General features: G+C 39.4%; 2 protein-coding genes across 9 annotated transcripts in view; one reads left to right on the top strand and one right to left on the bottom strand.

Annotated features, from left to right (window-relative positions):
* The window catches only part of LRBA (LPS responsive beige-like anchor protein), a 366633-nt gene extending 308266 nt beyond the window's left edge, over nt 1–58367 (top strand). For 3 of the 5 annotated variants that reach the window (XM_040065848.2, XM_040065847.2, XM_040065853.2), the window contains 10 exons: nt 3377–3544; nt 17613–17702; nt 20808–21000; nt 23707–23769; nt 26924–27079; nt 30525–30692; nt 46571–46672; nt 47898–48112; nt 54650–54801; nt 56830–58367. In XM_040065848.2, the coding sequence (XP_039921782.1) occupies nt 3377–3544; nt 17613–17702; nt 20808–21000; nt 23707–23769; nt 26924–27079; nt 30525–30692; nt 46571–46672; nt 47898–48112; nt 54650–54801; nt 56830–56920 (1398 nt within the window). In that variant the 3' untranslated portion in view covers nt 56921–58367. The remainder of the gene's footprint in view (nt 1–3376; nt 3545–17612; nt 17703–20807; nt 21001–23706; nt 23770–26923; nt 27080–30524; nt 30693–46570; nt 46673–47897; nt 48113–54649; nt 54802–56829) is intronic. The other 2 variants (XM_040065850.2, XM_040065849.2) reach the window with 1 other exon arrangement.
* A 4590-nt stretch (nt 58368–62957) lies between these two features.
* DCLK2 (doublecortin like kinase 2) lies at nt 62958–142919 on the bottom strand. 4 transcript variants are annotated; one of them, XR_005700811.2, is made up of 18 exons: nt 142376–142917; nt 129385–129719; nt 98664–98766; nt 96226–96324; nt 94897–94944; nt 91268–91362; nt 85198–85270; nt 84137–84245; nt 80515–80572; nt 77240–77359; nt 75367–75513; nt 73009–73142; nt 71626–71703; nt 70358–70454; nt 68701–68781; nt 67816–67932; nt 66942–67024; nt 64192–64331 (listed from the first exon to the last, which is right to left on the bottom strand). XR_005700811.2 is itself a non-coding variant. In XM_040064342.2 (17 exons), the coding sequence occupies exons 1-17, from the start codon at nt 142788–142790 to the stop codon at nt 64119–64121; spliced, it is 2322 nt and encodes a 773-aa protein (XP_039920276.1). In that variant the 5' UTR covers nt 142791–142918; the 3' UTR covers nt 62958–64118. The 4 variants fall into 4 exon arrangements, 2 of the variants coding, with proteins under 2 accessions (XP_039920276.1, XP_039920277.1); XM_040064342.2 differs by lacking the exon at nt 66942–67024 and having other exon boundaries at nt 62958–64331; nt 142376–142918; XR_005700812.2 differs by lacking the exon at nt 94897–94944 and having other exon boundaries at nt 142376–142918.
* Between the last annotated feature and the right edge of the window lie 1260 nt (nt 142920–144179).

Here is a 144179-nt window from a genome sequence, read left to right as displayed (position 1 = left end):
TAATATTGTTTGGGAAAATATATCATGGTAAATCTTTAGAGAATCTCTACTGGAAAAAAGAAGAATCATTCCCAGCCTGGTAGTTTTATGTTTTCTGACGTTCCATCCTTGTTCTACCAAATCATTTGTATTATTTTTAGACTGATGTTAGTCTTTGGTTGCCAGCAGTAAATTATTCCCTGTTCAATCCTTTCAGAGAACGGGACAGAAAAAGATGCTCATAGAATAGTGATTTTCAGAATTTTTCACAACAAGAGAGTTTTGATTGCACATATTTAGTGACATCAGATTGTGCGTTTGAAAAATATTTATGAATAAACTAAAAATTCATCGTTAGATCAAAGCTTCTGTTTGTTGATGTGTCTGAAGTGTTTCTACCTTGGGAATAGAGAAATGAAAGTTACTAATAGGTGTTTGTGTTTGACATCTGTATACTGTACTTTTTAGCATATCTCAAGTGTTTTAGTCTCTGCCTAATAGATCTCATTAAAGAAACAGATATCAGCCCCAAGACAGTTTGTCAAACTTAATGTGAGTCCCCTGTGGACAGAATTGACAATCTGTGTGTGGCTTCACGTGACTGCCTTTCCATGGGCTCGTTTGATCCATTAGCAATTGGACATTAGTCCCTGGTTTGTTTTGCAAGAACTCAGTGGAATTGGATATTGCTGTATAGGCTGGACATTTTCGGAGGTTTGCTTGTTTTGCACGTTTCCCTCAGAGCACAGGGTGAGCAATGTGGTCGCTCTGCCCTGGGGGCACTGGCAATTCCTAGGTTTGCTCCGGGAGCAGCATGGAAGGATATTCATATCCCGTGGCTGCGTGCTGGGTTTAACTTGAGCCTTAACGAGCGCTGACTGTCCTAAAGGAAGTTAAGGCTGAAGTGATCCTAAATGCTGAACCATCGATAGACTTGGCTTGGGTTTGAAAGAGATAAATGCTAACAGCGATGTTTAAAAGCAAATTGCAACCTCTTTATTTCTCAGATGCTTTCTCAAGGTGGACCCATTTTTAAATATACCAGTGTGGCTGCAAAAAAAGTGCATCACACTGATCCGGCACTTGGTGTTGTTTTCCTTGGAAGTCTGTTCTTTAGTCATTATACAAGCTGTTAATTATTGTTCCCTCATTGATTATGTCATAGCATAAGCACTTCTCTGTAACCCAGAGCTTAACTGTGGACCTGAAATACCAAGCAAGCTTATTTGGCCTTGGAGTTTGTGTGCTGTTCAGTCTGTCCTTCGAGGTCCTGATGCAGACTGTAGCTGATTTTCAGTTATCCCTTTCACTTCGGACTTAGCAAGTAAGAAGATTTTTAAATTGCTTAATAAGGGGAAAAAAATTACCTTCTTTTGAATTGGTAGAAATTCCAAATGTAGAAGAACATCAAATTTGAAAAAGGGAAGTAAGGTCAGGATGGCTCCCAACCATTCCCTGAGAAGGCGGAGTGTTTTAGTTTTGCTTTTTTAAGGAAAAGAAATCACATTTATACAGACATTAATCTAAGGAGCTCGGTAAAGGTATTCCTTTAGTTATCCAGGTCCAAATGCTTTGTGAAGGTAATATGACTCCCTGCAAATCTAGCTTTCATAGAAAAGGAGAATATGAACAATTCCAACTCATGCTGAATATTTACATATGCATCTATAAAAAAAGATCTCAAGTTCCTAACATTCTCATTTTCCTGGCATTAAATAGTTATAATGATAACAGTAAGTATGTTTCAGGGTTAATTTTTTTTTTTTTTTTTTTTTTTTTTTTTTTTTTTTTTTTTTTTTTTTTTTTAAGCAGGATAGCATGAAAATTAATTCTTACCATTGTCATTTGCTGAGCCCTGTAGAATTTTATTGCACATTGCAGTATTATGGACACTCATGAGACTCCTGACTGGTTTTATCTTATTAAACAATTTTGAAATCATTAATTTTTAATTGGCCTGCTTGTGGTTTTTTATAGTTTTAATTGTGTGTCTCTGTCTAACTATTGGGTGTTTTTTAAATTAAAAAGAAAAAGAAGTCCGGTCTAAGCATATATGTTGTAAGGTATTGCTATGTGATGATCCAAACAGATACTCCACTGTGTGGTGATTCATTTTAAAGAATGCTTTCAGCAATTCAGTATCCTAATAAAAGTAATAATAAAAAAAGAATGATATGATGTCTAAGATATGTACAGGTCTTTTCTTGATTGAAAGTTCTAATTAAGTGAATCGAGGAAAATTAACTGAAATTAGCTGTCAGAAAGTCACATTTAAATGAGTGATGATCTGGTGTGGCAGTAAACATTTAAATGATATAAATTGCCATTTAAGTGTATGGTTTAATGTTTGTCATGCATTAATATGACATGAAACTGCAGTGACAATCAAGCAGCTTGCTCTAATTTGAACATATTTAGGGCTTTTGTGTGGAGTGCACCACACAAATTAAGACAATTGCTGGTTTTATGTGTCAATTTAAATGTTGTTTTCAGGCATCGGTTAATGAAACAAACCCATCATTTTTGTCTGCGAATTGCAGAGTGATTTCCTTGGTTTTCAGATTAATTTCAACTTCCTCTGCTCAAAATTAGGGGTTTTCTTTGCAAGGAAAATGCCATTCATTTTGCTAGATGAAGAGAATATCTGTTTGTTATGTTTTTTCATTTGGTAATTCAAATCAGAAATACATTGAATCCTAAGTATAAAATAGGAAAACCAAATCCTGATAGTGATTTAATCTACATGAATTAACCCTTTAAATGACAGTGATTTTTAGGTTACCTTTTAATGCTATTTTTTTTGGATTCTCTTGTCTTGGGGATTGGGTTGTAACTGGGTAACATCTTCAGAAAACCAGCATAATCATTCAGCATTGTACTTCTGTGTGTAGGTTTGTGCACAAGAAGTGCATGAAAGTAGTGGCAGTTTGATATTTCCAGCCTGTTATAAAAATTTTACCCTAACATGCCTGGTCAGTTATTCCTGTTTCCCAAGTTCTATCAATCAGATAGTCCTGCTGTTTTTAGTCAGCATGCAGATCACACAATTTCATCTGGGGAATGCATAGAAACATAGCCTGGCTGTGTATAAATGCACAAATGCTTTCCACTTGCGCCTTTTTTTTTTTTTCCCTTCCCCCTTCTCCTCTCCCTTCTTATTTCCACTATTACAGTTAAAAAAGAGAGGTCTCCTGGTCAGTGGGAAGTAGGGCGTGAGACTCTGGCATCTATCACAAGGCCCACCTTTTTTGGGATAGAATGTCTAAAATACGCTTATCAATTCTGTATTTAGAGTTGTTAGGATAATTTTGCATGCTGTAAAACAAAAATGCCCCTGCTACCACCAAATGATCTGGCAAACTCAAGTTTGTGTTTTGTGTGTGGTTTTTTTTCACAGGCGTTAGAAAGTGAGTTTGTTTCCTGCCAGCTTCACCAGTGGATTGATCTGATTTTTGGCTACAAGCAACAAGGGCCGGAGGCTGTTAGGTCCCTGAACGTATTCTACTACTTGACTTACGAAGGAGCTGTTAATTTAAGTTCAATAACGGATTCTGTACTGAGAGAGGTAAGTTGGTACTTTATAAATACGGAAAAGTCTTCGTTGACCACTGCAGTGTTGAAACTGTAAAGACTCCACATGGTTCAAGGCTTCTGGTGAATGTTCAATGTCTTTGTGTTTTCTTGTGGTTTGGCCACAGGCCAGTCAAATGCAAGGTGCCTGAACCAGTTGTCACAGCATGCAGAATTAATAGAACAAGGATGCAAGTTGTTCTTAAACTTTGTGCACCTGGATTTCAGCCCAAGCTGGATGCCAGTATAAGAACAAATGTTCAAGGATTGCTTCAGCCGCTGAGTTCAGCCATTTTGTTCCTTGATGCTGGATCTTAGTGGCATGAGCAACCTTGATTTGATTTGTGCTTCTGAATTTACTTTTGTACTTTTGACAGTTCTCTTCAAGTGCAGTCTTGCATATGTAGCAAACATCAGAGTTTTGTAGCCTCTGATATTTGAATTTGGCTGGCTGTCGAGTTAAAATAATTTGGCCTGTATTTTTCAGATGCAAAAGAAAATATTTCAGCATTGGAAAGTTCAGTAGCTTTACTCAGACTCAGCATAATTTAGAAAATCTATTTGCCAAAGTATCTCACAAAATACTCTGGGTTTGAAAGTTCTTCCTCCTTCAGCTAAACAGCTGTTTAGAAAAGGGCAGAATGGGGTGATCAAAACAGATTTTTGATGGATTTTATGTCCTCTCTTCAAACATTATATTGGTAGCAAGTTTAGCTGCAAGTAAGTTAATTATAGAATAAAGGTAAACAGTACTTAGTTATAAAATATTCTGAGTTCATGAAAACAGAACAATATGAATGTTATCAACTGTTTTATTTAGAGGGGACACAGGGACTGGCTTAATACCAAAGTGATGGCTCTGTGTTGTCATTGCATGGCTTGCCATTAGTCTGCAGACTGCATCTTAGTCTATTTAAACCTAAAATACGTATGTTGCGCATAAATACCCTTAACTGGGCTAAGAAGAGGGATACTGGGACACATGGCTTACAAGCAAAAATGTCATCATCTGGCTTTGGAAAAGTTGTTGACCCAAGAGTCATCTAGTAGATGTTCACTGTGACATATTTTCAGTTCACTGATAGTGTGTGCTCACTCTACATTGGCAAGGAATTATTCTTTTCTTTTAGGAGTATTTATTTGACTCTTGAAGTGTTTGGTTAAAGTGTGAGCTGAAATGTAAGTTGGGTATTGTGTGTACTTTGTTCTAAATTCTGTTATTAAATGAACCATAATTGAACTTTTATTTATGTGTTATGAAAATAATATTTATGAAAATGAATATAATAATTGAAGTAATACTACCAAAAGTAGCAGTCTCCACACACAATTTTTGTGTAGTTTTAATTTTTTGCTAACAGTTCTTTTATCACATTTATTGTGATCTGAGTTAATTGTGTTATAGCATGAAAAAAAATTTAGGACCAGGGAAGTTACAAATGTTTGGAAGTGTAGATCATCTCAGAGAGGCATTCACTTTGTTAGCAAATATTTTGAATTTGTCATGTTTTTATTAGACTTTGCTACAATGTTTCTTCTTTTTGAGTTGTTCTGTGCTGTCTGAACTGACTAAAGATGAAGACAGGAGCGGGAGAATTCCAGTGTTGTTGAGTTCACAATAGTGGAGCAGCTTAGCAGCAGCAGAATTTTAAAACACTACTGATGCTGTCAAAAATGCATGCTGATGAATGCAGGCAGCTGAATGATTGGTGTGTCTTGTAGCACTTTTGTTCTGAGTTGCTTGAAGGATTGGCCCAATGAAATATTATTATTTAGGATTTTTAAGCATGCCACTAAAACAGTGAAAGGTCTGCTATTTAGTTAGCTATCCCTTGCCATTTACATGTATTTTGTAAAGCATATTTCTAATTATGTAAATGCGTATATGTAATTTTAAATGGCACATACGATCAGCTCTGATGCAATGATGATGCTGCAGAAATTTAATGGCTCTCATCACCAATGGTGACTTACTCTGGGTTTACTTAGGTATAGAGATGAAAGTAATGAAAAATCTGTTTGTGTGTATTTCTATGTGCATAATCATTCTATAGCTATGTGGTAAATGAATTTATCATGCACCTTTGACAGCCTCACCTTCTTCCTGCTTGCTAATCTGTCTCCCTGAGGACCTGTGCTAACATTCTGTGCTGCCAAGCAGCTTCAATCAGCATTTATTTTTCTCCTTCAGTCAGCTTGCCAGAAAATATCTCCTCTTTTCTCCACCAAATTCCTGATTAGAGCCCAAATGAGTTTCTGATGTGGACAATTAACACCATTTTCTAGGCAGGCATGGCATCTCAGACTTTTGTCTTTTTATTAGACAAGTATTAAACTAATTAAATTAATTTCAAAAATGATAGGTCTGGCTTTTTCCTCTTGTTACAATTCAGGTTTGGGTCTTTAAATCTTGACAGTTGTAGCAGAAAACGTATTTTGATTTGCAAACCTAAACCAAAGAGAAGCTCTGGTATATTTCGAGAGCTGCAAGTTATTGTGGCTTTTAGGCATCAAATGAAAATAATAGCAAACGCTTAAACCGTGGCAATTTCCCCACATAGATAGTGCTGAACCTGGACCACATCAGCAGTGAGGGGTCTGTGATGCATGTGTTTCTGAGGTATCTCCACAGGTACATGCATGGGCATTGGTGACCTAACTCATCAGAGGCCACACACCAAACAATGGTGGAAGGCCCTGAGGAGTGGAGGGGTGTAGGTTAATGCAGAATTTCCTTAGGTCTCCTAAGTGGCTCCGACTGGCACCTTTATTTTTACAGGCAGCCAGGTTATATATATTACAAGAAGGAAGTACTCGTCTAGGAAGGAAAACTACTTGATTAAAACCATATTCCACCTTTAGTTGTTTTTGGGGTTGGTTTTTTTTTTTTTTGTTTTTTTTTTTTTTTTCCCCTAACTGAAAATGTAGAACTTTTACATCCTTTTATACTGCTGTGAACAATTTTTTCCTGCCATTCTTTCTGCCTATGGGAATAAAGGAAGTAAAGTATTTTGAAAAGATCTGCCTGCCATAATAGAAAATTTTAAACTAAAATGCTAACCATGGGCCACATGCTACCTTTTGGCAGATAAACCCTGGGGAGTGCAAAGCTTGCATAATTCAAAGGCAAATCTCAGGGGGAGGGGAGTAGATGAAGAGAGAAGGGTTTGAGTCGCAGCCAGTGGGGGAAGGGAGCTACAGCCAGGAGAAGCAAGGCAAATGATCCGGTATCCCTGCTGGCATATTGGTGCACTGCTCATCCTGCAGACACCATTCCTTCCTCCTCCTCCTTCTCTTCCCCTCCAGGCATTTTGGTAGCGCTGTCATTGACTCTGCTCCTTGGGTGTCTTGCTGAAGGAGGTGACAGCTGCAGAGGGAAGTTGCTGTTCAGTGGGCAAGCAGTAAGTACCCTTCTGGTGGAAAACACTGCATTTGCCAGCAGTGTCACTGCCTTCTGCTGACTTGCTCCTGAGCACCACGTTTTGATCTGTGGAACTCCCAATCACAAGATCTGCTGTGGAAAGGCTCTTTTTTTTTGCCTGGATGGAAGGGGCAAGGAGTCATTTACCACAGACAAATGTCATCCAGCTGTTCTGGAGAGAATTCACAGCGCCTTCTTATCACAAATTCTGCTCTCTTTTTGCCATAGCTGTCCAAGAATGGAGGGGAAAAAAAAGTGGAATTAGATCTAAGTCGTTCAGACAAGTAACTGATTAGGAGCTGAAGCACAATCCATACAAAATAATTTGTATCTAGGAGTGATTGGTCGGTATTTCATCAGTGTTCATCAGAAGAATTGAAATTCCTCTTATCTTTGGCTTAGTATAACAAAGGACAAGCATGAATGTGGGCTGCCCTCAGTTACTACTTAAAAGTCCATTTCTCCAGTGATATCCCTATGAAGTTAGTGTAAACACTGAATAAAACCAAAGAAATGAAACAAAGTTAGTATCAGGAAGATGAAATATTATTTGGAGAATGTATCCTTGATTTGTACAGGAAGTACAAATTGTATTTGTATATAGGATTTGTATTTCCCTACCCTTCAGGAAGCACCCTGAATTTTATACCATGCTTATCAAAAAGCCACATTTAAAAACAAAAACAACAAAAAAACCCCATCTAATATGATCTTTGAAGTCAGCAATTAAGGAAGACTAATAATTTTTAAATTCGCACTAATAGCTCTAAAGCCATAAGAATAAGTCCCTTTAAATTAATAACATCAAGTGATTTGCTTTTAGCCTTAGATGGTTCTGTTGTTTTGTACTTCTTCCTCTGAAGAGAAGGTGCCTTTTTGTTACATGAGGGTGGTCTGTTTAACATTAGGAAATGTTAATGACACAAAATTCCATTCTTTTGGCTCCTTTTTTTCTACTGATGATATTTCATTTCCATATGAACTGAGAAGTTTCAAAAATTATGAAGAATCAACTTTGACATAGAATTTGGCTTGGTATTTGAATGTGCCACTTCTGATTATATATATAAACAAGATAATTCTTTTTATTTTCAGTTTTAAGGCATGTAGGATAAATTATTTTATGGATAATAGCTTTTAAATGTTCAAATTAATGTATTTGTGTAAGTTTTATGAATCTTAGGCCTATCTCTTATGAGTCTTATTTTATTTATAAGTATTTACAGTTTGAAATACTTCTGTGCACAGAAGAAGTTACAAGAATGTTTAGTTTACATGACCCCTGTTTCATGACAGCAGTAGCAGATCTGATATCTTATCCCAGAGAAAGCATTTTTGGCCTCTCCTTTGGCTCTGGTCATGGTGGGAGTTAATAGCATATTTCAGCTCTAACTCAGCTGGAGAACCCTGACAACAGTGAATCTTTCATGGAGTATAAACACAATTTGTATTTATAACATAGTCAGCATTTACTAAATAGTTGAGAAAACGATCAGTCTGGATTTAGCAGGTTGGGCAGCAGTCTTTGTTGTGGCTGTGATGTAGGATAAAATGGTTATAAAATAACTCTCACAGAGCAGTAAATTTCCATGTGCTGTATTTGGTAAGTAACAAATTTGTGTAGGCAACATTCAAACTACCGTAGAAACCATCTTTGAATTGTCTCTGGCTGGAAGTGTGCTGCACAGATGGCATGTTTGGTGTTGTACAGCACAGGAACAGTGGGAAAAGCCAAATAAATGTTTAACATTGGTCTCATTTTAATTGTAAATCTGTTAAAATACCCTTCTATGGAGCTGGAATTAAGGCTGAATTTAAAGGAAGCACGGTGATTTAATGGCTAAGGAGATGTGGACTTGGCAGTGCATCCAAGCCCGTGCCTTGGTCTTCTCCTGGGGCGGTACCCACAGCAGGAGTGTGTAACAGAGGCAGGGCATCCTGTGAGGGCAGGTGCCACTGCTCAACAAAATCAGCTTGTCTGGGCATCAGGACTCTCCCACAAAAGCATGCAGTATTTCCTTCTGGTGGAAGGAGCATTAAATAACAGGAGCACCACTCCTGCCACCAGTTTGTATCAGTTCCCTGTTAGTTCTCGCATCTCTGCTCACACTGTGACCTACTTGTGGTGTTGGAGTAAACAAATAAAAGGAGCGTGTTGGAGTAAACGAGTAAAAGGAGCATAAGCAAGTGCTTTCTGTGATATTTGGGAAGTGTGGCACTCCTTTAAGCCTGGAGTTTGATGTGATGAATGGGGATTTATAGCCCTTTGTCTTAACTTACGTAGTTACTGCAATGCTTATGAGCAGACGTGAAAAATATTCAGCTGGGTTCTGATCCAGAAAAATATTTGATCCTGTTGTTTGCTTTTATTCTTCATTACAGGGTAGATTGTAATTTTACCTGCTGCTTCTGCTTCTCTATCCAGCAGGAAAAGGAGAGATATTTTAGAGTTAACTAAATTAGGACTGAGATGCTCCATGTATAAGGATTCAAAAGCGGGCTGGAAGTAGTAGTTTCTTGGAAGGAGGTTACTCATGTGAATTCGTTCTTCAGCTCTGAGTGCTTTTTTCCCTCAACCTTTGATTGAAATTCAAGGGATAGAAATTTTCAGCGCAGTCAGTTCCCTCGCCTCTTCTTGCTTGACCTGTCTTGAGGATCTATCAGAGCCAGAGAGGTATTGAGACCCCTCTGGACTCCTTACATTTTCATTTGTGCCTGGATGATCAGTCTTAGCTGACATATTTGTTGGCCAGCATTAAATAAGAAAGAGTAATAGAAAGGTAAATAAGGTAGGGATAAAAGTGATGTTCATAATACTTCAAAAATAACTCCTTTTGATATAAATTGTTTCTATTTTTAAACTACTTTTTCCTCTTCCATATGTGGAAAGGATGAGATATACTTGTGTATAATAGCTACAGTTATACACCAAGTCATTTAGCCTTGAAAGAAACATGGAAGTGAACAGGCTACAGGAATTTTTTGTGTCATCAACATGCTTTGATTATTTGCAGCCTCTTTATGCTGTCCAAATGGTATCTGTATTGACTTCCACAGTAACTGGGAAACGAAACATTTTTGTTCGGAATGTTTTCATTCTATGTGCTTATTGTAGTTCCCACTGTGGCCGTAGATATGTGTGGTGTTTACTTACCAAAATTTGTTATTTTAGTTATTAGTTGTGCTTGATAAATAGCTGCTGCTTGAGTGAGAAAGCTTGTGCTCATGCTCAGAGGTGTTTTCCTCAAGCAGTGTCTAAAAGTCAAGTTTCAGTTAAATGCTCATACAAAAAGTTCATTTGTTGCAGTAGAAAACTCTGAGATAGCATTGGACCCATAGTTTGGAAACAGCTTAACAGAAAGGAGTTGTTTATTTCTTTTTCACAATTGTTACAGATTCTGAAAGGTGATCACAGAAGATGGTTTAAAGACCACTACATTTTGGATTTTTACATCTGTGTATTAACCTCCTTCAGATTGAAATGTTTTATTTTAATGACGCTTTTTGATTTAATAAATAGAGATGACATCAATGTTTAGGATATTCTGTGGAATGTTAACAGACTGGAATTGATTGCTTTTTTCCAGAGGAAGAAGTTTTTTATAAGAAAATTTGGGATTGCTTAGCTATTTAGAGGAGCAAATGAATAATGCCAGAAATTGAAGTTTGAGGGTATTGTGCATGGGAGTGCCGCTACTTACTCTTTGATATTTATTGATTTTAAATGAAAGCAGCAAATTGCTCTCTTGAAATCTTCAGCTGCCACAGAAAAGTGAGATGGGAAGCAATTTTGGTTGTGGTGCACAAATAAAACAGAAACTATTGTATTTTAAAAAACTAATCCCAGAGCTGCTTAGGATTTTGCTTGTACTGAATCCAGTTTTATTTGCAGGTCCTTAAATTGGTCTTAACTCTCTTTTTAGACTCTTTTCCCTTTTTATTTTGTCAGTCTCTTTGAAGTACTACCAGACCTGTTTTTGTAGTTCTAGTGTTTTTTATCTGCTTCTTTCCAGTAGCCAAAGATTTAGGTGTTTTGAATGAGCACATCAGTGCTCCAGACAGAGATACTGTTTGAAATTATCCATGAACCCAGTGCCTCTGAACATTATTGAGTGACATTTGTTTCTGTTGGTTGTGTCTGCTCTGACTAACTGGTTTCTTTCAGATTGGCAGCTGGGATTACGCTGCAGTAGACGGACAGCTGCGTGAGCTGGAGATTGCAGCCAGGCCGGGCTGTGCCTCTGTTTAATATGCCTGGAATGTATATATTCAGATTGGAGCAACTTGCACGGCCCTGAGGGGCTTCTAGTTGTATTCTCACAAACTGTGATTACTTCCTGTTTTACTTTAATGAGTGCCATGTAATTGTCAGTCTGATTTGTCTGGACAAAAAGACTTCATTTTTTCTTTTTTCTCACAGAAAATTCCTTGATGTAGTCTAAGAGCTAGGTTAGTGATTTTGTAAAGATGTGATGGGAGGTATCCTATGCTGTTCTCCTTTCTCCACTTTTCTGATGTGAACAGAATAATGTATTACTCATATGTTGACTTTCAAACAGCTTGAGGAGAAAAAATGTAATCCTGCTTGGGGTAACCCCCTCCCCTCCATATACCTGTAGTAATTTGGATTTTATAAATAACAAGTGGTTAGACCAGTAACCAATCTCCAGACAATTCTGGTGTTTTCAGCAAGCAGAAAGAGGTGAAACAGGGCAGTGGTAAGAAGCAAAGAAAAATATTATGCAGCAGATATATTTCTTGCAAGGAAGGTACAAAGAGGAAAGGGAAAAAATACCCAATTTCTATTTGATGGCTTTAATTTCTCTGTGTATCTGGTTTGTTTGGTGTTTTTTGTGGTTGTTGTTATTGTTGTTTTTGTGTGTGTAATGAGGCCCACAGTTTTGTTACAGACCTTGTTAACACACAGGAGCGAAGTTGTGCACTTTTTGCTCCATCCCTAGCTGCTCGTGGGCTCTAGTAAGGCCCCCCTCTGTGGGCTGCTGACAGTATTTCTGCCCACGCTTTGGCTCTGGAGCCATAACCCCGAGGTCCTGGCCTTGGAGCTGTACCTGCATTAGCGGGCAGCAACAGGCACCTTCTGCATTCCGCTTGGTTAGCAGAGGGTACATCACAAACACTTGCAGTCAGGTTTAATGATACCTAGAGAACAATAGGTAACTCATGGTCTTGTAGCGTCTCTTGCTTAGCCTTTCTTCTGCTCCATTCTCTTCCCTGCTATTTGTTAGACTGTTTTCTTAAATCAGTGTGTTAAGTGAAAAGTGCAGTGAGAAAACAGAACATGGAAGTGTTTCAGTACAAAACGTTTGATTTGTGAAGTCAAAACAAGAGAAATAATTTTCTGGCTTGACATGAAGAGACTAGACTGCTCATTTTATTTTTAAAATAGCAAATAGGAGTGTGTGAATTTATGATACTAACATTTGAGTGCTGTATTTTTTTCCTTGGGTCAAGTGTAGTGCAATATCCCCAGGGCAGGTGTACAGTCAGCCAGCATATACATTGCCTGTGTCAGAAAAGCATTTTGCCCATTTTTCACAATCTTGATCTAATGGGGATTGTTAGGAAACAAGGGAGATGGTACTACAAAGAGCTTCGCTTTATAATCTTCTGCCTCTTTTCAGCAATTTTATCTATTGTTATGAATCGTGCTTGCTCTCTGGCTAGTGTTATCTGTGTTCCTGTAGTCCTAGAGGAATTTAAATAAGAATATTCCTGTAGGGGTGTAAGTAGCTCTCTCTGGTCAGAGGGGGTTTTCTGATCACTTGTTACCGGAGCTTGATTTTAATCACCGTCCCATGGGGAAAGGAGCTCCTTGGTTGGCTGCTGAGCCATTCAACTTCCCTGTCTGAGGGGAAACCTGTCATACAGTCTGTGTTCTCTGATGCTCTAAAGCAACATCTGGGTGGAAGGAAGGGGAAAGCAAGTAATCATAATTGCATATCACTCAAGCCAATAGAAATCACTGAGGAACATGTGTGTAAACCTTTTTGAATATTGAAAAGTGAGGTAGGAGCGGCAGAGAGCCAAAGTAATTACTTTTGCAAGGGCTGTTATTTTCTGGACATAAATACTGGGCAGAAAGATGGAGGATGAACCCAAAACGTTTTCTGTCCCTGACACGTGTGCTGAAAGAATATGTATTACAATGCACGTTGTTATTTCACCTGGGGTTTCAGATGTTTGGCAACTGAATTGTAGAGATTTGGGAAGTAACTGGGAATACTTTGGTGCATATCTGTAAAGGAGCTGAGAGCAGCCTCTTGGTACCAAATGGGGAGGTTGTAGCTTGTTGTGCCCTCACACCAAGGTGTGCTGTGCCCCTGGACTCCTTAGACAGTTTGGTGTTTTGTGTCTGAGGCGGCATGATGAAAGCAACTCTGAGCTAGTCCCTTTAAAAGTCTTTAAATCTGGAGTTAAATGGTGTATGTCTTGCCTTTTAACTGTTATGGGCCTTCATTTGAGGATTTGAGTTCAAAACTGGAGACCATTTCATTCTTTCTCTGTGGCACTCACTGCAGTTCCCCCTCCACCCGCCCTCCCTCATATTTAATTTTATAGTTCTTTCAGACATAAACATGAAAAAAAAGCAATTTTGACTTAGTTTCTGAGTGTTGCTGCAAAGAAAAGTAACAAACATCTGTTTTTACCTTAACTGCATCCATATGTTCAACCTCCCCATCACCCTCCTTCCCAAAAAATTTACAGCCGTATTTGGTGGGTATTGCATACTGTTGAATTAACTTTCTTCACAGTTAGATGAGAGGGTAAGTTCAGAGACTGAAAATAGCCATACTAAACAGTGGCCAGGAACTACATTATAGCTAAGCCAGATTTTCATGTTTCTTACTTTCCTTCTTTTAATTTGTTTTCCTATTCCCCTTTTCCTCTTCCCACACCCCAAGAGAAGAGGAGATGACCTAGGAGGCTTTTTAGGAATGGGTAGAGTGAGACAAAGGTGAACTAATGAAATTTGCCAATGGCTTTCATGTTAAATTAATTAATATTCAAAATATAATGTAAAATAAGTGTGTGTTTGAGATGCATGCTGTGTGAATTATTGTAAAGGGTTGCTTACCTTGTTTCATTTTATTATTTCTTGTTGTAGCATCTGGAATGATTCTGGCCTTACCGAAATTTTGGGTTTGTAGACGATTAACAGGAAAAAGGCAGTTTTATTGAGGTATTTGAGAAACAGTGAAATAAAGTGTGGAATGATACTATGTTTTATTTTGTGGCACACATCTTGCTTTCAGCAATAAGAGTTTGTCAAGCTAAAAATATCTTTCAAACAAAAGTTATGCCTTACCAGTTACATGGTGTCCTTAATAGATGTGAAAGTGGTTGTGCAAATTTTCCCAAACAGTTCTACATACAGTCATCTAAGTGGCTGTGTGCTCCAGAGGAATCCAGCAGTGTGAAAACACATGCCCTACCTCTACTGCTGGAGGAGCTGTCTGTCTCTTAGTAGTACTGTCTGATGCTGGTAGTACTTCTTTTCAAGGAAGCTCGGTTAGAGGCTGGGCTGTAATTCATTAGAAAGGAAGTGGATGATGACTTTCTCACTGATGGACATTTTATTGTATTTTCTCAGGTGAGTGGTAGGTTCTTTTCTTCAAAGGAGATATTAATTATATCTGAGAAAAAGATTCCCTCCTACCTGATTTTCTTTGTCGAGTTGAACAAAAGTCTGAGTGGCATCTGGTGGCTCCTTCTGTTGTTACATAAATTGAGAGAGTGGGGATTGATTCCAGCTCCACCATCACATTTCTGCTGACAGAGGGAGGTCATCTTGCATCCTTCTGTATGTGATCCTTCTGACTGAGACATCAGAATGTGGAGCTGACATCTGGATTGATTTTGAATACAATCTGGGAAAAGGAAGGAACCATTTGGGGTTGCTAGTACACTCTCTTGGTCATTATTACAAAATGTGGAAGCTAAAAAAAGGAACCTTTTTTTTTTTTTCCCCTTGGTAGCCAGAAGGAATGCAGAAGATTTTTTTCTGAAGTCTAGCCACTATGTCTAGACATATTTGTCCAAGTGTTGTTGCCTTTACTCCACAGTTCTTCAAATTTCTTTTGGATTTCTGAAGATGCCAGTAAAGACAACGTACACAGAACAGTATCTGTGCCTTTATGTTCTATGTACAGATTTGATGGTTTATAAAACCTCATTACCTGTGGTATAACGTGATCCAAATATGGATTTTTCCCTGTTCTGTTGTCTAAAAGGGAAAGATTGTGCCTGGGGCCATAGCAGTCCTGGAACTGTAGGCTCTCATAGGTTTTGGAACAACCAGCTAGAACCTAATGAGTCTAAAGAATTTGTTTGTGCTGGAATTGTATATCACAAACTCAAGCTAGATCATAAACAGTGATGTGGAAACTGTCTGTTAAGACTGAAGATGGAGAATTTGTGATCCTCTGAGGCAGGGTTTAGCGAAATTGTTGTCCCATTGGTCAGCAGCTTCACGACATCTGACAGACACTGTGTGAAAACAGATAGTGCCTCTTGGCTGATGGGTTGAGTATTTTATACTTGTTCTACATCAGTTTGGGCTCTTGTAATTGTGAAGGTTTTTGAAATACTGTGCATCAATACGTGACATCTTGTGTTTCATTTTCCCTCACTATTGGGAGTATTTAAGAGTGTATAGTTTCCAGAGGTAGCATTGGGAATTAGAAGACATACCAGATTTCAATGTTGAGATAAAAATTCTGGCTCTATTTAAATGCTGAACATGAGCATTTTGTACTGAAAGTTTCTGCATTGATCATAAGTCGATATACAAGGAAATTAATAAATCTAAAGCTCATTATTTCCTTGCTTTATCTATTCTCAGTTCTAAAGGATATGCATGGGAGTTGTGTTTCAAGAATGTTTTATCCTATATTCTTCTGGTTCTACCCTCAATGCAGAGCAGAATTCCCATTTGCTAGTAAAAATATGCCACTTAATCCACAATAAATTTAGGCACATCTTCTTAAAATCTGGATGTTTTGAAACAAAGAGGAGTTTTTGGAGAGGGTAGGGCTGCTGACCAGTTCCTTTGTTAATGCCTCATGTCTTAAGAGACCTCAAAGCTTTTGTGATTCCCTTGATATCTTGAGTCACAAATCCCCAGATTTGAATTTTAATGTAGCATGTCTCACCAGCAGGAAGGAGACTCATGTAGTCTTAATGAACTTCAGTGTTTCATAAGTCTGATACTGCTGTTCCTCAAAAAGTGCTCGCTGCATCGCTGTGTGTATGTCTGATTTCAGCCAGCTTTTTGATAACTTACTTATTCACCAGTTCTTTGAAGATTATGGTGGTTCCCAGAGTGGGCAGGAGTGTTAGAATCTGTTCACAGACTAATTTCAACTCCTGCTCTGGTGAGTTCAGATGTTTCAAAAACCCTGCCAAATACAATAAGGTCAAGTGTTTTGGAAGGCGTGTTTACTATCAAGAGGATGATTATTTTAAGGTCTCAGGTGCATTCTACTTTTGGCTCTGTTATTTCTGTAACCGGAGAACGTCCTAGTAATGGTCTTTATAATTATGTAAAAATATTTGTTTGTAGGAATAAGGTCAGCATAAGTGTTTTTCCGTTGTCTCAAAAATTTTAACGAGTGGCTAAAATAGAACAGGAAATGTAAGTGTAAGGAGCATTGAGGAAGGCTGAACCATGAAAAAGAAGCATTAGGGAAAAATACCTGAGGCATCTCCCCATGTGCAGCCTGCTAGCCCACAGCAAAGGCAAGGTGACTAGTTTAGCTCACAATGAAAGAAAAATAAACTAATCTGAATGATTTGAGATTTTCTGTAGTATTGGCCTGTTTTGGTGAATGGTGCAGGTGGCCAACCTGACAAGAAGTAACTTGTTGAATTTTGGCTGCTTGATGTTATCTTTAAATCAGTGGGACAAGAGGTGGCAGCATGGAAAATTAGCTGGACAGGCTTAGGGCAAGAAGTGTAAGTTCACAGGTTTCAGCATAATTATTTTTAAGAAATCACTAATCATAATATTTTCATGTATTTCCTATGAATAAAGTACTAAAGCACCTTGCTGAAGGTACAGAGAAACTTTTAAAACGCCCTTGTATTATGCCTTCATGTTCTCCTGTAGTTTTGCTGTTGGTAGTTTAATGCATACTAACATTCTTTGCTTTCCTTGAATAAACCTGGAAGTAAGAATAAAAGCTTGGTATTGCTTTCCTTGTAGTTACTGCTGTGAAATGAAGCAATGGAGTTTAATGTACAACACTTAAAAGCTACAGAAACTTTTTAAAAGTTAACTTTTGTTTTTGAGTTATGATACAAACAGGATAAGCCAGTGTTAGAAAGGAAAAATGGAGCCAATAAAGAGGGTTTCTGATTGTAATAGCTTGTTTCTGTTTAATATCATTGAGCAGGATGAGGTTTTGCAGAGTTTCTCATGGAAATAGCATCCACAGTACTAAAATGATTACCTCATTCTTAGTACCAGTGCCAAGCACTTAGCCCCACAGTGAACACACGGGGTTGATTTTCAACATGAAACAAGCCAGAAGTGTGGAATGACATTTTCAGGTGACAGTTATGGTTCTATTGCCTGTAATTAGCACCTCTTAACATGCAAACCTGCCTGTGCCTTTTCCAGGCTGTGGAAGCTCAAATACGGAGTTTTGGACAGACCCCTTCCCAACTGCTCATAGAACCACATCCTCCGAGAAGTTCTGCCATGCAGGTGGTAAGTGCCATGTTAACTCTTTGTGACCTGCCATTGTGCTCACTTCCTTTGCCACCTTACCTTTGCGGACCTGGACACTTTCACTTTGCTTTTATGTGGTTGTGGAATTATGTTATTAAAAGCAGCAGATGAGTTACGGTTTGGTAGGAGTTGCATGCAGTGCTCAACTATTTTTTTTATTTATTGCTGAAAGGATTGCATTGATTTCTAGCGTAGGCTTTTTTTGTCAGTGTAATCTAAGAACACTTCATCAGTTGATTTTGTTAATACCATACCTGTACAGGTGAGAGCCAGTCATCATGGAGACAATTTAGTTAATCTTTGGCAGATTCCCCAAGATGCATGGATTTAGGAGGTGGAACTTCCTTGTCTTTTCCCCCAGGCATAGGTTTTCCCCTAAAACCAGGATTACTAGGAATTCATGAGCTGAAACTTACATAGCAAAGAATGTGACTAAATGTGTTTTGCAGTAAAGCTAGGGTGATAAAATCCAGGCAGTGAGCATTAACATGCTTTCCCTTTTACCTCTACTTGTGTCTAATATAATTTTATTATACAAACTACTATTTTTTTAGTGATTACTTTTCATATCGTGTTGTGTGCGGTCCTTGGGCTCAAAATATCATTTGTGTTGTCATAGGTTCAGAACTAAGGATGTCAAGTGATATTCTGACAAGTGGAGCAAATGGTCTGCTAATTCCCAAGGTTTTTAAAAGGTTATGTTCCCTTATTGTTAGGACGGACATTTTACACTGCAGTCTTATAGGATATGCCAGAAGAAAATAAGTCCTACTCAAGCAGACTAAAGTTATTAAATTTAAAACATATCTGAAGTGCAGAAGGTTTTAAAAGATTACAGAGAAATGTGAAATGTTTCCAAAGTAGCTTACAAACCTTGTGATGCAGGAGTCTCAGGAGTGTAAACATCCTGGATAAACTGATCTACTGGCCTTTCTCAAATGCGTTGCGTGGTGTACCTGAGAGCTGCTCAGCTGCCTGTGCCCCGTGCCCAGGTCCCAGGCCAGCAGCCCCTGTGTGGACTTGTGTGTGTGTTTCAGAAGAGCCCTGCCCTGCTAGCAGGGATGTTGGGGAGCCCAGGTACTCCCCTCATGCAGCCACTTGCCATATGTGTGTCCGTCTCTCATGGTGCCGTGCACTTGAGAGCTTGCTCTAATTTAAAGGGATTTGTTTCAGGAAGAGGAGCAACTCGAGAAGTCGATTATTGACGTGTTAGTCAGAGCCATTGTTATATAAATAAATTTGATACCAGGAAGCAGTTTGTGTGGTTTTATCATAATATTTTTCATGATGCTGAATTAGTGAAGATTTAGTATGTAATAGAAGAAGTTAAAATCTAAGAAGTTAGCTGTTTCTAACTCCTGTGGTTTTTCTGGGCTGGGATACACCCAGAAAAAAAACAACTCCTTGGTTCTTCACTTGCTGGTTTTGTGGGTATTAATACATGTTTTCATAATAGCACTATATTAAGTGGTTTTAAAAGTATTGCTGGAGCTGAAATACAGTGAGGATATTTTTCCTGTCATAATTTTGAGTTATTTCTGGTTGTATGATTTACTGAGTTTTGTTTTCGTGTGCACGAATACAGCTGAATTGGAAGTTACCACGTGCTGTGTTAAGTGCACAAGCCATAATATACACCAGGTGTAGTAATTAGCAGTCACACGAAAGCTGCCTATTTGTCTGGTTTTGCTGCTGTTGCTGTATCCCCTTGTGTCTTCAACCATCAGATAGCTGGATTTAATTGAGGCCACATCAGATGAGGCATTACTGACACCTTTAATTGAATGAGCATCCAGGGAGGATTAACTCATAATATTGATTGGCTTTTAGCCACTTGCTCAGAAGGGTGTCTGGGTAGCTTATTAGTTGCTTTTATTTACACCTTTATGCAAGGACTGTAAATAGGAATTCATAGAGCAATATGTTTTTCTAAGTACTCTTAATAACTTTTTAAAAAGGAGTGATAATAAAAATGCAAATGTATTTAATTTTTTTATTAGTTCTGTATAAATATACATTAAATGTGTGCACTTATATACACATATATGTAATAAAATATTGCAGGTGGAGAATAGCCAAGGACACTTCATTAGTATTCTAATTTGGTTATTAGAAAATTACAAATACTTGAGCAATGTGGCTACTGGTGGCCAAGATGATTGCACCTCTGCCTTTCAGTGGGGTTCTCTTTCTTTCAGATGCACCACACAGTTGTAAACCCATTAGGTGAGGCTTTTTCTCCTCATATTTGATATCCAGATCTAAGGTCCTCAATATTTTGTTTTGATGTTTGCAATATCCTTCGGAAACTTAGTTAAAAAGTTAATAAACTTTTCAACTTACTAAACTAAAAAAACCTAAAACCTAAAAAAAAATATGTGGATAATGAGAGTCTGGATTCATTCCCTCGCTTTAGCATTTCTGGAAACAACGCAGGATAGTGTCTGTAATCACATTCACTTTGTATTCTTTACAACTGCATTTAATTATGTTTGTCCTTTGAAACACATTTGCAGTGAAGTCTTCTACTTTGCATTCATAAATCTTACTTTTGTACACGAGAAATATATACAGAACATATATCTAGTGTATGTGTGTATCTGTTTATTTTAATGTGCTTTCATGTTCTCATCTGGCTTGTAAAGAATTACAGTCTGCCAATTTAATGCAACTTGAGACAGTCTCTGGGAGCAGGAATTTCTTTTGCTCACTTTTTTTTGTGCTTCCCTCCTGATTTGGCATTGCTTTCCTTGACATACTGTCTCTGCAGATATGAAGAATTCCTTTGGCAGAGATAGGCGATTGAAAACTTTTAGTTTTATCTGCTGTGATCTGTAGTAAAGTCTGTATGCAGACACCCTGTGTTCAACAAAGCCCTCAGATTAATAGGGCGCATGCAGGGTTTTCTGCCAAAAAAAGGTTATTTCCACAAGCCTGTCCAGTATTATTGCATTTTCTTTTCTACTGCAGCTTCTATCGGATCTCGTGGGTTTTAATTCAATCTTCCTTCTCTTGTCCTGTCTCTTCTCCTCCCCGTGTTCTCTTTTCCCGTGTATTTGGGTTCTTGTCGTGTGCACTCAACAGTATCTCCTCCTGCAGAGCCCCTTGATGTTCACAGAGCAAGCCCAGCAGGACGTTATCATGGTCCTGAAGTTCCCGTCCAACTCCCCGGTCGCTCACGTGGCCGCCAACACCCAGCCTGGCCTGGCCACTCCCGCTGTGATCACGGTCACTGCAAACAGGCTCTTTGCTGTGAACAAGTGGCACAGCCTCCCTGGTAAGTACACTAAAGCAAGAAGCCTAGGAAACCTCTGCCATCCAGCAGCACTTCTCTTGTCTTGTCACGATTTGCAGGGACTGTTGTGAGTTTAAAGCGTAAAAAGCAAGTCCAGTTCATTGACACGGCATGTGGGCTTAGTTTCTCCTTGGAAAGGTAATCTGAGCTATTGCCGCAAGATGTGTAGCACACCAAAGGTTTGTAAAAACGATGCATTGCTTGCCAGGCCATCAGGCACCATGCAGGGAGACAAAAACAGTCTATCACTACTTGGTCACGATAAAGGCTCACTCTACCTCTTAAATTTGTTGTTCTGTCTGTTGGGAGCCTGAACTGTATCATGTCAAAGGCAGTTTTAAAGCATGTAGAACTTGCCTGAAATCTTCTCTGCCAGTTTTTTCTTGATTATATACTCTATATTCTGCTGTTAAAGCCACCCCATGAGAATTAGAAAATAAAATGTATGGGAAGTCTTATCTTAAACATCCCAAAGTTACTTGTGTAGGTGCTTATGTACTGTTAGTTTGAAAGGAAAACAAAAGAGCCATTTGCACAGCAACTAATAGAATTAATTTTCCTTTAAAAGTGTGCTGTACTCGAAAATGTAATTCCACTTTTAATTCTCCAGTCTTAAAGACATCCATTCTCCTTTCCTTGACTATGGCAGTCTTAGACCCAAGCCGTCAAAGGAAGTTTATTTCGGTGCAGTGCAGTATATTTGGTCAAAGGCTTTTTAAGAAAGGGGAGGAAAAAAAGATCTTGTTCTCAAATAACTTAAATAGAAGATACACCAGAGAAACACTTACATGGTTGAAATTCCTAGTAAGAAATCTTGACCCATGGTCCATGATTACTTTTTGAAAAAAGCCAGATGACTCCCACACTTTTTCCTAATTCTTACAAATTACCTCTCAAACAGAAACATCTATGTACTCTTTCACCCGCCCAAGAAATGCTTCAAGAGAAAGGTGGGAAGGAAGGGGGAAAGGGAGACTTGTCTAAGATAACAAGTTGGGAGCAAGAACTATTTAAGGGGCTCCTGAGATTTCTTTGAAAGGAGGATGACAATACCTTGGATGTGTGACCATGATAGTAGTCAAGGCATATAATAGCCAAGGCTTTTAAAAACTGGCCGTTGTGAACATTCAACAGTCATGGGAAGAAGAAAATATTCAAAAGTGGTAGGAGTTGATTTTAATTTCAACACAATTCTTCTGGTTGATGATCCGTGAGCAAGCAACCAGTTTGGCGAGTGTAGTAGTCAACTGGTTTGAGTTGAACAGAGATTTCAGATTTTTCAGGCTTTTCCCCCACCTCTTAAAGAGAGAACAGTAAGCTGTGCTTTTGAGTCACTATTTTTTCATTTAGAGGCATTTTACACTTGTCCTGCCATTACAAAGAATTCAGGAAAACCCACAAAAGCCAACCATAAAAACCCAACAAAAAATCACCTCGCCTCACTCCTGTGAGAGCACACATCAGTTTTGCAGGCTGTTAATAGAGTTCTGTGGTTAAGATATCTGCATGTGGACTCCTGAGACTTTGCTGTTGTTGACTTCCAATTTTATACCAAAATGGGATCTCCTAGGATGAGAGGGCAGGTATCATTACTGCTCCATGTCCCCTGCTGGGGGCTTAGCATTGTCTTTGTTAATGAGGCATCATGATAAAAAAGTTAAGTTGCCAAGTGACCAGTTGTCACTAATGTGTAATTAAAAAGCCCATTCCTGCCTTTGAATATGAATTTGGTGGATTTGCTGACATCTAATGGCACTGGTAGCCAGCAGGATGCTCTTTTTCATCACATGGATTTCGTGTTTTGTTCTATGTTGGTGTTTCATTGCAGTAGAACTTTGAATTTACTTATGAATCAGGTACTTAAGAAATCCTTGTATTGACACTAATTTTTATATTATTAAGCTGTGGATGGTAGGTAGAAAAAACATATGTTTAAGTATTTAGCCATTATTTCTTGTTTATCTTCCAAAAAGGTATTGTGGGCTGTTGAGGGGGGGATGTTGGGGGAGCATTTTGTTTGTTTCTTTGTAGTGAAGCTGTGGGGAAAAAAAAGACTTCCTTTTTACCCCTGCAGGAGAATTCAGTACATAAACATTTTGCTGGTGTGCCAGGTGCCCAGATGAAATGTGGGTTGGCAGAATTAATATATTAACTTCTATGCAAACTTGCAAATAAATGGGTTTTGTTGATGGATGAATCCTTAAATATTGGCTGACTACAAGATGACTGTGAAATTTCCCTCTCTGCATCATAAACTGACTTTTTAAAAAAATGTCCTTTGTGCTTCAGTTGTTCAAAACAGTGCTTTAAAAAGTAAAGAGGAAAATAGTATTTGCTACAGTCAGCAGATGGTTGTCACATTTTGTTTTCAGTCCTCTTTACCACTTAATTTTGTTTTGTTGCTACAGGAGAGGTTGCCAGTAAAGCATCTGCTAGAGCTTATGGCTCAGGACCAGGGCTGCTGCTGATGGCATACATTCAGAATAGCCCAAATCTAAAATAAATGTTTAATAAGCAGCCTGCAAAAGCACCTGGATTATTTTTGGTTTTCAGTCAATTGATGCAGAAGAATCTTGAATAGTTAAAAAAAAGGGCGTAGCTTTGATTTATAAAATATATGCGACTTCATGTATTAAAAAAAAAAAAAATTATATGCAAAGTTTAAAAATCTTCTTTCCTGAATTCCAGCTCATCAAGGTGCTGTACAAGACCAGCCTTACCAGCTGCCAGTGGAAATCGATCCTCTCATAGGTCTGTCACTTCCTTCTCTCTTTGCGATTCATTAAGCTCTGTATGGTGGCCCTGAAGTGTAGATTACGGTTGTTTTTCACTTGCTGGTTGCTGGGAATGGAATTTTCCTGATAAACCATTTGCATGCAAATTGGAATGCAATGAGCTGTGGCTATGCTGGTATTTCATCAACTCCCCCTCGTTGGTTTGCCTAATTTGAACAGGCCTAGGACGCGTGTCAGTGAAAATTAATATGGATGCTGTAATAATGTGTGATTGAGAATGTGCATGAAGTACTGTCAGGATAATATTGGATCTTTTCATCACTCAGACTTGTTGATGAGCAGGAGCGAGGCACGTTATGATGAATCGGTGCGCTGGTAATGTGATGGAGCTCCTTTGCCGAGGAAATTTTCATAATAACAGTGGGGTTCTTAACTGCACCGTGTTGTGAAAAATAAAACCGTGGTGCCAGGGTTTCATCATTAAAGGAGATCAATCCTTTCTTCATGGACCTGCTGTTCAGGCTGAGGGGATTAATGTGTAATTGCAAAGTGGTTTCAAAGTTGAAATATATTGCCCACTCCGGTTTAGTGTTGAGATATTAGTATTCATTTTTCAAGGGTATTGCATCTTTTGATCAGCTTTGCCGGTTAAATTTGTGTGTGTTTGTCTTTTATTAAAAAGGGGTGGACGAATTTCTCTCCTTTATTTAATGGCTCAGTGTAATAGATGCAATTCATGGCTTTTTGTTATAGAGGTTTTATCAGTTTATATAGAGCTGATTTTTCTATTAGCAGGGTTAGAGTTTGGTCAGTTCTTTCATTACAGGCCCAACTTTCAGGAGTGGATATTTGGAGTCTGTAGCACGGCAAATGGAACCTTAAACATGATGAGAAAAGAAAAACTGAAGTACCTAACACCAAAACACAAACTAGCTGTTAGGAGGGGAGCAAAGAAGACAGGAATCTGTGCCCTCCCAATTTTGTTAGACTTTGAGCTTGGTTTAAAAACCAGCTGTTTCAGGGTGGTTTAACTGGAAAAGAAGTGGTGTGGCTAATTATAGAAGCTTGGAAAAATCAGAGCGAAGATGAACTTGCATGGTTAGGTTAGAATGACAGATCTGTCTGCCAGTGAGAATTAATTTCAAAACTACTGTGCACATCCCAGTAGGAAGTGTGATATTTTTATCCACGGATACAGACTCTTCCTGTGTAGCCATTTTGCTGGGTAAAGCTCTAGGATAATTAAACCAGGAATGCTGGAGGCTTGTGAAACCACTTTATAAAGCTGATAAAATTAAAGTGTTTTTCCAAAGTTTCTGAAAATCAATTCTCATCTGAATAATGCAATAGTTATGAGGCAGACCCATGCTGTAACTCTCCTTTCCTTTCTGAAACAGATTTTATCTAAAAAATGTTTGGAGCAGGAAATGTATGTTCTGCTTTAAAACCTTCTACCAAGTAGATCTTAGAAGTGTAAATAAATATTACAGCAAAAAATCTCAAATCACATTGGTACAAAGACCTTTAACGTTATTGATTACATTCTGAAAAATGGTTTAATATTCTCTTCTTACAATAGATCTCAAATCAGCATTGTGATTACACTGGACATAGTTAAAAAGGTTTAAGGTTTCTTTGTCATTGCTAAGTAGCATCATTGGGTGCGAGCAAGTAATTTTGTAGGTAGTATTAGAGGATTTTAATTGTGGCTAGACACATTTACCTAGAAACGGCACCTAAGAGGACCACAAAATTACACTTTTATGGTTATAGCAGGAATCTTGTTGCTGTCTTAGTCATAAGGAGGGATTCCTGCCCCTCCTCATTTTCCCGGTGCACAAGAAGACATAAAACAGCAGTGTCTGCTATGACACAGATCCTAGACCTCTTTTTGAGGTGGAGTTTTTTGAAGGCCTTATCCTTGCTGAATTAGTTAATCTGCATGTCTTTTGAGGTTCCTTTGCTGCCATTTTGTCATACAGAGCAGTTCACTGTGCATTTATAACGTGGTGTTGTTACTCTTCAAGTGGCCCCAAGATCAGTGAAGGCCACATTTGTGTTACCTGCAGAGAGCAAGTGGCAACACCTTGCTAAATTATTTGCTACCCGTATGGACAAGACAGTACCAACATTTTAAATATAGCAAAAGCATAAATAAATGAAGGATTTGATACAGAGTAAGTGGAATAAGCCCAAGGCTTGGGAGATAGCGAGCCTGTGAGGATGGAAAGAAGTGAAAGAACAAAGAGTAAAGAAGAGCACTCGACCAGGACAGAGGTTGGTCTGGAAGACTGCCTGGATGGAGATAATGGTGCTCCAGGCAGTTGGCAGGCAAACCCAGGGGGAATTACTTGCCTGAAATGGAAGTCAGGTTCCCTCAGGAGCCAAGCACACTGGAAGTTCTTCCTACAGTGTAGGATTTTCATGATATGTATGTATGGGACCTATATATGTGTGTGTGTATATATATTCACACCTTATTAATTTAAGGACAAGATATGACAGATGTGTTCACTAATTGATTTCTGTCCATTCTGTGGTCTCCCAATGCAAGAGTACTTCAGGAAATAAAACATTAAGTGATCAAAATAGGGTAAATAATTTCTCCCAACCCTGAAGTTAATTGTGGAGATAAGCTGGTTAATTTTTTCTGCCATGCTTAAAAATATGTAAACAGTAATGATGTTTACTGAAGTTGTTTTTTTAAATAGCAGTGCTTGCAATGAAATACAACTGATGTACAATGTAAAATCATGATCCTTTGTGTGCTGCATTTGAACCACTATGTCGTTTGTGTGTTGTCTTATCATTACATTCTTTTGCTTTGTTTGTAATTTTTATTTTCTTATACTAGAAGAAGGAGGGAAGGAATCTTATTACATTTCTGTGTACCATTGCCTATGTGCAATCTTCCATTTATTTCTCAGCTGCATGTCACTTAAAAACGGGATTTCTTCTATTTTCAAATATATACTACAAAAAATTAGCATTGTTCCCAGATGTATAGTAAGTATTTATAGTAGAATTAGAAAGCAAATGTCCCTGCCATAAAAAAAAACAAGTAATAGAAGTGAGGAATTTATTTGGTGTGAATGTAAGTTTCTAAATTGTGCTTTTGTTCTGTGAATGTGGATGCTAAAATGTCTTGGTCTGTATGTTTTTGTGTTCAGCCAGCAATACAGGTATGCACAGGAGGCAAATCACTGACCTTTTAGACCAAAGCATCCAGGTACATTCCCAGTGTTTTGTCATCACCTCTGACAATCGTTACATCTTGGTCTGTGGCTTCTGGGACAAGAGTTTCCGTGTTTACTCTACTGACTCAGGTAATGTATTTTTAAAATATGGAAACAGCCTAGAAGATTTTTTTTCCTGTTCATAATCAGCCTACTGTTTCAAATAAAGAATGAGGGGTGGAGTGGGTATTTATTCCCCTATTAATATTTGTCATATCTTTCCTTGCCTACTACTGACATGTATTGTGTGCTGTCATTTTTGTGGAATGATGGCAAATGTGAGAGAGGGAGCTCTGGTTTAGACTGAGCTTTACACTTCCAACCTCTAGGACAGGGATGCTTGCTCTTGCACTGTAGTTTTCACGGGTGAGAGTGTGTGAATCCTGGCATACTATGAGAGTTAATTATTCCTAAAGGATTTACTTGAATTTAAGTCTGGTTGTTTTTCAGCACCAGAGAACTGAGATTTTTCAGGAAATACAGGCAAGTACCGTAGAAAAAGAAGAGAAGTCTTGAAATCTGGTGAAAGAATACTTATGAAAGCCTTTGAAAGCTATGACATACTAGAAGAATTGATTTGGAGCCACTGAATTCTTTTATATAACATAAACTGATTGATAGAATGGGCAGCAGTTAAATTAGTCTGTCAGCTGGAATATGTCCAAACCATTGAAGTCATGCTAAATAGAAAAGAATATTTCAGTGTAGGACCTACAGGAATTTAAAAGCCATGGAACCCCAGGAAAAACTAGGTATGATTTTTTTCCCCTTTCATTGTCTTATAATGGAAATAGGGACCTCGCTGCAAAGTACTTCTTTGGGATTAATGACCCAGTGTGGTTAATGTGTGTGTGCCATCAAGCTTTCCAGTAGGTTATTAATCCCTAGGGGATATCCTACATGTTTGTCATCATTTCTTAAATATATTAGTTAGCCAAGTGTTTTTCACACTTGGCAAACCAAAATGTCTGACAAAACAGAATAGTTTTTAATGAAAATCTGTTAAGATTTTAGATCTCAGGGCGTAGTTTGGTACTTCTGTCATTTTTACAATTTTAAAGCCTTAAGTATAAAGGAGAAGTTCCATTTATGTAATATTGACTGCCCACAATTCATTATACAGACATCTTGTTAGACCCTTCTTAGGCTGATATTATCATTGATGAAAATAAATTTACATAAAATTGTGAATTTAAAGTGGATCTTCAGAAAGGATAGCTAGCAGCAATAAATATTCAATGTATGTTCTTGATTTAAATGAGTAGAGTAATAATCCAATTATATCAAAGGATGTATTTTAATTTACACCTATGGAAGGAACTTGTAGAGTTTTGATAGCCTTGTCCTGTATCAAGCTGAACTACAAATATCTCTTTAAATTATTTCCTCTGTGTATGGCAGATTCACCAGGCACCTTGTTACTACCACAGCCAATCAGGGTATAAACCAAAATACCATTGTCAGAAAAGTTTCAGGTTTGTCTCTTCTATGTGTCAATATAGCAACTCTAGCTTAAATGAAGTGAATTCAGATTTAGTTTACTTTGCTTCAAATTGAAATGAGAATATGGTAGGGAAATATTTTGAAATCAGCAGAACATCGAGGGGAAAAGATGATGTGATCCGTAATGCATAAAGGCAAGTGATCACAAGTGTTGAATTCAATTACGTTTTAGCACTTGCACAAGCAAAAAGAACCATTTTTCTATCAGATCTTGGGATTGTTGTTTGTTTTTAATAGGAAATACTTTCAACTTAAATCATGAGTTCTCAGCACAGTCAATATAGCAGACTTACAATAAAACCTTCCTCTAGCAGGGCGAATGACTTTTAGACAGTGTTTTAGCTTCAGCACTGCAGACTTGAGTCTTATTTTTCTTTTAATTATTTGTAGCACAGCTGTCAAATAAAACATTAACTAGAAAATTTGTTCTGTCAAAAGGGATATCTGAGTGCAAATGGAAAAGTTTGATATTACCCTATAGAGTGGACAGCTCATGTTAAAGGAAACAGGAAAGTTTGAAGAACTCTTATGAAATGAGTAATTAATTTTTTTTTTGCAATGTAAAATAGCAAAATCTTATTTCTTGTTTTGATGAAAAGCTTCGAATCTTAGGCTGCACGGTAACAAAATAAAACTAAGCGGGCAGAAATAACCTTGTAAAGTACTTGTTTTCTAGAACAGAACCTATAAAATTAGAAATAATTGAGAAGGAGATCTCTATAACCCAGTGATGTTTATAGCATAAACTTGCATTCTAAAAGTATAAATTACCCAGGTAATGTCAATACAACTGAAAAATATATCACATAATTATTTGAACCCTGAGTTACTTACCCTTGCACTACAAGGTGGTTGTGCACAGTTAGAGTGCAGCCAGGGGTTTGCCCTGCCCACTCAGAAGTGGCTCATGTGGTAGCACTTCATCTCACCATTTCCCTTGGAAGGTTACAGGCCTGATAAGTTTTGCCAGTGTTGAATCTGAATGTACAAGTTTCCTTTAAATTGCATCTTGGTGTTTTTTTTTTTTTTCCTTCTTGTACTAAAGTAGTTTCCCCTTTTTTTTTTTTTTTTCTTTCTCTTTTTTTTTTGGTAGGTATTATTTTATATCTCTTGTTTTGTTTGTTTTTTCCTGGTTTTCTTCACTTTAATGCAGTTACCTTTTTGATCTTGTTATAAATCAGGGTGTTAATGCTATTTTTGTTCTTACCTCAGAACCACTCCCTTAAATCTTTTGTTCCCATTAATTATTATTTAGTGGCTGGATACAAATACAGTGCTTTTGTGCTGAGCAAAAAGAGGCTGTGAAATGTTCCCTATTACCCCTATTAAGGGACCAACACTTTTTAATTCATGCACCAAAATATTTTATTAAAATGTGCTTAAGTCCCAGCACTGATCTGTGTTACTGTTTTTTAAATGCTTTTTGAAGCATTTTATTTAATTTTATTTTTATTTATTTATATTCAGAAACACCGCAGTCTGTATTTCCTGTTTCTTTTTCTGGCCTCTCTTGTCAATCCTTCCAAAGCCATCACTCTTTTTCCCTTCTGTTCCTCCTCATTCTTTATTCAGCCCAAAGCACAAATGGATGCATGATCATTTGGGCTGAGAAAGCCAGGGTCACACGTTGGAGGCATCACACTTCCTTGTGTCATTGGGTGCAGGATTTGTCCTGGTCCCTGCTACCTGAAGGGGCTGAAGAGGTGCATGAGAAAAGTGTGTGTGTGTTCTTTATTGTGCTTCCTCAAGATCTGCAATTGCTGGGCTTCAGCAAATCCCATTCGACTTCCGAATAAAGTATAATATTAAAGAGACTGCAAGTATTTTTTTTGTATGGATTGTATGGACTACTGCACTTTGAAATAAGTTCCCACCAAATACACGAAGAAAAAGTAGTACTCCCACTATAGTTCTATTTTGAATCTTTTTTATTTTTTGGTTAAAGAAAACATTTCTAAAATACTTTATATTGTACATAATTTGTATTAGAATAAGAGGCTAGTTTTAAAAGAATCCATGTGCTGTGTTCCAGGTAAACTGATGCAAGTAGTGTTTGGCCACTGGGATGTTGTGACCTGTCTGGCTCGTTCCGAGTCCTACATTGGAGGGAATTGTTACATCCTCTCGGGATCCCGAGATGCAACCTTGCTGCTCTGGTACTGGAATGGCAAAACCAACATCATCGGTGATAACCCAAGAGGTAAGGAAAAAGCAAAAAAAAAAAAAGGTTTATAAGGCGGTTGTCTCAAAATGCCTTGAGCAAACACTTCAAAGGATAGAATTTTAGGTGGGATGCTGCATGCCCAATCCTCACGATCACGTACAAGGCATTCTGATTGGTTCCAGTGCAAGCAACAGGGCTCACACCATATAACCAAACTGGTAAGGCAGACTAACCCTGCACCAGCCTCATTCTGTTTTAACCCCTCCCCACCCAACTCACCTTGCACTTCCCAAAGTATTTATTCTCTTCCATCTTGCACCATTTCCCAGGAATTCCTGAATCCTGCCTTTTATTGATGAAGATTCTCTCTTTTAACTCTATAAAAAACAGTGAGCTACTATGACTGTACAACCCTGTATTATGTAACAGAAAAGGTAGAAATTAGTTTATGCCAGTTTCATTCCACACACACAAAAAAATTAATTTCTAATCCCCAGAGAAAAAGGCAGACATGCAGTTGAGAGAAAGCCTGAAGTAAGCCATTTTAGAGGGATGAGGGGCTTTCAAGACAACATGTGAGAGCTTATATACACAAATTTAGGGGCAAATCATAGCCAAACAGAGGTCCTGTTCAGCAGCAAAAAAAAAAAAAAAAAAGCCCTGAAAGGAAGGGGTAAGAAGAGGATATTCTATCCTATGGGGAGTATCTCTTAGGTTTTCTTCCATTCATTTAAGGTCTTCTCTGACCCTGTTTAAATAGTAGTAAAAACTGCTCTGCAGAGGGCAAAATGGACATCTGGAATGCAAGAAGTGGTATTAGATCTGTCATGTATTGCAGTCATAGCTGGCACACAGTTTTAAATAATCGAAACAATACCTGACATCTTCCAAATTAATCAATTTGGTAAAGTTGTGTGTTCCATATTCAATCTGTTACTCATCTGGAGTTATTTGAATTTGAAACACAGAGGTGGCTTGACTGAAATTGCATCCTGCTAACGGCTTTGAAGAAGCACAACTAATTAATATCAGAACGAATATCTGAATTTAACTTGCAAATTATTTGGTGTTGACTGTGAAAGCTATTCAAAAGTTGAACAAGATGCAGATCAGTTCACACGGTTGCAGAATCTTAGGGCAAAGGATGTGTGAAAACTATCCCTATATCCTTCCAAGCAGCCCTGTTCAAGGGATGGCAGTTTTTCTGGGAAGTGGCTAGCAGAGTTTTATGAGCATATTTAAATAAATATGGCTTTGCTTGAGGGAAAAAAAAAAAAAAAATCTCTGTGAATACTTCATACATATTTTGCAGTCTATCAGTTTAAAGAAAATGCAAACTCTGTGTTATTTTTGCAGACCTTGTAAGCTTGGAAACTCCAAAGAGTTTGCAGATTCCTAAGCGTGCCTTGAGAAGCCGTACTTGTCCTGCATTTGCCAGGCTTTCCTGCTGTGTGAATGAGACCTTGAGGCTGTAGGCTCCTTGATCACCCTAGCAGATCATTTGCTGAGGTTCTGTACAAACGATTTGACTCAGATTTTGTTACAATCTATTGACTGTCTTCTCTAATGCAGATTTCTAAGGTATTAGAATTTTGCAGTTTTCAGAGGTAATGCCAGGCATTTCTAGCTGCCCTTTAAAATCAAACAGTAGCTACCTGGTAAGTCTCTGTGCTTGTAGTTCTATTAGACTTGGACTTTTAGAGACTTGCAATGGCTCCTGTGTTTACCAACTGCTTTTATGTAAGTTTTTTGTGGGTTTTTTTGTGATACAGCATGCCTGGAAACCTCTGTTATCAATCGGAATCTCGTGGCACTGTACGTAGTCCTTGACATGGGTATAGACAGTTCCTGCTTCAAAGAGATGGTAATCTGGGGTGTTTAATTTTTCCCAGAAATAGCTGTCTGTAGGCTTCTCTGTTCAGTCAAAACCTTTTTTTTGAAAAGACAAATGGAAAGAGCTGTTTCTGCTTAGTTCTGATTTTGTCAGAAATGGAAAGCACCAGCAGACTTGTTGGGTTCTGAGCCCTGTCACTGCAGCTGTAACTTCCATCCGTTTGCAGGATGTTGATATTTAACTGGTCTAATGTCTTTCTGTATTTGAAGCTTATGGTGTTTTACCTTGAAATATAGTTTATTCATGCTTTCAATGAGCACTATTCGCTGGAATTTTAGATACTCAAAGTTGATGTTTCTTTTCTATTTTTTCTGTATTTAATTATCTCTAATGTCCATCTTAAGATGACTTCACAGTGATGTGCATCTCGTGGTACTTTACCAAATCATGGTGCCAGAGTAGTTTCAAGAAAAAGGGATTTAAACCAGTGAGTGTTTCTTTCCTCCTCTCACAGTCCCTGTTGCCTCAGATGTATGTCAGCCAGCAGAATGTTATGATCCATCTACTCTAAATAATATCCCATTCCTATTCCCATTATTCCACCAGTTACATTTTATTTAGGTTCACTTGTTTGATTTCTTTACTTTCAGAGAATTGAGCTCTGTATCTATGGCTCTGTATATTCATGTTTTAGAATGATACTTAAGCTGGAAAGTCAGGTGGGCTATGGTGCACGTGATGAATAAGTGGCTTGGTATTCTTTATCAAGGACAGTTTTCTGGCTAACTTGACTGTATTGAAAGATTCTCTGGTTTTGGTTTAACAGAAGAAAAATGTTGCTGAAATACTAATTATTTACATAATTTAGCGTTTAACTTTGAGGCTGACTTTTTAAAGAAATTACAGCCATGGAGTCTCACTATCTTAGTTGCTCCCCAATACTTCTCAAATGCATTGATCAATGTAAACCAAATCTGACAAATTGAGGTCTCAGAGATATGAAATTTCTACATGGGACACATCTGCTGGAAACTATTTTATTCTTCACAAAACAGCTTGATTACATTTAGGTTAAATCATTTTTTCCTTCTCAAATTAAAACCTGAAATGCAAAAAAAATATTTCATTATGCTCTTTGATCAAATGTAGAGTTTTTGTCTTTCTAAATTAATTGGTTTTGAAAACGTAAAAGCATGGCACTAGTTCAGTTTGGAGCACAGGCCTTTTTTTGATGCAAAAATGTTTCAGGGGACAATTTCTGACCGAGCCTTGAAATAATTCAGAACAGAGCTAAGGACCTGAGGTAATTGGAATAGCCTTTGGAATGGCCTTGAGCCGCTTTGCTTTCACATTAATTAGCATCATTTACTGTGGAGATGTAAAGTCACTTTGCACAGAGCAAGGGGCTTTTCCTTTTCTCTCCTTGGCATGTGGCCGGCTTGGGGGAGGTGGGAGGGAGAGGATGTGGCCCTCCCCTCGGTACTCCTTGGAGCCCATGTGTGATCTGTGGCACACACAGTTGGCTTCTGCATATTTAGAGGCTCCAAGGCACCACTTGGGGATGTGACATTATGCACCAGGACCTGTGCGGTAGAATGTGTGGAGATTCCTGGGAGAGGGCTGTGGAAAGATGTTGTGTTTTGTCCTTGCCCAGCTTAAGGAGGTGGAGGTGGAGGGGCGAGAAGTGGGGGGTGGGAGGAGGGATTGTGTGAGGGCTAGAGAAAAGAGATGAGAGAATTCATTTGCATACAAATGGTGAGCATCACTTTCAGATCCCACTTTCGCTTTGAAGCTCAAGTGGCAACTCCTGGTGTTTGGACATTTCCTAGGTTGGGGGATTGCATTTTCCTTTGTAATCACAGAACCATAGGAAACAGGGGCGGGCAGGAGCTTTGGTCACCTGATCTATTCCCTTTTCCCAGTGAGGGCTTAACTATGCCAAAACCAATCTTCACTGATGTTTGTCTAAATTTCCGTTAAAAACTTTAGCAAATACACTTTTGGGCCTTAGAAGCTCCGTCCTTAGCAGTCTTTTCCCAATGTTCAGCCTAGTATCCAGTTCTTTTTGCAGCAGTTGCATTCTATCATCTTTTATCTATTTTTCCTTTGTCTAGAGAACAGATTATTTCCTTCTTGCAGCTACTTCCAGTTATTTGGATTGCCACGACCTGCAATTCTTTGCCTCCAACTTTATTAACTCAATTCTTTGTTTTTTGCTATAAGTCATGTTTTTCCGGACCTCTGATGTTTTTCGTGTGTTCCTCTCTTGAGTTGACTGTCTTCCTCAAAGTAGACCCAGGAATGCAGCTGAAGCCTTTCCAGTAATAAATAGAAAACAACCTGTTTTACAGACGAGTACTTTTCACGTCCCCAGGGAATATCTATTTCTTTCAAAACACCTTGACACCGTCAATTCTTCTAAGGGCATGAGCCAGTATGAATTTCAGTGTTTTCTTAAAAATCTACACACTTGTGTCTCCTTCTCTGTGTAGCTGAGCTGTCAAATTTCATCTTCAAACTTCCTGAAATGTATTTTTTTAGACTGTTTCTCCAATTTGTCAAACTTGACAAATTTGAATTCTCTTCCTGTCTTCCAGCAGCCTTGCAGCAACTCGTATCTGCAAATATGCTTTGCAGTCTTATTCTATTAAATTGGTCATTAAAGCAAATGTTAGCTAGTACACAGTTCAGGAATGCCCATCAATACATTTACCATTTTGACAATGAATAGCATTCTGAATATAGCTTTCCACTGTATCATAGTATTTTCTGAATATGAGCTTCCCTGTTTTCCTTAAGAAATTGCTCACGTGGAACAGTGCTGGAATTCTTACTAAAGTAAAAATATGTGGTGTCTCCCTGAACACGTCCTGTTACTTTGCCATTGCAAGAAAAAATAACTTTGACATGATTTGTTCAGAACAAATCCAAATCAGCTGTTACTCATCTCCTTGTTTTCTTGTAGGAAATTGTATGTGTATATGTAAAAATGTAAGTGTTCTGCCAGTATTTCTTCTGTTTGTTGGGATTAAGCAGACTTAAAATCAGACTCTCTGATTTTTCTTTTTCCTGCTTCTTAAACTACACAAGTCTTTTTTTAATCTTGCAGAACCCCACCCAGTACCCATGAAACAATTGTTATAACTCTGGGATAATGTAGCTTTATTGTCACAGTATCCTCAACTCACTATTTATCAGGACAATTGAGTGCCAAACATTTACCTCATTCAGGTATTCTCTAGTTGAGACAGCAGTTCTCACTGCTGGTTTTATTTGGGTTTGCTGTCTGACTGCAACTGACCTTTTCTTGAAGAACTTTGTGTAGCATCATCTACTGGTGTTGCTTCCTCTTAATAACAAACCAACTTCTTGAGAAAACTTGGCATATTTTCTTGATTTTAGAATGTTATTCCTGATGTCCTTGTTAGTTACATCTCATCTGTGAGGTTTGTCTCTTTGCTCATACCTTGTTTCTTACACTGTTTCAGAAATATCTCATTTATTTTGATCTTTCTGTCTGACTTTCCTGTGTCGAAGTCACCGGAGAACTGAGCTGTGCCAGCTGGGATCTTGTCTGTTCTATCCCTGTGCTGCATTCACTAATATCCTTACTACCTTTTCCTTTGTTTTCTCTTGGTTTAACTGCCCATGAGATCTTACAGAAGGATATTCTGTATCTATTGAAACCTGTTTTCCTGAAATACTTCAGAAATTATCTTTCCTTGATCTCTCCCTTATAAAGTGTATTGAACATTCTCATATCTTTGCCACTTCCATGTAAATTCCTTTCAGCAAGGTGTTTTTTGTTTTGCTGTATTGGTTACAATCCTATTCAGAAGGTCATATCTAGCTTTTACATATTAAAAATTATCATCAAATCTCTTTCTACACACATACTTGTAATATTCCTTTACCAACACATGATTTTGTAGTTGGTATTTTCTCCAGTTTTCTTTAATAATCCCTCACCCACATGGACCAGGTAGAGGCCAGTCATGAATGTTAGTGAATGTAAATCTATGTCTTCAAGGTTTGGGGTTTTTCACTGTAGCTATTTTGTTTGGATGTACTTTCTTGAAGGGGGGGCTTGTGGTGGTGAATTTGTCTTAATATATTTTATGCTTCTAAAATGGTTTGTGCTTAAAAAATGATAGGCATTTCTACAGTCCATTGGAAGATAAAGTGTTTTTCTGCTATTCTTGCTCTTTTTTCATGGAATATGAAGATATTGTCCCGTTGCTTTCAAATATCTGAGAATGTGTCCACAATTAGATTTTAGTTTTCATATTTTGAAAAAAACAAAATTTTCTCAATTAGAAATTTGATTTGCTAAGGAAATTAAGGCTTGACTGATAAAAATCTTCAGTGCCAGGAAATGTATAGTCTGTGTGTAACTGTATCACTGCTGCTAATACTAATGGGCTCTCTTCTGAGTTATTGCATTGATCTTCCACACATATGTGAATAAAACAAATTATATTACCTCTTTTATGTTAGCCCATAAAACTAGAAAATGTTACTCTCTGTATGTATCACATTTGCATCACGAGGACTGTGGGGGTGCTTTCATTGCATAGCTTTATATTTTTTAGAGGGTGCTATATCCAGGTATTCTGAAGTGTGGGAAATAAATGGGTTTAGTGGTGTAGCTGTGTAGCAGGACTCGCGTGAATGTAAGCGCCTGACTTCATACTTAAAAATACAATTACTGTATTTAACTAAGATCTAATTGGGAAGATTCACTGAACACTTTTGCTGTTGAAAACATGTAGAATGTCTCCCTCAGATGCAAATTTTTAAAATGCATAATCTTTTCAATTTATGAAACATGAAATCTCCCAAAGGGTTAAAAATTTAATCACATTTCTTGTCTTGCTGAAAAACAGTCTTGTTCCTACAGGCTACTTTTAAAAGAAACTCCATTTTTATTCCATTTCTATCTAGCTAGAATTTCTAAATAAATATTTGAATACCTGCAAGACTTTTATCAATTACCATTATTATTATTATTAAATACATATAATATGCATAGCCTATGTATTATAAAATAATTATAAATTACTATTAATGTTAAAGCTATGATCTTGAGACTAGAGAAATCATTAGTTTTAGTGGTATTGGTAATCACAGTAAAAGATGGAACATCTGTATTTAATCAACTGCTGCAGATATTTTTCAGTTGTAAAATTTAAAATTTTTGTGAGTGCTTCATAATTAATTATTAAAGTGCACAGTGCAAGCAAACTAAACTTTGAAATTATACCAGAGATTTATGCTGAGGAGCATCTTTGTGTTGGCTGATTGAAGAATAATGTCATGGGTTATAATTTCTTTGTACTCAGACAAACTAATCCTGTAAAGTTGAATTCTGTGAGGATTTGCACAGATGCTTCTCTCTGCACACAGTGAACAGACACACTGATTTCAAGCAGGTCATGTGTCTGTTGTTAATTCAGAAGCCAAAAAAACCCTCTTCGCCTTTTCCCCTCATCCTCATCTTGAATTTACCTACATCTTGGTTCCCAGGTCTGCATGACCTGGACTTCTATTTTCAAAATTCATTTCAAAACCAATGGTAGTAAAAAGATGAGGGTCCACATTATGCTATGTTTATAGCATAAATATTTATTTAGAATTCTAATTATTATTTTTTAAAAACTGAAAGTAATTTCCTTAACAGCAGCTTCTCTTAAAAATTGAATTGGGAAGTAGTTGTAAAAAGCTTACCTGTTAGTGTTCCCTTTTTCGTTTATCGTGCTAAGTAGCAGGAGTATCAAAATGTCCATAAATCACTAATCAGGCTAATTAGTAATGGAAATTCTCCTGTTACTGTTACTTTCTGTCTACCGCCGTAGCTAAAAATTTGCAGAGCCTCAAAATACTAAAACACGTTTGAAATTGCTGCAGATATAAAGGCAATAGTCCATTGAAGTCAGTCTGGTAGGAAAAGAGTGTTGCTCCAGCACTGAGTTTTAGGACAGTCTGCACATGCTCCTTTAGGTGCTCAATAACGCTTGTTTTTTTTACCCTTGCACGCATATTATACATTATTGTGTGAGCCCTTCTTAAAAAAAAAAAAAAAAATAGCCAGTAAATAATTCAGTATTATCGTAACATTGTTTTACTGCAGATGTAACAAATATTCTTTGTTTCTCAAAAATGGCAGGACAGTGCAATGTTGTATGTAGAGCCAGAGTCCTTCAGCACCATCTGCTGGCATCCAGTTGAAGCTGATCTCAGGACTGGATCCTAAGCACTATCTAGTAAAAAATTAAAAATACCTATTCACATTTTGGAGGCGAAAATAAAATTCATTTGTAGTATAATTTTTATCCTTTCTGTTGAAATTATAATGAGAAAATACAGTGTGAATTTAAGTTCAACATAGGAACTGAAACAGAAATAGGTCAGGAGTGTTTTGTTAAGCGGGACCGTAAAAAGAAATGGAGTACTTTTTTCTTTTTACTATAAATGGCTTTAAAAAGCACAGTGTTACATTTTTCTATGTGTGTTGCAAGTCCAGTTCAGTACAAAGCGTATCATAGAGAGGATGCACAAAGCTTGGAAAAAGTATCCCTTACGTGTTTTTGAAAGGCGTAGCAACCACTAAATATTCTTTCAGCTAACATTTATTGCGCTATTCAATGTTAGCCTTGAAAGCCCCGTGCAAACTGAGTGGACAGAGCCCCTGATGCTGAAACTGGTCCCACAGTTCCCTGTAGCTTCACAGATAACAAGGACTGGGGCAATCTGCGTGAATCTAGAACAGAGCCTTAAATTCTGCAGCCACAAAAGGTCACTGTCCTTTCTTCTTTCAGCTGTAACACATTGATACCTCAAAGAGTTTGAGGCCTCATTGAACCTCATTGTACAGAGGCCTGCAAGTACTCTGTAAATCACATGAAAATGATGGTTCTACCTTCCACATATTTAAGCTGGAAAAAAGATGAGGAATTACAGGTGGATGAATTCTGGTATATGTGGAAATCTGCAATGATTTTGTACTTATATAATGCCAAAAGTCGTGTCGTAGAGACCCATGGGGGCAAGGTCTTCATTGAAAAGAACTTGGAATAGCGTTCATGGATAGTTTGGAAAGCAGCTAAATAGCCACAGTGGTAGTGATGAGCACGTAAGTTTGTGTGTCATAAATATTTGTTTTGGCTAAAAGTATGTCCAACAGTATTAAGTGTAGCACCTCTATCATCCTTCTTTTCAGCTGGCTAAGGGATTGTGTTTCAGGACTTGTCAATCAGTAATTCAAAGAAGCATTGTAGAGCAAGTTTTGAGGCAACCAAAGATGTATGTATTTTGAGACTGGAAATGCAGGAGGAGTTTGGGTGCTGGTTTTTTGGCAGTATCCACCTTCAGGTGTTACTGTATGAAATTTCCAGCAGGATAAAGGTATTTAGTGCTCCATGATGCAACACAGACCTTTGAGTTCCAGGAAAAACGATGCTGTATTTATGACTTGCCACTAATAGTTGATGTGGTAACAGGAATCATATTCAGATGGTAAATGAGTGCAACCTTAATGTGCACCATATACAGAGTTGTGGGGTGATGTACTAATGCATCACATTTATTTACCTTGGTTGGTTGCTGAGAAAAATTACCATTCAGTTTAAAGTCTATACCGTGTAAGACAGAACAGAGGAGTGCAGAAGTTGTGATAATTTATAGTCTAGAATAAGATCACAGTATAAATGTTATAAAAAGTATTTGATCAATTCAATAATCCTGACTTGGGTGAGAAATTATTTTTAAAGTGTTTCTGGATTGAAATTCTAGTAGAAGCACTAGCACCATGGAGATATTGGAGTTATGGCCTGCCTCACTGAAAAAGTATTGGGTTTAAAGAGTTACTTGTAAGAAGACAGATAACTTCTGTATTCTCTGAGCTTGCTGTGTTCCATCAGCACTCCCAGTTACACTGGTAAGTGAAGGTGGTAAGCATCTCTCCAGTACAGCATACTACTGGTGGTAGCATTGGTTTGAAATTACCTTTATAAAAGTGATCAAATAGATCAAGCACAGACTTTAAAAAAATATTTTGATGTGTTTAATAAGGGGAAATAAAAAGATCATAAAAATGTGCCAAACTGAGTGTAATTATCATAGGAAACCCCCTATCTCAGATTATATTTTGCCCAAGTTATGAAATACTATGTAGGTTTTAACTAGATGTAGTTATCTTAGTTTGTCTTACAACAATTCCTCAGTAGCTGCTATTTCTGACTGAAATAATTGCTTGATTTTTTTTTTTTTTTTTCCTTTTCTGTTTAGGTTTGTTGTCTGTTTTTCTTGAACTCACTAGGTAATGGTACTATAAACCAAAAGAGAGAAAAATTTAAAAAATAGTTTATTTTTTTAGCATAAACAAAAAAAAAAAGCCCCTTCATAAACCTGTTTTAGAACATTATCAGACAAAAATGACAGTATTCTAAAACTTCAAAGCTGGCATTTGAGTAACAGTTTATGAAGTCGGGATGGTGCAAATATTAAAATAATAGTGTACTCTGACCCTGAATATTCACCTGCAGATACTTTCCAGGGGCTTCAAAAAGGCCTGGGTTCAGTGGGAGGAGTCCTGCTGAATGACTTCCAGGACTTGAGCAGATGAATCCCCATTGAGGGAGAACCTGTTCCAGAAAGTTTTGTGTTGCACATGGTGTAGGAATTAAGAGACTGGGCATTATTGACTTTTGAAGTCTGAATTGTAATACCCAGTTTATGAAGGCCTGTTAGATCTTCTTCTTTATTCTGTTTGTTTTGGAAACGTAGTTTTCGTGACACAGCATGTATGAAAAATCTCTCATTAATGCTGAATAAGTGTTGGTCACTTGTTGCACTGAGTGACACTGAGGGAAATACAGTAAGCTCTCCTGGATTATAATCCCTGAAATGAATCCTGCAAGATAAATCTAAGGTATTTTTTTCCTTACTGAACGAACTATAGCATCTCCTGTGCATATTTTTGCATGTTTAGACCTTGGTTCAGGGTAGAATGATAAATTGTTCAAAGATGTTGTTCCTTTTTCACAAGATACAGGGTTGAAGTGTTTTTTCACAAAACCGAAACTTGCCTCTTGGCATAAGGTTGTACTTTTTGTGGTAAAATAAGTCTGAACAGATGGGAAGTAGTTTAAAGGAATTAAGAGGAAATGCTGATGGAGTGTCACGTGAAGAACCAGACAACAATGAAGTTCCTATATGATATGAAAATATAATATTTTTATATAAAAATTCTTATTTACAAAGAAAATATTATTCAAACTGAAGCTTTAGGAATACTTCAATGATTTTGCGTGGTATCACTTAAGTAGGATCCCTCATCCATCAGGTAACTTTCTGTGCTAGTGAAATCGGGTTTCTAATCATTTGGCAGATTCTGTGATCTGTAAATAATGTTAATGCACAGACTTTATATAACATTAGACAGTTATCACTTCAATGTAAATAAAGTCTGAAACCTGCTATGTGACTAACATAGGACCTTAGCATCAAAGTAGTTTTCTTGATTTATCTACATTTTGCTGAGAGTATTTTTGTCCAGATGTCCATTTTCTGAACATATATCTGTACTTCCTATGTTTATTTCAAACCTTTTATTGTTTTCCTCATTTTTTAATCATTAAAAGCAACTTCCAAGTTGGGAAATTTTAAAAATTAATTTTAGAAGACCTTCCTTACATGTAGAGTTTGGTTTGGTTGATGTATCATTCTGAGAAAGCACTTAATCACTTTTGCAGGAAATAGGTAAAAAGACAGACTAACTGATGCTTAATTTAATTTGGATTTTATATTGACATAAAGTTGCATAATTAATTTGCCATTTAAAAGTGCCCCACAGCCTCTGCAATCAGAGAATAATTTAGAAATGGCTGTTTAAGTCTCTGTGACTTATAATAATTAACCATCTCCTCAGTATGAAACATAAAAAGTGGCACAAATATTTTATATTTTAATGTGTTGCACAATATTATCTCACCCATAAATATTAGGAAGAGAATTTTGTATTTAATTGTGAGGTAAGTTTTTTAGCTAATCTCTCATTTAGTTTCTTTGGAGGAAGATATTTTTCTTCAAATAAATTCTTGTGTTTGGCTCAGCTTTTACAGCTTAGTGCTGAAAATAAAGAAAGCAGCCATTTCAGGAATTTGCTGATGGATTTAAAATGTCATGATCCTGCTTTGTATTGTAACATCACCAGAGCTGAAAAAAACAGCAGAGAGAGACCCAGTAATACAAATCAATTTCTTGTTCTCTCCAGTAAGGCTTTACTTCTTCTGGATGTCATTAAACTGGAAGAAAGTTTTGACTTTGCCGTAATCCCACTGTTCCTTTTTAAACATAGTCTCCAAAAGCCTAACATTTTTTCACTGATATATCACCACAGGCTGACATGATATCATGTGCTCTTTTATCTTCTGAAGCTTGAATTTCATGATTTAAAATGTACTTTAGACACTTAAGTAAGAGTGATATTTTATGTTATTTTCTGTGGGAAAACAGCTTTGCAGAAACTATTTATTGGAATGTAGGTGAGTTCTTTTGAAATAATTTGAATGGTCGTTGCAAAGGTAAAGTATTCTGTCCATTGGTTGAAAGAAAGTTTATGTGTGCCTTCTGTGACTTAAATAAATCATTGATGGCATTTGTAGCAATGTGAATGTGGCATTAAGAATGTTACAGCAGCATTCAGCTCCAAGCAGAGATCCAGTGATGGGATAGTCTGAGGATATCACTATATCCTACACTGAGAAAAGCACATCCGTAAAACTATTGTGTCCTGGTTATTAGTGCTAGGATTTGAACTATCTTTAATTTCATTTGACTTGTTCATCTTCCTTAAGGATCTCCATAAAGATTCTCTGAGTATTCTTTTCAGCCCTTACTTAGGGTTTGCATCAGTGGTCGTAAACCTGCTTAGCAGACAAAGACTCTCTTCCCTTTGAAGTCACTTCCCTAGCTTTTCAAAAGGCTCTGCAAGTCTGTTCTCCTAAAACAATTTAGAAAAGTTTGAAGTGGTGCCCCTTAAACCAGCAACAAAATAAAATTTTCTCTTTGCATTATTGAAAACCATGACAATCTTTTGAAGCAATAACAGTTTAAAAGCTTTTAAAGAAATCTGTTCTGCTCTATGACCAGCTTTTAAGTTGACCCCATTATTTGGGAAATCAGAGGCTTGGAAACCCCTAAATACTTGACATTCTTATCAAAGGAGTCAGCCTGACTTTTCACAAGACTCTTCTTTTACAGTATCTATTGAAATCCTAAGGACTTTAAAGATACTACTTAGTTTTCTTCTTTGTTTGTTTGTTTGGGTTGGGTCTTTTGTTTATTTTTCTTTTTGTTTTAGTGTATATTTCAAATATAATTTGGGAAACAGTAGATACAATCCATGGAGCACTGATCCTTCCACCTGTAAATTTATACTCTGTTATGTTTGAAGTCGTCCAAATTCTGAAAATACTACAAGTGTTACTTAGGCAATTTTATTTTCTGTGAACTGTGAGATATATATATATATATATGCTCAGTTTCTACTTCTTGATTTAAGAGTCTTATCTGCATTTAATGGATGTAGTTGCTGACAGCCTTATGCAGATAAAGCCCATAATAATGTAGTTGCTGTAAGCAATAAGTTTACTCTCATGATTTTGTTTATCTGCTAGTCCTAATAATTCATTCAGGTATTGCTTAGCATAAGTGCTTCTAACTCCAGCATCTTACATTCATTACCTCCTGTGCTGTTGTGTATTTAAAACTTCTCTGATTTTAAAAGTTGCGTTGTGAAGGGTATAATTAGATTGATTCCTTGCTGATCTATGCGAGTATGTGTTAATTGAATTTCTGACAGCAGAAGAAAGCAATAAAATCAGAATTCTAAAATTTTGCAAACATAGGCAACTCATTTAAAAGAAAATGAACTAAGAACTTTAAATGCACTAAGCTGACACGTTTTAGGGCTTGGGCACGACAGGGAGAAATAATGGGGTCTGCAACATTAAATTGTTACTGGATAGACTGTTATGGTTGCTGTTCCTTTCCCCCTAAAACTGCAGGTTTGTGGCTTGGCTACATAGATTTCATTTATGAATCTTAGGTGCCCAGCCCCTGTTTAGAGGAGCAAAGTTCAATAGAGCAACTTTGCTCTGGAAGGTTTGTGAGCAAAATTCACAGGATCAGCCACCTGAGAAGTACCTAGAGGTCATTAAATCCACCCTTATGCTTCTAATTTGTTGAGAGGGGTTTTTTTTTCCTATGCTCCTGAACTGTCTGCCATACTTCCTGGGCTTGAGTCTGGTTTTTTAAACATTATATGAAACGAAAGTGACAGCATCTAGTGACAGTTTCTTAAGTGATTAGGACAATTCAGCAAGTTGCTCCAAAGCATATTCCCATTTAAAATGCTGGCAACATACATGCCTGGGTGTGTACATGTATGCACACACATATATAATGTTGGTGGCTATATTTAAGAGGAAATAAATTTATATATTTGCCAAGATTTTGTATTGTTGATACAAATTGTAATAGTAACTGCAGAATAAATCAAATTTTGAAGGGTCAAGATTTTTGGTTTGAGACTTTGTCAGAGATTACGACCTTTATTTAAAAGCCACTGGAATATGGCAGCTGTACAAATGTTTTTGGAGGTGGTATAAGTGGGTGAAAATATTTATGCAAGCCCAGATCTCACACGTCTTTTGCAGAGAAGTCTCTCAGAGTACACATGCAGGGTCTGAGAAGCTATCCTTTAAATATAGCTCCATGATTTCTAGTAACTCTCAGTACCAGTACTGCTGGTGCTGCTCTACATGGGCAGATTAATGACAATACGCTGGGTTTATCTTCTAAAATCTACAACCCCAAATGTAATTTGATTGATGCTAATTTAGTAACTGATGGAGTCAATTGGTCCCAGTATTACTCTGTGTCTTTGTAAAACCATCTCCCCTTTTTAAAGTGAAAAAAAAAAAGTTCATTTTACCACTGCTTTACTGCCTTGTTGGTGTCTCACATGTCATCATTCATTGTAAAGTGAAATTATTCCCTGCTGCTTAAAAACTCATCTAAACCTTCTGAAAACTACATGACAGCATTGCCCAAGAAACATCCTTTGGAGTTTAAGTGCTTTGTAGAATGTTGTGAATGAGCTAATTATGTGGTAATACAAAAATAACTTCATGATTTTTGTGAAATGCCACCACTCTTGAAGAGAGCTGTGAATCACCTGTGAGCAAAGTTATAAAAATATTTAAAGAGCTTTATAGCATTTGCTTACCCTTTCTCTGCCTTAACCTGGAGAATAATGGTTTTTCCTTTTAATGTGCCAGTTTTACAATTCTTCTTTTTTTATTGTATCCGCATGTTTGATTATTAAAACAAAACAAAACAAAACAAAAAACAAACAAACAAAAAAAAAAAAAAAACAAAAAAAAAAAAAACAAAAAAAACAAAAAAAAAAACAAAAAAAAATTACAGTTCCTGTAGCAGGGAAATGTATAATAGGAGCATTAATGCTGGGTTTGAGTTGGACTTTTTTGCAAATTCATCGGAAATTCATATTGACTGTGGTCCAAGCTCCACTTCTTGCAAAGAACTAGCGTTCAGGCTGAGGTTTCAGCACTTACTAGATTAAAATAAAATCAATCACTGGAAATTTTCCTTCATCTTTGGGCACTTTAGGTGTTTTCTCTTGACAGCCACTGTAGTGATACTTGCATTTACTAATGCCTGTTGTAGGAAAGGATAGTAACTGACTTAAATCTCTCCCTCCACAAAACAGAAGTTAGAGGGGGCGACAGAGGTGGGGGGAATCCAACTGTGGTTGGTTTTACTGCACACCTGACTCTCATATTACTGCGTGTTAGTAAATATGCAGGCAGAGTGCTGCTGCTGCACTGCACAGGTAGGAGTACAACACTCCCATATGCAAACAGGAGCATTGAAGTGATTTGTAAGCAACACAAAGTCAAAGAGCAAGCAAACAGAAGGTGCTTCAGTGATGGAAAGCAGTGATTTTGGGAATAGATTGTAACCAAGGATTGCTTTTATTGTTTTTTCACTGAAGGTGATTTCGCAACTCCTCGAGCTGTTCTGACAGGACACGACTATGAGATCACCTGTGCTGCCATTTGTGCTGAGCTTGGCCTGGTAATAAGTGGTTCAAAAGGTAAGGTAGCTCCTGTCATTCCTTTCTCGTGAAGTTATAATCCTAATGCCAAGAGGAATATAGTCTCAGGTGGCAGAGTTTATAAACTTCATGGTGGTTTTATTTCTAACCTTGTTTTTAGTTGCTATGGAATTTCAACTTTAAACACGTTAAAACTGGTTTGTTTGGACATTTATAAGAAGAGGCAACCACATCAGTTTCTCTCCTGATTGCTATTTCTGTTTGTTTATCCAGTGTGTAGTTGCATATAGCATAGTGGGATACAGGCTTTGAGAGCCAGGATGGTGAAGAGTGGCTGTCACAGATAACTTCTCAAAAAGGGAAAACAAAAAATAGTTTTGAGAGAAAGAGAAATGTGCTGGACTGTTTGTTTGATGAAGGGTGTGTATACACTACTGGTAATGCTGTTCAGGCTCTTTCAGCTTGGCTGCAAAGCCTCTAATGTGCTCCATTTGTGTTCTCAAAGATGTGCTTTTAGCAGGCAGATTATAAAGAATAGTGTTGATTCTGTGGATCTTCTTTATAATTTTCTTATTTGTTTAATTGTCCACAATTACTTTTAACTGTAAAATTCTTGGAATTAGTATCTTTCTACTTTAGTGTTTCTAAAGTAGCTACTCAGAGACACTTCTTCAGAACTGGGTGTACTCATGGTCTGTACCTGTGTGCATTTCTGTGTTAGCCATGAGAATTCATGTGCCTTATGTGCAAAGCAGGTATTTGTCAAGATATGTTAAAAAGGCAAATATTTCGTGGGTTGTGTATGGCTTGGAGTCCTAATATGAGAACATACACTTGTAGAATACCTACATATGTAAATTCATTGCTCTTAGCTCTGTTTTTGTGTTTTGAAAATCTCCTTTCAAGGTTAATCAGTATGTTTAATTACTCAAAATTATATAATCTCAAAATTAAATAATCTTAAAATTAAATAATCTCAAAATTAACTCTCAAAATTAACTGCTACCTGCTTTAAAAGAAAATCCACAAAAGGCAATCTAGGTGCTCTAAAATACCTTAATGCAAAGCTTTTAAGGGATAAGCTGTTTATCTTAATGTCTGGCACCCTTAAAGTCATAGGCAATTCACCTAAACATGATAACAACTATTGTAAAGTAGTATAATAGTGATTATTTAAGTAGAAGCCATGACTTATTGTTTGAAAAATGATGTCTTTAATTGAGTGTATAAATCAATAACCTGAGATCCTATTCTGTCTCACTAGAAGGACCATGTCTCATACATTCTATGAATGGAGATCTACTGAGGACGTTAGAAGGTCCTGAAAGATTACAGGGTCCCGAAAGCTGCCTGAGACCAAAACTTATTCAAGCTTCCAGAGAAGGCCACTGTGTCATATATTATGAAAACGGCCTCTTCTGTGTGTTCAGTGTGAATGGGAGACTGCAGGCCACTATGGAAACAGATGACAAGATAAGGGTGAGTGTCCTCAAATGTGTGCTGTCAGCTCCATGGGGAAAAGCTGTAAGTGTTGGAGTTGTGTGGAGACTCTTTCTATGGCTAGACCATAAATACATGGTACCAGACCATAGCATAGCACCATTCTGAAAAAGTTTAAGGGGACCGTGTACTCTTAATAACATTAGGAGGAGTTTCTTACAGTTTTAGCTGTAAAATAACTCTGTTCATAAAATAAGGCATACTGTGTAGGCATTTCCTTGAGCTGGAGAATACAAATATTACTAATTGCTGACCAGGAGAGGCTGTGCTGCATCTTTACTTTTGAGTCTGAAGGCAGGAGGTCAGTGGACGTGCTCTTTTGGATGTTAGTTTTCCCTTTCTTTTGGCATCTCTGACTGTGTTCCTGCATCCTGGTTCAGCTAGCGTGTGTTGTGCTGAACTCCAGGAATTTTATAGGGATATGTCTAAACTTCAACACTTGAAGGTCTTTGGCATTTGCTAAGCAGGCAGCAGAGTTCCACATCTTTAGCTGAAACAGACATGGAGCAAGTCCATAACTATGCAGGAGGCATTTTAAGCTTGTGGCTTTATGAAAATTATGTCATAATACAAAATGAAGGTCTCTTGACAGTTCCTGTGTAATAGTACCTATGAAACAGAACAGAAGCTGCCAGCTGTACTGCAGTACCACACCTCCAAGCTGATTTTTGTGATCTGATGGAAGATCCCAGGAACTCAGCCGCTGGGATTTCCAATGTTCTTTTGAGTTGAATACTCTCAAAAGTTTTTCCTTTATTTGGATTACACGTGTCAGGAAGAAAATCCCTCTCTGCTGTCATGTTTTACAGAATTACTTGCATTCTTTCAGCTGTTGTGCAAAGTTGTGAGCACTTTCTTCCATACTAAAGATTGAAGAATGTGTCAATGTATTTTAAAGAATTTTGATCTTCATTATTTGCACTTTATTTGTATGGAACCGCCTCATTAGCACTGAAGTTTCTGGTACAGTTCAGTATATTCCACATAAAACCTTCTAAAACTCCTATCATGTACTGTGCTCTGTTAATCCAGTATCCCTATGTCATCCATTCAAAATGTCAGCTGTGCTGGTGGTGGAGTATGCAGAAATAACAGTGAGAGTGCAGCCTGCTGGGGTTAGGGAGTGTTTGACTTCTGTGTTCTGTGGCAGCCACAAGTGCAGGTTTGAGGCTGGGGAAGTGAAGTAGGAATGTGTATATTTCTGTCCCCAGCCATTTTTCCAAATTAATGTAGATTTTTGCATCAATTCCCTGAAATTGTACCTTTGGCTGTCCTTGTACAAATACTTCTGAGATTTTCAGCCTACCCTTCATCCCAGAGTTCCTTCCATAAAGCAAGACCATATCACAGTGTTTTCTCTTTTTACATTAATAATGTTGATAATCTGTCACTTTCAGTTGTGATTATGTTGTCAGCTAGGCCAGCAAATCTGTAAAATATCTAGAAATCCCTTGCCGGCTAAAACACTTTCTGTAGTGTTTCAGTCAGTACCCACAGCTTTAGGAATGTTGCTGGAGGCAATGGAAGTTCTGCTCTCTGTGGGCCAGAATTATGTTTGTAGAGGGGTTTGGGGTTTATTTTGTTTTGTTTTGTTTTCTTTCTCTCCCAGTGGTCTCGGCTGAGCTTTAGGCTTAAACAACCTACAGCGTCTCTGCCAGTGCTTCTGCACTACATCATCGCTGAAGGAGAATGGCAACTGCATGATTAAAGTGGGGCGTTTAAAATGAATAGCACCTACCCATGGGCTCTGCTGACAAACTCTCCTCATTGGCTTTTGCTTGGGGAGGATAGGACAAGGAAGGAAAAGGTCATAAGTGTGGAACTTGTAATGTAAAAGCTTCGGTTTTCCTGTGTCATTATGGGCCGGTATTTCAGGACACTGTCGGCAAAAGTAGCAGTTTTCACTAGTGACGTTGAGATCAACATTCTGATTTTCTTTCTTATATTCTTGTGTTAGAAAACTGCCAGAAAAAATTCAGACCCTCTGGGGAAATTCAGGCTCTAATCAATGCTTTCCACCTGTTTTTGTTTTAAATACTGTATTGCTCAGTGGAGCTTAGGCATATCACAGTACATCTACCATGTAGTGTTTAGATATCTTAATGAATACCTTTAACTCTAAATAGTCTGCTTGTTCTGAAAGGTAAAGTTATTTTACCCTAAACAAAGACTGTATGCTGTTTCACCCAGAGGAACCAATTTATTTTCCTTTCCTGATTCTGTTTTGAAATGTGGAAGTACCCACAAGACTCCTGCTGCTGTAAGCCAGGGCTGTCACAGTGTCAGCTCTGCCTTTTTACAAAGCACTGCCATTCAAAAATCTGAAAAGTTAAAAGGGATTTGTGCAAAGTTTTGAGACTTTCCAGGGAAATACAAGTCAGAAGTGCAGCTTTTAGAACATTGCTGAAATTGTGCGCTTTGGGGATTATTTGAGAGTCTGAAGCTCATGTTGTGAGAAAGATTAGTTGCAGAGTTGTTTCAGTTTCATACCTAGCAGAATTGCAGATAAACTATGCTGGGGAAAAACAGAACAGTAAAATTGATTCATGTCGTCCTCTATACCAGGTGGTGTACTTGGTAGTAAAGGCATCCTTTCGTTTGTTAATTCTTGAAGAGAGCATCATGAAACTGAAATGTTGACAGGGTCACCTTTTTCTTCCATTCATTCCTTCATCCCTTCATTCATTCCTTCATCCCTTCATGTTTATATATGTAGGCAAGTGGTTGAGTAATTTATTTATAAACAATAAAAATTAAATAAATCAACATCTTGTCTTCATGACAAGCGAATGACTTAGTAAAATTGCATAGGTATTAGTAAGGGTTCAAAGCCTGTACTTTATTTAATCAGAAGACGGCAAAACCTACTGCATGATGCAGGTAGTGGAAGAGTTAAAGATTAATGGCTTTAATTTGCCTTTTAATAAAGCATTTCTTCAGTAAAAGCCTCAAGTATAAAATTCAAGTGAACCATGACCATAAGGTTAATGGATTTTCATCAGCTGAATTTTATAAGTGTACCAAATAATTATTTGTCACGGTCTTCATTGCAATTTGGAAATACCCTTAGGAGGCTGCTATTGCTATAGAGAGGAAAACTACCCCTTATTGATTTTTGCTTCTAATGAATAATCTCTTTAATACTTGCGTGGTTAGTTAGAGCTCGTGATCATCCACTCAGTGCGTGCTAGTTCTAGATAATTTTCAGTCTTATCAGTTTGTTTTCTGCCCCTTTCTTACTTTACTCTTCGAAGACAGCCTCTAAATTAGAATTTTCAAGCTCCTTGTGTGTGTGCTTTCAAGGTGCTTAGCACGTTTCTGATAGCAGCAGTCATGGAAGGTTGGAACATTTATTTTTTGGTGGGAGAGGGAGAAGCTTCAACTCAGAATACTCAATTCTAATCTTTGTTAGTATTCAGTTTTCCATACTTAGATGTGGTTGGAAAAACTCTACCAGTTCTGCTTTATTGTGTCTAAAATTACATGTATGTCTTGTCATCTTGTCATCTCAAATCACAGCTGGAATAGGTTTACAATATATATATTTTTTTCTCAGTGTTACATTTTGTTTACAGTGTACGTTTGTGTTCCAATTACACTCCTTTTAAAGTTATTGTGTGAAATAAAATTCCAGCAATGTGATCCATTCTGACTCCTTGGAAGTTGTTGCAGTAAACACTCAAAATTTATAACATAATATAGAAGCTCTATCTTAATCTAAGTGTCGCACATCGTATAATTCTTACAGGATGTATTTGGCATCACAGTAATGGAGTGCAGCAATACAAAAAATACAGATGTGCAATATGTCTGACTTCAGTTACTGCTGCTCACAAAGCAGTATCTTACACACACTGTATATTTTGGTTTCTAGGCTTGTCAGCAGTCTGTATAAACACTTCAGTGTTGCATGAACGTAACGTCTCTGTGTTATAGTTTCTCTGGGTTTTTTTTGTGGTGCGTGTGCTATAAATTCTCTATGTTAAGGCCTAAACTTCCTTTTCCTTCCTTTACGTACCTTTTCCTGAGGTACGTAAAAGGTTTCGCATATTTGCAAACCTGTATAAGCAGAGACTGCAAGTGCCAAAATAATTACAGACTTCAGCAGAGAGATGTTTGCAAAATCCCATCTTCAGTTCTTTCTACTGTTTCCTGAACTTAAATCTCTGAGCTGGAATTTTGCTTGTAGACTATCATCTTGAGGCAATGTCCTTGCCTTCCTGTGACAGTGTTGTAGTCAAAAGGAATCTCTTTGTAGAGAGTGTGTTTATGGAATTTAAAAGCCACTGCTCTGAACATCCTCCATTCTTACATCATTCTCTTGAGAAGCTGGGCCAGCTGAAATTTACCACAAACTAATCCTGATGTGAAGGGTGTGTTTTGCATTGAAAGGCCGCCCAAATTTAGTCGACTCAGAAACCTTAGGTTAAACGCATTTGTAGATAATGCTTAATATCCGTATTCTGTACTGAACATCTGTAGGCCATGGATGCAGTTTTTCCCTGCAACCAATCATCCTTCACAAAGAGGTGCACAAAAGATCCATGGCAAGAAATGTGATGGTTGTGACCCTGGACAAGGAAAGGGAAGAACTGATAAGGAAGCAGAGGAGAAAGAAGAACAGAACCAAGCACAGGCTGCTCCTGTGCTGAGTATTGTGGACAAATAGAGGAGAGGAGAGGGGAAGAGGAAGAGGAGAGAAGAGAAAGCAGATGTCAACCTGGGGTGCAAAAGTCAGAAAGAGAGTGGAGAAGATGCGCCTGGAAACAGAAAGAGAGCATAGGAAAGGTTTGGGCTTACTGGAATTATTAATCAAAGTCCAAAATGTAGTTTCAAGGGTCTTGATCGTGCTGGTGGCTCACACTGATGTCATTCCACATGACAGAATCCATCAACTTTTTGGTTTTGTTTCTTTGGAAAATGCTGTGGACCTTTCAGTTTTCCTGGACAGTTGGAGGATGAGGCTATGAAACCAGGGCCTGGTGTTCTCTACTGCTTACGTTTCTTTTCTGCACAGCAGCAGGGCAAGAGCCTCCTTTCAGATGAAGTTTTTATCCTCCTCAGGGTTTCTGTAGTAGTAATTACTGAGACTTACGTAGAAAAATGCTTACATGCTGTGAGAAAAGTGAGTCATGGAGTCTTCCAAGGGTTGGTGTTGGGAACCAGCTTCATTCAATGCTTTTTTGGGTGAGGAATGCTGAAAGTTTACTGAGTGATGAAGGCAATGCCTGAGGTGAATGGAGAACTGTTATTCAGGAAACTCCACAATATGAAACCTATGGGGTACTCACTGAAACTGGTAGGATCACCTCAGAACAGGGAATAAACCTGTGGTAAATTTCTGCCAATTTCTTGCCCCTCTCAGAAGGCATCAACATGCTCAAAAAAATATTAAGAAAATTCATGGGCAGCATTTCCATAAATAGCTACTAAAGGGAACAGGAACTTTCTGATCTTCTTAATCCAGTGATTTTGGGTGCTCGGGTGCACAGGGGGAGAGGGCTGTGTACTGACCAGGCTGGCAGCATATCCTGCTGCCTTTGTTGGGAATAGACCTCTGGGCTAGATGGGTCATGGTCTCTCTCACCCCATAAATTAGCACTTGCTCTAATAAAATTTCAAGTTCAGTTCTCTTAAGACCCATTTTGGCTTATTTACACTGTTAAAATCCCTCCTTTAAGAAAGATTTCTCCTGAATCCTGTCCATTGAATATCTAATAGTATCATCTGATACAGTCATCAAGTAAAGAAGGAAAATTATTCTTCTGGGTATTCAGTATGTATCTTGATTTTTTTTTTCCAGTAGCACAGAAGAAATACTAAAATAGATTGAAGATTTCTGTTTGAATAAGACTTGACTCTGAAAAGCAGTGATATCCCATCTTTCTTCGTGATCTGGTTCCCAAATAAAGATTTCAAATACAAGCCATCAGTCCCCATGATGCATACAAAACAGGGTATATGCCATTGGATTTTTCAGAGACAGTTTCAGGATGGATGATGAGAGGAAACAGTGTCTCTGTTAAGAGAGGTGGATCATCATTTTATTGATCCAGTGCAGGAATCTAAAAGTGCTAGTCTAATTTAATTCTAGTGATTCGTATAACAGTTCAGTTCCTGTCAACATTCAGCTTCTGCTAGGCTGGTATTAAAGACCCTTGGGGGAATGTCAGGTGCTGTATTTTAATTCCAGTGCTGCTGCATCTTGTAAATCTAGCTAATTAGAGGAGTAAATTTCTTTAGCTGACCTCATATTGGATATTTGGAACATGGAATAAATCACAGGTCAGGTGAGACTTAACTACTGACATCTAATGTACTGGAGATTTGTGCACCACAGCATTAATTCTCTTGCTGGGTGAAGTAACATAACAGTAATAACAAAAGCTTGTGTTGATATCAAAGTCTCCCTGCACATTCAGCTACCAATATGAAACCTTTTATTGCAAGGAAAAGTGGGGATGTAAGAGCAGCACACACATTTATCTGACAAATCTGGCTGTGCTTTGCCCCCAGGCCATTCAGCTGAGTCGGGATGGACAGTATCTGCTCACAGGTGGAGACAACGGCCTTGTCATGGTCTGGCAGGTGTGGGACCTCAAACGCCTCTTTGCTTACCCAGGGTGCGATGCTGGAATCCGATCCATGGCCCTGTCTTACGACCAAAGGTGAGACCAAAGTCTGGTTTGGACAAGAGTGTTGGGGAGTATATATTTACAATTAAATTGTGGGTTTGTTGTTGTTTTGATTGTGATTTTCTGTGGGTCACAGGTCCTTCCTGGTGATTATCTTGACAATTCTGTGCTGGCAAAAGTTTTTTTTGTAACATGTTATATTTAGGGCAGATAATTTTTTCAGGATTTCAGCTCTTTGGGGACTGAAGAGAAAATCTTACTTTGGCAGACTTTCAAGATAGGCTGAATTATTGGTCTGCACCAATGTACAGTGTGGGTCACATGGAGGTGGAAGGTTACATGTGTGCTTTCATCTCTTTTCTTTCACTTACAAGACAAATCACATTCCTAATTCCAGACTTTCATGTTAAAAATAGAACAGTTGGATAGACTGTTAGATAGAACAGCACAAGAAGATTCCTTCCACACATCCATATATTTGCTAAAGCAAAGAGTCATTCTCAGTTCTAGAAAAGTTATTTTATCCACATACAGCATGACCCTTTCTGAACACTCCTGCTGAAGATGACCAGTTAACATTTTTACTGCATTTTCACATCACACTTGCCAAAGCAGCTGTACTTAACAACGGTTCAGTGCTTTTATTGCAGAAATATTGTTTGATTATAAGATGGAGGTTTCCCATTTCATCTGTACACCTTTAGCTTTCAGGCCAGGATTTTATTTGCTGTCGTGTATTTACTAAATGGTGTTTCTGTGTACTTTTCAAGATTTGTCCCCTAAATCCCTTAGGGTTGTCTACATTATCCAGTAAAGCTGAGGCTGTTAGGCTTCCACTTACTGAAGTCCATACTGAATGTCTTTAAAATTTTTATCTATGTTTCTAAAACTTACACAAAGTGAACTTTAAAAAATCCAGACTGGTAAAACCTGTGGACTTCAATGAAACACTGAACAGCTTCTTGATAAGCATAATTAGAGAATGTTGGCATTTTGGATGAAGCAGTTTTCCATTAAAAAAAGCCCTTGCTGTTAAATACATTTCAAAAACTGGAGTTACAGCTGTTGAATTTTAGACCTTGGAAATTTTGCATATAGAGAATCTTTAAACTGTAATTCATGATGTGTTAATGAACTAAAATTTAATATGGACATAGAAAAATTTATCCATGCCCTCGAGTTAAGAACATATATCCAATTTTGGGTTGGATGACAAGGAAGAGATTTACTCAGAGTATTTTTCTGAGTACTTACTGATTAATTACAGGCAGTTACTCAGAGTTATTTATTTGGTATACATGAATTTAATGTGTTTGAGAGTGTGCAAAAAGACATTTTAACGTAATAGAAAAAACAATTGAAATGGTACTGTTGACATGAAATAGGTGATCCTGTCAAAATGCAATGTTTTGATGATCTCATACTTACCCTTTATTTTGAAGAAAAGATTTGCAGACTTTTACTCTGAATCTTTTTATTTTATAAGGCTATTTTTCCCCAAAATGCCAGAATTTTGTACATCCTTATAATTCTGTTTTTTGTAATACTTTATTGAGACTGTAGAGGAGATGGTCCAGAAACTCTTGTGATTTTTTACTGTGTCAGGGTCATGGTTTTTAAAACACATCTAAGTGATTTCCAGTAGCAGGCCAAAGGTAAGGAATTCAGAAAGGAAGAGTGTCTCACTGGGAAAGCCCAGGGAATGCTTTCAGGAGCTTCCAAAACAATCAAAGCCTTCAGTTTTAGTATTTCCAACTGCAGGCTTGTGCCCACACCCAGTTCCTTCGTGTAGATGTGCTTCACTGGGGGAGCCGAAACTGAAATGAACGCTTCTCCTGGCCTTCCTTCCCTTAGCTGCTACACCTGGGCTTCATACCCTCTCCAATACCCCGCAAAAACCAGCCAAGGAAGAATTCTGGGCAATCTTAAGTGGCCTTGCAAGGGCAGGGATGCAGGTGAACAGTTCTGTTGTCCGACTCTCAGGCGTAGCTTCAGGCCGACCGCACGAACGGCTGCGCGGTGCTTTGCGCGTTTTCTGATGCGTAAATCTGCTTCCCTCAGGTGTATAATGACTGGAATGGCGTCCGGGAGCATCGTGGTTTTTTACAATGATTTCAATCGCTGGCACCACGAGTACCAAACCAGGTACTGACCTTCCCAGAGGCCGGGACAAGCACTGACAGGAGCAGCCGTGGCCAGGAGGGAGCTGCGCACAGCACCGCCTCCCTCGGGGTCGAGCCGCCACACGGTTCCTTATAAATACTTCTATTACATCTGAATGTAACTTAAATTTGCTGGAAGAAGCAACCTATTTTTTAAAGTTAATTGCTATTTTTGTAGACCTCGCTTGACTTTTTTGGGGGAAGGGTAAAGAAGCAGAAAACCAGCTGCTGGGTTCTGTAGTTAAAAAAAAAAAAAATTCTATATTTTTAGTCACAATGAGAAATCTATTTTGATCCCTGTATGTAAACAAAACCTAAAGTAAAGATGGTTAAAACTCACATTCTAGCTATATTATGAAGAAACAGATGTTCCATCTGAAGCTTTACCTGTAACCTTGAGGAATATATGATTTTAACATAACGGAAATTAATTATGGTATTGGGGGAATTTTAATCCGTGCTATCCGTACCACGCTTTGTCTCGTACTTTTCCAAATGATTGTACTACATCAGCACTGAAGTTTCTGGGAATCAAGGGTTACTATTTAAATTATGGTTAATGTAATATTAAACTTTGCAAATCATTTCCATCAATGTTACTCTTCAAGCATGTTTCTAGGGCTAGGCGATTAGTTCTTTTTTTAGTTGTATGTTTTGTGCAGTTATGAGAGAAATCGGGAATGGAGTTTTTGTTACATCAAGTGTGAATCCTTTTTAGTTCCTAGCTGGCATCTCCTTCGAAGCACACCAAAATGTGGATTGTTCCTCGAAATCAGAAAGGCTCATTTTGAAGGCTTCAAAGCAGAAGCCCACAGAGGCAGGTGTTTTTTAGCAGGGGCAAGTTCCCAGGCACATTTCTGCTGGTTGACTGTGAAAGCAGGGAAGCAGCAGGTGCTTCCTGGTGCACAGCCCCTATCCAGCGGCAGAAGCACAAGATTTGCAGGCCACTTTTTCATTCTTTTCATCAGAACATGCCCCTGCAATACTGTAGCACATACCATATTCCTTCTCTGCCTATAGCAACAATGTCTTTTGTATTTTGCTACCACCAAGTCTAGTCGGATCCTGCCCAGTCATATTAAATTACCTCTTTCTTTTAGGAAATGAAAAATAATTTATACTAAGGAACAATAAGTTATTTTGGTGTTGCACAAATCTACTTTTCTACAAGATTGCTGTGCAGAACTCTGTGAAAATATTTGTGAAAAGAGCTGTTATTGTTTTGTAAGTCTGTATTGCATAAAAATCTCCTTTGTACGTTGTGATCTCTGAGTTGAAATTTACATTCCATATCTGTATTGATACATACATTTCTCTAGCTGCCTATTAGAGCAGTTCCTGGTTTTTCTAAGCATTTAACTACTCTCTCTTTCGGTAAAGATTTGGAATGAGAAAATTCCGTTTGAGTGAATAAATTAAATAAAATTACATTTGTAATTGAGACCTTCAGTGGAGTACTGGGTTCTTGTGGGTATATTCCTAACAGAGGAAAGGGGTGCCGTGGCTGATATATTTCATGTACTTTTGGTGTGTATGAAATGGCGTTTTCTGCATTTTCATGCTGAGTGGCTGTGGTGTATCGGTAGTTACATTTTCATGTTTTGTGTGGCACAAGGAGGATGGGATTAAGCAAAGGCTGTAGTGTGTCACGTCTTTGGGAAGTGCCTGGTGTACTGAGCTCTCTGTGCTAAACTTTTGTTATGCAAAACTTGTATTTCACATTTCCTGAAGTTCAACAACATTCACAGCCTTGTATCAGCAGAGTTTGAGGGGAAGTTGGAATGGTCTTGAACTTAAATTTGTATTTGTCTCAAGCCAGGGGTGGATTTCCTAGACTAGGAAAACAAACAAGAAAAAGGTGTATTAATTCCATTTCCAGATGGAAATCCTGAAGGTCTTCTCATTATGAGGTAACACTTAATTACTGATAGAAATAATAGCTCCTGATCTTGGAGCCAAAATATTTCACAGGGAGTTGATTTGGTAGGTTGTTTGTTTTAGAAGGGGCTCTATTGGATCAGGAGGTGCTTTCCCAAACTGGAAGCACAGCTGTACCTGTGTGTGCATCTGTCCTGAGTTACATCTCACCCTGCTTGGGAAGCAGCAGCTGCTGCAGCGTGGTGTTTTGCCTTTGGAGTGCTGCGGCCCTTCTGCGGGAAAGGACACCTTCACCTTCTCCTCTGTGAGCAGGCCTGCAGAGACACCCCTGCTCTGGACTGCCCTGGTGAGTAGGACACCCCCTCCTTCCACAGGTGAGCCCAAAAACCTTGGACACCACCCTGGGGCCCAGGCGTGTACTGGGGATCTCAGCTTCGGCTGAAGTAGTCCACCTCATGCTGTTTGTGATGAGATGGAAAACAGGGTTCAATTTCCAGCTACTCTGGAACTTGTTACTCTCTTCAGGGCAGCACCTGTGTCACATGGACCACCTGAACCCTATTTATCAGCAGATCTGCTGCCAGCTGTGGTCATGGGAAGTTCTCTGCAGCGGTGCTGCTTGGTTGGGTTGTGCAGTACCTGGCAAATGTAGCTTGAAATCCCTTGTGTTTTCTGTCAGCAGATTGCTGATAGAAATGCTGCAGAATCTGGCAAGAGAAGATGGGGTGGTCAGAGTGGGGGTTTCTCTGAAGGAAGTTGGTGTTGTGGTGCTACTGCAGGCAGAGGTAGATAAATGCTCTGAGAGTCGAGAATGTTTCTGCAGTTCTTGGCTGTGTTGTGCTATCTCTACACCTAAAGGCAAGCTGTGTAGGTATCTGTTATTGTTTCTGGCCCCGACATCCTCTTGGTAGTCCTTCACCTATCTGCAGCACTTTGTTCCTGGGAAAGGAAAGCTCCCAAAGAGCTGACCTGATGCCACGGTAATGGAAAGTGAATTTTATTGCAGCTTTAGTCAGGACATGATTGTTGCTAGTTGTATTGAATGAGATTGGCCTAGGTAAAGTGACCATCTAGATTGTAGTTTTTCCACTTTATGTCCTAAATTTCATATTCATAGAGATTTCAGTGTGGTTGTGGTATGGCATACTTTTTTTTTTTTCCCCTCTTTCTCCAGAAAGAATTCAAGGGGAATAGCAGATCACTATACTGTTCTTGAGAAACTGGGTTTATCCTCCTTAAATAAAACCAGAGATGGGCCATTCTAAGAGCGCTGCTCTAAGCCAGTGAGGCCTCTCCCATACAGGGTTAGGATGTTTGTGTAACACAAGAAATGAGTCTCTTGCATGGATTTACCTTGTGATACAACATTACATGAAATCCAGAATAGTTTACTTTTATGCAGAACCAACCTAAGATCTTCAGTGAACTAATGCTGTTAATGACACATTGTAATTTAAAGCTGCTCTTTAAAGCAAAAAAAAGTAAGAAATGGTTTTATATTTTTCTTAGATGTACTGAAATTCAACTATGTTTAACCTAAAACTTCCCAATTCAAATACAACCATTGTCATAAGGTAAAAAGAAGATTAAAACATACAAAGTTTGAAAGAATAAATTCTAACTTGTACTTGTAAATAGAGTACTTTCAGTTGAGACTTATTATCGAGAAGCATGTTGTTAGAAAAGGAATGTAACATATTTCACAACTCTTTATATATTGTAGGAAACACAACTTTTTTTGTAAATTGAGTGAGATAATACAGGAAAGCATAATCTTGAAACCAAAGGCTTGTGTGTATTTAGTAAAATCTGAAATTGCACACAAATTTGCCCCTGGAACTGCATCATATAGTCAGCTAATTAAAAACATTGTGGTGTGTGCTTTGGAAATGATGCTGCATTGTGTGGGAATAGACAAAAATGGGGTTCCCAAAACGTGGTACTTGCTGTTTGCTAAAAAATGGACAGTGTTTGAGAAGTGATAATTTTTTTTCTTCAAGTTATTCTAGTATTTTTCTTGCTGCTATGTGAGCTCTGAGCTGCAAAGTGTTGTAGGCACAGCTCAGTCTTGGTTGTAATCAGCAATAGCAATGTCCAGTAACAGGAATGACTTTGTACCTTGCTCTCCCATTTTGCTTTTTGCCTTGCTTATCTGTGCAAGGGATGCTTTTTTCAAGCCTCTGTAGCTGAAAAACCCCAAATCTCACCAGTTGAAACAACACAAGTAGTGTAATTCAAGCAGTATTGAAACATACAACATCTAAGTGCTCTAGACTTCAGTATTTCCTGTTACTTGGCAATTATCTCACCTATTATTTTGGGGAGGAGGGAACAGTTTTTGGTTCTGGAAGGAAGATGTGAAAACCAGGGTTAAATGGGATTTACTGACCTGTGTAAATGTTCTTGACAACTGGCTGCTATGAATGAGTCAATACTTGATGAAAGTAACACCATGAACATCTTTATTAATGTATTTTGAGAATTATTTTTGATGTTCCAGAATAGGGATAATTGTCTATAAGGGTGACTATTGATGGGAATCAATCAGTGGACATAGTGTTGTGTTGATTTATGGAGGAGAGGATTCAGTCCTGGGACTTTAAATCTAGAACAGCAAGAATGGCGCATTGGACTTTTGTGAACAACTACTCACTTTCAAAGGACCTAGAAAGATTAGGATATTTTAAGTGATTATTTTTAATTAATTTTTTTAAATGTAGGCATGGTAGCAGTAGAGCTGTCACTGTGTTTGTAACAGTCCTTTCTGAAAAATGTGTAACTTGTTTTCAATTTCTACAGTAGTTTCTTTCCCTTCATAACAGGAAAAAAACTGTGAACCAGAACTATTTTTGCCCTCTTCCAGCAGCAGCTTGTGGTTCTACAACAAGAGAAGGACTAAATGAAAGTGCAGCAGGTAAGAAACCAAATGTGATACTTAGGGACCTTCATTAAGTGTTTTAGTGTTTATTTTGGTGTTAAAGTGTGATATCTCATGCACCTATGCACAGAATGAACTTTTGTGGAACTATTTGAAGGCATGGAGTAGTGCTGTAATTTTGCTAAGGTCACACAAAGAGTTGGGAGCTTTCCCAGCTATCCTGTGTTTTTATCTGATTGTTGGCCATATGATCATCTTTTCCAGCTGTCTTCACTATTTTTAAATAGGCATTTTGGAACCTGCCTCTGCTCTGTGAATCAAAATACTTGTCTAAGACTGTTTAGTTGTTGATCAGTCATGAACTTAGGGACACGAATTCAGGATTTTTCTCTTTTTTCTTCCAAGAGACAAGATAATAGTTTAGAACTGGCAGTTGTTGACCAGGCAAATGATGATCCTTTCTATTACAGATACATAATTATTTGTGCAACACAACTTGTTGAAAATCCTTGCCAATCCATGGCAGTTTTTTTCTTCATAGCTGAATCTATCCTCTTGGGAAAAACAGAGCTTAACGCCGCATTCATTATTTGCTCGATGCTGATCTCTCAGCTCAGCTCTTTTGAAGGCTCCCTGTATTTGCTGTGCGGGCTGGTTAGCCTGCTCCACCTGAAATTCCACATCCTTTCTTAGGCTGAGTCTGAGATGTGTTGCAGAAATCACCAACCCCAGAGGCAGCCAGCTACAGACTCTCAAAGTTTTCCTTCTGATTAGGATTAGAGTGATAGCTTTATCTTTTTTACACTGTACCAAAAAAAAAAATTATTTTACAGAAAGGCTATTCCCATACTCTTCAGGTATATTGAACTTGTTCCAGGGAACCAACAACAAAGTTAACGAACAAGGGCTGGTTGTAGCCCAACGTTTTTATCATAGTTTAAGACATGCCATTTTTCCCTACCTTTAATAGCAATTTTTTGCCAAGATGTTGCACATCTTCCAGCCACCATGGCCTTAGGTTATCAGTTGGCACTTTCTGATCTTTAAATGCTCTTCAAAAGGTAAAACACCATGTTTAATCTTGGCTTTCATAGGAAGGGATGAACTTTAAGACAAGGAAGTTTATGGGAATCCCTCAAGTTAATTCTATTAAATTGTTTTGGAAGGTATCTAGTTGTTCAGTCTCTCCAGGGGGAATAAGACAACAGCGTCGCTGACAAAATAACTGAGGTCTCAAAGAAATTAATGACTTTTTGCATTCTGTTTTTTGTTTTTTGTTTTTTTAATGAAGAAAGTTTATTGCAGGTCTTTCTTTTACAATTCTAGTAGAAAGTATAGCTAAGAGAAAAAATGAACTATGACCAATTCATAAGAACGAGCAAAGGAAAAGGATTAAGCTGAATACATACTCTATTGAACTAAGCATTATGGTAAAGAGAAAACCTCCTCTATTTCGTGACTGCAGATTAAGGAGAGCTGCTTCCCAATCCTGGTTTCCAGTGCCTGCACCAGGTGAATAGGGGGATAGCACTGACAAACCTCTGATGGCTATTGATGGCAGCTCCTCTATCAGCTTGTCCTAGAATTAGGAGCTGCTCAGTTCATCATAGCTTGGGTAACATGCAGCAGGCTCCCCCTTCACAGGCCCAAAGTAATTTTGTTTTATCCTATCTGTCAGGTAGTCTGACCCTGGAGAAGGGTGTGGATGGGACACTTGTGGTTAGGATAGAAAATGGCCAAAGCAAAAAGGCTTCCTTCACTCCAGTCTTCATAACAAATAAATGCCCACTGCTCATGTTTACATCCCAAGTTACTTTATTTAAATTCATATTATCTAAACACTACCCTGCCTGCAAATCAGATCACAAACTTGATTGAAAACAACCATCCTTCGCTCTCTTATCTCCAAGTGTTCGTCTCATGATATTTTACAGTTAGTCCACTAAAAAATTCTTCGTGAAAATTTGCCTCTTCAAGTTTAGTAGAAACTTGGCTAAAAATAGAGGCATTGGAATAGAAGGCAAATAGAGGTTTTCTTCCCTTGTCTGCCTCTCCCACTTTTCTGAGAATTCCCATCAGAAGAACAGAACAGGGCCTGCTGGTGGAAGTGAGGCCAGGTAACTGTTCCCCACCTCACTGCTCATATAAAAATATGGTTAGCAACACCATAAGTTAGTCTACTTAGAGCCCAAGGCTGTGTGAAATGGAGTTAATTATTAACACAGAGAACTTAAAAAACCACCTAACATTGCCAGAGTCTTTCCCCTGCTGCTGTTCCCAAGACGTGGTTCGTTCACCTGCTGTGAGAGAGAGGATCACACCCGGATGGGGCTCGCCATGAGAGGTGCACACAAACTGAAAACAGTCATGGGAAGTGAAGAAAACTGCGGCCAGAGTGTGAGGAGCTTCAGTTGGATTTGTTTTCCCCAGTCCTACGCACCAGGCTGATCCCCAGCAAGCTCAGGAGAAGGCAGCGTGGGGGACCGGAGTGGCTCAGGAGCAGCAGGGAGGAGGGGCTCGGACCCAGCCGCACGAGGATCAGCAGCTGCAGCAGCAATTGCAGAAATTTTCTCCATTCCAGCTCTACCAGAGTCCTGACAGCGCTTGCTGCAGAAAATCTGACTCTCTTTATCTAGAGCTGTGTTCTACAAACAAACAAACAAAACAAACCCAAGGCAAAACATGAAACAGCGCTTCAATACAGCCCTGTCTTAAGGGTTAAAACAATCTACAAGACAAACTGCATGCAGTACAGCCAGGATAAAAAAAGGAGAAATAACATTAGAAGTCTTTTATATGAAGAATGATACAATTTTTGTGATGCTGATTTTAGGGAATGTAAGGAAAACTTCTCTTCCAGATGTATGCTTGCCGTGACGTTGCAGGTTTAAAATTTTTGTCTTGCGAGTCTGATGTGGAAAAAAAGATGGCAGAAGTGGTTGAGATAGAGAAGAAACTTGTCATAGTAACTATTAGCAAAATTTATGTGCCTGTGTTTTTGCAGACACAAAGAATCAGGTGATCCTTACTGAGAACTCAGTGCTACCATTCCTGTAACAAACCACAGGGTACAGAGGGGGAGCCCCCGGGGAAGGTGACAGATGGAAACCTAAACAGTTTTTTCAAGGAAAGGGCCTGCTTTTTGTGCTTAGTGGTGAGAGTAGGCAAATGACCTCTCATGATGGCAAAAATGCATAATTTCTGAATTTGGTACTTAGAAATTGGTTTACAGGAGAAGGGAGCAACAGGTTGGAATGAAAACTGAGAATTTTGTAGTGAATAGGTGGATTATCTGGAGTATGTGGTACATCTACTGAAGACACCGATTTCCATGCCCTCTAAAGGATATGTGCTACTTGTAAAGGTCAGGTGCTCTGCCTTTTCCTCAGCAATTTATTTTTTTGATTGGACTTGCTTTACTAACCTGAAAATTTCTGTGTGTTTTAAATTGGATTTGACTAATACACTATTCACTGAAGTTATTTAATACTGAAATAATTTCTGACACAAGTCAAAATTAGCATCTTTTTATCAGATGTGTTCATTGTATCAAAGCCATCAAGGACAGCAGATACAAGGTACTTACCCTCTTTCTTTTTGTTTTTGTTGTTTTGGGTTTTTTTTAACTCAAGCTACATCTCTAGCCTTCCTGCACAGAGGTACAAGGAGAAAATTCCATAGTCCACAACTGGGATCTCTGCTACTGACAATCAGCACTGCAAAGGAAGCATGCCAGGGAAGGAGCAGCTGAACTGAGTCCGGGCTTTTGACATTAGTGGTGGTCTAAAGGAGTTTAATCATTATCAAGACACCAATGCATTGTTGTTTTTCTTGCTGGAGAAAGTTGTGAATAGGGGTTTCTGCTGTTTCAGTGGCAGGTAAAGTTATTTAAAAGGGGAAGGACATGCTCTCAGTTCATGCTGACAGTGATTTTTCTCCTGTGCTGTCCTCATAGCAGCAATACATTTCTATGTTATGAAGTTCATGGTTTTGTTTTTTAAGTTTACTATTGCTAAGCAAAAATGTTTTTTATTTATTTAGGACTGATTATCTCCTGTCTGGCTCTAAAGGAAGTGTCAATTGAATTTTTTGTTTTAAATAGAAACAGTGTTTAGTTCAGTGGTTTAGTTCTTTGCTTCTGTCTTCAAAGGGTTCTCCTCTTTTTCTAGCCAGGAGAATAGACCAAGACACGTCTGAGGAAGTAAAAAATTGTTGTTTTGATGCTTGCTTAGCCTGTTTCAGATATGCATCACTCAAGACCAAACACTTTTTTCCTAAGTGTTTAAAAGGTATTGCTTTGCTGGTTTGGTGTGGCTGTGCAGCTTTTTCCACTTCAGACTGGCATAGTTATTTCTCCTTTCTTGTAACAAATGGAGACCATGTACTTTTTGTGCAGCAGAACAAAGCATCGCAGTTAGTACGTACCATTGCCTTGGACCTACTCAGAGGAAAGCAATGCAGGCATTGGGAAAGGAGGAAAAAAGGAAGGAAGCAAGGGACAGAAACTAGACTTACTTTAAGCAGAACTAACACAATTGCAACAAATTTAGATTTACAGAACAGTTTTTTAATTGACAAAAAAAAAAAAAAAATCAGTAATGAATTAAGAGCAACATGCTTTTGGGGGCAGCAGGAGCCTCCTGTGCAAGGACACTGAACTGGGGATGTGCAGTTTTACTTATCTGCCACAGGATGGTATTATCTGCATGGGCCAGGTGACAGTGTTGGAATGAGGTGATGCTATAAAGGGGCTCCAGTGAATGTGCAGGTGGACTGAGGGAGCAATGCACTGCAATACACGAGAGTTACAAAGTGTGCTTGTCTGAAGCTCGATGCTGGTAAGCCATGAGTGCTGGAGCAAGTGAAGAACTTCGGAACACAAAGGTAACTAAATTTCAAGGTAAACCAGGGCAAGAATAACAAATTGGGGGCTTAACCCTCGTGTGGTCACAGTGTTTTGAGCAAGGTTTTACTTTTCCTTTCAGCATTAACTGGGAGCTGCATTTAGCAATTAATAATTGTGCATTTACATCCTTCCATACCTGTTAGAAGGAAATAAAGCAGGAAAAGGTAAAATGAGGTGAACTTTCCTGGCTGAAGGAGTGTCAGTAGCTAACAGAAAAAACCCACACCAATAAGAAGCTGGAAGCTACGCTGTGTCAGAGATCTGAGACAGGCTTAAGTGGCATGCAAGTTGGAGAGGGGCTGAGAGTTAGAATTAAAATTGCTCTTATTACATATAGTGCATTCTATACCAGTTTTCAGCTTCAGGCTTATCCATAGTCTCAACAGTATAAAGAATGAAGCTCTGAAGTCCCTCTCAAACTGTCAAGTCAAACTGTCAAATGAAATGTAGACAAGAGCATGAACCTGAAATCCACTTCCTGACTTATTTTTATGTTATCACTTTTCCTAACAATTTAAATTGTTTGCCTATTTAGCTCACACAAAGACAGAGATGTAGGCAGAAACATTTTATTTAAATTTACTGGCTCTCAGACGATTAAAACAATTCTTTGTTAACATAAGTGGGCTGGGAGAGTAATTACTTTGAGAGTAATTAATACTAGTGGGTGAGGGTGGAGGTCCCTGTTATGTTACCATGGATGGTTTTGCTTCCTTTAAGTTACTGAAGATACATTTCGTGTGCAGTGTCCATCCTTGCATCAGACAAGGACGGGCCCCAGTAAGATCAGAAAGAAAGGAAGTTTCTGGAATGGAGCCTGGTTTCCTGGCACAGGTACTGTTGAACAACACTGTGCTCAAGATCAGGCACAGAGGAAGACTCTACTTAACTAACTAGGTGGGCAGTATGCTAAAAAAACCCCCCACTGTTTTTATAATGAAAGATTTCAAATTGTTAATAAACTTCATTTTAGCATACACCTACTTAGTGTTCACATGTTTCTGTTTGAAAGCTCATTTTTATCTCTTGGGTAGCACCCTGTGATAGATTTGGTCGCTCTCAAGCAATGATGAGACAATCCACATTACATGTCAATAAAGACTAGAATTAGAGACTCTCCTAGTTTGGGGTTTGCTATTCTTGCACCACACATGCTCATAGAGCACTGTTAGGAAAATATGCAGAGTATACTATCAATGTATAAAAATGTTAATTTCTCTTACCATGATGACAGAAACCCCAGCAGATGTGTTATTTTGCTTGGGTAGGGTGTTATTAAAGTGCTGCTTCAGTTTACCTGTTACTTCAGCTTGCATATTATTCTCCTGGGAAGCATCATCCTGTATAAGAAGGAGCACAATATTCAAGTTAGGAAAAAATGAAAACTTTTATCATCAGGTACTTTCTGCTTTTTAATGCATAGTAAATACTCAAGACAGGCAGTCCAAAAGTGAACACACCCTACTACATGACAGACAACTCCAGAGAAAAGGAAAAGAGCAATCAATCACTGTTTTATGAATGAATTTCTGTTTATTAAAATGACATGTGACACTTCCAGTGCATTAATTTGTCCCACAATTATAACCTGCTGGCTTGATTCAAGCAAGTTAAAAATAACATGCTTGAAATAATCTTAAAAATGAAAAGCATATTTGTCACTTGGTTTTCTTTCAAATCATCACTTTAAATGGCCCATCATGTCCTAAGTCTGGAGGTGCTATGAAGTATCATAAATATGTTTGAGCGGAGTTGTTAGCCATTGATATGCTTGTTAATAGTCAATTTTCTTTTGTGTCAGGGAACTCCACAGATCATATTCAGTCCCTCTTTTAGAACTTGTCTGAAAATAAGCATTGACTGTGTCCAAGTAATCCTAGTACTTATTAATAATTAATTGATTTTTAAATCAATAAGCAATGCACTTTGGTGTTCCCCTTTTATGCTGCTGTGGAAGATGAAGGACCTGGCAGGCATCAGCTTAGTGTCTGTGGTAAATTAGGTGTAATATTTGCTAATTGTACTGCTGCTTCTGAACACCACATGTTAATGGTTAGATTTACAGGTTTAATGTCAAATTAGAGACAAGTGAAATGTGATTTACTCACTGACACCCAGGGATGGCTTAGGATCTGTGCTGCTGTGTACCGGGCTTCAGCATTCACATGTAGCATCAGGCTGATTAACTCCTTCATTGAAAATGAGGAAAAAAATAAGAAAACCAAAACGAGCGTGAAGGAAGTGGGAAAGGATATTAAAACTGAAAATACTGTTGCACCAAGTTCTCAATGCAATCTTTTTGATAACTGGATGGAAAAAAGCCAACCCCAGCTGATACCAGAACCAGTGATACCAGTGTGACTTCAGTGGGACTTAAAATTCCCCTTTAGGATTAAGTGTTTGGCAAGGCAGCGTGTTTGATATCAACTTCTTCACTGTACTCACATGTTACTGAGTCTATTGAAAAGAAATTAAAAAGAAATGTTAAAAAAATCAGCTCTAATGTTCCCCTTTGTTCTCTACCTCTTCATGCACGTGACCAGAACAAAAACAGACGTGGGAGAGATGAGGTCCTCTCTGGGCAGTGCACATGCAGCTCAGTGGCATTACATAAAAAACACAAACCAGAGACAAGAATCTGCATCTGAAAGTCAAGAAACTGATGGAATTATTTGAAAACTGTTTTCTTCTGTGTTGCTGCAGAAGAATAAAATACATTTAGCCAAGTCCCACCCTACAAACACCTTTCATAGCCTCCAAATTATCAATCTTCTTACTCTTATCAAGATTATTTCAAGGGGACTGTCCATTGCTTCAGTTTTGGGAAATGGTTTCTACAAGCAGATGACAACAACACAACCAAGTTATTTAGTCTGTGGAAGCCTGGAGTGAGACGTGCAGGCACACAGCTGTGGTGACTGGGAATGGGGCTGCAGCTGAGCCTCATCCCTAACAGGCCACAGCTGTGTAGGACAGGTGAGCAATACGGAAGGTAAAGAATGCTGAGGTGTACCTGACCAATACACGAATGATTGAATAATTATAATGAATAATAATAAATGCATAAGTAATAAAATATTTTCTAATAAATAAGAAATAAGACATTTATTTATAATAAATAAATCAGTAAATGAAGGGTAGATAGGGTGCACAGGTGGAATGTAAGATAAACTGAAAAATGCAGAAAAAAATTCAGCTTCTCCTTGGCTGGGTTAAAAAACCACCTCCACTTGGTAGTGAGTCCTCAGATATTATTCAGAGCACTTCAGAGAATTAACCTGAGAAGAGGGGTTTACCATTTGAATCTTTGTCCTACAGACACAATAATTTTAAACAAAACTGCAATGGTCACAGAAGAACTACTGGCAGTGGCAATTAGTAATGGCCACACCTCTTGAAAAGCTCTCATAAATGCCTCAAGTAAAATGGGAAGAAATTCCAACTGCATCCAATCCACAGGGCAATAATTTTTTTCCTTTTTAAAGAGTGATAGGAGGGAAAAATTCAGAGACACATTAATTTTACAGCTGAAGCACTGAACCTGTTGCAAAGTGCATCCTGAAGGGAGCTGGGTATGATGTGATGATCCCTGAATGCAGTTGGCGTTCTGCCACCCTTGCTCAGGCAGGACCTGACAGCCTGAAACACCTGAGCTTTCATCGGGCACTGTTAAGCTAAACCAACTAAAAAGCCTTCCCAGCTGAGCACAGGCTGCACAGGGGCTTGTCAGAAACACTGTTCCAGGCGAGAAAAAAAAATCAGTACCTTTGCTGAATCAGTGATGTTATCCCAGTAGGGAGAGGGAAATTCCAGCTTCCCCACAAGTATCTGATCAAAGAGGTCTTCCTGAAGGTTGTTTTCGCTGTAAAACAGCAGTAACAAAAAACATTATGAGATAAAAAGCCAATTTGTCATGGGAATTTTAACTTGATTTGGGGATGGAACAGAAATTATGTTAATGACTACTAGAAATGCATAATTTGCCAGTTTATACAGTGATACCTCTTCTGAGCCAATACATTGAGCTAACTCTTCCAATGGAATAGGGGCTGCATGGCTAACACATATTTATTAATCTCATTTATGACCTGGCTCTTACTTGCATGATATGGACGTTCTCTGTGCCCTACCCCCAAACTCTAATCAAAGAACACATTTGCTTGCACAATGTATCTTTCAAAACACATTTTCAGCTTTAAACTTGAACAAACAACATGAAAACCCTGAATACCTGAACTAGCGTTTTTCCATCAACAGCAATTGTATTGTTTGCAAAATATTTTCGTTCAGTGCGGCGATTTAGTTAAAACCTAAGTATTTCATTAAGTATTTTGCTGTAAAAACGAACACGCAGGCCCTGCATTAGTAATTTATACGTTAAGAGGAGAATTCCCTATTAATATGTGCTAATTCCTTCTCATTCTCTGGCAAAAAAAAAAAAAAAAAAAAAAAAAAAAAAAAAAAAAACCAACAAAAAAACACCAAAAAACCCACAAAAAACCACAAAACCAAAAACAACAACAAAATAAAAAACAAAAAAACCCCACCCATTTGATTTTTCAGTAGAACTCATACATAGCCTGACTCCGAGTACCAAAAATGATGTGTGCAAACCTCGTCGCTCTGTTTGACACTTCCCAAGAGGACAAACAAGGTTAAAAAGGCGGGATAAGCACATTTTCCCCTCTCCTGGTTTATCAGGGAGCTGCCGCATCCCAGCGCCAACAGCGGAGGGCAGTGCGTGCCCGAGGATGGCGGATCGGGATCCGCACGGAGACAAAAGGAAAAGCAGCTCTGCCCTCAACATCCCGCGCATAGCGCTGAAACACCTGCCCACGTAGGAAAACAAAGGAATAAAATGGATCCCGCAGCCTAAAATGAGGAACAAAGGAAAGCCACTTAAAAACGTGGGGAAAACACGTCAGTCTGTTCCACCTTTTTTCCTCCCCCGAGGATGCCTCTCCCAGGGACAAAGGTTGGACTTGCTCCGAAAGAACTTGGTTGGTTTTGCTGGTTTGCCCTTTGACACTCACCTGCGGAAAGGTGGGAATCCACATAACAGGATGTACGTGATCACACCCGCTGCCCAAATATCCACCTTTAAGCCGTACCTGAGAAAACAAGGCTGTGTTACTTGGGCTGAATTAAAAAAAAAAAAGAGTCATTCCAATCAAAAATAGACGACACTGACAGGATTTTGTGAGAATCTGTGCTAAATTACTTGCTGCTGATGTGGTGACGTATTTTGTGCCTGAACAACGTCTTTTTCTTCACACCTTTACAGTCTTTAAGAAACCTTTTTTTTTTTTTTTTTTTTTCCCCTCCCTCTTCCATAAGCCTCTGGGCTCTCCAGGGTCTTCTGAATATACCCAAATCCAAGCCAGCATCCAGGCTTCCCAATCCAGAGCCACTAATGATTAAAGACAAGGATGTGCCTTCTCAGTCCCCACAGCGAAGTAACTCTCGCTAAGGTTATCTTGTGTTGCCAAGCAACAAGACACACCAATTCTCCAGCCTCTCCAGCGAGTAACACGGGGAAGAAGAGCTGCACTTTTCTTTTAGAGCACAGAAATCAAAGCACTGGAGGTCAAAAAGAGGCCTTTTCCCCTGTTCAGTAGATTCAGTTTGTCAAAGCCTCAAGCATGCAGATGAGGTGCCCTCTGACACCGGAGCTCACTGCAGCTGTGAAAAGTTTCCCAGTGCAACAAATGCACTGAACAAGGAGTGAAACAGCACAACAAAACCTCCCTCCATCAGGGAATTCAGAGTGGTCACAGCTATGGCAGGAGTCAGCCAGAGCATGGAATGGAGTTCTCATAGGTCTAAAAGGAGAGAGGACTTGTGAAAATCTGCCACCGGTGAAAATTTACCGTTTTACACAACTTTTTATGTATTTATGAAATGACCTGTTAAATAAAGAATAATAGGGTTGTTCAATTGTTATCAAACGGGATGTGCTACCCAAAAGGATCACTTGAATCAACATGATCTAATTAGAACTGTCCTGAGAACAGGTTTAGACTAGGGGAGGCTATGCTCCTCTGGAGCCTCTTCCATAGAAATTATTCCATTTCTAATGCAAACACCGTGTTTTGCCTGTCTGTTCTTCCCCAAGCAGCTGCCACGGTTGGCACAGAAGGCTGTGGATGCTGAGGTGAGGCAGGGAGCACAAACAAATGGACTCCACTGTGCCAGAGCTGCACCTGGGGATGTGGGAGAGGAGGGAAAGACCAAAATCCAAATTCCAGAATTCTGGGAGCAGGCAGAGCAAGGATACTGGCCTCTTGGAGGAACCGGGAGTGGTGCCCACGGGTGGTTTGGTTACAAAGCAATGGAGGGGCAGCCTGTTGGAGCATTTAGATCTTACGAGACCTTAACAACCTGCCAAAAAATGAGTGGTTACCAGCCATGCTCACCCTGTTTCTGCAATGATTTCTGGAGCCACATAGGTGGGTGTCCCACAGACGGTGTACAAAGGGCCTTCCACCACCGTCGCCAGTCCAAAGTCTCCAAGCTTCAAAGACTTGGTTCCATCTGAATATTCACACACCTAGAATCAGAAGAAATTAACACAGAATGAGGAGGAGAACATCTGCATTTTTATATCCTCTAATTTCTTTGGGAAATCATCATCGCCACACCAAGAAGATGGGAAAAAATAGGTGATTTCCATGGTCCTGTAAGGAAAGAAGAGAAAAAACTATATTCCCATTGATTGCAGCTGGAGCAAGTGTTCAATGGAGCTGTCTGCCAGCTATGTAGGTCAGACCATGACACGGCCTCGAGCAACTAGAGGTGGAAAAGAAAACCCAGTCCTTGAATGCTGGGAAATTTTAACTATATTCAGTAAAACATAATACTCTACTTTCATTTGAATGGCACCTGGAGTTTAAAATGGGACTGGCGGCTACAATCAGATTTGTTTAACATCTTGTTAACTTAGCATAAATCTAGTCAGCATATTGGGCAATTTCATCAGTAAATGTGCCTGGTCTGGGCAAGTTCAGTTTAGGCTTCTGTGCAGACCCAACTGCACCTTACCAAAAGGCCCATAAACAATGTAGCACTGAGTCATTTTATTGATGAGAGACGGTGAATTTCGATAGAAAGAGAAGCGCGTATACACCAGTGATGGCAGGAATAAAGCAAACCAGACTGACACAAAGGAAACATCCCCCTAACAAATTCATCTCAGTTTTGTTCGTAAAGTAAAATGTTAATATTAACATGATTTCAAGGGCATCTAGCTTCTAGAATGGAGGACCCCATAATCTCCAGAATGGCTGAATTTATTTGCCTTCCTCAAACACCTGAGCACTGCAATACCTTTCTTCATTCCCCTGTGTAATTCATACCAGTAATGGAAACACTTGTTCTCCTTTATGTAACACCTTCGTAACAGCTATTAGTCTTAGGGTTTGCATTTTTAAAATGCATGACTAGCAAAGGGAATGTAATTCCCATCCAGGCAGGCTGGATGACCCCTGCAAAAAAGCTAACTATGTGCAATTACAGGTAGCAGTGGATGGGAGCTATTTGCATTCACATTCAATACCAGGATGTTATCTCAGCATTCTGCCGCTGTCAATCACAGTGAGTAAGATTTGCATCTGTTGAGTAATCTCTTTAGGCTTTCTAGGCAGAAAGGGCATTTGTGCCTATTTATAACTGATTCAGTCACTAATGAGGGCTTAAAATTTCTTTGGACTGTCTGTGTTTGGAGATGCACTAATAGTATGTGAAACTTCCGCCTTAATTTTTCTCTCTCAAGTGCCATGTTGCTGTGACTACATCTTCCAGGAGAAGCCCTCCCCCCCTGCTTCTTATTGCTAAACAATCTAATTTATTTGAGGGTTTATTTAAATTGCTAAACACTGTCAGTGGAATTACAAGCGAAAGAATTGACTATTAATTAAGAAATATTTTCAGCTTGTAGCCCTGTCCTTGTAATAGTTCAAAATCCAGTCTGGGATAAGCCGTGACTCCTAACTCTGGATGCGAACTCATTAAACAGGACTGACAAACACCACAAAAGACTTTAAGAAATGCCTCAAGCAGGGGAGATTACAGCCCTGTTCGTGCAGTGCGTGACACTTAATATCCCACATGTAATGCACAAGTGTAACCTCTGCATGTAAGCAGGGCAGCACACGCTGATCCCGTTCTGTGGACAGAAGGGGAAGGGTGCCCTCTGTGCACTGGGGCATAAGTAGTTCCCAAAGCAGACTTCATGGCAATTCTTGTCAACACCGTTATTTTATAATAACTCTGCTGAAAACAGAAGTAGCCAGTCTCCTAGGAAAATAATAAACCCATGTAAAGGGTTAATTCCCAGCCAGGACACCAATAAACCATCAGAAAGATGGTCCTACTATGGCAGTGAAAGGAAAAACACACTGGCTTCAGATGGTAACCATAGGATTGTTCAAAGAAATGGAAGAAATGGCTCTCAGCCCGCCTTTCTCCCACTTGCAAACTGATAAATGATTCATTGACATAGCTTTAAAATTCATTGTTTTGTGAGACAATACTCCTGCTTATCCCACAGGCAGCCAATCAAAATGTAAATAAAGATAGGTCTAAGGACAGGCTTGGGCACAGCTCTCCTGCATTACGGTGATTGCTAGCTCATAGCAAAAGATTTACTTCGTACACACTTATTCTAAGTTAATAATGCCTGCTGTTCTCTGCTGTGCTCCTTGACATTTATACACAAGCATTTGCATTAATGAGAACAAAGTAAGAGAAAATACTGGAAAATAAATGGGACGTACCAGCAGATTTTCTGGTTTGATGTCTCTGTGCACAATGTTGAGGCCATGCAGGTATTTGAGAGCGCTGGCTAAATTGTAGACCATGGCACTCCCATCCCTCTCTGTGTATTTTGTAGATGAAGTGATGGCATCAAATAGGTCTCCTCCCTACGTGATGGAAAGGAAAAAGATCACCGTTCAAAAAATATTTAAGATGGCATTTTGTTAAAAACAAACAAACAAAACCACCCTAAACAAACATGTAAAAATCTTCCTTCACAAAAGACATGCTCAAATTCCTGTGAAACAGGAAAAAAACCAAACCAAAACAAAAAAAAATTGCAGAATGATGATCTTGTTATCAAGATACTAGACTGGGACTTTGGTCATCTATATTAAATTTTTAACTCTACTCCAGGCTTCTGGTGTCTGAGCTTGGGCAAATCACAGATTTTTTTTCCTATTAATCTTCCTACCTTTGATCCCTCATTTATAGTACCTGCAGGTACAGGCATGCAGCACCCCTTTTCTTCATCTTATCAGTATAATATCTTCAACATATTAGAAAACATCCCTGATTTTGAGTAAAGCTCCAAATAAATTAGCCCAATAAAAACAATTAAAAAAACCCAACCCCTAACTAAGAAATATTCAGCAAATTCAAATTTCTGCAGATACTGCAAGAAATACCATATAAATCTAGATGAAGAGGACTAAAAGGATAAACACAATCCAACATAAATGGATCCACTGATTGAGATACATCGAAGTGCAGAACCTCCAGGTGATTTCTGAATGTGTCGAGCTCTGTTTATGGATGCCCTGTTCCTCTGGTGTGGGTGAGTTACTCGTGTGGCATTTTCAGTCACTGCAACAAATCTCATGTGGGTGTCTCCATGATGGTTTCCCTGGATACATCTGTAGGAGGGATCTGTCTGAGCTGTGGGTGGCATTCCAAGCGTTTCAGCGCACACCGAGGAGAAGCAGCAATTCAGGAAATACAGGCCAAGATGGTGGAGAATTGAACATTAAAAAAAAACCCTGTCTTGAAGCCCCAAAAAGCCTATAGGGTATAAAAATAACTTCTAGGAAGGAGGAAAGATGAGTGGGCTACAGAAATTATGTATTCAACAACTACACGCTTTCTTTAGAGGTTTCCCAGTCTGGCAAGCATTGTAGAGGGGATTCTTGGATGTAACAGAGCTCCTAGTCAGAAATAAAAAGCGCTGCTCAAAAAACGAGCAGTGCTGCTTTTGCTGCATGCACTTTGCATCTGACGTGTCCGTCAAGCTGATGTGCAGTGTTGTACAGAACTCAGACAAGAGAATGCACGACTAGAAACTGATGTTACTCATGGATTTGGTTCACAAGGTGACAGCAAAATGAGTGTTTGTGTTTCCTCTGTACGTGTACGAACGCAGCATCTGTTCTCTGGTGAACTGTTTGATATAGGTAAAATGGGTGAGATATTTTGGTTTTCTAGGGTGAAAATTGCTTGAGTTTAGCCTATTTGTCTTACCTATTAAGATAAATTCATCACAGAGAGTTCAGTTCTTTAAATCAAATTATTAAATAATGAGAATAGTGAAAAACGTGCAGGTGTTCTGTTAATAAATGCATATCATTATCAACCCTGCATATTGCAGGCATGGTATAAAACTGCTTCTCTTTAGACTGTGCACGTTGCAAACTTACCTCAAATCCGTGTTAATAGTCAAGTTCCAACTGAAGAGGGAGAAATCCCATTAATATAACTGCTTGGCAGGTGTATTTTTATGATTTAAAAATGCAGGTTGCCCCTGAAACCTTGTTTGATGATGTCTCCCAAGATCTCAGCCTTCCTAGATACCGCTCAGAGAATTCAAACAAGATAAATAAAGCCCCTGAGCCTTACCTTGACCAGCTCCATCACCAGGTAGAGCTCTGTGGGGGTGTCCATCTCCTCTATCAGCATGATGATGTTTGGGTGCTTCACTCGGCGCAGAATAGACACTTCATTTTCAATCAGGTGTTCCTGTTCAGGGGAGGATGGAAGTTTATCCGAAACATGAATTTGCCAATTCACTTTTCCTTTGATCAGCTGATCACTTGATCAGCGAGCACCCATTTTGCTGATTAATTTATAGAGCAGAAGGTTATTTTCAGTTGCTGGATCTTAACTTGTATTTCATCGCTGACCACATTTAACTTAAAATATATTTCACACATATAACGAACGAGGCATCTCAGAAAAAGGCCCCAGAACATGACAGCAATTCAGGAAATGCAGGTTATATTCTTATGCAGGTATTATGAGGTGAAATTAAGTTCAGAACCTTTCTGCCCTCAAGCTGGATCACTGGAACCTGTCACCCCTCATCAATAGTTAACATGTTCTTGATCCTCTCCAGCCTTCATCTCTCGTTTAGTGTAGGTTACTCAAGGACAGATTACCTAGGATTTCTATCCAAGGACTTTTTTTTTTTTTTTTTTTTTTAAGTTGTGGAATGCATTCAAGAAAAAAAATATTCTGAGAGCTTTGGTTATGGATTTTGGTTCATTTTATATGTCTCTTCAGATTTACAATCTGCAAAATGTGTAATAGCTCAGTTAAATTGTTGTGACTCCAACAGCTTAACAGCACACAGACTGCGTTCAATTTCCCCTTCCCTGTGCTTCTGAGGAAGTAATGACTTCTGAGAACAAATTGGTTCCAAATGCCTTGTTTTCTAGAACATTTTAACACTGGAGAGCAAAAAAAATCACGTGTTCCTTCCACGTGAAGACTGATTTTACTTTTCCTTTAAAAATGTTGGGATATGGATATTGTATTTAGGTTCTCTGCCAAATAAGAAACAATGCTTGCACCAGACACGAATACCCTTCCACCCTGGCAGGGAAGGAATCGTGTCACTGGAGTGGGAACCGATCCCTGCTGAATGCGCTGATAAAGGAGCATGCACTTCATGCATTTGTGAGCAGAGCGTTAGGAGGAGATGTGATCCGCTGTGCAGTGACTGGGGATCTTACACCACTTCACCTCCCTCTCCCGGGGTTATTTACGGGTGCATTGTGCTTTTGCCAAAGCTTTCTGTGGCCACAGAGCTCAGCAGCCCCGCGGCACGTGTGCGTCTCGTTTCGTGAGAGAACGGTGCGGCACACACGGGTTAAACATCACACCTTTGAGATTCACTTTGAAAGAGCAGCAATGGTCACTCTGAACAAACTGAGTGCCTGCTCCAAGCAAAGCGCTCTGGAGAGAAAACAGAACAGACAAACAGGAAGCAATTCTGTTAAACGCGATGCCGAACCTCATCACCAGACAGACGTGAACAGCCACAGCACACTAAGCCCTGGGGATGGAAGCCTGGAAATTCAAAACTAACATTAAGAGCCCAAGCAAAAGCTAGAGTATCATTACAGCTTTCTCAGCCTAAAGAACAGGGGACGTATTAAATTTATTACACCCATTAATTACAACTAAGGCACAATAGCTTCTTCCGTGCTTTCTTGACTAAACTGCTCAGGCGTTAATTAATACTTAAAATAAACAGTATCTTTTTTAAAAGGCTCCAGAATGTTGTTGAGTTACGGTTTAAAAATCTGTCCTCAAAAAATGCTGACTAACACGTAGCTAGCTATTTTCAAGCACCCCGCTGTCTTGCTGTGTTTTGCCATGTTAAAAAAATAATAATTCCAAAACTCATTATGTTGTTCTCCTCGATAGTGCAATATATGTTTCAGTCCACATTAATATGATTTATTTACACAGAAATTATTGTGTAATGAGCATTTAAACCACTTGTGGAAAACAGTCAATTGGATTCAAATTTTTGAACATCTGAGATCAAGTGAGCAACACTTAAATAGTCCAGATTTGGGCTGGATGGGTGCTTTTAAGGTAGGGCTGTGGAACTGAGTGAGGAAGGAATAAGCTGTAGCAAAATTTAATTATTTCCTTTGTTGGAATTCTTCCAGGATGATTCTGCCACTGCCTTAAGAGGTGTAGGCATCTTCCAACAATCTCTAGCTATGCAGATGCAGGTCCCTTCAAAACAGGCAATTATGCATCCGTGGGGTTGATTTCTTTTTCACATGTGTTTTAAAGCAAAGAGAATGATAAATAGAAAATGCCTCTAAACTCTACTGTGCAAAATAGATTATCCATCTTCAGACAGTTCCAATTTATGATACCTAAGCAGCTGACTCAGACAAGTAATAAAAACCATCTAAAGCTGCAAGCTGTACACATCATGCAAAAATTTTGTTTGCAGTGGAATGTAGTGGGTCACTCTCTCCACAGCAGAAGAAATCTCAACATTTTAATCTCAGAAAGGCAACCCTAGCACTTTTTCTTGTGGCTGCACATTTTTATGATTCCTTTCTAAATTTTCTAAATAGACCCGCATAATATGAGGTAAAGTGAAAGCCTCATCTCCTAGCACCTAATACCTGCTTTGAAATCTGCACAGATCCAATGTTTCTCTCTGAGGACCTCTCCTAATGGGAAGTCATCACAGCATCACACAGCTCCTTACCAAACAAAGAGGGGAGGCAGTTATTCTTCCTTTTTAAAAATATTTATACTCAAGAAGTATGAAGGGAAAAAAGAGGTCTGACACTCTCAGGTATTTGCTTGGATTATATGAGATGCTGTTCTCCTGAAGAGACAATTTTGGATTTTTCTGCCTAAAGTTTGAATTAAAAGAAAGTGTTCAGAACACAAGATATCTTTGTTAATACAGGAAGGTGATGCTATGTAATAAACAGAAAGAACTGGTTGTGAAAATTTCTTTTCAAATCCATGTTCCGCTTATAAAAGGAGCATGTTGAGCCATACAGAGAGAAAAATAAGAGGCAGAGTGGGATGAGAATTACATAAATAAACACATAGTTGCAAATTTCCCCTCTCATGTTTTACATGTCAAAATCATCCAATAAATGTTGGGTGCATATTAGCATTTTGTCAGCCCGGTAAAATAGGCAACAATTAGCTTGGTTTTTTCTCTATTATCTAGTAGACTAACACTCGCTGCTTTTATTATTTGCTCCTTGGATACATTATCATCTTGTTAAAGAGACACTCTGCAAATAGTCAGAAATCCCAAACGCGCCCACCATTTATGACTAATGAGCAGCTGCTGGTGCTGCTTCTGTACACATGCAAATAAAGAAATGGTCGTACACTACCTTCCCACAGCACTTGCCCTTGTCTATGATCTTCAGGGCAAACTCCTTTCCTGTGGACCTAAGCAAGAAAAACAGGAGAGCCATTAATGAGGAGAACTGTGGCCTTTTCTGTAAATACACCCTCATAGCAGCGTGCTGTGGCCCATGCGGGCTCCTGGCAGAAAATTCACGGAGCAGAAAATTCCTGACAGAAAATTCACCTGGGTTTGGGTTTTGTTTCCTCAGCAGCGTTTGTGCCTGCTGTTTCCCTGACTACCACAACCCAGCTCCCCTCGGTGTATTAATCCCAGGATCCAGCTGCAGTTTCTGCTTTGTGACCTGGCACAGCTCTGTCACTCCTTTAAGGCAAAATCTGCCTCCAGCCTTCCGCTTAGCTTTGCTCAACTGGTGGGCTTTGAAGATAAAATCATATACCTAGATGTGTGACGACTGATATCCTAATAAAAAAATACAATAGGACTCAAGAGAGCTAAAATCCCATGGTCCATTGCAGATAGTCTAAAATCCTGTAGAACTTATTACGCACCGATTTTGAGCTTTTGTATTATTTTTTTCTTTTTGAAATTATTTTGTGGAATTCTACAGCAGTCATCTAAAGCCCCATGACATTTAAACAGGGTGGGTCATATACAAAGTAAAAAAGGATTACTGTTTTCAGCAAATACTGTCGCAGAAAGGAGCTCTTGTTTGTCTTCCACCCCTTTAAGCAATAAAAATCTCCATTTCTCCGGAAGGGGGGAAAATTAGTGGAAAAAAAGAGCAACACAATTTAATCTTTTCTTTAGGCAAAGAAGAAATTATGACATATTATTGATGAATTAAAAACCGTATGAAATTGCCATAAGACCAAGTTGCTGATATTTTGTACTGTGCCAGTGCCTATAGACTCCAGTGTGCATCAGAACACTGCTAGAAAATGGGAGGTAGATACAAAAGCAAAAGTCAGGCGTGTTTTCAAACTTCCAGGGTGCTTCCCACTGTGCTTTTGGCATCAGACACAACTGGTCAAAATCAGCACCTTACAGAAAAAGAGGAACTGAATTAACACCTAAGAATCCATTTATGCATTATTGAAAAACTGCAGGCGAGAATCCCTGCCCTGGAAGTGCAGCTGTATCTGTGAGGTTGTCATAGTTACAACCTGATCTGGTCTGTAGATAGAAGCCCTTATCTAAATGGTATCTGTGAAATGCCACCCTCTCGTGTTACAGACCCGATGCAAGATCTGCTAGGGGTACGGGGTGGAAATCAAAACCCCAATTTGCACCTTGCACCATCAGAAAGCCTGCAAGGGACTCCTCAGCAGCACCCACAGTCAGAGAACCTTCAGCACTCGTGCTGTGATCAGGAGGAGTTAACATTCACAAAGACAATTCTTCCCTCTTCAAACCCCTCTTGCAAATGTCCTCCACCGCAGCACCCAGGGAAAGAAAGGTGGATACAACCCAGGGGGTCTGTGTGCTAATATCTCTGCACGTCGTGCACCAGCATTGTCTGACAGGTTTCTGGGATTCTTCTCGAGCTGTCAGCGCCCATCTGTTGACTCATGTCTTTGTATACAGACACGCAGGCACAAAAGAGACCACCTTATTCTCTTCTTGTTCTTTCTGTAGAACATCCCAGCTGGTAGCTGTGTAATAGGATCCTGGCTCCACAGCTAAGGCTTCTTAGCACAACACTATTAGAAATCAAGTATAATTAATGGGAATTAAAAGAGAAGCATTAGCGGTGGGCATTCCCTCTGTCATCATTTATTATTATTAGCAGCTGTTGTCGTATTTTGCATAATATTAATCTAATAATGTTGCACTAAAGATTTGATCACCTAAAAACCAGATATCGAAGCGTAATTGTGCCTTTTTAGAATTTTTATAATCGGAGGGTTGTTTTTCAGGTCCGGTTTCCTCATTTCAAAAAGCACAGATAACGTTCAGTGACTTAGCAGCCCTTCTCCCGTTTCCAGCGGGATTTAAGTGATTTCCAAAATGCACGGCTTGTATTTCTGACAATAAATACGTTGTCTTGCGCTTTTAATCTGCTACCTTTCATTAAATCCTCTGAGTGAGGATAAGGGCAGCGGAAAACAAAGGAGGTGGTGTAGGGGGTGTCTGGGATCCCCTGGCTGGGATGTCAGCACAGATGAGTTACTCTGCAGGTAACAATGAGAAATTACTGGATCAGTGGCTCTTGCTCCTGTGGGAGGTTTCAATTTTCCCAAACATTAAGTGGCAGAGAATAGCTTGGCTGAGCAGGGAACTCCTTGTGGTGCTCAAGAGGCTCTTTGGAAGCACGGTGGGGCTTTGCAGCAAGATTACAGAGCCGTGGTTGGTGCATGCAGGGAGAGGAGAGCAAAGGCCAAAGCCCCATTAGAGCTGACACCGGCCAGTGTTGAGGCAGACAACAAGGCTTTCTTAAGTGTGTCAATAGCAAAGGGAGCTGGAAAGAAAACACTGGAACTTGCTGAAGACTGTCACCTGACTAACAGACACCAAGATAAGGCGAAGGCATGGAATGCTTTCTTTGTTTGCCTCAGCCTTCAGTGCCACTGATAGAAGCTGGGCTGCCCAGTCCCCTGAGCCAGAGGTCCACAAGGGTGGGGGCAGTGACCTTCCGTTTGCTGACACTGAATTTCCAAGGGCACGACGGAAGAACCCAGGGAGCGACAGACCTGTGAGTGTAACCTCAGTTCTGGAATGAGATGTTTCCATTTAGAATTCCTTTTCTTTCAATTTAACTGAAACCAGCAGGTGAGGATCAAGTAATGAAATGTTTCTCTAGCGTTTATGTTTTTCACAGCCATTTGTAGAGTTCTCCCAGAATTTGCATACAAGTTGGAGATTCCTCATAATATTTAAGAAACTGACATAACTCTCAGGTTGATGAAGATAGCAGAAGGTGGTTCAAAAAAAGAGAAATACACTGAGAAAGCGACAGTCAAATCATCTGTTATGTTTGCACTGGCAGCAACGTGTGAGACAAAGCTTGCAGAGGAAGAGCAGCAGCACTGCACAGGTCTGCAGAGGTACCCTGCCTACCCCACAGGGAACCAGGCACGAGGATGTTTCAGGCATATTGGAGGGTTCATGCGAAGTCTCTGGCCCCTCCACACCACGAAACACAGGCAGCAAGCCCAAGGGAGCCACCACAACTGCACGTCTTTAAGAGCACTCCACCCACAGAATGCTGAAAGCTGTGAAAAATCACGTCAGCAGCAGGCAGTGGGGACACCACAGCAGCAGAATCGCCGAGGCAGAAGCAGGGAGGGATCTCTCAAACTCTGTTTAGATGCCACATAGAATTTCCTGTCATCCACAACCATCTGTAGTGTGAGAGACCTCTTGCAGAGATGTGGGGTTCCTGAGGAGGCACCATGAGAAGGTGATGCCTCCTTTAGTCTGTGGGATAAAAAAGCCATGGCTCTCTGCTGCTCTCGTATCCCTTTCCTAGAAGAAAACATAGGAAGCTTGGCATGTTTTGCTGTGCCTGCTTCCCCTGAAGTGTGTGCATATTTTTGCAACTGCTCTTTGCTTTCATCTCATCACATTTGTCCAGGAAATTATGTTAATGCACAGGGCTTTATCCAGTGCAATAAGCAGCAGGACCGAAGAGTTTCCTTGCTCACCGTTCCACGCACTCCTTTACAACGGCGAAATTGCCGTCACCAATCACCTTCCCCACTTTATACTTCTCCAGAATGGTAGATGACCCTGAGAACTTGTTTCCATTCAAGCCTGTAAAAAAATACATAGAAGTCAATAACGCAAGCTGAAGAGAAGTGTCAGCAATCCCCAGTGGGCTCCACAGATAGAAAACAGTCACAAATGCAAAACAAAAGTTAAAAGTAAGCTGTTTTCTCCACTGCAATTCCTTTGGTTTTATCTCAAGTGTAAAGAGGAACAAGATAAACCCAAAGTTATTTGACCTTTGAACACACAAATAAGTCTCTTGCTATGTTTTTGTAGAGGCATATTCTAAAAGTAATGAATGCAGTTAGAAGTTCCTCATCTAAAATTTTCTGAAGTCAAATTACTTTCTTGACTTTTTTTTTGCAAACTCAGAGCAAAAATGCAAATAAGATTCAGCTACAATGCATATAAAAGACCCAAAAACTTTTATCTGCTGAATTCCTTTAAATTTCTATAGGTGCTCCCAAAACATCCAAAATGCAAGTAATTATGATAGATGCTTCAGTATTTTTAAAATAAAAAACCATTACTCCAACATGAAACTTAAAAATATTTTAAAAGAATTGGCATTGCTTTAAAGAGATGAGGAATGAAAGATTGAGTTTAGGTAAGATCAGGTGATTGGCCAGTGGTTCTCCCTGAAGCAGAAAGAGCCCTTTTGAGGAGGGTTCCTCTTTCAATCCAGCCACAAACACATTTCTGGCAATAACGCAGGTCATGTCTAAAATCAGTCAAATTCCTAACAGCGACTATTGAAGAGCAAGGCCCAGTAATATGCTGCCACTGGACAAAAACAAAATTAACAAAATTTATTTCCTAACTTTACTCCCTTGATGTAAATTGTGCTAAATTTTTTTCCAAGGTGAATCAACAAGGTAACAAACATCTCCAAACAGAAAATGACTTGGAGTTATCAGAAACCATCTGAAAGTGGTAATGCAAGTGTCATCTACAGCAAAATCCTGGCAAGGATTGCCAGCAATTATTGGTGTCCTACCTTCGGGACTCTGGCAACGGAGTGATTCAGGTACACCATTCACGTTGGAAGAAGATCCACCATGAGGGGAGATCTGTGAAGTACACAAGAACTTCTGATTTCTGATGGTAATCACAAGAAAAAGCCACACAAAAAAGCAGAAAAGTTAAAAAAAAGAACAAACCAACACACGCTAAAACACTTATACAGAGTCAGTTTACTTTTCTACACCCACCTTATTTTCATTCCCGCTTTCTCAAAGTTCGTCATCACTGTCACTTGCACCCATCCAAGATTCAGACACAATATTCCTATTTAGATAAGCAGCTGAACAGATTTCAGCAAACAGCAAAGACAAATCCTTTCAGCTGCCCCTACAATTCTGGCCTAGGTGGCCAGGCACATCTATGATAATCAGATTTATTTAGACATCTATTGGGCTATATTTTAGGTTATCATAGATGTGAAGATTTGTGACACCTATAAGCGTTTCAAGTCAGATGTCTGATATGTATCCAGATTTAGTAACTGTGTTTTAGTAACAAAACCCTCTGTTTTAGATCCAGTTTTAGTAACTGCGACACTGTAAATGAACAAACACCTAAATTATTTTCAAGCACAACAGCTGAAGAAAACCGATTTTCCTGCACTAACAACTTAATTGGTAAAGGATCTGAATCTTCATGATTCTATTTCAAGTCAGCCTGTCATACTGCCCAGGGATGTAAATGATGGTATGTTTTTATTCTGAAAAGGGGTGGAGGCATAGGAATGAATGCCATAAATAGTGAAATATACTGGATGTGTTCTGTGCACCACTTTTATAAGCTCTCCTATTACATTTATGCTCAGGGATGTTGCATGGAATTAAAATAAAGTTCAGATCATTCCCCTCTCCTCTGTGTAACATTTCTTGCTGTTTTGTGAAGTTCCAGATCTTGTTTTCTTCATGGGCTATTATGGCAGTTTTCAGCACTCACCACAGGAAGGATTAAAATGCTTCTCTGCCTTAAGCTCAGTGTCTGTTGAAATGGCTTTTCGAGACACCGGGAATGCAAATGCAGCGTTTTGCCTTTTAGCTGACATTGTCTGGTTGCACTGCTGAATATTTTAAATCATTAACACTATTGTCAGGGAAAGAACTGAACTGACAGATAGGGATATTGTCTAAAGGCTCATGAAATGCTAATGAATGCTTAAGTTTCTAGTGGCAGCTGAGCTGCCAAATCAGCTAAAGGTACAGTAACTAGGAGCTGTACAACTTAATTTTGCAGAGCCCCTGAAACAACAAAGTTTACCAGCATTTGGCACAGAAGTAGCATCAAACTACAAGCAGGCAGCTACTGCTCTGCTCCTTGCTAATAACTCAAACCCAGGCTATGTTAACGCTGCTGTCTTCCTGAGTTATCTGTCTATTTAGCAGGGGTTAGGAACAAGGACATTTGGGTTAAATGATATTTGAACAAAATCATGAGTCAGTCTCTTGACCAGTCAGTCATGTTTTCTTGAAGCCTGAAGCAGAAACAACAGAACAGACCATGGCCAATTCTTAGTCATCAGCCTAAAATATTAGTAATCTATTTTGGGTTTTCAGCGAGTGACAATACATGGGAACATCCAGCCCACAGTTCCAACTTCCTTCAGTCTTGTAATCAGGGCAGAGCATGACCGGGCACATTCCAGCCCAAGCAAACATTATCAGGAAAAAAAAAAAAAAGCTAAAATGAGTACAAAAATAAAAATAAAATTAATGCTGCCATTGTGGCTGAGGTGTTAGATCAGAATCTGAAAGTGCAGGTTTAACCCTAGCTCTGCCACAACTCCACAGCTGGTGGGATTTTACTTTTTGTGCCATTAGAGTGTGAGGAAGGATCCACAGATACAAACCCATACTCTTTTGCAGTGGAACGGTGCCTTGGTTGGCAAACCTCTGCACTCAGGATCAGACTGCTCATGACACGAGTGCTTGTGGAAACATTTGAGGATTATTTTCATATTGAAAGAAATACCTATCTCTTTGGCAGCTATGTGGGATGGTGGTGAATCTAGCTGGGGAGTATTTTAGTGAAACTGTGAATTAACTTTGCAGAAGTATTCTCTGAAATCTGGGGACACTTTGGTGATGTCATCGTAATTCATCCTGAATGGCTGCAGTGAGAAGGGACCGAAAGACACTCTGAACATAAATAAAATGTTATTTATATAATCAGAGTTTGATAGAAATGTTGTATTTATTATTATAATGCTTAATAGTAACATAACGTGTAAAAGAGAAACTTAGTATTTCTTTAAGTGATCCTTAAACATGGATTGCAAATTCACCAAATGCATCACTTGAAGGATCCCTCTATGAAATGCTGTGGCCCCTGTGTCTCTAGGCTGGATAATCACACGTAAAGAATATTTACATATAACTACACACAAAGCACATGTGTACAACACTGAAGAGATTAGAATCCTTGATGAAGATAGGCACTAATCCTTCAAATCACTTAAGCACATGTTTAACTTTTAAGTACATTAACATCCTCATTGAAGTAAGAGGGACTACCCAGTAGCTGAAAGTAAAGAAAATACTTAAGTTATTTGTTGGATCAGGTTCTAATGTCCTTTCACTTGGGTCATTTGGTCCATCAGTTGCAAAAGTAATACCCAGAGAAATTCAAACACGAGGCTATTTAGCATAATTGTGAGTCTAAGAAAGGCTTCAACTGTAAAACCTCTTTATTTGTATGATTTTATTTTATTTTTAATAAGATCGCAAGATTTTGTGTTCCTTAATTTTAGGAGGGGGCAACAAAGCAATTCAAGCAAGCATAAAGGAGTTATGACACCGCTTTTCAACGTTACACCGATTTCCAGATTTAATTTAGCCTCTGGATGATTTTTATGGCACAATGTGTGCAGAATAACAGATGTACTGGGAGAGCTGAGAGTCAAATCACCCCTAACAGCATTGCATAGAAATGTTCACTTAGAACCGAAGTAAAATGTTAAACATTTCCACTGTCTACAGACCAACAAAAGGACTCCTCTTGGTCAGCTGTCCTCTGACACCAAATGCACCATTACCTTTATTTTTAACCCATGAAGCAGATTTTATCTGCATGGGAATTCAACAGAAAAATAAGAAACTCAGCTCATTTGATCAAAAGACAACACTGTACAGAGTAGTCATTTACTTCATGCCCATACTTGTTAATTTTTCTATCTAAATCTTCACCTTGAAACAAAGCCTCTGCTAAGTGAAATGCTGAGTTACAGAATAATACTGGGATGTTAAAAATAAACAGCCTGAATAAGAAATTAGAGGGCATTGGGGGCATAGTATCCCCATTTGTCACTTAACAGAATAAAGGCGCTTTTTTGGGTTTGTGGGGAAATTCCGTCCTGTTTACTATTATCGAGACATAGCTTTAATTCCTGACTTCAATACAGCCTCAGAGTCCACCATTTAAAACACTTCTGGGACGCTGGGCTTACTGTATGCACTGAACAATTCATAGCACAAGGGCACTCTGGTTGGAAGAGCTGGAAAGGACAGAGAGAAGGCCCTTCCCCTTAAAGATAACTCTTCACAAGGAGCCTTTCCCATGAGGAATTTCCTGAATGTACCGCGCCTAACAAAGAGTTGTGAAGCAGAAGGAATCCTCGGGGACTGAAGAGACTTCTCTTGAAAGGAACAGCGGCATTCAGAGAATATGATATAATATTCAGTGTCTGAGCTGAGAAGAAATTGCTGCTGCAATCAGTGTTTTTGCGAGTCAGCTGCCTTGATGACTTATGCCCTACACTGATTGTCAAACTACAAAAAGCTTAGCAAGGTTCTAATCTGTAGCAAAATATTTTACTTTGCTCTGGCTTTTCAAATAAAACACTTTTTAAAGTGCAGTTAGAGTGCAGCTGCTCTGATGCTCTGCTCTTTACAGGAACCAGAAACATCAACCCTGATTTTTTCTCCCTTTTTTTATACTGCCTCAAGCTTTTACAAAACCATTATTCAGTCCTGCTGTTTCACCCTCTACAAAGACAAACATATATGATTTGTACACAAAAAATCACTCAAAATATTGAACTTTCGAAGACAGAAAACGCTAAAATAAACCTTATTCTGTCACAGTAAATGGTATTTATATCCAAATTTTCATTCAGCTGTAGTCATGGCACCTTATTTATACAAGTGCAAGGAACCCAGCCAGACTGCTTGTCTGTGCAGCAATGCAGCCTTAGCAACAAGGAACTATTAAACAATAGGGAAAAGCAATAATCTCCAAATAATAAAATTGTTCCCTACTTCCCCTTTTTTTTCCTCATCAGAGTAACCAAAAAAACCCCACAACCCCAATTTCACAAACAGGTGTACGAATTTCTTAAAAGAATCTGGTTTTGCATAAAACTATGCCTCCCTGTTACTGGTTTTATACTTCCCCAAAACAGCCCTCGCTACTACGACATAATTGAGAAACAAGTGTGACTGAACAGCACACTTGATCCTTTTGGAATTCCCCCTCGGATTCACCAGATAACTTTCCCTATCTTTAGTCTCAGGAGCACAGCTGGGACACTCCTGCTAAACAAATGCATCCTGAAGGACAAAACAAAGAGGGACTCACTGCCTCAGTGACACATCAGGTCTGGGATGCTTAATTTGGTTTTGCTGTTTCCTTTGGTCATATGGGCGTGAATTATTTGACACGAAAACCCATCAGTACCCAGCACCAATTAAATTCCAAACTGAAAAAAGTACAGCAGCCTACCTGAGTGAAAGGGAATGGGAAAGGGGACGTGTCCACTTTGGTGGGAATTGCTTGCTGCTATCAGAATTACCTCTGCCTTAATGGAGCTTTAATCAGTTAAAAGCAGACCGGGCAGCAGCGGAAAAAAACAAGGCAAATGATCTCGTTCTTAAACTTGTAATTTCATTAAAGAAAGACCAAAGAGCATTTCTTAAATATAGTGCAGACCAGCTGAGAGCCTCAAGCCCAGTGATTCTGGTGTCCTCTGCTGTAAGCTCCATAGCAGAGCTGTCCAGACAGATTTTAAGACACAGAGTTCTAATTTTCCATGTCAGAGCTATTACTGCTCTTGAAAATTATTTAACCAAACAGATACAGATATAATTAAAATTTATTTTTTAAAAATAAACAACTAAACAAATAAATGAAACAAATAAATTAAACCAATCGAAACCCTTTGTCAGCATTTTCGCAGCAGTCTGGCAGAAACCAGTGCCATACTCCTTGCAAAACAAGACTTGATAACAATTAGCATGTCAAACCCCACATCTGAGCACTATTCAGATCACGTCCTTTAGCCAGTCTCCTAATGGAGAAAACAGAATTATGCAGCCTCTTCACAAATGCTCTGTTAACCAAAAGGAGCTATTACTCGATCAGAATAATCAGTGCAAACCACCAGGTCTTCTTCCAGAAAGGCTGCAATTGATGATTCCATAAGAAAATTCCCCTTGAAAGGACAGCTGCACAAATGCAGCAATGAGATGCTCCACTGTACTCCAGACTGTTCCTTTTATTTCACTGAGCCGAAGGCACAGAGCAGCCTCCAAGAACTGCAAATGCAGCCAGTTCCAAGGCGGGAGAGGAAGAGAAATCTCCTGGTGCAGCACAGAAAAATCTGCCAGACAGCAGGGCTGCTTCCAAAGGAAGCCTTCAAATGCTTTCAGGCAGGAGACTGGATTGAGGGATGAAATTGGTGCCAGGGAGAAATAAGTCTGCTTTGGATTAAATGCTACAGACTACAAGGTATTGAAAAGACAGCACTACATTTATATAGGCTGAAGGGATACAAATTGCTTGGAGGATTTCTGCAGTCCACAGAACAATGGAAAATTTGGAGGACAAAGTGGCATATTCAAGCCAGCATCTCACTCGGCCTCTCCTAAGCTAAGTGTTCAACCCAGACAAAACACAAAAAATTTTATTTTGGATCTGTTCTCCATACGAGCAAAAACTGTACTTGCAAGGCTACCCTCCAAAATTATAGCTTGTTTTTGTTTTTTTTTCCTTCAGCACCAGTGTCCCACAGCCAATGAATAATGAAATTTAGGGAGTTTGATGGTCTTTGCACTTACCTTGAGTCCACGAAAGCTGCCTGGGCTTGTCGGCGAAGAACTGGAGGACTTTGTAGATTTTGGGGTGGATAACTGACTGCTTGGGGTTCCATTAACTGGCCAAAGCAAAAAAAGTGAACATATGAAAGAAAATATGAATAAAAACCAAAAGTTATCACTGAAGTCTGCAAACAAAAACCAAAACAGGCTCGTCAGCATTTAGCAGTAAATTATACATTTACTGCACCCTGAAATGTGGCTGGATATGGGATCAAGAAGACACACAAATATTGCATTGTCATTCCAGAGATTAAAAAGGCCCGTTTTGTCCTTTGCCAGGGCAAGAGTTTTGGGCACAGAAACAAGCAAAGGAAAAAAAAAAAAAAAAAAAAAAAAGCCACAGCCTTTAAAAATTGCATAATAAATATGCAATATAAATAATAAATAATTGCATCACACCATAAAATTTATAGAAAGAAAATGTTTCTAAGGACATTTGACCCTCCTCCTCTTCAGTTTGGATCAAGGCTTTACTTTCTAGGTAGACTGTTTCACAGAACATGTGTTTGTTTGTTATTCAAATACAAAAAGATTTAACTGTTTGCATGACAGAAAACTTACTGATTTAGGGGAGAAAAAGTCTTGTCAACAAGACAAAAGGTAGTAGGTTGCTTTTGAGCTTCCAATAAGTGCAAGTGTCTTTGAAAACACACAATACCCTCCCTGTTGACTTAAAGAGCTCATTCATTTTAAGTCTAGATTTTTAGACATGCCTCAATACATCGGTTATCTCTCTGGTGTATTGAATATTACTTAGGTTGAGTCCTCGTATCTTTCTGAAAAGAACAAACTGACAAATTTCATTATGCAGGGAGAATAGCACACTGTGCATCAGACACAAATATGATGCAATGTTCTATGATGAGACATCATTTCTGTCTAGCTGATCCTCATTTTTTGTGGGAGACAAAAAAACTCAGCAGAAATTTAAGAGCTAAAAATGCTTCATAGCAGGGTGATGAATTATTTTTCCAGAAAGAAAAGACAACCCTGGTAAACAGAAACTGAGCTTCGAAATAAATAACAGATACACCTGCACAATTCCTGTACATATTCGGATCTGTCATGGGTCACTTCTTAAACTATTGGATTTATTTTACAAGTGTCCATTGACCCAATACACTAGCATTATCTGAGTACTTGGAGATGCCTTTCAAGGAATATTTTTACAACCTGGGCAGCCCATCTGCCACTAGGCCAGGCTGACTTCACTGGAACCTCCACAAACCACTGTTTTTTCACAAAAATCTCCTTCTCTGGTGTATGATGTTAAGGTAAAACTAACTGGTGTTTAGCTACACAGTAAGTCTATCTTGAAGTCTGATAACTTGGATTTATATTTCCCAGTTCTGTTACAGGACCAAGACCTTAGTATTTTCTTTAAAAGATATTCAGTGTATTTAGGATACTTCCATATTGATTTTAACAATATTTACCTATAAGAAAAATAGGTGATTTTAAGGATTTTTTTTTTTTTTTTTTGAGAAGCTGAAACCATCTAAAGAGTACACTTCCCTCCTGCGGAGTTCAACAATTTGTTCTGGATAACCAGGCATATCAATGCATCCTTGTTTTAGAAAGAATTTGCAAGTATGACAATGGCAAGCGCTAGGGACTGCTGTCTCACTGTTTTCTGCTTCTTGCATGACCAAAAAATGAGACACTTCAGCAGAAGAATTTCCTTCCAAATGACAAACTATTACCACAGGAGGATTTTGTTTGTTTGTTTGTTCGTTTGTTCAAAGATCCTTTTACACAGCTCACAGAAAAGTCACTACTTCCTGGACATGACCACTGCAAGGCATCCTTATCTAAGCCACTGCCACCCTCTTTAAGCATTGACAGAACCACTAAACTGTTCCAGTGAAACTAGCTGGCTAACAAAGCATTCCTCCCTCCCAAGACTGCCTAAGGAAGAGGAGTGCAGCTGATACTGACAGTACTGCAGCTCTTTGCTAATATCTCAGCTATTCTTGGTGGAGAAGGGCGGTGTTCTGAGCCAGGGGTGTGACTACATGACACCCTCAGGTCCCTTCCAGATTTTGTCCTTGTGTAATTCTTGAACACACAGCTCGTTCCTCTGAGGAGCCTGCTGGAAAGAGCTGTCTGCAGATTCCTCTTTGCCAGTGCCTCCGGAGATCCACGGCACGTGAGCTGCAAGGCAGCTTGCAACAACAGCAAAAGCTGCAACTGGCCCTGTCCAGATGTAAAGATTTTGCACCTGTAGGGAGTCAGGCAACTGCTTGTGCTGGCTCTGGCTGGGCTGCAATTAATTTTCTTCACAGCAGCAAGCACAGTTTTGGATTTGTGCTGGGAAGTGCTGCCAATGCAGCGCCTGCACAGAGTCGAGGCATTTTCTGTTCCTCGTGAGCTGGGAGGGGACACACCTGGAACAGCTGACCCCAGCTGATCCAAGGAACATTGCAGACCATCCAGCATCATGCTCAGCAATAAAGGGAATGTTGGCAGAGGGGACACTGCTTGGGGACACGATGCCATCGGTCAGCTGCTCGTTCACATCTCTTTCTTTCTCGGGTTTTATTTCTCTTTCTTGTTTCATTGCAGCATCGTTGTCGCTGTTGCTGTTGTTGCTTCAGTTATTAAAGCACTCAAATCTCAACCCATGAATTTTCTCACTTTCCCCCTTCCAATTCACTTCCTTCATCCTGCTGCAGCACATAAGTCAGGAAGTGCCTGTGTGGCGCTTAGTTGCTGGCTGAGGTTGAACCATGACACTGCTATTTCAGACAACAGCATTTTTTTTTTTTGCCCTCACTCAATAACCCAGCAATCTCTATTGGCATGAATCTGTCTGCTCCTGTTGATTTGCTGGTATGCCCTGTGTATGCCAAACTTACCTTTTTAATCTGTTTCCTAAGCATAAATTCTTTTGAGGTTTCTTTCTACATGCATACCAGTCTGAATACACAGAAGAAAAAATCCTCAAACTTTTCTGTCATTCTGAAGTACTACATGTCAGGCTACATGTTTGGCACCCTGGAATGCTTAAAACTTAAAAATCTATGAATAACTTCTCAATTGTTAACTTCTAGTACGATCCAAAGACTCAATTTGTTTGCTAATCAATTTGTATGTTACTTGATTCACAAATGCTTTGACTTTGAACTGAAAGTTCAGCAATTCCTCATTTTTTTTTAGAATTTAGGCTAAAAACAATACAAAAAAGCAATGAAAAATAAGAAATTGCACATTAAATTGCTGAAATTTTCTGTTACAATATGGTATAGAATAAACATGCAAATGTGTTGCTCCTCAGAATGCTCCTGTACTTGCAGTCAAATTATACATTTAAAAATTTAACTTTGATACCATTAGCAGATCTCCAACAATTGAAAAGCATTATTTCACTGAAATGATCTACCTCAACAACAACAACAACAAAAAACAAACAAAAAAACCATCCCAAAAAAAACCCCAAACAAAACCCAACACCTATTATGTCTCTGTTTCATCCAATGCAAAATGTGTTTCAAGCTTGAAAATATTCACAAATACAGCAGCAAAAATACAGGTAAATGGAGAGGGAGGAGACACACTAGCGATATACAGCCATAATAGTCATGGCTCACCTGGGGATTTTGCTGAAGAATGAGCACTGGAGTGGCCACCCCTCTTTACTGTACTCATATATTTGACACAAAGGAAAAAAGACATTAGGAAAGAAGTTATTAAACAGCTCTGAACATGCACAGAAGGAAGAAGGGTAAATAAAAGATAAGTAAAGACTACATGTTAAAAAAAAAAAAAAAAAAAAAGGCAAGTAAATAGAAAGATAAATACCAGACACTTTGCATACGTTTTTCAAATTAGCCAAACCAAAGAGGGTCTAAGTAGAAATAAGAATGGAAATGACAGCACTCATATCTAAATACTTTGCATAAAATTCACTGCTGACAGATATCCTACATGATCTCATTGGAGGTAACAGAATTGCATGAAATGTAGATGAGTTGCAAAACTTGCCCTTCATGATACTTTTTTCTGCAATCCCTCCTTGAAGCTTTCCAGTTAAACATTCAGCCTTTATAAACAGATTATTAGTATTCTACTTTGAAAGAACCCAAATATAAAATTACTTTAACCAGCATCAATTAAGCAAAACAAATGTGAAGATGAGAATATGGAACATGTCACAGTTCTGAATACACACAGAAGCCTACATTTATAGTTACATTTAAAAAAGAGCATCATATGTTTACATATTCAATAGTTCGATTTCAGGGGAAAAAGAAATATTTAGAAATTAAATGCAGAGGTTAATTAAAAAAAAAAAAAAGTTTCTCTCTTTATTTACATGAAAGACTCAATGGCTGGAACATATGGTGTCCAGCCAAACTGGTGGCAAAATCCCAGTGTGAATACCTTTCTTTGAAATTATGAGCAGCACAAGAAGAAAAATTCTCTGTTTATGGGCAATCACAATACATCTAAAATTACTTGAACCAGCAAAGGCCTGTATTTCTGACAATATTTGGTGTATACAGGAGAAACTTTTCTAATTCAAAATTTATGGGTATACTCTAGTTTAATGAACATAAATTTAACCACATATATAACCTTGCAGTTAATAGTTTTCAGGAAAATGAAGTGCCATGCTGAAAGCATATCCCAAGTGCACAATTAGCACAAATTACTCCATGTTCATAAACTGAAACTATTTGTGCCTGTAATTAAAAAATAGAAACCATGTTTCTTCCTAGGATTTTTTTTTTTAAATTGCAAATTTATTTTAGATCAGTATTAAATCTCTGAAGCAAAGTGAAAAAAGGTTTTTTTCTCCCCTCTGGAAACCCTTGTATTACAGACAGAGCCAACAGGTTTTTTTCCACCCCTTTAAAAAAAAAAAAATAATAATTTCCATGCATTTGATGTGCTCAGCTCTTTCCTAGCAGTAGTACCTGAGGCAGGGGATTTGCTCCGACGTGAAGGTCCTGGGCTTTTGGATGCAGCGTGCCTCACGGCAGAGGAGCGGGAGTAAGACTTCATAACACGACATTCTACAAAGCAAGCAAACTCTCTGTCAGGGGTTTTGACAACAGCTCCATGCACAGGCTCCCTCCACACACCACCGTGGCTGTTTGTTGCCCAGAAAATGACCAGCGCTCTCTGAACATCTTTGCCCAGCTCAGTCAAACAGATTTGCAAGAGCACCTCACAACACTAACCTGCTCATCATAACCTCTTTGAGCTACTCAGTACTGTATGTGACACCCTGCAGACAACATTTCTTCATGTCTTCAGGCTGGATGATTACTACAATTTAAGTCCGTACATATGCTGATGCCAAGGATCATGCAGTAATGGCACTTCCATACAGGGCGACTGCACAGCCAGCATTATTCCCCTTCTTTTTCAAGAAACCGATGCTGTGACCAATTTCTGAACAGATGAAAAATGTCTATTGTTTCCAGAAGGCTGAAACAATAGATTACTGCCATTTTCCATCAGCTACATATCATTAAATAACAGCCCCAATGGGAAAGGAATCAATGAGCACACATGCATTGACATTTTGGGAACATTTTAATTCCTACGGTTAAGCATTGTTAGCAAATCACTCCAAATGGGATCATAAATTTCTCTCCTTATTTTGCCCCTGATGCCAATGCCATCATTAGGATGCCATGTCATCATAAAGAAAAGTAAGGTGAGCTGCATGCCCTGCCAGCCATGTACATAACCTGCTTTTATCCATTAAGACCCCCAGAGCTATTAGAGGAAGCAGGGACCACCAAAGCTGAAGAGATAAAGGACAGAAAGAGATAAAGGCAAGGAAATGAACTCAACGAGTCTGTGCCTTGTGTAATGGGAAAAGAAGATTCACAGCCTTAAAACCTGCTAGGGAAATTAAGATTATGCCCAGACTAGGATTTGCGTTGTGAGTCAATGCTCTTGCATTCCTTCATAAGAATAAAGTAATTTTTTTAGCTGTTAACTATATTAAAAAACCCACCATTTTGGTCACCCCCACACTAACTGACTCAACATATTGAAGCAGTTCTGGAAAAGCAGCACCCTAGCAGGAACAGCAGGATGGGAGGCAGCTGAATCCTCCACCCATCCACATGTACAGGCCAGTGGGTAGATATACATCTGCACTCCTTGCTGCAACTGAGCATTTTGTAATGAAATTATGATGTATTTAAAAATTATAGGAACAGCAGGTGCCGTTGTTTTTATTAAAAAAAAAAAAAAAAAAAAAAATCCTTCATTCAGAACCTGAAGCTCCTCTGTAGTAATCTGATTATTTTTGCCAGGTCATTTTCTTTACCAGAGGTTACTTTTTCTCAAAAGAAAAACAGGCTGTTTCTGCAGCTGAAAAAATAAAGACCGAAAAAAACCCATCTCTAGTAGGACCTGTAGTGATAGAACAAGAGGAATGGTTCTAAACTAAAAAAAAACAGTGTAGATTCAGACTAAATTTAGGGAACTAACTTTTTATTGTGCAAGTGGTGAAACACTAGAATAGGGTGCCCAGAGAGGTGGTAGATATCTCACCCCAGGAAACATTCAAGGTCAGGTTCAATGGGGCAACCTGAATTTATTTCTTTTAAATATCTCCCTGCTCATTGCCAGGGGTTGGAGTAGATGATCACTTTGAGGATCCTTTCCCACCCAACCCATTCTACAGCTAAATCAACATGGAGCAAAAAATCCCAAAATATTTATGATTTGATATTCCAAGACAATTCCAAAACTCTCTTGTAGAGGATTGCTTTTTCCTTGAACTTACATTACAAAGTTTTTCTTTACGGAAGAACAACTCTCATAAACAAGTTCAATTCATGATCTGCCCAAGGCAGACAGCAGGGGCACAGAGTCCCAGTTTATCTCACCTCCTTCCCTACCCAATATCTCCTATAACCTCAAAATATATACAAGGCCAACACTTGGTGTATAGCAGACAAGACTAGAGCGTGTGAATTGTCTGGCAGGACTATTCAAGACTGGAAATGAGCGTGGCTACATACAAGATTTTTCAAAAATCTCGTGAAGAAAGCAATATGGAAATTATCTTACAGTCACAGATGCCGAAAAGTGAACATTTTTAACAGACCTTAGATTCATTAGATCCATGGCTGAGCCTTTCATAATTCAATTCTGCTTTCCGTGTAACTTTTGGGACAGCGTCTGTTTTGCAGGAAATTGGATCAGGTTTGTTGGTGCATTTTAACAAGCTTGCAGAATCCAGGCAGTGGTTTGACAAAACTTCTTTATCCATAGGAAAATATTTTTCCCATGCATATTTTCCTGAATCACACCATTATTGAGGGCTGAACAAGGGAATGGGATGGAGAATTCCCTATTTCAGCGGGTTCAGGATGTGCAGCCTTACCACTGTGATCCAACACGAAGTCATCCTGAGCATACCGGTACTTCTCCGGCCCGCACGCGATGAAGACGTCGTCATCTCCAAAGAAGTCCTGCAAGCACGTGACCTGGACAGCAAAATAAACACATGCAGTACTTCCAAAACTAAATATTGATTTAGACAGCAACAATTCGTAAGTTTGTCTTCAGCTTCTCACAGTGACACCATAATATTCAGTTATAATGACATAAGCACTACGGTTCCTCAGTACTTCAGCTCTCTAGCAGAGCAGGAAATATCAGGGCCAAGAATGTAAAATATGACGGCCCCTTACCTCCTAAAAGTCCTACATTTAGCTCCTGTATTTTTGCCTATAGTTGCATAAGCACATTGATGACTTTTGCAATAATTACACACACGTTGCCTTGACAGGAACATCTGAAAACACAATTCAAATATCAAAGCCTCTCGTACCAAGAATACATTAATTGCTTTTGGGAAGATCTGTTGAGTTAAAGTGATTGCATCTGCAAATAGGTTTTTTTATGTTCTGAGGCATTTAATTTCAAATGTTTTAATGTTCTATTAAAAAAAAATCATGAAATAATTCCCCATTTTATTAAAAGGTATTTCATATTCAAGAAAATAAAGAAATAGAGTCCCTTCCATGCTCTTTGAAGTTGTCTGTTCTTAATTATCCAAGCAATGATGCTACTTAAATAATGATGTTATCCAAGTAATGTATGCCAAGAAGGATCGGGATATCAGAAAGAAAACATGGTTTAGATATTCTTTAAAAACACAAAACCAAAGGCCTTGAAAAGAATCTCCATCCTCGAAAGTCAATAAAAATCACCTTGCGAAGGAGCAAGTGTCTGCTTTAAAAACAGTTAAAACCAAAAGGCCACAACAAGAAAATCTACGGAGGCCATTCTAATTCCCTTGTGAGGGAAACAAGTGTTTGCAGGTAGCAAGCTATTTTTTTAGACGTAAATGGATTAAAATTTTAATGTACAGTTGTTTCCTTTTTTTTTTTTAACATTTCATGCCCGCACGAAATTTAGAAGTGAAAGTTAGAACCCTTTGGTAAAGCCATGAAATCAAAGAAGCAATACAAAAATCTTCCTTTAGAGAAAGCAGCTTCTTTTCCCTTCCCAGATACCCGTCAAGGCCATTTGTGTATTTCACCCGCAATAGTGAAATAGTAGTAAACACTGGCAGAAGTACAGGGAGGGGTCTCTGGTGCCCGCAATATTCCGGAGCCGCTCGGAGTGGCCATGAATCCGAGCTCTCCGCGGGATCTCCGGCGCAGGACATTCCCCACCAGCAGTGCAGTTGTCATGGCAGCTCCCCCAGGAGAGCAGCCAGACCCTCAGCACAGCGCCGCTCACAGCATCCAGCATCTGTGTGTGTGTGTGTCACTGTGCTGCGCAGCCAAAGGGCCACAGCCAGCACCAAAAACCCTTTCACTGTCACCCTCACTGGCGCCGTGACAGCTTGCTCTCGTTGATGAGAGACTTTTTCAGCTCTGCCTGAAGCCGCTGCTTTTAGTGAGCCAAAGAGGCGCCAAAAATTGGATTCAAAAGGCTGCACAAATTTAAGAGAAGTTTCGCTGACCTGGGATTTATTCCTCTCTGCTGAATAGCCGAGAGGACTCATCATTTCCACAGATTTCCGGAATCCGGCAACCGAGCCGAGAGGAAAAGCTGTGGGAAAGCTCCCAGAACACATCACTCAGGTCCAGAACACAGCAGCACCGGCAGGACATGGGCAGAGATGTTCTGTGAGGTGCCAGCTCACACTCGAAGCCCCTGAACCCGGGAGCCACTTCCACAAGCTCTGCCTGCCCACCACTGCTCCTGACGCCCTTGCAGTGCTGCTTTCAGCAGGTTCGAGTTAAACCTGTGGTTTAGCAGCGCCTAAAATTAATCTTTCTGTTCTGATTGAAAGCCTCACCTTACCTCACCCCTTAGCTCATGCAGTCTAATGCCTGAACTGAGAGTAAGGGAGGAAGGAATGACTGATGTCAGAGTCTGGGAAATACACAGAGATATAACTGCAAGCAGCAGCGTCCCTTTGTTGTCTGCAGAGCAATTCTACAAAGTAAGGCTCAGATCTGTGCACAAAAGATGACAGGAGCACCCTTAGAAATGCTCCAGAAAACCTGCTGAAAACAGCTGCTAGGAACGGGAATGAATAAGAATTTCAAGAAATGCGTAATTCCCACATATCCTTCCTCACGTGTTCATGCTCACAGAGCTTCCCCAGGCAGAAATACACAGGAGGGATCCTGAGTGCCAGAGATCAGATAAGCTGCTGGAGATGGAGACACAGCACCTTTATCTTGGTGTTCAGGCTGGTTCCAACCTCTGTCTGCTCACACACGGTGTGCCTGACCCTGCCTCCCACCTGGCAGTCACACACCAGGACAGACTGCTGTGAAAAGTATTCACCTTACTGCAAAAGGTGTTCAATGCAATTACAAATGAAAGCCAGATAAACACAGCTATGGGGAAGCTTTACTCAGATGCTCGCTATGTTCCAGCAGGGAATGCTCAAAGTCCCCCTTCTCCCCCCAGATAATCCAGACTGGCTACACATAAAATACACAAGAATGAAAAAAATATTGAACAAGAGTATGCAATGAAGAATAAAGACCTGCTAGAATTTACCTACCCCAAATCATCCCACATTATGAGGTGAGGAAAGAATTTTTAAAACTAAATTCATGGAAATGCATTTTTCTAGAAGTACAACATAATTATTTTCCTAGGATTTTTTAATAATAAGGTCACCTTGAGCGTCTCTCAAGGTGCTAACTGATGTTAAAATGAAGTCTTCATCTCCTACAGAATTAAAACTAATGTATACACAGGAATTAGTGATAAAAGATTTTGCTCACTGTTCAAAAACTTCAGTTGAAATTATTAACTTGTTTGCATGTGACTTTGAATGCTGCAAATCCACTGTGGTCTAACTCGTAAATCACAAAGAATATCTGAACTTAGGTCATAGGAGGGTTTCTTTAATTACTTTAATCAGGATGCAACCAGTTTGGAAATTTATAAACAAAAAAATTTGAATTTTTTTTTTTTTTTTTTAAGTTTCTTTAGCAGTGGAATCTGGGCATATGAATAGGATGTCAGGTATCTCAGAAAGTTAGGGACCAAAATTTAGTTTATAAAACTAGTGTACGACTCTTCCCACTATCCATCCATAGTCTTTCCCCCTCTTTGTTTTGCCACACTTAGTGCTAAAAGCACTTTACTGTTGACTTTTGAATGTTTCAATTAACACGTTCAAAATGTGTTAAACCCTATTTAGTTCTAAATACAACGCCCTTTCCCAGACAGACATTGCCTGTGACCTGGTAACTCCACTGCTATCCCTTTCTTTAAAACAAGAAATGACTCATTGGTGCTCCTCTGACAACTCAAGGCTGCTCAGGTTGCCTTGCTGCACTGCCTTCCTTCAAAATATGTCTCTACACACAACAGAAAATGTGCGAGTAAGACCGGACTGGATTTGTGCTCAGTCCTTTCCTCAGAGTCCTTTCCCTTGCATTCCCTCCACAGCTTTCTGAGACCATGTGCAAACCACTCAGGGCATCCCAGAAGGGCTCCAAAAAGACCCCAGGTGAAGAAATGAAATCTTGAGACACTGGATGCAGTTTCTGACAAACAGAAAGACCTCTCTTAGAGAGGTACATATGACTGAATACACACGCGTTACCAGAGCGTCGTGACTTACAAAAGCTTGCAAGACAATTACTGGTCAAAGCGCTGCAAAATCACAGAGCTAAAAGCACAAATAACGTGGTTGGAATGCAGGGAAAAAAAAAAAACCAAAAACCCACAAACATGAGGTGTTGAAGAAGAAGGGAGAAAACCACATCTCTTCGAAAAATCAAATTCCTGATCCACTGCTGTCTACTAGTGCAGTGCTTTAATGTCACATGGACCCATCATATTTACCTTCCAAAACAGGCTTACATTTCTGGCAAAGATTTAAACCAAAGAAGTTTGCTCTTTTCAAGGAAATGCTTCTTCAGTCAGATCAAGCCCCTGGATTAGAATATACAAATTGTCATCCATATGGAAATCCCTTTCCCCTTACCTCCACACATGCCTTGAAATGTGATTTACATCAATCCATACTCCCACCTCATCCAACAAAACAGAAGGTACATTGCCCTCCAGAAAGAAACATGAATAATGATTGTTTATAAATAGAATTTATCATGTATTTATTGATTGTCCTTTATGACGAAAATATAATGGACAAAATTTGAAATAAATAGATGAACACTTATCCAGAAAATATTTTTCCTCCAATCTTCAGAAGAAAAATACTTAAGAAAAAGAAAAAGCGAGAGGGAGACTGGAACCAAGACGGTTTTATAAACACTTGAAAAATTCCTGGAAATTCAAATTCCCTGAAATCTTTAGCACTAAACAGAGTTCTGTGATCATATATCAACAGCCCCCAAGCAGGAGCTTGCTGGGTAAATTGTGTTTATTCCAGCTCTACAAATGTGCTTCATTCTAAATGTAGAAGGAAGGGCCATGAAGACAAATAGTTTGGCTTAATTTAGTATGTCTGATTCCATTTAAGTAATCAGCTACAGGACTGCACAGTTTAAGCCTGAAGAGCCACTCCCTCTGTCTGGGGAAAGCTTCTCTGGACGAAAAATTCTCAGCAGCAGCTGAAAATGGATATAAACCAGCAAACTGGAAAAGATAGGAGAGGTTATTTGTATTTGTTTTAACAATGGAAGGAATATTTGTATCTACTGACTTCAAGAAAACAGGATATGGTGCAAATATTTTTAAAAGGAAGCACAGAATATCGGAGGCAAAAGGAAAACTAGGAAAACTGGCATGCACAGTAACAGCTGGATTTGTGAATGCATTTTCAGCTCAGCAGCTGAGACAGGCGTTTGAGGCTGAGATTCTTCAAGGGCTGCAGTGGGGTGTTTTCCCTATGAATTGCTGAAAAATAATGCGAACAACTTTTAAATGTCAGTTTGACAAATCTGGATACAATCTCCCTGCTATGCCTTAAGTGTGAGGGTTCTCCACATTTCTTGTGGGAAATGCTGTTCCTCTGACTGGGACAGATTATAACTCTCCTGCCCTGCCAGTTCTGCCCTTTGCCCCTTGCATCAACTTTTTTTCTGAGTAAGCAAAAGTCAAATATTTGTCTGTTTTGCCAGGTCATATTTGCAGTCACCATTTTTGTTTCCCCTTCTGAAACACTTTTAGCACTGCCACTTCCTCTTCACTGCCATTCAGCCTTATTAAAATTCTTGCAGTGTTTCCTGAAGCGCCAGCCCTTACATTTCCAGGGTTTATGCGTGTCCTATGGCGCAAAATGCAAGGAAAGCACTCCTGCAGAAACAGGTCACTTGTCTGTCTGCCATTTCAGCTCCATCTCCAACAGGAGCAGGCTTAACTTTCAAAAGGAATTTTCCTCTGGGCAGCCTCAGGAACTCGAAAAGGAAGGTGAAAAGGGCATTCCCACCCTTCCCTACTGAGTACCATGATTTTCACACAGGATATTTAACCTTGGAAATTCCCCTTGGTTCCTGCTCTCTCTCAGAATAACTTGACCAAGGGAAAGGGAGGGGGTGTGTTTGACCAATATTCTCATCTTCTTACCAATTAATCATCAAGGACCTTCATCAGTAACCAAGAGGCGCACAAGAAGTTCAGTGCTAAATTATGGCAGCTATTTGCCTGGTTATCTGAGTCATGTTTCCTGACATGTGAGGGAACAGCCAGATGGGTAGCTAGAATACACCCAGGGAGGAGAAATACTGAGAAGAGCACGACATGCCCTTTAAAAAAAAACACTGTAATTGCCACTATTCTTTTTTTAATTAACAACCTATTCAACTTCACAGAAATGACAAAGTGTCAAAGGCAAGTATGCTAAGCAGTTTGGAAGCAGGCAAAAAAGGGAAACTGTTCAAGGGCCAGAAGCCCACATTGCACACAAGAACAGCAAGAAAACCCACTGCTACATCAGATCTGTAGTAAACCTGGAAAACCAGGTCAAACTGGTAAGATTCCTGCTGGTGTAATGAAGAAACTCTTGACACTTGCAAAAGCTTCTGTTCCTCACCAGCTTATGCGTGTCCTCTGTGACAGCTCTACTACAGAATCCCCCTGGGAATTCCCAAGGTACACAAGATTACACACCAAGAGAAGGGTAAGCAAGCTGTTAAAACCTCTGACTTAAGGCTTGACAGAGCTCAAATACTACAGAGTCCGGGCAAATCTGCCCAAAACAGCTTTAGGGTAGGCTGGGGAGCCCTGAAATCTGAGGACACAAAATTGTGAGCTTGGTAAGACTCTAGACACCCACACCTTTCCTCCTGGCTGTAGCTATGAGGACTATGCAAGGCATCACAGTAACTTCCCCAACAGTCAACTTCCATGAGGTCATTAGTAGACAAGAAGGGACAAAAATCCCTCCTTTGTTCTCTGGAAATAATTGGAATTAGGTCAAATGCCTCTTAATTTCTGAGGCTCAAATGCACAGCTATTTTGTCTGCAAGGGAAACGTGAAATCTGGTAACAGATCACATCATGCAGAAAGAATGCAAAAGTATCAACTCTGTTGCAAAACTTTAAATTCATCACTTGATCTTCTGTTTTATGACTGTGCATCTCGACCAGCAAAAGTACCTCAGATATTAAAGAGCATGTTGAAGTCCTTTTTCTCTATAGTTATTTTAAGTAATTCACTTGGGGGTTTTTGTCTACTCTTACTCTAAAAGTCCCTTTTAAACCCATGCCGTTGGTTAATTTCAAACTTCACAGCAGTCCCACTGCAGTCAATGAAACCATTCACAACCACAGCTTGGGAAAGGTCTGAAGGCCTCCTCAGCTCTGCTGGACACGGCTGCAACAAACGATGAAATAAATCCAATTTCTAGGTCAGAGCTTCCACAAGACATTGTCCAATTTGAGGTTTGGCATCTTGCATCCTTTTGTCTTGTCCTTCAAGTTTAATAAATTCTGTAAGCAGTGACAGAAAACCAAAGTTTTCTGTTTCTAATAATTTGTAAATGTTGAATTTGCCTGCCTTGGATAAAGGGAGCTCGTTAACCTATTTATGAAAACAGAAAAAAGAGGGGGAAAAAATTGAAACAAAGACCATAATGAGAGCAATTCTTCTAGGCCAGCTTCTTAAATCACTATTTAATCAGTGGCTGTGTCACATAATTACAGTCACCAGAAAATGAACCTCTTTCCACTGATACTCCATGACAAGGAACAGAAGTGAAAAAAGGAGAAGACAAGCCCTTCCATCCCACAGGGAATCTAAGGAGTAAGAAAGGAAACAGAAATGTTAAATCTTTGCCTGCTGCCTGGTAAACAGAAAAAGGCTGGCAGAAAGCCCAGGAAACGCCTATTACAGTATGACAATGCAGAAATACTGAATAAACAGAGTAGTCGGGTCACCACAACTCCCACAGCCCCACAGCTGTTGGGAACAGATGACAGAATAGAGCACACCTCACATTTTAGCTTTTAATCTCAATTTCATAAAGATTTTTGCATATATATATTTTTTAACATCTCTAAAATTCAATGCTGAAAACGAACACACGTGGAAATGGAAGATTGCATTTGGGTGTGATTCAAACACATCATCCTCACTGCGATGACAGCGTCAGGAAGAAAAATAAGCTGTAGGAATATGCATAAGTTAAAGTGAGTTCCTACACGTATCTATTTCTTAAAGACTTCCAGTGCAGTAAGAATTTCTGGCAAGGTCTGTTCACCAGTTTTTCCAAAGGGCAAAACTGATCTGTCTGCAAAATGGCATTTCAAACATTGCCCCGATTATGTGCAGCTACTTTGAGATCAGAAAATAACAACTGAAAAGGACTAAAATTCTGGAAATCTTGAATAATTCTGAATCACTCTGTACAACTCATCTCCCTCTATAACACAAAACACCCCTGAACATCCCTTCCCTCATCCTTATCCACTACAGCAACAAGAGTCGATAATTTCAGTGTATTAAACAATGAAATTTAATGCCAAGCTTCTCAATTTCACGAGTTACAGAAAGAGGCCTTACTAAACATGCAGTGAGTGGAAACTGGAAACAGAAAATTAGCAAGTGCAGCTTGTGATTGTGACCATAATCCAGTTTGTCTGAAGAGAAAAACAAACAAGAGGATTTCCAGTTACAGGACAAGGATATCTTTGCCCATAGGTGCATTAATCACACCAGCTCACCAGTCAGCATAACAGATTCTCTCCTTAAGTGGCATAACTGGGAAGCCTAATACAGAGCCAAAAATAGCACCTGACTTCACACAGCCAACCCTCCCTCTCACCACCGAGCAGCTAGGCTAAAAATAAAAGCTACTTGTATTATGAAAGAACATTAAAAGGAAAAGGGCACATATAAGGACAGATATCTGGTTCATCCAGTTCAATCAGATCTTACTGATTTAATGACACCCTGTTCCACGATACAAATGCAGTTAAAATTTAAGTAAAACTGTTTGGTTTTTTTTTTTTTTTCTATAAAATCACCTGTTCTGCAGTATTACAGAAATCATGCCTTTGGCTAATCACCCTACTAGAAAAACATGGCATCCACATATTATGGAGAACTTAAAACCCCTGAAAATTATATGGGCAAATATTCTGTGTACTTTCAGGGTTTTTTTTTGTTCTTTAGGTCAGAAGAGTTTCTGTAGCATTAACCAATAACCTATTGCAATCCTAAGTTTCCAATGTTTACAGGCAGACAATTTCCCGGAGACATTACAAAAGCTGCAGCTCTTTAAATAAGAACTGTTTTTGCACAGACAAATAAGAAATTCAAACTCAGTTCGTGGCCAGTGCAGAAAGAATAAAAGAAAAGGGATAAATCTGGAAATGCCCTTTGATGACAGGTACAAATTATTTTTCATGAATCTTTAAGCTTCAAATGAGAGATTTATAGTTTTACACTGGAACAGGTGGTCCAGCAAGATTGTGTGTGTCCTGCCTCTGGAAAAAAATTCAAGGACAAGTTGGATGGAGCTTTGAGCAACCTGATCTAGTTGAAGATGTCCGGGCTTATTGCAGAGGGGTTGGATTAGATGACCTTTAAAGAACCATTCAATTGATAATTCTGTGATTCTGTGTTCTTCCCTATGGCTTGAATTGTTCAATCAGGAGCTGCTGCTAAATTCAGTTTTCTCCTGAAATTCTATTAAAAAAATCAAATTAAGTAATTCTAAGGCACAAAATATTAGTTGAAATTCATGACTCACTGAAATTTAATATTGTTATGTAGAGATATAAAAAACTATTGTTCTCTGAGTTCCTGTGTCAAGGGTCTCAATCTTGCAGTCATTCAAAGCTGTTTTTCATAGCATTGCAATAGGAGGGGAAAAAACTTTAGGTACCCTATAAATTCAGGTCTCTCTCAGTTCTGTTCCCTCCATAGATACTACTTCACAGAGCAACAATCCTTGATAAAATCCTTAGAGCTCCTCACAGATTAGAAGGATGCTTTTCACTTGTATTTTAAGTTCTGGTCATTTAACATTTTTTTAGCCCTTAAGACACTTAATTTACTTAGTGCCCTATTTGTTTCAGCATAACAGCAGCTGTACTTCTAACTAAATTTACAGTTCTATTTTTATAAAATCACCTTGCAATGCTAACAGCTTGCCATACAGCTAAGCAGCACACACAGCTTTTAACTTGATTCTTGAAGCATCTTCCTCACTTAACTGCAAACTGCAAATGCAGGAAGAAAATTCAGCTCGTGGATGTTCTCTCTGTGCAGCTTTTCAAACAATGACATTTCGCAGATGAAAGGACAGAAATCCTGTGTAAAAATGTATCTATATAAAGTGTGGAGGCATTTTGTCCTCAGCAAATTAACTTCCATGCTTACTCTGCTTTGCCTGTCATGAATTATTGAGGTCCATTGTGCTTGCAACTGGTATGCAAAAACTGGAACAGCTGTGATGGGCTGGGGGCATCAAGTAAGAGAAATGAGGACATAACCGATTAATGGAAGGATGAAAAGCTCAAAACTGTGAAAAAAATAATGTACCACAGGAAACAGAAACTACTTTTTATCTGGCTTTCAAAGATCCTATTGAGTCCCATTAGCTCCCAACTTTGACCAGTATTACTTCCAAGTCTGCTGCTGCTGCTTCTGAATTGCTTTAATAAGCTGATAAACAGATGTAAAAGATGTCTGAAGACATGGAAACACGTTTGATTTCATGTTCAGACAGCAAATGTATTACAAATACACTTAAGCTACTGACAAAAGAACAGATGCATCAATACTGTCAGACCAGGAGAAAAGGTGTCTCCACGAGTCTCTCCTTAAAACAAACCCCAACAAAATGCCACACACCCTTCTTCTTAATATCTGGAAATCTCAGTTCTTCCTTTGAACAAACATCCACAATTTCAGGAAGAAAAGCAAAATGGATGCCTCTCCAGCCCAGAAACACAGAACTAAACCCCTGCCCAATTCCCCAGATCATTTAAGAGCAGAGAAAAGAGGTGCTAAACCCCATTTATCAGTTGGTTCGCTTTTGTGGCATCTGCTGAGGCTTGTTTTAAAATCACACCACAATACTTTCATTGCTATACTGCTGTTAGCAGACTGGAACTCAACTTTGGTGAGTTAGGCAGAGGATTTAGGTGACTCAGTATATTTCTTTCCTCAGTTAAATGCTGACTCAGTGCGGGTCTTTAGTTGAAGAGCGAATAGATCAGAAGGTAAAGGATGCTTAGAGGGCCATAATTCAGCAACAGGCTGCTAAATATTAAAAGCCTTTAAAGTAGTCTGGATGGCTGTTTCTGCTGAGCCAGAGCATGAGAAATGCTGCTGAACACTGGAAGCATCTGGGTAGCATCATCATGTTTTATGAACCCCTGTAACAATCACATCAGAGGTGCTTTTGAAATACATCAGGAGGTTCATCCCATTTTGAAATTATTACCTCAGAAATCGTTAATTCTATCTGGAAATAAATTTTCAGAGACCAGGAACAAGACATCATAGACTATTACTGAAGATCCATTTCAAAATCTTTTTTTTTTTTTTCCTTTTTTTAAAACAAGAAACTTTAAAAATATACTCCAGGCTTCCTCCCTCTGTCAGACACTGAACTATGAAACGTAGACTGGAGAAAACACAATCATACAGCCTTAACATCAGTAACAGTGAAACTCAACACTGAAGGCTCTGCTCAGATAGCAATGCTGGCAGCCTTAAAGAATTTTTCATTTTTTTCCACTTATATCTGGCAGTACTTGAATCTATAAATTCTTCCAAACTCCTACCGCTCATTGAAGAGCCAATATTCCTTGTATTTACACAGAATTATACTTTTATTCCTTGTAATGCAAACTTCTTTTGACTCATAAAGCCAATTTACATAATGGGAGGCCCAACACAAAATTTGGATTTGTACAGTACTGAGATTTTGGCCGACCAAACCTTTTCAGTGGTTTGGCAAAAGCTATTTTTTTCCAAAATTCTATTCAAGTTAACTACTGCTAAACTGACAGTCTCCCAAGTTTCTGCTTTTTCAATAATAAAGTCAGAGTTCACTAAATGTATTTTTTTTTTAATTTGAGGGCTGTTTTTTCAATTAACCCCTTTTTCCTCTATCTAAAAAGCACTTTAGAAGAATTAATACATTACTGAAAGGCATTTAAATACAGTAAGAAGAGTGAATTGGGGTACTTTTGTTAATTTCTGGGTTTTTTTCTCATTAAATCACCAGTTCATGAAGCTTCTCACCATGCTTTGCCTGCAGGATGCTAAGCACCCCATGTATCAGACCTCGTTATTTTCACTGCATTGATTATATTTTTTTCACGGACAGAAAACCAGCAAATGCAGCAGTGGGATCTCTTCACATTCCAAGTCATATCATGTACAAAGCCAGCTAGTCTAGAGATCAGTGATCACCTACTTCTGGTTAAATAAGCAAACACAAACAGCTAGCAAAACCTCACCTGCTTCAAGCTAAAAACTAGGACCAGGCTATGGAAGTGGAAGCAAAAGTTACACATGTGATTAATGAGAAAAATAAATTATATTGCCATTTCAGCAAGAGTAGTTATGAAATAGTTTTGTGCCACTGCTTCACCATTCTGAGGAGATTTTTTCTGTTTAACTAGTTCTCTTCAGCATCTTAACGTATCCATCAAATCTGTTTTCAATTTTGATGAAAGAGGATTTTTCAGAAACGTTACTTAAACCGCAAATATAGGTAAAAAATGCAAACTATGTTTCAGCTTACAACAAAACTGGGAGCAGATGAGGGCTGTAATGCTCCACAGCTCGTGCCAGGAGATCATCTTTAATGATGCAGGGGGTGCTCCATGTGCTCCTGATCCTAAGCTGGTCTGTGGCCCATAGGAACAGCAAATGCAGCCTCAGCAAATGAACTGCATTGTCATTTTGCACAGAATCAGGAGCTACTGTAGCTGCAATGTCTCTCTGGGAGCTTTAATTCCGTTTCCATCACAGCTCTCAACAAGTGGAATTAATCAAGGTCCAGCTCAGTGTGGCCAAACCCAAGCTGCAGCAGCGGTGCTTTTGCTGCATACTGCAGTCTAAAGAGAACGGTTTCAGGATGTTCAGTCTGGATCAAAAGGCACCTATGGCTGCAGCTGATGGAAATACCTATGCAAGTAACTCACGGATGTTTGGATTACAGGGTTTTTTCATTACCATCATCAGGATTAATTTGCAAAATATTAAAAAAAAAAAAAAATCCAAATTCCCTCCTTGTTTTCCTAAAAAACAACGTCATCACCATAAGATCATGACATAAAGAGCCTAAAGGGGTATTTAAATAGTTTTAAAATCTATTCTGTAATAAGAATGTTGCGTGCAGAAGGGAGGTAGGGAGGTCTGCAGCACAGCCCCTTCCACAGCCTGCACCTGGGTTTGCAATGGCAGAGAAAGGCACATTGTGCACCAGAGTCTGCTTGCAACACAGCACAATGAAAGGAATAGGGGCAGCCCCTCCATATCTCAAGAACACAACTGGATGCAGCCAGCAGCAGCACCAGCTACTGTTCAGTGGCACATCAGCAGCAGGTACTGGATCAGCTCACAACTACAGGCTTTGGAGCAAACACTGCACAAGCTGTCCTTGTCACACACTTCTAACCACAAATACAGCAACACGGCACCATGGCACCAGGCAAAACTCCTGGTTTCTGCAGCCAGGTCAAGATTTCATTGGTTTCAGCTGCATAAAGTACACAACAAGTCTGGAGAAGCATCATAATTTAAGCACATGTAGGGATTTGTCTTTTTTTTTCTTCCTGCTAACTTCCATTACACATAAGGCTTAATACCAAGTTAGTTCTCTGATCCTGAAGAAACTGATTTAAAAAAATTACAAACCCTATTTTACTAAGATTTTGTAAGGAACCTTGTGTCAGAAACACCTGAATTCTTGTCACTTCTCCTTAGACCACAAAGAATCATACTTCCAAGAGCATAAAATGCTTCCTTAGGCGTGATTTCTGACATTCTCTTCAAATGCTGGAATATCACCAGCCCCGAGATAATAGAAATCATAAAAGCTAAAGCAGGTTGCTAGAGGTGTCAGAATATCAACGTTGAACCAGTTATACTAAAAGATTCCCTTTACACTGCCTGCTCTTACAAATTCTTCCAGCCAGGAGAATTTCTGTCCACACTGGAATCCCAGTTAAGATTTAACCACTCCTACACTTGTTTACAGCAGCGTTAGCCTTAATCCTTTTAGTCACTATTGCTAAGGCAGGAGTAATAGTTGTGGTGACTGCTCCTTCATTATTGAGATGATTGGTGTCCTTATTTCTACTCTCAAGGTCTGAGGCTTTTGCAGATATTCCCCAGTGCTTAAAGAGCTTCCTAAGCAGCTTCTGGGAACATATGTTGTTTTTACTAGCTCTGGGTAGAGTTTCACTGTGTGTGCCAAGCAGACCTCCTTGGGGCCCTGTCAGTGATCAACTGATTCAGTGCTCAAAATTAGAGCCCAAGCCCAGCTACTTTTGGCAGATTCACTCCGTGAGAGACTCTTGATTTTTTGGTCTGTGTTCAGCACATCCAGCCACAGTTAGTCGATTTTATTTTACTGTGACATTTTCTCCAGTGGTTTATCAAAAAGCACTGGCACTACACAGCACTCTGTGCAGCGCATTAAGGTGAGCTGGCCTGACTCACAAAGCCTTCCCCAAACAACAACCCGTCTTAGCAGCTGCCTTAAAAAAATAGGGAAAAAAATGCTTAGAGAAATCATTTCTATTGTTACAAATCATCTGTTTGATATTTAAAATAGTCTTTTTCAATCCAGTTGCAAGTGGAAAGTCTGAGGCACAGTAGGCAATGTGGCTCATTTATTCCCAAAACACAGGCATAATGCTAAAAGGTTTTCTAGAAAGCATATACTGAAGCAATGGAATATTTTTCCTCCTTTCCCTGAGTCTCCCCAAAACAAATATTTCCAGTGGAGATACAGACCACCCAAGAAGAGAATTTTAAATTATCAGAGATTACTTTTCTATTCCTAATTAGTTTTTGGAAACCATCTGTTTTCTGTGAACACCATGTTGGAACTGCTGCTTAGAACACCATATGGAAAAGTTAACTGCAGCTCCAGGAACCTGTGGTTCATCCTGCATCTAAGTGCTCCATAGATGTTTCCCTGACAGGCTTTTCTTTTGTGGAAAGAAGGCCATAACAGTATTTTTTAAAACAAAACTCTTGGATTACTAGTCCAAAAAAACACGCAAAGTTTTGAAATTTTTAAATAAATGTTTACATTCAATAGTTGGCATATAATGGTGCTTTAAAAAGAGGAAGGACTATTAATAAACACAGAGGAACTCAAGCATCATAGAAGGATTGAAGGCAGCTTTCTGCAGAGCTGCATTAAAGTCTAAAACTTATTTTTATAATTCCTTTACTGCATTTAAAACCTAGATCATACAAAACACAACAGCCCAGAGCTGTAAGTGAGCAATAGATTCCCTGGACTCACGCTGAGTTTTCTCAACTCAGTATGGATATTCCTGAGAGCATCTGGAGAAAGCTGTAAAAGATACAGCATGAAGTGCCTGCAGTACAAAAATCAAGTTCATTCAAAGTTCTTAGTTCTCCTGGGAAGATTCTTTTCTCTGATTTGGTTGACTTATTTGTAATACTTAGGATAACTCTAAAACCAGCAGGCTTAAAAAAATGGAAACCACATCCAGAACAACCCACAGTGGAAGGGCAATCTCCCCCTACACACAGTTACTCATCGTATGCTTCATGTTTAATTAAGTGCTGTCAACTCAAATTTAAGTTTACACACAGCCCCCAGGAATGTTCAAGTTTTGCTCTGTGCCTCAGCAAGTTACTACTGTGATAAGTCTACACTGGGAAGCGAAAAGCAGTAAGACTCAGCAAGAATTGAAAAGCAGCAAAATTTAAGAGCATAACTTATGAAAATAGTACAATTTCAAACATACACTTTTCATCTCCCTCCAAGCTCATATTAAAGACGGCAGGAGCGCGAGTTTAAAACATTTTTAAAATGAGAAGGTTTTTAACAAACCTATGCTTTTTAACAAGTATAGAAGTTAAAAAAGTAGATGGTATTATATTTTATATGCCTCATAGGCTATATGTAAATGTATCTACTCTCATCCTGTAATAGTGCCACCCTCTTGGCCATGCACTTTAAAAGTTATTGCCATCATCTGCCAACTCAGATTTCCCAGTAAAGAGTGACTTGTTTTGTCAAAATTTGTAAATTTTATAGATATTTTAAGAATAAAATATTTTAAAAATAAGACTTTTACTTCAGCCCATTTTGGTTAAGTAGACTGAAGTAAAGGCCATATTTATTGTGTGTCATTGTAAACTCCTTATATCCAAATGAGTGCAGAAATCCTCTGTGGGGATTTATTGTCTGCCACCATGAAGTGGCAGATGCCACATCAGCTTTTTCTAAAACAGTCTGGTGACATTCTTTTAAAAAAACACTGCAAAAGCTCATTTCATTTGCTCCTTGATGGTCCCTCCAATCTCCACCATTCCTGGGAAGCACAATTGCTCATCCCTTACTACCATCAAGCTTGGGACAAATTGACCAAAAGGAAAATAAAACTTTTTTTTTATATTTTTTTTAACCCACTGAACTGAGTTCAATTTAAAAAAAGTATTCATTTGACAGAATTACCTTTCTGTCTAGTGAGATAATAATTTCCTAATGTGAGTGGTCTGAAGCACCAATATTTCATCAACTAAACCCCAAGAAATATTCTTCACCAAGTTGCAAGATTACTTATTCTTCCAATACAATGTTTTAAACAACTTTTACTACAGCAACAGCCAAAAGTTCTCAGTAGCTTTCCAACAGATTTGCCATTAAAAGATTTTATAATGACTCTATAGTTTGCTGCAACAACAAAGGGAACCCCCCACAATGCATTGATACCACTAGCTTACAAAATCCACTTTTTACTACAGTTCGTTCTGCACTGGAGGAAAGATTACAAGAGAGGGAGTGGAAAAGATCAGCAAAAATTCTCAGTGAAAATTTATAAAAAGCTATCACTCTGAAGAAAGTCACAACACACTTATTGTACTATAGAGAACATGCAGTTATGTGTACATTGATGCAATTTTAGAATTGGTGAAATGTTACGCTTACCTTTCAGTAGAAGCTGTGTATTATCAGCAGGAAAACAAAAAAGAATCTACATCAAATATTAAAAAAAAAAAAAAAAAGAAAAGAAGCTGTGGACACAACCACTCAATCCTTTAAAGCTGGAAAGATGACAGTGTTGAAGCAGGCAAGTTTACCCCTCAAATGCACAACTAACACCTTGCCCAGAGATACATCCATTTAAATACCTTGCCTAGCACACCCCAGCACTACAGATAGCAGGGGAAAAAGGGGGAAAGGAGGCATAAAAAAGCCTGTCATATTCAGACTGAAATCACTTGGGGATTTCCAAAGCCATCTTAATACTATAATAATGAAATAATAATGCTGCAATAGTGGAAGCTAAGTAAGCAAGACAAATGCAAATCAAATCCCATCAGAGGGGTGATGGAGAAGGGTCGCTGTAAATTAGAGGAAAGCAGATATCAAGTTTCTGCAAAAGAGGTGATGCACAGTAAATAATTTGCAACCAGCAATTTTATTATCACTGTTTTGCAAATGAAGAGCTTGTCAAGTGCTACAAGTATATCCATGCATGAGTGAAGAGACATGCAGGTATTTTTTTGAAAATTAATTTCTTAGAACCCTAATTCTGACCTGAGAATTTAATTTTTAAAATATTTGGAAATATTCATAAGTTCACAGATCTGAAGTATAACCTAATATATCAAGAACTGTCAGCCAGATTTAACCAAAGGATCTAGACTAGCAGAATATTAGAAGTGAACAATCTGTTTCAGGTATACTTTTTATTAAAAGAAAATTCCATTGTTTTGAGGATGCAAATTCTGAAAACAATTTTATTTATGTATTTAACAAAATACAAACCCTCAAGCATATATATATATGTGTGTGTGTGTATATGTATGTATGTATGTATATATGTGTATATATGTTAAAGAATGCTACTTTTCTCACTGAAACCTGGTGATACACTATTAGAATGAGAGTTCCTTGCCTGACATTCCATTTCACAGAAAGCCTGAAACTGATAGCATTATAGAAAATGATAGTTAAAAAAGTAACTCTATAGACTAATACAAAGTTATAACTTGTTCCCTCCCTGTCATCTGGGGACAGTTTACACAAACATTCTATACAAAATTATAAAGTTATACGAAATATCTAACCCATAGCTAAAAATAAAATTTTTCGAGTGTGCTAGTCAGACTGAAAATGACTCATGGTATGAAGGAACATGAATAATCTAAAAACATTTTGAGACTAATTATATATGAATATATAAAGCACTGAAAAATACATGAGTTCAAAAAGAGCCTCTAACTTCAGACTCATCCCTAACAAAGTCAATTTACAAAAGGGGTATTAATATTCATTCCTCATGTCACACTTGAAAAGGTGCTTTCAGTTCACTCCCCAGTCAGTTTTGAACTTTATTTATTCCTTTTTTCTATCATAAAGATGAAAAAGTGCTGTAATTTTTATCAGTCTACTAACATGGATTCACAGTGGGGTCTGCATGTGAAATCCCAGCTTTTCCCCCAATCCCTCTCCAACATTTACAGCAGCAAAGAATTTTCATTCAGAGCAATGGTAGTTTTCACTATACATTGCCAGGAATCTGTATCAATTTTCATTAGCTTTGAAGAGAAGGAAGAAACACAGGCACTACAAATTCGGAAAAAGCAAGATTCCACGTAAAATATAGCTCCATTTCCAACTACCAGCCAAACAAACCACAAGACAGAGGTATTTTGCCTCTAATGCACATGTGATTCCAAGAGAACTTCACCAATAAACTCAGCGACAGATGAAGAAAAACCAAACCAAAAACCACATGAAAAGATTTGGAAGTAATTTCAGGCACAAGCTGCAAACTTGGGAAGGGTGAAACACCGAGGATTCATATTCAAAAGAAATAACCAAAAGTCCTATTCTCAGCGCTTTTCCATTGTCCAGAGAAACATACCTCAGTATGCATGGAGCATTTGTGTCCAAGCACTGCAGAACAACAGGTATACAACTAATTTTTCTTTGTTTACCAGCTGACTTTTTATAACTTGTGTAACCAGAAGAGCACATACAAACTATTTTCTACACGACAGCAGCATTCTCCACAGCATAGTACCACGAACTGTTCCGTTTCCTCTCCTCAGGGAGGCTCTTGGTAAAGAAACAATGTTCTCCACCGCCAGCCACCAAGTGAAGACCCTGCTGACAGGGCTAATGCAATGAAAGCTGCTTTTATTGCTTAGTTAGGAATCCTTATTCAAGCAATACGGATAAACTGAAGTTTTCCATTTCAGACAGGTGTTCAGAATCTTCCGGGCTTGCATCCGCCTCCCAAGAGATGAAGAAAGGAGGTTTAAGTGTTGTGATCCTGCCTTATAAACTCCATGTGACTAATCATATTCCAATAGCTTTAAAACAAGGTGTGCTTTTTGCTTAAACGTCAGTCAGGCTGAGTTTTCAGGCATACCCTCCCCCCATAATTAATAACTTTTGTTAGGTGTTTATATCCAAAAGCTCCATATAAATCTTATGTCTTCCAAAGGACTATGACAGAGGCTCCAGAAAGCCTCAGATAAAACTAATGAAAGGTACTAAGCTCCCAGTCATTTTTAGAGGTACATAGTCTCTCACTGCTTCTGATAATTTCGTGTTTAAGTGTTTTGATTTGTACTGAAGCAAACAAAATATCTGGCAAGTCCTTTTCATTTCCATTACAGTAGCTGCAGTGTCGTTCATACTTTGTCATGCAGGTCGTAAATGAAGAAAATGAAGTTCCAGAATAGAAGCTCAAGGAATAGTAATTTTCATCCACACCTAAGTATTGCCAAAATATGTGAGCAAGCCATGAGAACTACTTTGGAAATTCCAGACAAATGTCTATCCATTAGAAGTAATATCAAATATCTTCATTCTCTGACTAACTTTAGTACTGTTTTCAAATTTAAATATTCAGTGACATACAGATAGGAAGAAAAAGAATTTATTGAGTATCACAAATACATTTTTTAAAAGTCAAATGTTTGAGAAGTAGAAGGATGGAAAAAATGTTCAAAGAGTAAAGTGTGCTATAAGAAATCAAAATGTAGTCATATGCCCAAGAAAATCTGCAAAGTAATTACTAATTTCAAGAGTATTCAAAGGCCTCTCAGACCCTAAAAACTTCTCAGAAAATGCCTTTGCACCTTGGACTGAAGTTTCTCTCCTGGGCTTCTTGATAACTTGTGAAAGAAGACAACGACAGGGGTTTCACACATCCAATAACCTAGGTCAGTCCAAAAGCAGGAGCAAATCCCTGCCAGGTAAAGGAAGATTAGTGCTTGAACTAGGAGTGTGCTCCTAAGGAGGTGGCAGACTTCAAGGACTGCAGGTAATAACACCACTCTGATACTAAACTCCAGGAAATTGTATTATTTGTGTATGAAAGTGAAGGAGGACAAAATACAGAGCTTTGCAAATGAGATGTCATCATTTGTTCATTGTTCTCCTGGATTTCACAAGCTTAGAACACCCATTTTACTGCATTTTTGCTTTATGTAAAAATATAATGTAATATATTCTAAAATTTACAAATTTCCCTGCTTAACCCCCCCAGGTCCAGGGAAGTCTAAAGAATACTTTACCCTTCAAGGCAAAAATACCAGCCACAAAGAGAACTGGACAGATTAGTTGTTTGCAGAGATGGGGGGGAGGGTTTGAGTCAGATGTACACCAGCATGTTCTTTGCAAATTAAACCAGAACACTTTCCAGCTTCCAAGACTTCTCCAGATGTCTGCCTGTACAGCCACATGGGAATATTCTAAGGGTCTGCATTTTGGGTTCCCTTGCAAAATACAGGCGGAATAAGGAATGTTTATCTCTCATGTTTGATCTTTTCTTCATCAATTTTATCTTGGTTAAATCAATCAGACCCTTGATTTCTTTAAAAAAGGCACAGAAGGTTTCTATATGCGAGGAAATGGAACCCTCAGAAACCACTTACAAAGAGGATTCTGGCTGTTTTGGTACTCTTTGTGGTATAACCTTTTTTTTTTCTTTTTCTTTTTTTTTTTTTTTTTTTTTTTTTTTTTTTTTTTTCTTTTTTTTCTTTTTTTTCTTTTTTTTAGCTAACTGGCCTATTTTCCAATAATTTTATCCATAACTCCCTAAGTACTAGTTGAGTTGAAAGTCAGTGATAAGATGGGGAAAGCCAAGAAAAGCCAAATCTACTAGACAAAAATCCAACTTCCCATTTAGCTTACAAGTTACATTCTATCCTTTTTTGCATTCTTCTGAAATATTTTGGTTTCTTCAAGAAGCCTTTCATAAATACTGAGATATCCTGCACCATGTATCAGTAAATAAAACACCAAATAAATACGAACAAAATAAATATTTAAGAACATGGCATAGATTGCATATTAACACAACAGGAAAAAAAAATAAAAAGATTGTTGGCTCAGTGAACAAGTGCTACAAGAACACTGACTTTTACTGCCTACACTGTAAACACTGAGTTATCACTCCCTCCTATGCAAAGCTTTCAATCTGCGAGCCATAAACAGGGTCACTGCTCCTTTTAAGTGCTGGGAAGCTCTTTGCTTTTAAGAGCTGGCTTGTGCTGCTATTGCTTTAATATTGCTTTTTCTTCTGAGTCTTCAGGTTTCTCTGTTTAAAGGTTCACTGCAAATTAATCAGCTAGCAATATTTTGAACATTAAAGACAAGGATTGCTTTCCTCTCTCCAACAAACTGCTTCATGTTTCCTGCCATTAAGGCAGTATGGAACAGAACGTCATTTTTCTTAGCAACTGGTACAAATATAAAAGTTCGTATTTTAAGATTTCAGTTGTGCTTCAGTAAACTTAAGAAACACTAGCTGATTTCAGCCAACCAAGAAGCAGCTACAGATCCATCAACCTGACAACCTGAAGGCCACCAAATCCTAAAGCTAGAAAGTCTGCTCACAGACTCCATTACGAACAGGAACGGAGAAAATTCAACCTTGAAACTCTTTCATACGTGGTTGGTAAATAGCTTTACACTGTAAGATGTAGCAAGATTCTTAAAGAAAATTTGCACGTTAAAATGTTATAATGTGAGGACTGTTTGCTGAAGGAACACAGGGTAATTTAATTACAGGAAAAAAAAAAATTCCAAGTTCTCAAAGTAATGAGGAACCTGTGACACAAATCCTAATCTGGCATATGACAGCTGCAGAATAAATTCAAAAGATTTTTACCAGACTAATTATGTGTTAATGGGCAGGCTCAGCGGGACATAACAAATTCCCAAGGTTTAGTTTCCAAGTCATGTGACCCAATCTTTAGCATGGCAGATGGCAGACAATGACTGCATACCGCTCTTTTATTCCAAGAGCTACGCACACCATTTCTGTAAGCCATCACTAAAATTATTGTAATCGTACATCAACAAAGACACAACGCTACCACTGGTGACACTACTACTTCTGCACTGATTGTTTCCCACACTGTGCAGCATGTCATTTTTATTAAGTACTGTCAGCTCTTGGTGTGAGCAGGCAAAAATTGAAATCCCAGTAGGATTTATCTTCTCTATAGATCCACAAAGAGTTCAGCAAGTTGGATGTCACTTCTAACAGGACACACACGCTTGCTGTTAGCCAAAATATCAGCAATTTTTTTCTGTTGCCACGCTGTAATTTAAAAGTGCTGACTTCACACCAGGTTCTGATTTTATGTTCATTTTCAGAAATCATCTATTATTTTAACATCACACCTCACCAACCTGCTAGTCCGACGGCAGTGGGTATTACTGATCACATCTCTAAACTGTACCTCGCTGAAAAAGATTAAATTCACACCCAGTGGACACCAGCCATCACATTCCCAGTAACGTTACACCGCAGCCCCACAGCCAGAATTGTGCATCCCTGTGGGAAGGAAAGAGATACGTTCTCTATTCTATCAGCGCTGTATTCCGGGCCTTTGATCTCCAGAAAGCAAGAAGAGGACACAAGGGTTCCCCCGCTGTGACAAATTCTAAAGACCTTTGTTCCAGAGAGCCGAGGTTTCCAGTGCTAGACTGTGGCTGTTTCACATGGCATGACCTTTATTTTTCGCATATGCAACAAAGCTGAAGAGCTTCCTCAGCATTATTGCTCACTTCAAGTTTAACACGCTCTTCTGAGATAACTCCCTAGACGTTCAAGGCTCTGTTTCTTTTTAATCCTTTTTCTGCATCACCTTCAGCATCACAATTTTGCTGCTCTGAAACAAAATCCTTACCATTTTGCTTTTTTTCCTTAAAATTATAATTGCACTGGTAACGTGATCCTCTGGCAACAGGGATAAAATTGTAAATACTCTCCAGGCAAAATCATAAACCCCACATTATCTGCCTATGTACTTTGCACCACAGCATGTAATGAAAATGCTTTGGGAAGTGTTCCATGACAAATCTGTACCTCGGAAAAGATTTCTGTATTTTTATATTTAGAGTGTTTTTCAGATTGCTGTAACTCTGACAGGGCAGGGTTAATTTCAGGTTGGTTTCAGACAAACACTTCCTTCCATATATAACTGTAGATGGGAATATTTCTGTGTCCATGAGCAGAGGCCAAAATTATCTCCTCTGCTCGAGTATGCTACTTCCTCCTTCCTTCTAGCAATAAATAACCCTGGCTCCCAGCTCTGAGCACGCCGATTGGAAATTTGACCAAAAATACCACGTAGCGGTGTCCATGGATGAATTCATTTCCTGCCACACAGACTTCCTGAAGATTAAAGCCACTACAATTCTTTTGTTTTCAGTAAGACTTGTAAGACTTGTATCCCACACTGACTAGAGACAGAGCTGTTCTCTGAAACAATTCCAGCCTCCAGCACAAGCCCACCTTCCCTTAAATCACATTCCACATCAAACATTAGAAGAGGTTAGCTAGCACTAGGATAAAACTTACTTTAACTGCAACCCCTGCTGTTTGAATTCTGTGGTTTGCAGGTGTGTACACATACACACTTTAATATTAACAGGCATTCTGATTTTTATTTTATCTCCAGCTTAATGGCTCTAACAAAGTTCTAGATCACCTTTAGTTACCGAAAATACTCAAACTCAACCAGTTGTCAGAAGCCGTACAGACTGCTGGACTCCAGTTATCTGCTGAAAATAGTAATAAAAAACTCACCTCTTCATTATTCTTATTTTTAGAGTGACTATCTACCTTTGGGTTTCCAGGATCTGATCTTGACTATAAAGCCTATTATTTCTTTTTGTATCCACAGGGAAGGCACAGAAGTAATATACTTTTGCTGCTAGGTTTTTTTCTGTTCATCCCCCCAAAAAACTTGTTACCTTTCTATAGTCTCAGCTATCCCATTTCCTTCAATCTTTCTTCACAGAACATGTTTCCTTTCATCCTTTTACTCCTTTCTGGATTTCCATAATAAAGCTCTCTCTAGCTGGCATCATTGCATTGAACAGGACAGAGCAAAGTGGGCACCTGACACACACGTCAGAAACAAGATGATTGACTGTAACTTCCACATGGATGATGGCTTTCCCCTCCTTTGCACAACCAGTGACATCATGAATTCATCTTCACATCTTCAGCTGCGATCCTTTAGCGCTTCAGCCAGAACTACTTGTCATTTCCTATCTGCATTGTTAATGACCAGTGAGTGTAAGATTACTCAATCTGCTTGGTCCTAAGCTGTTTCTCTGCAGTTTGTCAAGATTCTAATCTTCTGTTGTCCAGGTTTCCTGTAGCTCATCTGTATTTATTAAGCATATCCTCCATTCCATCTTCCAGGTCATTTCCAGAGGCTCGTACAAACACATATTCATTGACCCCTACTCACTATGAAATTCCGGTTTGGCAGCGAGTCATCAATAACCACGCGGAACAACAATATTCCAACTGTGCATTCCATAAGGAGTGCATTTTTTCTGGACCATGCTTCCCTAGCTGACTGATGAGAAAAAACAGCATGATTTCAGATACAAAGAAGTAGCCACTATTGGTTTTTCCCTCTTGTCTCTCTCCCCATTCAAGTCATTGATTTATAGCTATGTATAACAATACATTAAAAAACCCAAACCCAACAAACAACAAAAAAGCCCCCAAACCTTCCCAAAATCCCACCTCATGCACTCAGCTGAAGCATCCTGTGTTCAGAGCTCAACCCAAAACCAGCAGGCTCCCCAAACAGGCAGGTGCTGTGTCAGTGCCCCTCTGGTCTGTAACACACACAAAAGTGACTGCAACAAACTGTGAATTTTTCAACTTCCAGGTTGGTACAGGTATTCCACCGCCACATATTTACTCAAAAGAAGGGAAATAATCCAGCCAACCACCAGAATATGGTGTACAGTACTGCTCCATCAGTTTTTTACCCTGTAAACCTGAGAGTGAAGTTTATTTAGCTCAGCCTTAGGAACCCACATCTAATCTAATAAACATCTGCTGAAAGATCATTAGTCATGCAGGACACCCTGTTTCTCAGGGTTTCCCTATGCCCTGGGAAGTAATCTTTAGCTCTTCCACATTGGTTTTGTCTCAAGTTGATCCAGTGAATGAGAAGAATGGCTCTTGACATCTAGTATGAGTTTCCCTTCTCTGTACTGTGTGTTTATTCTCTGATTTCACTTCCCAGGCCACTTAGTTCCTACTCTCTTGGAAGATCTCTCTATTGGAAGTTCCATTCTCTTTCTTTAACGACAATCTAACTATACCTTCTTGGTTCATGTCCACAAAACATTACACTATTTCTCACACATTAATAATTTGCGGACTCATGTCAGCTACAAAAACTCCAAACATCCAAACAAACAAACTCCAAATCAACAATATAAATGCCTCTTTCCAGCTGATACTTCACTCTTACATTGCAGCGCTATCCCACTCCTGCATCAAGGAGTCTCTGTTGGTCCTGTTCCCATTTTCTCATGATGCTGCACACACCCTAGCAAACTCTCATAAGCCAATGTACAAACTGCATGTCCCCCTCTGTCCCACAATATATATAACTACCACCTGTGTAATTTCCCACAAAATAGGCAGATTCATATGCTCTTTCATGTAGATATGAACCATGAATTCTGAAAAGCCTTTCTATCCAACGTATCTACTCTTTCCATAGTTCCGTTGTCAATCATATCCACAGTGACAAATCCCCAATCAGTCTGCTGCAGCTTGGCAAATTGTAAATCGCTTTTGAAAAGTTGACTCTACCTCCTGCGGCCCTCAGCCTTTAGGATGGACTCAGGGACTATCATTACTATTCAAAATCTTGAAGCTAGCTGAGGAAAGATTCCTTGCCCACAAATTCCTTCTGTGGGATCTGCAATGCAGAGAATCACTCTCTCTGCAGCTGCCACTGACATTCCTCCATAAGAGTATATAAGCCTTTTAAAGAGTTGTGAGGGTTTAAGGATTTCTTCCCCTCATACTTGCAGATTAATGCAACATTTCAGCTTAAAATGGTATTTTAAATTTCAGCAGAACTAGAACTGAAAAAAAAAAAAAAAAAAAAGCTGGCGATTTCTGTTCTTGCAAAATTGCTTGTAGCAGAAATTCAAACCTGTGCCATTTCCAGTACATTTGTACAGTGCCTGTATTAGGTTAGAATCTGACATGCATGATGAAAACTTGTTACACTTTGGTAGCTTACAACTACAAATCATGCCTGCTAACACTGAAGCAAGTTTCTATAACAGTTGTTTCTGTACAGTTTGCTGCAGTGAGATATCAGTGATGTAACAGCACAATTAAATGACACACACACACAAAAAGTACACATCTGGAGCCTGGTTCCTCAAGGAACATCCTCCTTTAGTATGAGAGAATCAAACTAAAGGGAAATATTTGGCAAAAAGTACTTAATGGCAACAAAGTTACTTTTTAAAAAATCATCTCATACAAGTAGGACTTTGCCAACAAAATGGAAAAACTGACAAAAATTAAATTCATATGTTTGAAATCTTCTCTCAGTACTAAACACTAAGATCTCTACTGAGATTAAGATTGTAGCAAAACCACTGTATTAGTGAAAATTTTTGAGATCTGAATGACAAAAGCCTATCAGGAATATGGGGAAAATCTGTTACACTAATAAACAAAATCCCTCCAGCTCATCCCTTATTTTGGTTTCTGTCCTCTGTGATGGGTATGTTAACAGCAAAGCAAACACAAAATTCAGTTTTCAAAAGCTGTCTTCTCTAGTAAGAGTTTTCAAATCTGCCACTAGAGAATCAAAAAAAAAAACCCCAAAACCTGAGAGGAGAGCACAATGAGGAGCACGATGAGTGATAAAAACATCCACATGTAGTAACTGTTTTCTTCAGCTGCCAATCTACTTTTATTGAGCATTTTATAAAAAAGTTTCATTAACAGAAAATGGGAGAACTTTTGGGTTCAGAGACAGTCCCCAATATACCTGTGGCCCCCCAACAAGGACCACCAAAATAAGGCTAATTTTTGGTGCATTCTCACTGTTTTGGCAATGCAGTGTAGAAAAGGTGTCTCATCCACCTTTCGATCCTGTTATGGACATTAATCCATGAAACTGCAACACACTGCAAGCTTAAAAAGCGTGAAGACCTAATTTTCTTTTGTGTGTCAAATAACACAAGCTTCAGAGTTCTGTACGTTTTTTTGTGAGCTTCTCACAGGAGATCTCTGCCCCCAACTTACCACACAATCGCTACCCTACACTTTACAGAGTGAAGCTTGAAGCTTGTTTAGCAAGAAAGAAACCCTCCATTCTCCTCAGAGACAATGAAGGGTTAACTTCCCAACTGGAGAAGTTTCAGTCTGACTGTCCTTGCTTCACAGTGGGACAGTGACAGATTCCAGGAAAATGCAGCCAAGTAAGGAAAACACTACGGTCAAGCAAATACATTAGGCAAACCTCAATGTCAGAAGCACAAAGACTGGAACAGCAGAAGCCTGCACTGCAAAGTTAAAGTCTAGTTACTTTTACAGAAACATTTTCCTCACTTAAAAATCATCTCAACAATCTTGGGAGGTAAAAGAAAAGTTGGTTGCTCGATAGCTTAAAAGTTAGAATTAAGCCCAGCATCAGCATTGTTCAAAAATAAATCTGTACTTCAGGCTACAAAGCACTAACATGCTCAGTTACAGCATCCATATTGAAACTGAAGATAGAAGGAAACCTTGCAAACATTATAAAATCTTACAATTAAAAACCAGATATTTGTCTGTTTTCACACAGAATAATCAAGGAAAATATCCAACTCAGGTGTTAGTCTCTCTATTGCTATTATCATTAAGATGTTGTGACAGTCAAGATTAATGAAGTCAGGAGGGTAAATAAAAACTCTTTTGAGGACATCCTTTCTGTTTTACTGGTCAGGAAGATCAGTGGTTTTATCACCATTTCTTCCTACACATTAAATTGTTCCACTGGAATAAAAAAAAAAAAAAAAAAATCACACCACAGGTTAACAGAATAACGCATTCCCTAATCAGAGGATACAGACTTTATTACATGCATGTTTTAATTGTCTGAATTTCAGCCCCATTTTCATATTAAACAGAAAATACAACCTATTCACTCAGGAAAAAAAAAAAAAAAAAAAAAAAAAAAAAAAAAAAAAAAAAAAAAAAGTATGTATTTCCACAGAGATAAAAATATGAAGGAGCAAGGCAAAAAAAAAAAAAAATAGAACCATGAGAAACCTAAGAGCCACATTTTTATAGGAACATAGCCATTTACAAAACGCCTTTTTTTAAATGGTTGTCTTTCAAGCTGTGCCAACACTACAACGAACATAAAAGATCTGCCTCCCTAGCAGATTTAGAAGAATAAGCAATTACTACATTAGAGAAAATAGGCTCAGAAATTTCCACCAATTGGTAGTTGGCAGCAAAGCAACTTTTTATGTGCCAAACCCCAAAAAGCCCTTCGGCATCAACCTCTACATACACCGGCAGTGAACAAACAAATTTAAAAAACAAAACAACCCCTACTGCCTCAAACTGGGGTCAGCCCTTCGCTTTGGGGAAAGAGAAATAAACGAAAAACAACACAAAACAAGATCCCTCGGTTCTTCCTAGGTAAGTAATAGAAGGCTTTTATTTTTGTCCGGGTGTTTGAAGTGATAGGTCTTCTCTTCGGGGCATCTCGCATGCTCTTAAAACACAGTTACACTATGGTTGTGCAACAAAGGCTCCTTCCCAAAGTCTGTGGAAAAGCACAAGGCCTGTCTCCCCAATGGAAGAGAGGTCTCCAGGCTTACTCACTGCTACTGCTGGAACAGTTTACACAGAGAGGCAGCTGCATGCAGCAGCTCTCTGCAGACCATTCACAGTCAGAATCAGGGACTTCTCAATCCTGCCTGAGAGCACTCCCACAGCTGCAGTCCAAGTTTGATGACTGCTTTTTCCACAGAAGGGGAGGAGGAGGTACTGCAGCAAATAAAAACTGTATTTTGGAGCATTGCCAACGATTGGTCATCCTCACCATGGGATGAAGACAGTCATCATCCACCATGGGTGACGGCGACACGCAAGCCATGTATGTGATGCTTAAATTTAATTACTTTTATTTATCCCTGATGCACTGCTGCATCTTTCATACCAGTGCCAATCAGTGGGTTTCTGCTGTTTTAACAGTGCAAGAAGAGGTGAATTGAGCTGACAATCCTTGATTTTGCATTTTCCCCTGCTGAGAAGTTTCCCCTACTTGCTTGAGAAGACTAAAATCATCTGAGACAGTGACAGTAACACTTCACTAATTATTGCATAATAAATATCCTCAAGGCTATTTTATTATGAATTAAATTAAACATGACAAACACTTTTCAGATGTGCCTAGGAAGGCTTCTCTGTTAAGAAGTAGCATTAACAAATCTCATTTAAAATCAAACCTTTTAGAAGAACTAAAGAGCACATCATCATGCTGCCACCAAACATTGAAAATCAAGAGTTTCAGTGATACATTTGCCGTGTTATATTTTCATCAAAACACGGAAGTTGTTCTTTTCACATATTTCCTTACAAGAAGTGTATCCAAGTGTAACCAGAGACAGAGCTCATATTGAGGCAATCCAAGTGCACTTGTTCAGTTATACATTTGCTAGAAGCTTGCACCACAAAAAAAAAGTGGGGTTTAGGCATTAAACATTATAAAAATCTTGAAAATAAAAATGTCCACACCTCTGAACACCACTGATACTTTTACAATTACTCCATGCAGATGTATAGGCATGCAGGTCTATAGAATGACCAGTTGAATGAGCAAGGATATTAATGTTTAGTCAACAGCCCAAGAGTCTGGGTACCTGATACCAATGTGATCTACTCTGCAGCCTGTGTTGCTCTACAAATAAAGTCACATGCTGTCAGAGTTCCACAGCAGAGTCAAACAGAAGTATCAGGTATCAAAGTCCTGTTCTATGAAGACTTCTGCCATTAATGTGACTGATCAGCATCAAGTGTATTCTTGACACTTTAAACTGGTGTAGCAGAACATCCTGTGGTCCAATCCTTTGTATTTCTGTGCAAGAACCCACAACTACCACATCATTAACCCCGGCTGTGTTTTCGCAGAGGTAAAACTAAAAGCAAAAACCAGCAAGTTGCAAAGATGTGACCACACTCCCAGAATTATTAATTTCAGACAAAATTCTTGACCTCAGCTCATGTCAGTTACTAACTCTGGAAATAGCAATCTGTGGAAGTGCAATGGAAGGAGACGTCAATATTTTTCTTATACTACTCAGCCACTATGGGGTAGCCTGGAAACAGGATCCTGGTTCTGAAAATGCATAAATACATTAAGTTCAAATGTTTCAAATAAACTGCCCAACTTTTTTGGGCAATGCAAAAAGGCTGGCATAAAAAAAAAAAAAAAAAAAAAAAAAAAAGTTTTACTTGAATGTAAAGATCCTATATATATATATATACACACACAATTTTAAATTTGTTGTGTGTATTAATGTTTTAACAAAGTTGATTTTTTAACTGTCATTATTCAAAAGCAGATTAAAGCACACACAGTAATGAGAAATGAACTTATGAAAACTGAGCATCTTAGATTAAAAGATGGCCACAGCAGTTTATTCTCCTACCTGCTTCCCGTCCAGTGTACAAAGTCTCTTGACTACACCCGAGTCTAACTTAATGGCTTCGGTGATGTCATTCAAGACCTGTTCGAAGGAGTGAGCAGTCTTCTTGTTCAGCAGAATTCTCACAGCTTTCCGTGGCTTTACCCCACTCCTAATAACAGTCACCAGTTTGGGCTTAATGAAATCTTTGCTCTCCTTCACTTCGCTCCTGGTGGACGTCAAAGAGGTCAAGGAGCGACTGGAGCCAGTCCTTATGTTCACGCACCAGTTTGGGTTGACGTTCTTGGTGTAATCAACCTTGCGGTAGGGTTCGTTGGATGCACACACGTAGCTTTCACCTGGAAAGGAGAGGACACGTTCACAGTTCAAGGGGGGATTGCAGCTGCTCTGTCAATTTAAAAACTAAATGAAGCAAAACAAAAAAAAAAAAGGCAAATATTTTGGGAGCGATTTTCCTGTAGTTCAATGAGGAGGACTGTAAATTATCAGGGCTTCCCACCTGAACGACACTCTCACAGAGTGCTTTCAACAGGTTTCAAAAGACCTCTGGTTTAGAAACAAAATTAAAAATAGTAGGGGTTAATGAGGAGGTTCAAGATATTTCACTTCTTTTGGATTTTGTGTCATTTGGCAAGTGCTTAAGCTACCTGAGCTGACAACACATGACATTGAGAGATTCTCCTACAACAAATATACAGGTCCTCCCCTATATATCCCTCAAACATATACTTCAAGACATGTACACCCATGTCTATTTTTAATTATTTTACAACAGCAAATTTAAGTGCCTTACGACCCTTGCCCTGAAAGGCACAACACTACCAAGGACACACATTTGAAATGCATTCACTTCAATATTTTTTAGACTAATGAACACCTGTTGAGGCCACAAATGAGTTTTTGAGAGTATGGGAGTACAACAGAACATCTAAACTGCCTCATTTTTCTCTCCTACTTCAAACATAGTTTTTGGATTTTTTTTTTTTTTTTTAAGAAAAACTGCTTGCTGCTTACCACTACTCTCTCTTTGTGACACCTGACAGCAAATTCAAGATGTAAACCACAACAAAGGACATCTTCAACTGGGAGTTATTTGTGCAACCCACATCGCTGGGTTGTCACAAAATGAGATCCCAAGGCATTCTTGAAAGGGCAGAGTACTGCCAGAAGGATGAATGGTAAAACATTCAAAACTGTCAGAATACACCATTGCTGCAGGCAGAAGAGCTACCTATATCTTAAAAAGCTTAACCTGTTCTAAAATTAAAGCTACACAGTATAAGTCACTGCTGGAAGAAACCAAACTCACTCCTAACATGCACAGCAATATGAGTAAAGAGTAAATCTACATCTAGGGGACAGAGCTGTAAGAATGACAAAATGTATGCTCACCTTTATACTAGAAAACTTTTAAACAACACTTTTACTTTCTGAACTCTAGTTTGGAGAGTGGATTTATCTTAGAAGTTGCAGAGCTTATTCTTAAAGCAGGATCCTAAACTGCTTCCAAAGCCCTGAAGAATTACTGTGAGCTGAAAGACTTTCTTGTTTCTTTTCCAATACAAATTACACTGCTTTGTAATTTATCTTGTATTTAGACCTTCTTGAAAGTCTACTTGCTGTATTTGAAAGAACACAGATTATAATTAAGCCAAGTTAACAATGACTTTGTTTGGGAAATTCTGGCAGCCAGTTCCGTCTCCCCAAACGTCCCTGGGACTGTATTCCACTCAGGAACTAGGAAAATGGGGTGAGGTTCTGTGGATGCCACCTCCTTGCCTGTACTCTTCCTCTTCACTCATCCCCATCATTCCTCCTCATTTTCATAGATCAAGCGGTGCACAAAACAAACTGATACAGAAAAAACTAGACTCCCCCTCTTTCCCTCAAAAAATTAGTTAAGAGAAAGGAGGTGTTTTCAGCACACAAGCTCCTTGACAAAGAGCTGCATGCTGCACACTAGCACCAAGAAAAGAAACAAAAATGCCACACAGCTTTGTAAGGACTGTGGTGTCTAGAAGCTTATGTTGCCCCAGAACTACACAATAAATTGAAAGAAACCTCCAAGCAATCTAATTTTATCAAACCTGAGCAAGATACTGGATGTGATGGCTTCAGAAAGCCTCTTTCAGACTAAGAGATCCTATGATTTTAAAGATGTGCACAGTTCTCTTCCAACAACTGTTTTCATCATCTATCCTGTTAGGGCAAAACAGCACGAGACATTCAAGTTTTGTGGCAGCAGCTCAGCTACAATAGAAAGCAAAGGTTTCCCCCTGTACATCCTCTAACACTAGATCCAAAGGACTATGCTTGTCTTCTGAGCGATTGCCAGTAAGTCTGTCTCCAAACTCAGTGCCGCCAAATGAGAGGCACCCCAAGAAGCTGGTGGTTCTAATTCATACCAACAGGATTACTAATTATACCTGCTGATCATTTTGTTATCCTCCCCTCTCCGGCTACCTTCCTGCATGACACAGAACCCCAGCACAGTGGAAACCCAGAATAAGCACCACAGAGCCACCTGCTCACTCTACTCTGTGGGACAGAAGAGGCAAAATCAGAAGGGTAAAGTAAAACTCATGGATTGAGATAGAGACAGTTTAACAGGGGCAGGCAAAGCCAAACAAGGAATTTGGTCACCACTTCCCAGGGACAGGCAGGTGGAAAGCTAGGTTCCATCGTGGTAACAGTGGCTTGGGAAGCCACACGCTGTAACTCTGAACGTTCTTCCTCTTCCTTCTTCTTCCCACAGATTTATAAGCTGAGCATGATGTCATATGGTCTGGAATATCACCTGGGCCAGTTGGGGTCAGCTGTCCCAGCTGTGTCACCCCCCAGTTTCATTTTCATTTTCAGCCCACTCACTTGTGGGATGGTGTGAGAAGCCAAAAAGGTCTGGCTCTGAGTGAGCCCTGCTCAGCAATAACAAAAACATCCCCCTGTTATCAACACTGTTTCAAAAACAAATACAAAACACAGCCCAAAGCTGCTACCACCAAGAAAATTAACTCCATCCCAGCCAAAACCAGCACAAACTCTTAGGATAGTCTGTCCAGCTGTGTGCAAAAGAGTTTTAAATAAATTCTGTGAACCCCCTCAAAATTCACCATCATTGAGCATGCTCAGAATTATCCTTTCTGACTCAAAACCAATGCATTTCCTAGACCATTAAAAAAATCCCAACAAATGCACACAAGGTAATTCAAAGTTAAATCTCAGGGCTGAAGTTTAAAAGAACAAAGTTTAGAACAATAAACAAAAATTAAAGCTACTCAGAAACAGAGTCTCAAACTTGAAGTAAATTGCTTGTCATAAAGTAAAGTTAGAGGACAAAAGGGCCCTTTGCTCAAGGATTTATCATAGAGTTTCAAAAGGCATGCTGACTTCGTCTTCTACAGACTCATAATCATAAATAGAGCATCTTCTTTGTGCTATCATGGAATGTGATCTATTATCCATCACAGCTGTACTACAGGACCCTACAGGACAGCAGAAATTGTACTTTTATAAAAATTTCAGTCAACAGTAATACAAAAGGATCTATATTTCTTTAAAATAGCAGTGTAAAACTTTCTGTCTCCTCCTGCTTCCCTTGCTCGATGCTTGAATAAAATAATTTCTTGATTATCTCAAAGTGGTGTGATGCAGATTTCTTCTTGTTACTTCTTTTCCTTTAAGCAGAGGCTGTAGTAATAAAACTCAGGAAGTGCTTTCAAGTTAAAACAATGTAAAAACTTAAAGAATTTCAAATTACTCGCTTCAGCTGCATTTATCCAAGCCTTAAACTGGAGCACAAATTATTCTAGCTTAAAAAAAAAAAAAAAAAAAGCCAAAATTAATTGAAAATTTCCTATTGTTGGCAGATACAGGAAAGTCTAATTACTTGAGAATGTAGTATATTACAGATTGTTTGAGAACACAGTATCTTACAGATTGCTTAGCAAGTGTTTTACAGTCCATGCCTGCTTTCATGTACCAGACATATAAATAAAGTTAAGTAACACAAGTTTCACATGGAAAACAGATTTTACTCCTTCACCTGCAAGGCAGGCACATATGGCAAGACTAGAGTTAGGGCTGTAAGTGAGAAAACACTTTCACTGAGTGATTTGCTTGTTTCATGACTTAAAGACAAAGGATGAAGGTTTTAAATTATTACTTAAATCTCTAATTATTTTATCACAGCCTGGACTTCACCCACAGTTATTAAGTTCTATTTAAAAACTTGCAAAATAATAATAATAATAATAATAATAATAACAACAATTAGGAATCCAATTGCTTCTCCCTGGATAAAGAATGGTTTTCTAGGAATGAGTTAAACATTTATTTGTTTGACAGGGGTATACAATTCACTATTTACCAGATGAAAATAACTAAGGAAAAAAAAATGACAGGGGTAACTTAAATCACACTTAAAAGTTAACTCCAGGAAACTTTCTTACAGAATGGTGTATTTAAAAAGCATGCCTGAGAAAACACCATCCCTTGATAAGCAGGCACTAATAAAGGTGTGTTATTGTTTAAATTATTTTAACCATCCTCCAAAGTAGAAAATACACTCATATGTGTCAGTTTGGAAGAAATATCATGTCATTTGTAGAAGTATTATCTTTTTTACATTGATTTTTTTGTAGGAAAGAAACTGAAAATATATATACACCATATATATACCATATCTGCTCACTGCTTTCATGTATGACCCCATTTTAAATCTGCTTGGGATTAATTCATGTATAAGTACACACTTCTGCTAATCTCCACAATATTCCAGAAAACTAATATTTGTAAAATATAACACACAATACTTGATTTTTTGAGGGGGTCTAGAAGGATTGAACCAATCAAATTAATTTCAAATGCTGTTGAAACCAACAGATGCCTTTTATAGTTAAAAATCACAATCATAAATTTGACTGTTTCACTGACTGCCTTGAATGAGATTTTTCATGTGAATAACTTAAATGCATATAATCCCAAATACAAAGGAAATATTTTCTGAGACTTTAGTGGCATTTTGATCAGGCTGTAGTTTTATTTTTTTCTTTTTGCATTTTTACATCTACCAGCCCTAGGAAGTTGACACATCTCCAAAAACAGGCGTAAACAATAATTCAAATATTTACACTGCTGACTTCAATATGGTCAATTTTATGGTTTGAAAACCCACTTTCCACTTATAATCTTGGAAAGATTTTAAAGCTAATGCATACTAGCTTTAACTAGCACAGAGTCACAGCAGTTACAATATGGAAAATAAATACCATGTCTTCAGCTTACAACATTGGCATTAACATCAATCAGCTCCCCAGGTTTCAGACCAGAACATGAGTTTAGTCCCTAATATCACACTGAGATTTACAGGTAAAGAAGCACACTATAGGCTAATGAAAGAGGGAGATCAACTAAGCATTGTTTTATTATTATTTTTTATTTTTTCATTTTTTAAAATTTATTTAAATGCAGAAGAAAATGCAACAATTCCTGACATAGGTGACATCTGGGACTCTTGAGCCCAGCCAAACTATTCGACAGCAGAAAGCTCAACCAGGCTGCAGAGCAGTTCTGGCAGAAGTCTGAAACCTCCTTATAAGCTCACAGCATAATTTCAACAGAGAGTATGTGCCATCCATCCCATGATTCATGACACTACCCAGAGTAAGCCTAAAGTGCCAGCTCTTCCATGAAGGAATCCTGCTAGCTCCAAAACCTCCTCAAACTGGGCATATGCTTGCTTAAAAGGAGAAACATCTGCTGATATTTTGGGTCACAATATAATCAGCAAAAGGCACAAGTCTACTTCTGATTTTCCAAGTCTTATTAACAGTAGAAAATCAGCTAGAAGACATGGAACATTGCCTATTGACAAGGAAACATTACCTGCCTCTAAATAATTTAGCTGCACTGAATTAACAACCAGATGCACTATCCATGAAAGAAGCTGCTGTGTAAACCATTCAAGAAGAATGTAAAAGGATTCCAGTTTCAGACAGCCACTAGTCTTAACACAATACTTCACATTCCCTCAGAAGAGGAAAATACAGGTGAGGAACACAGAGAATGGAAAAAGAGAAAACAGGACTCCACTGGTCAGTCTGACTGACAAACAGCCCTAGGTCATCAGCTGCCTAAACACTGGTTTGCTTTCTAAGAAACCCATCCACAAAGTTTTACATTTGCCATCTGTTTCTTCAACACCAATCCTCAGGAAATGTGCCTAGTTCACCTTTCAAGATAAAGAATGGGGTGTACACCTACTAGATGAGGGGAAGGCTGTGGATGTGTCTACCCAGGGTCTCTCCAGACTTCAGTACAGTGTCTGCCACCATCTGCCACAGCATCCTCCTAGAAAAACTGTCTGCTTGCAGGCTGGGTGGGTGGGCTCTCTCCAAAGGGTGAAAATCTGTCTGGATGGCTGGGCCCAGGGAGCTGTGGTGAATGGAGATAACTCCAGCTGGCAGCTGGTCACCACTGGTGCTCCCAGGGCTCTGCTTTGGGCCGTCCTGTTTAACCTCTTTGTGGATGGTCTGGACACGGGGATCGAGGGCACCCTCAGGAACTGTGCAGAAGACAGAGCTGGGCGGAAGTGCAGATGTGCCCAAGGGATGGAAGGCTCTGCTGGAGACCTGGACAGACTCCATCAGCGGGCTCAGGACACAGCTGCAGGAGGCTCAAGAGGGTGCAGTGTCGGGTTCTGCCCCCGAGCCGTGCCACGGCACAGGCTGGGTGAGGAACGGCTTGGGACAGAAAGGGACGCCTGGGGTGCTGGCTGACAGCAGCTGAACCCGAGCCAGGCTGTGCCCATGTGGCCAGGAGCACCGGGGGCACCCTGGCCGGATCAGCCAGCAGGACAGGCAGCGGCTGCTCCCCCGCACCGGGCGCTGGTGCGGCCACGCCTTGAGCGCCGCGTGCGGTTCCAGGCCCCCACTTCAAAAGGACATTGGGGTGCTGCAGCAGGTCCAGAGAAGGGAAACAAGCCTCATGGAGGGTCTAGAAAACGTGTCTTATATGGAATGGCTGAGGGAGCTGGCTTTCTTTAGTCAGGAGAAGAGAAGGCTCAGGGGGGACCTCGCGGCTCTCTACAGCTCCCAGAAAGGAGGTTGGAGGAGTGGGGTCGGTCTCTTCTGCCATGCCTGCAGTAAGAGGAACAGAGGAAATGGCCTTAGGCTGAGACAGGGGAAACTCAGATGAGATAGGAGAAAATATCTTCTCACTGTTAGGGTGATCAGGCACTGGAACAGGTTCCTCAGGGAAGTGGGGGAGTCCCCATCCTGCGGGTGTTTAAGAGGCATTTGGATCTGGCACTGGATGATGTAGTTTAGGGGTTACACTGGCAGTGCTGGGTGGATGGTTGGACAGGATGATCTCAAAGGTTTCTTCCAACCCTGATTATTTTATACCTCTACATGAACTATTCTAAATTCAGCCATGCAATATTAGGTACCAATAAGAAAAGTAGGACGCATCCTGCTCTTTTGCACCTCAAGTGTGATATGTGCAGTTTTGAGGGAACACAGCTGCCTGACCATTTGGGGATCTTCACAGCACAAGTTTTGTGAGCCAAACCTTACTGCTAAGCATTTATCAAATAACCTAGAAATATTCAGACCTTTTGTCCTTCAAAAAATAGAAACTACTAAAGAAATATTTACAGATATTTACTTTTCTCTAGCACTAGGTCAGAAACCAGCTGTGGATATGCCACATAGTAAGCAACAAAAGGAATGAATTAAGCATGCAACACTCAAAAACCATCAGCAGGGATATCTGAAACAAAAGTATCTGAATAAGGTTTTCTGGCTTGTTTTTTGCAAGGTTAATAGGCACTATCTCCTGAAAGTCACATAAAGGATCACTTTTTAAATGGCACTCTGCATAACAGAGAATGATACAGCTGTCAGATAAAAACATCCCTAGAGAAGGAAAACAGTTTCCATATATTTTAAGCATGTGTTCCCCTGTGAATCCCATAGGACAGGACAGGTATCTAGATAGGTTTCACCTACTCACCTTATGTTCCTCGGCTTCTTTGGGCACAAATCTTTAGCTTCAAAGGTACCCAAAGCTTTTTATTTAGTACAGCAAGGTAGTTACTAGGGCTGCTGACCTTCTTTCTAACTTGAGGAAACACAGCAGAGTACCCTTTCCGTGTTCCATAACACAAAGCCAAGCAGATTTCCCGAACAGTGTATTTACACCATATATGACTGATCTAAAAATAAAACAACCCTTTTTATGAAGGTTTGGGTTATTTCAATTTCCCTTTCCTTCCTTACTCCGAGCAACTTCCCTCCTCATCAGTTTCTTACAATTCACTTTCAAATCACTTTTAATAACTCTGTATGAGTCAAGAGCTTTCCTCATTTACAGCACTCAGAGTTCCACACGCATTTTTTAAAACCTGGGATGACAACCAGGATTTTAGCAGATGACTAACTGCTACTAGTTCTCTTTTGATTTTATTTAGACATGAAGAGGTGCAGATTACAGCTTCCTTCAGGCTTTCACAGAATCACAGAACAGCTGAGGTTGGAAGAGACCTCTCGAAGTTCAAGCGCCTGCACAGGCAGGGTAAAAGCTCTCAGAAGACACCCAAAGCTGCCTGGTATCAAACACATCTGGCATCGTATGCCTTCTCCACAGGAAGTAAACAACCCCTTTCATGTAAACTACAACCCCTTTCATGTAAACTACTATTTCCCCATCCCTAAAACTAGGAGATGGATGGTGGAACTGTTTTATTTTACTTGGATGGGAAGTTAACTAAGAATTACATCCGTGTTTCACATCCACACCCTGTTAGTTCAGAACTGTGTCACTCCAGTAATTTGATAATTTGAACACATATTTGAAAGAATATGTTTTTTGGTGGTTTTTAATCCCTCTTTCATCCTCCTTTTTTACCCTTCTTTGTTCAACTTGCTACATTTGCTTTTTTTTTTTTTTTCCTTCTTCTTCTTTTTTTTTTTTTTTTTTAATTACAACTTCTGGCTTTAGCACAGGAGGGTAATCAAACCTTTTAGAACAAGCAAAAATACAAACTGCCTACTTGGTATTACCATCTGCTTGCCCTGACAAGAGAAACTATATTATTGACCTAATACAACAGTGCACATCAACTAAAATCACAGGTTCTTTATGCAGGATTAAAATGTAATACGAGTAACAACAACGGTCTAAGGCAGAAAAAACTTGGATTGTTCAACACCTCATTTCAAAACACATTCTCCTAATCTGTATTAATGAGGCAAAGCTCATTCCTGTAAATCAGATATTGCCCTGTGCCATGTGTCCTGGCCATGCTCAAGGACTGTGCAGAACCTTCCCACCTCTTGCCCAAAGAATTCCCTGTTGACTGTGTGCACAACCAGCAAACAAAACTACTGACATTTTGTAAAGGACTGTATTAATTAAGCATAGTTGAACAAAGACTTTCAGCCATTTTTCTAGGGGAATGGAAGGATTCCCACTAGATGCACAATCAACAGAACTTCTCTTTCCAGGAATGATGTCTACATTTGCTTTCATCTCCCAAGATCCAACAACAACTCCCAGCTTCGCAGAAGACCTTTAATATCAGGAGTCTCCACATCCTTCATTAACGAGACAATGGAAGCAAAGAGACAGACCATGACAAACATCCACGTAAAACACATAGCTCAGGACTAAAGAGCTGCACAGTTCTACTGCCATGGTGTCATGCTTTAAGAAGCCTGCATTTTCAAGGGAAACCGAAGGAAATAGACACTAACAAACACAACAAGACAAACACTTGGTAGAAAACAAAAATTAATCTGCTATTCAATTTTTAATATTGGGGACAAGTATAAAATTACACATGGAATATCATATTCTAAAGTAAGAAGTAGCGTTATGTCTGGGAGTAAAGCTGGAAGAAAGAAAATTATAAGAAAGTCATAATAGTCCCAGCCCCCAACTCCTCTCTGGATCTGCCTGCTCAAACAGATCAGGAGCAGACAATGAAATTCTTCCCTCCTCCCATTCTAAGAAAACAGGGAAAGCTGTCAAACTCATGAGCCATAATGTTTCCTAATCTACAGGGGCTGAGAATATAAATTATATTTGCCTCAGGCTGGTCCAGCAGAGCATGCTTTTTTGATTGTCATATCCAGTTAAGAAAAGCAATATGCTTCATAAAATGGAAGTTCTATTTTTGACTAATAAACATGGTCTGGTCCAATTTTTAACTAGCTCAACCCATAATAGCAATATTTCATATCCTCAGTATATCTATGCACTCAGCATGTCTCTCTTAAAATGACAAAGAGTAAAGCAGATGGCCAAATACAGCCAAACTCCAAAAAAAAAAAATTATCAGTGATTCAACTCAGATCGTTAGGATACAGAATTTGATGATGCCAGCTTTTATATCCCAGACAGATAAACAGCAAATAAGCCTTAAAGAGCTTGCCCTGTACTGGGACACGTCAGTGTCCAAGAGCCACAAACACAGGCTGGAGCTGAGGGAGGTTTAATGCAGATCTCGCTGGCTTGGCAAGGTTTGCTGAGCACTCACCTTCTGCTCACTGCAGAGATCTGCCACTACTGAACCTGAACTGCTGTGACTCCATGTCCCAGTTCAGGAACGCTGGGAAGGGGCCAAGAGACCAACGAGCTCGGTATTGCATCACACAGCCACGGCCCGTCTGGTGCTCAGCCTGTGGCTGGCACACACTACAGCACTTTAGTTCTGTTTTCCTTTCTGAAAATATTACAAAAGCTATACAGCAAAATACCATTCAAAACTACTTCTGGTGCTTCTGCGGTTCAAGCTTTAGGTCAACACCACTGTTGGAGTATTTACTCGAGAGCAGAAATTCCAGCTTGCTGTGCTGTAACCACGAGAGATGAAGAAAATGAACCCAAATCAAATCTCTTCCAGCCCCTCAAGAACAAAACAGCTGGCAATAAACTCAAATAATTTCAAGGAATGATAGATTCACTACTTGCTGTCCTTTCCTTCCTATACATATACTTCTCTTTCTCTGTGTGGTGGTTAGTCTTGCACTGGTGAAGTTTTTAGCATGCTAACTGGAGAACATACTAATCCAATTATGATGCTTTTCTTAATATTCCTGAAAGTTGTGTTGGTCATGGATAGATGATTAAGTACTTGGATTCTTTTTTTCTCCCTTTTATTTCATTGAGAAAGCATGGCATTTTGACTGTGACATTTATTATGCTTTATTCTTCCAGCAAAGAGACAAGACAAAGGTTACACTTTCAATGCGTGTTTGAAGAGACAAAGAGTAAGTTTTGCTTTCATTTATTAATTTATAGTTCTAAGAGCTGTCCAGCAAGTAATTCTGTCTTTGTTTTAAGTCACAAAACTTAATATAATTTCTGCTGCAACATTTCAAAAGACACCCCATGTTATTGTTAGTTTCATCTCCTTCCCCTTCTGTCACTACTTCAGCATATCATATTTTCTTAAGGTGTTTCTAAATTAACCACCAAATTATGAAAGTTTGTTTTGGTTTTTTTGGTTGTTGTTGGTGATTTGTTTTGGTTTTGTGGGGGGTTTTTTGTTTGTTTGGGGGGGGGGGGTTGGTTTGTTTGTTTTTTGTGGGTTTTTTTGTTTGTTTTGTTTTGTTTTTCTACTTTTCTACTTTCTTCATTTCTTTTATCACCACAGGGTCAGCATTTCACTCTACAATCACTTTGTATTTCCTCAGTCGTCACTGTCAAACAGCCTTATGGTAGGTCACATAAGTCTTCAGCACTATGGTACTATCAGAAAGTGCCCTTCCGTGCACATCTTTCTTGATTTGGCACATTGGCAAATTCTGCACCCCGCAGCTTTCTCTTCCATGTTGTGAAGCAGCTGGTTCCTAACTCCCAGTGCCCTTACTGGTGGATTAGATAAAGGTCTTAAGGTTCCCTTTCCCATCCAATTCTCCAGGTGTGATTCAGCACTGCTTTGAAAAGGAAAGCTTCCAAACCAAAGTTCAAAGGATAGGCAGCTGAAAGCCTAGGAAGCAAGAGGCATTGGAAGGCCTACAAAAAACCCCTGGTTCTTCACTGATGTCAGCAGCTGGCACACAGAGTCACAGGGTGGCAGGCTGCTGTGGCTGATGTACTAGATACCTGAGAACCATCAATGAAAATTCATTACAAGCCTCTCACTGTGCACAGCACAACCTGTGCATTTGGGAAGCAGGCAATTCTGAGCTTAAACAGTATTTTAAGACATCATGTGAAAAGACTGGGGGTTTCTGCTCCTCATTCCGATAATTATTGCTCCCCGCAAACAAGAGGCATGTGTGTCATTCACAAAACAATACTTCTGGCCCCATTTCGAGACAGGCAAGCGCTGCTCTGTGCAGATTTGCAAGGTCTACATAACCTCAGCAGCTAAGTCTCATTATGAAAAGCTACTTAGGAACAACTCTGAAATACATCTGATTCTATAACGTGCTTTTGAAAGTCAGGCAAGGTAGATAATCCCCTCTGCTAATATGGACTCTGATAACGTTCGAAACTAGGACTTTACACCTGTTAGTTTTAATAAGCGGTAGGATATAGATACCCTTTTATCACAGCACTGAGCCTTCCTCTCTGAAGGCTGAAGCCACTGTGAGTCAACAATGACACTTAGAGAACCAAATCACACCGTTTCACTCCCTTAAAAATGGAAGATCACCAAGAACTTCACATTCTTGCGGATGAAAAGAGCACCTGCTGCTTAACCTCCACTGGAATCAAGCGCAGCGCACGCAGATGGCAGCGCTCGGGGTGGCGGGAGAAGTGGATGGTGCACACGGGGAAAACGAGGCCCTACCTCCCCTCCCAGCAGCGGGCAACCCCAGGTATTTATCCTCACGGGCTCTGTGGCAGACGGTTTTCAGCAAGGCGACCTCCCCGCTTCGATCCGGGGAGCGACCGGGAAGCTCACCCCGGGGAGCGCCCGCAGCCCACCTCACCACCAGGTCCCACGGCCGCCTCCAGCCGGGCTTGGAAACCCCCTCACCTTCCACCAGCTCGTCCAGGCTGGTGAGCTTCTTGCTGCCATCGATGGTGTAGATGGTGCGGACCCCCTGGGGCAGGTTCACGTTGTCCGACAGGGAGCGGGTGAGCTCCACCAGCAGCGCGTCGAAGGAGCGGAAGCGGTCGGGGGAGATGGCGTACACCAAGCCCTTGAAGTACCTGTCCCCGTTGCGGTAGAAGCGGGCTTTGCGCGCCTTCTTCTCGGAGCTGAGCGCCTGCAGGGTGCGGGTGCGGTAGAGGCTGCAGTGCGCGCTGTGCGCCGGGCTGGGCACCAGCCCATTGCCCCGCGGCCCCGCGCCGCCGCCGGACCCGGAGCCGCCGCGCCGCGGCCCGGAGCGCTGCTGCCGCTTGTCCCGCTCCTCGAAGTGCTCCAGCTCGATGCTCCGGCTGCTCGCCATGGGGAGCCGCCTAGCCCGCCCTCCCGGCTCCGCTATCGGCCGCTACGCCCGCCCGCCGCGCTGGCAGAGGCTCGGGCCGCCTAACAGAGCATCGCGCCCGGCCGCTCTCGCCGGGAGGGCTGCGGCTGAGCGCGGCGCCCGACCTGCCCCGCCACCGCAGCCCCGGCCCCGCCGCTACCCGCTGCTGCGCCCGCGGCCGCGCACAAAAGCATCCCTCACGGCCGAGCGCGGCGCGCCCCGGCTACGGGCGATGCCGGGGGCCGAGCGAGAGGCTGGCAGGAGCCCCGCGGCCGCGCCCCCGCGCCGTGCCCATGCGGGCTCGCACAATGCGCGGATCCCCTGCTCAGCCCCTTCCCTGCCGGCTCGGCCGGGCGGCGGCGGCGGGGCCGGGGCGCTGCTCCGGCGGCTGCGGCTCCGCTCCCGCGGCGGGGGCAGCGGCGCAGCCTCCCGGCTCCCCGGCGGGGGAGGCAGCGGCAGCGGATCCGGCGGCCCGGCCGTGGAGCGCGGAGCAGCGCGGCGGAGCGGAGCGGAGCGGAGCGGAGCGGAGCGGAGGGGGAGCGGGCGGGGCTCCTGGCGGGCCGGGCGGGAGCGGGGGCGGCGCCAGCTCGGATCCCGGCCGGCTCGGGGGCGGGAGCGGCCGTGGGAAGGGTGGGAGCGGCGGCTGGCGGGGGGCGGGAAGGGAAAGGGCTTCTTCTAGGAAAGGGGGATTTGGAGGTGCAGTTTTCCCGTAGGGGTGGTGCTGCCCTTTTGGGGGTCGTCCGAGGGCTCCCTGCCCCTCAGGCGCGCCCGCGGAGCTGCCCGTCAGCGCTCTCCCGGCTTTGCGTGGCTCAGTCGCTGCGTTAAAACGCTAAAAATGCTCCTTCTGTACGGCCCTCAGCCTAAAATAAATCCGGCGGGGTAAAAAACCACATGTCCCTGTCATTTATTGGCGGAACTGCTTTAAAGGGCAGGTAGCGATCGGACATGGGGGAATGGTTCAAAGTGAGAGTAGGTGTGGATTGGATATTGGGACGAAATTCTTCCCTGTGGGGGTGGTAAGGCACGGGCACAGGTTGCCCGGAGAAGCTGTGGCTGCCCCGTCCCTGAAAGTGTCCAGGCCTGGTTGAGCAGCTTTGAGCGAACTGATCCAGTGAAAGGCACCCCTTCCCATGGCAGAGGGGTTGGAACCAGATCATCCTTGAGGTCCCTTCCAACCCAAACCATTCTGTGATTCTGTGATTTACTTTTGCATTTGCCACCACCTGTCCCTGAGGACGCGGATAAACCCATTCACACAGCCTTTTAGGCTCCTAAATGTCCAGCAGCCCATAATTCATGGTTTCCCCAGGTATCTTCTCAGTGCTCCTGAGGTTGCTCAAGTCAAATTCACCTTTCATAGAAACAGTCAAC

Source organism: Hirundo rustica, chromosome 5 (genome assembly GCF_015227805.2).
Source record: "Hirundo rustica isolate bHirRus1 chromosome 5, bHirRus1.pri.v3, whole genome shotgun sequence".
Taxonomy (NCBI): Eukaryota; Metazoa; Chordata; class Aves; order Passeriformes; family Hirundinidae; genus Hirundo; species Hirundo rustica.
Note: the sequence above shows the minus strand (reverse complement) of the source record. Positions and strands in the feature narration are given on the sequence as shown.

What these genes read in the sequence shown, in the direction of transcription:
- DCLK2 (XM_040064342.2), bottom strand. Translation starts at nt 142,790, where the DNA reads ATGGCGAGCAGCCGGAGCATCGAGCTGGAGCACTTCGAGGAGCGGGAC. An exon ending in GTACACTGGACGGGAAGCAG is followed by an intron (nt 98,767 to 129,384) that starts GTAGGAGAATAA and finishes TTTGCTGTCCAG; the next exon opens with GTCACGTGCTTGCAGGACTT. An exon ending in GTAAAGGAGTGCGTGGAACG is followed by an intron (nt 80,573 to 84,136) that starts GTGAGCAAGGAA and finishes TTTCTTGCTTAG; the next exon opens with GTCCACAGGAAAGGAGTTTG.